At 43.2% G+C, this 144,179-nt stretch overlaps 1 long non-coding RNA gene across 1 annotated transcript; it reads right to left on the bottom strand.

The window, feature by feature from the left end:
- Positions 1-26,515: 26,515 nt before the first annotated feature.
- LOC109895149 (uncharacterized) lies at positions 26,516-76,126 on the bottom strand. The gene is made up of 5 exons (XR_002255949.2): positions 75,969-76,126; positions 74,659-74,742; positions 38,958-39,072; positions 26,987-27,073; positions 26,516-26,852 (listed from the first exon to the last, which is right to left on the bottom strand). It is a non-coding gene; the product is annotated as an uncharacterized LOC109895149 (long non-coding RNA).
- Positions 76,127-144,179: the final 68,053 nt, after the last annotated feature.

The raw sequence follows: 144,179 nt of genomic DNA, 5'->3' as shown, positions 1-144,179 counted from the left end.
GATTATTAATTTGAATTGCGGGCCCTCCAGTTTCATTGTAAGTTGTCCCTCTAGCGGGACCACTAGTCCTGAGAAGTTCATGACTGATGTCTTAAGATGTTGCTTCAATATATCCACATAATTTTTCTCCCTCATGATGCAATCTATTTTGTGAAGTAAATCAGTCCCTCCTGCAGCAAAGCACCCCACAACATGATGCTGCCACCCCGTGCTTCATGGTGTGGGATGGTGTTTTTTGGCTTGCAAGCCTCCCCTTTTTCCTCCAAACATAACGATGGTCATTATAGCCAAGCAGTTCCATTTTTGTTTCATCAGACCAGAGGACATTTCTCCAAAAAGTACAATATTTGTCCCCATGTGCAGTTGCAAACCGTAGTTTTTATGGCAGTTTTAGAGCAGTGGCTTCTTCCTTCCTGAGCGGCCTTTTCAGGTTATGTCGATATAGGACTTGTTTTACTGTGGATATAGATACTTTGCACCTGTTTCCTCCAGCATCTTCAAAAGGTCCTTTGCTGTTGTTCTTGCTTTGATTTGCACTTTTCACACCAAAGCACTTTCATCTCTAGGAAACAGAACACGTCTCCTTCCTGAGCGGTATGGTGACTGTGTGGTCCCATGGTGTTTATACTTGCGTATTATTGTTTGTACAGATGAATGTGGTACCTTCAAGCATTTGTAAATTGCTCCCAAGAATGAACCAGACTTGTGGGGGTCTACAATTATTTTTCTGGGGTCTTGGATGATTTCGTTTGATTTTCCCATGTTGTCAAGCAAAGAGGCACTGAGTTTGAAGGTAGGCCTTGAAACACATCCACAGGTACACCTACTGTTGACTCAAATGATGTCAATTAGCCTATCAGAAGCTTCTAAATCCTTGACATTATTTTCTGGAATTTTCCAAGCTGTTTAAAGATACAGCCAACTTTGCGTATGTAAACTTCTGACCCATTGGAATTGTGCTACAGTGAATTATCAGTGAAATAATCTGTCTGTAAACAATTGTTGAAAAAATGACTTGTGTTATGCACAAAGTAGATATCCTAAACGACTTGCCAAAACTATAGTTTGTTAGTAAGAAATTTGTGGATGGTTGAAAAACAAGTTTTAATGACTCAACTAAGTGTATGTAAACTTCCGACTTCCGTTTGTATCGAATTTTAATCCGTTTTTTAGGGCGGGCGGCTGTCATGGCTTTTGAGAGTCATGATTGCTTGCAGTGATGACGCAAAAAAATTATGCAATCAGTTGTACAAATGACTAGGTATCCCCCTTATCCTGTCACTGTCCCTTTCTTGTTTTTAATCTGTGATAGAAGCGCTACACCTGATTCAGAGAAGATGTACAGTGCCTTGCAAAAGTATTCATCCCCCTTGGCATTTTTCCTTTTTGTTGCATTACAACCTGTAATTTAAATGGATTTTTATTTGGATTTCATGTAATGGATTTACACAAAATAGTCAACATTTTTGAAGTGAAATGAAAAAAATAACCTAAAAATCACAACAATAAAAAACAGATAAGTGGTCTGTGCATATGTATTCACCCTCTTTGCTATGAAGCCCCTAAATAAGATATGTTGCTACCAATTACCTTCAGAAGTCACACAATTAGTTAAATAAAGTCCACCTGCAATCTAAGTGTCACATGATCTGTCACATGAACTCAATATAAATAAACCTGTTCTGAAAGGCCCCATTGTCTGCAACACCACTAAGCAAGGGGCACCACCAAGCAAGCGACACCATGAAGATCAAGGAGATCTCCAAACAAGTCAGGGACAAAAGTATGGAGAAGTACAGATCAGGGTTGGGTTATAAAAAAATATTCGATACTTTGAACATCCCCCGGCACTATTAAATCCATTATAAAAATTATGGAAAAAATATGGCACCACAACAAACCTGCCAAGAGAGGGCCGCCCACCAAAACTCACAGACCAGGCAAGGATGGCATTAATCAGAGAGGCAACAAAGAGACCAAAGATGACCCTGAAGGAGTTGCAAAGCTCCACAGCGGAGATTGGAGTATGTATCCAGAGGACCACTTTAAGCCGTACACTCCACAGAGCTGGGCTTTACGGAAGAGTGTCCAGAAAAAAGCCATTGCTTAAAGAAAAAAATTAGCAAACACATTTGGTGTTAGTCAAAAGGCATGTTGGAGACTCCCCAAACATATGGAAGAAGGTCGCTTTTTGGCCATCAAGAAAAACGCTGTCTGGTGCAAACCTAACACCTTGCATCACCCCAAGAACACTATCCTGGCAGCATCATGCTGTGGGGATATTTTTCATCGGCAGGGACTGGGAAACTGGTCAGATTTGAAGGAATGTATTTACCTTTATTTCCATTGGCGCTAAATACAAGGTTATTCTTAAGGGAAACCTGTTTCAGTCTTCCAGAGATTTGAGACTGGGACGGAGGTTCACCTTCCAGCAGGACAATGACCCTAAGCATACTGCTAAAGCAACACTCGAGTGGTTTAAGGGGAAACATTTAAATGTCTTGGAATGGCCTAGTCAAAGCCCAGACCTCAATCCAATTGAGAATCTGTGGTATGACTTAAAGATTGCTGTACACCGACGGAACCCATCCAACTGGAAAGAGCTGGAGCAATTTTTCCTTGAAGAATGGGAAAAATCCCAGTGGATAGATGTGCCAAGCTTATAGAGACATACTGTACCCCAAGAGACTTGCAGCTGTAATTGCTGCAAAAGGTGGCTCTATAAAGTGTTTGGGGTGGTGAATAGTTACGCACGCTCAAGTTTTCAGTTTTTTTTGTCTTCTTGTTTGTTTCACAAATATTTTGCGTCTTCAAAGTGGCAGGCATGTTGTGTAAATGAAATGATACAAACCCCCAAAATCTATTTTAGTTCCAGGTTGTAAGGCAACAAAATAGGTAAAATGCCAAGGGGGTGAATACTTTCGCAAGTCACTGTACGTCACAGAATGAGTTGCATTATGTGTGTTGTATGTTACGTCATGACACAATTTACATCATGACACAATTTAACGTACTTCGTCAGAGGGGTCAGTTTTGTCAACTTTTCTCCAATACTATCGGGCCATTGCCATGTCAATCAACGCTTGATTAGAAACATACTTCACACCTCAGATTATGATGCCAACACTACAGTCCCATTAGTTTTCATTGCAGCCTCGTTGAATGCCACAGTTGTACAAATCTGTACGAATGGGGTTAGTCAACAGTAGTGAGTATTGCAACAGAGGACAGGCTACGCCCTTTAGCACTCAGCAGTCCCGTTCTGTGAGCTTGTGTGGCCCACCACTTCGTGGCTGAGCCGTTAATTCTTCTAGATGTTGTCACTTCACAATAACAGCCTTCACAGCTGACTGATGCAGCTCTAGCAGGGCAGAAATTTGACAAACTGACTTGTTGAAAGTCACTGAGCTCTTCAGTAAGGCCATTCTACTGCCAACGTTTGTCTATGAAGATTACATGGCTGTGTGCTCGACATTATACCCCTGTCAGAAAAGTGTGGCTGAAATGACCAAATCCACTAATTTGAAGGGGTGTCCACATACTTTGGATCATGTAGTGTACATTTATCCATGTGTACAGGCAGGCCATTTCTGATATTTTACCACGTTTGTGTTTGTGTATGTTTCAGCCAAGAGCTCCAAGCATGACTCCATATTCTTAATAGTGAACGATACCTTCAGGTGAGCCATACAGACGCTTCATTCTGAAAAGTGAATAAAGTAGATATACAATACTCCTACTGTAAACAATTTGATTACTCTCTGGTAGGTACAAGTGAGCGCTGTGTGTGTTGAGCACTGTGTGTGTGTGTCTTTCCCCTTGTACAGGTTGTTTGACCTGCTCTGCTCTGTCCCGCTCTGTCCTGCTATGTTCTGCTTTGTCCTGCTCTGTCCTGCTATGTTCTGCTCTGCTCTACTCTGCTTTGTCCTGCTCTGTCCTGTTCTGCTCTGTTCTGCTCTACTCTGCTTTGTCCTGCTCTGTCCTGTTCTGCTCTGTTCTGCTCTACTCTGCTCTGTCCTGTTCTGCTCTGTCCTGCTCTGTTCTGTCCTGCTCTGCTCAGTCCTGCTCTGCTCAGTCCTGCTCTGCTCAGTCCTGCTCTGCTCAGTCCTGCCCTGTCCTGCTCTGCTTTTTCCTGCACTGCTCTGTCCTCTGCTCTGTCCTGTCCTGCTCTGCTCAGTCCTGCTCTGTCCTGCTCTGCTTTTTCCTGCACTTCTCTGCTCTGTCTTGCTCTGCTCTGCCCTGCTCTGCTCTGCTCTGTCCTGCTCTGCTCTGTCCTGCTCTGCTCGGTCCTGCCCTGTCCTGCTCTGCTCTGTCCTGCTCTGCTCTGTCCTGTTCTGCTCTACTCTTCTCTGTCCTGCTCTGATCTGTCCGGCTCTGCTCTGTCCTGTCCTGCTCTGCTCTGTCCTGCTCTGCTCTGTTCTGCTCTGACCAGCTCTGCTTTGTTCTGTTCTGTCCTGCTCTGTCCTGTTCTGCTCTGCTCTGCTCTGTCCTGCTCTGCTCTGTCCTGTTCTGTTCTTCTCTATCCTGCTCTGCTCTGTCCTGCTCTGCTTTGTCCTGCTCTGCTCTGTCCTGCTCTACTCTGTTCTGCACTGTCTCGCTCTCCTCTGTCCTGCTTTGTCCTGCTCTGCTCTGTCCCGCTCAGTCCTACTCTGCTCTGTCCTGATCTGCTCTGCTCTGCTATGTCCTGCTCTGCTCTGTCATGTTCTACTCTGTTCTGCTCTGTTCCGCTCTGCTCTATCCTGCTTTGCTGCTCTGTCCTGCTCTGATCTGATCTGTCCTGCTCTGCTCTTCTCTGTCCTGCTCTGATCTGTCCGGCTCTGCTCTGTCCTGCCCTGCTCTGCTCAGTCCTGTTCTGTCCTGCTCTGCTCTGTCCTGCTATGTCCTGCTCTGTGCTAATCTGCTCTGCTCTGCTCTGTCCTGTCCTGTTCTTCTTTGTCCTGTTTTGCTCTGCTCTGTCTTGCTCTGCTCTGCTCTACTTTGCTCTGTCCTGCTCTGCTCTGTCCTGCTTTGCTTTGTCCTGCTCTGCTCTGTTCTGCTCTGACCTGCTCTGTTGTGCTCTGCTCTGTCCTGCTCTGCTTTGTCCTGCTCTGCTCTGCTATATCCTGCTCTGACCTGCTCTGTCCTGCTCTGATCTGTCCTGCTCTGCTCTGTCCTGTTCTGATCTGCTCTGTCCTGCTATGCTCTGCTCTGTCCTGTTCTGATCTGCTCTGTCCTGCTCTGCTCTGTGTAGGTCCCAAGCCGCTTGAAGATGTTGGAGGTGCTGATATGTTTTTGTTCACATCTCCACCCTTTGCTTCCGCAGGCAACTGTCATGCTCTGCTCTGTCCTGCTCTGTCCCGCTCTGTCCTGCTCTGTGCTAATCTGCTCTGTCCTGCTCTGCTCTGTCCTGCTCTGCTCTGCTCTCTCCTGTTCTGCTCTCTCCTGTTCTGCTCTGCTCTGTCGTGTTCTACTCTGTCCTGCTTTCCTGCTCTGCTCTGCTTTTTCCTGCTCTGTCCTGCTCTGTGATAATCTGCTCTGCTCTGCTCTGTTCTGCTCTGCTCTTTCCTGCTCTGCTCTGTCCTGTTCTTCTCTGTCTTGTTTTGCTCTGCTCTGTCCTGCTCTGTTCTGCTCAGCTCTGTCCTGCTCTGCTCTGTCCTGCTCTGCTCTGTCCTGTTCTTTTCTGTCTTGTTTTGTTCTGCTCTGCTCTGTCCTGCTCTGCTCTGTCCTTTCCTGCTCTGCTCTGTCCTGTCCTGCTCTGCTCTGTCCTGCTCTGTCCTGCTCTGCTCTGCTCTGTCCTGTTCTGCTCCGTCCTGCTATGCTCTGTCCTGCTCTGCTCTGTGTAGGTCCCAAGCCGCTTGAAGATGTTGGGAGGTGCTGATGTGTTTTTGTCCACATCTTCACCCTTTGCTTCCGCAGGCAACTGGCAGCCCTGCAGCCTCAGGTACAGTAATCATAGAAGCATAATCAATAGAATAGCCATGGAAACTCTGGCAATTGGACTGGGAAACTCATGGGTGCATAGGAAGATACAACACTTACAGGTAGCCTCATCCAGCACTAGACGCACGCACACACGCACACTTAATCCCTTACCCCTATCGTCTACAGATCATGAGGTAGAACTGTACAGCCACACCTCCAGTTATAAGGGACCTCCATCAATACTGTCCACAGTGGTAGTTAGTTCTCTAGCAGTGGAAAAAGGGCTGGGAATCAGATGCCTGTGTTCCGGTTGGAGTGTACAAATGTGATTTTGAGATGTGTTACCAACTCCACTAGAGGGCACTGTAACACATTCTGTATATTTTAGGCTTGCTTTTCTGTTGCCTCAACTGGAAGGAAAGGAGATACCTAATCAGTTACTGAATTAATTCAGCCCAAATGTGTCATCCACATTTAACCCAACTCCTCTGAATCAGAGAGGTGCGGGGGGCTTCCTGAATCAAAATCCACATCATGTGTGTATGTATGTGTTGTTTCATGAGTGTGTGTCCTTTGAAGATCTTTCAAACACACATCCCAGAGCTTACTAATGACCCATCCTGTGTGTGTGATTTCTTATGTGTAAATAATCTTAACCTCAGAGTGAATTAAAGGCTTTCTGTGTTTCATTAATTTTATTTATCCTTTATTTAACCAGGCAAGTCAGTTAAGAACAAATTCTTATTTACAATGACGGCCTACCCCGGCCAAACCCTAACCTGGATGATGCTGGACCAATTGGGCACCGCCCTATGGGACTCCCAATTACAGCTGGTTGTGACACAGCCTGGAATCGAACCCGGGTCTGTAGTGATGCCTTTAGCACTGAGATGCAGTACCTTAGACCGCTGTGCCACTCGGGAGCCCCAATAAATAACTGTTATGTATAACAGATGTGTGTCACAGCTGCATTATAATCAATATGTGATGATTGAAAAAGGTGAAGTAGTTACTAATTCCTGACTATCATCAACAATAATCACAAGATCATCAGTAACTGAGCTTTATCCTTGGTTACCCTTTATAGTACTCAATATATCTGCTTTTATCACAAAATGGGGTGTGTTTTTAGGGCATACATTGGGCCCCTGATAAGTGGAGCAACGTTTGAATGCCACAGGATATCTGAACATCATCGCCAATCAGGTGCATCCCTTCATGACAGCAGTGTATCCATCTGCAAATACATTTTTTCAGTAGTATAATGCCCCATGCCACAAGGCTAGGATTGTCCAGGAATGGTTCCACAAACATGACAGTGAATTCAGTTTACTGCAGTGGCCTGCCCAGTCACCAGATCTCAATCCAATTGATCATCTGTGGGATGAGATGGAACGAGCTGTTCAGAGTAGAGATCCACTACCAGCCAACTTGACACTGCTGTAGGAAGCATTGGGCAAAAGTGGGCAAAAGTGTTCCTATTGTTTTGTACACTGTGTACACCACCATTCAAAAGGTTGGGGTCACTTAGAAATGTCCTTGTTTTTGAAAGAAAAGCACATTTCTTGTCTATTAAAATAACATCAAATTGATCAGAAATACAGTGTAGACATTGTTCATGTTGTAAATGACTGTTGTAAACAACAGATTTTTTAAATGGAATATCTACATATGCATATAGAGGCCCATTATCAGCAACCATCACTCTTGTGTTCCAATGGCACGTTGTGTTAGCTAATCCAAGTTTATAATTTTAAAAGGCTAATTGATCATTAAAAAAACATTTTGCAATTGTGTTAGCACAGCAGAAAACTGTTGTCCTGATTAAAGAGGCAACAAAACTTCTTTAGACTAGTTGAGTATCTGGAGAACTGGACAGAGGAACTCTGCTTAGAAGGCCAGCATCCCGGAGTCACCTCTTCACTGTTGACGTTGAGACTGGTGTTTTGCGGGTACTATTTAATGAAGCTGCCAGTTGAGGACTTGTGAGGCGTCTGTTTCTCAAACTAGACACTCTAATGTACTTGTCTTCTTGCTCAGGTGTGCACCGGGGCTTCCCACTCCTCTTTCTATTCTGGTTAGAGACAGTTTGTGCTGTTCTATGAAGGGAGTAGTACACAGTGCTGTGCGAGATCTTCAGTTTCTTGGCAATTTCTCGCATGGAGTAGCCTTCATTTCTCAGAACAACAATAGACTGACAAGTTTCAGAAGAAATTTCTTTGTTTTTGGCCATTTTAAGCTTGTCTTTCAAAAACAAGGACATTTCTAAGTGACCCCAAACTTTTGAACGGTATGGAATACTGTCACATGGCAGGCTGTATGGGAATGTTGAATGTTCTGAGGTATGTAAGTGATCAGGCCTAATACAGCAGTGTTATCAGTGTGGCCAAACCACACTACCTAGAGGCATGGCTTATTGACATCTAGCAGAGCCACATACGGTCATGCTGGCTACCTGTCAACACACAAGATTAATCGTTGCGCACGGTGTGTGTGCATGCTTGAATGAGTGTGTGATTTCCTACGTACATGTGTGCATCCAATTGACATCATCTCATGGTTAAAATAAGAAATGTTGAGTTTTCTAACTGTGAGTCCTGCCTTTTCTCACTATCTTCCTTCTCTCCAGAGATGTCCCAGGAGGCGTGGCCAGAACTCCTAGCCAGGGTCACTGCGTCTCTACAGAGACTCACTGAGGAAGAGGAAGTGGACGAAGAGGATCAGGTGAGAGAGCATTAACGTGGGCTTTCATTAGTCAGGCACAGAAAGACTGAACCAACTTCAGCAATCTGGCAATAAATATGAACAAGTATAAATATTTAATAGACTGTGTAACATTCTACTTCATTTTAAAGTTGATTATTATCTGTGTGTCTGGGAGTTATTCATGTTTTGGGAGCTATATCTCTTCAGTTCAGTAGGAGGCCCCGGTGCACAACTGAGCAAGTAGACGAGTACATTAGAGTTGTCTATGCATGTTGTCTTCAGCACCTCAGCTCTGTTTTCTTTAGTCTGCTGCTAACATGTTGGTTTGCAGGATATTTTCCCAACTGAGTCAGAACACACTACTCTTGGTTTGGTTTCACAGGATTAGTAAAGCCTGTTAGCTAGAGAGCAGAGAGAGCAGAGAGAGAGCAGAGAGAGAGAGAGCGAGCAGAGAGAGAGAGAGCGAGCAGAGAGAGAGAGAGCGAGCAGAGAGAGAGAGAGCGAGCAGAGAGAGAGAGAGAGAGAGAGAGAGAGAGAGAGAGAGAGAGATGGTGGCCCAGCCCAAGAATTGATAGAAAGCAGTAGCGGAGAGAGAAAGGAAGAAAGAGAGGCAGCACTGAGAATAGAGAGATGGTAATCCAGTCTGGGGATTGGAACGGCTGACTTGCTGCCCACCAGCTGTGGCTTCAAACTCGACCCATTATTCAGACCGCTCCATTCTGGAACGCCATGCGGAATTCCCAGCCGTTCCCAGCCAGCGGTGGGAAAGAGTTTTCGGAACAGAGACACAGCTGCCAGGGGCTTCTGAGGGGTGTGTGTAAAAGTTATGAAGCGGAAGGCAGGAAGAGAGGGAATCTAATGATGGAATTAAGGACATTTGAGAGAGATTATTATCCTGACTCTTATCTAAAACTCTGTCTAGTGCAGCTGTCTGAACTCTAGTGTCTTACCAATCTCTTTCTAACCTCACCTCCCTTTCTCTCCCCTCTCTCTCTCTGTTTCACTCTATTTTACAATCTACTCTCCCCTTTCATTCTCGCATTGTCTTACTTATCTTCTTCCATATCTTCCTCTGTCATCTCTCTCTAAAAGTGTCTTTCCCTTTTCTCAACCATGCCTTTTCTCTTCCCGCCTTCTCTCTATCTCTCAGATAAAAGTTGGGTGCTAGTTTAATTAGTTGTGTGTGTGTAAGCGTTGTCCTCCCGTCCTCCAGGGGTCAGTGTGGGGTGTTTGAGGCCTGGTTCCTGTTGGTGCAGTGTGCTGACTGGGTGGAGGTGGCCAGCGAGCTACTGGTCTCAACCAGAACCCAGGACTGTGGCCCTCTGCTGTGGCTCTTAACCTTCTACCACCAGCCAACAGGGGACACCACAATATACAGCAGTTGGTGTGTACTGGCTGGCTGGATAGAGACGTTCCGTGCGTCCCCATGCTCCACGCAGTGTGCACTTACACACTCCCTGTCATGGATTTGAAAGCATATGATTGGTGTGAGCATTGGCTGGCGGGAGTTTCTACCATTGTTAAACCCATGTGAGAACATGTGAAGAAGGTATGGCTTGGTGGTTACTGGTGTCAACTCCGTCAATAGATGGCCACCTCCTTGTCCTGGCTGACCTGTCCTGGTTGGTTTCAGCATAGCTCGCCCAATAGCTAGATGGATTAATAATCGACTGAGGGATGAATAATATATAGTTTCTCCAGGTGAGAAGGGAAGAGGCGAGCAGAGGGAAAAATAGAGAGAGAGGGAGAGAGAGAGAGAGAGAAAGGGAGAGGAGAAAGAAAGAGGGGGTGAAGGAGACTGATACGGTATTGATCTCACTCTGAGGGTGTTTGTGTTTCATCTCTTCCTGTCTGGGTTTCATCCCTCCCTCCCTGCCTGAGAGAGAGAGAGAGAGCGAGAGAGAGAGAGAGAGAGACTCTGAGGCCATTTTTTCCCTCCCATCCAGCCCTCGTCTTGAAAAACTACAAGACTTGTATGATGAGAATGAATCTGCAGTGTTGTTAACTTTGCTTCTTTTTTTCTACTCTAGTTTCCGGCACAAGGTAGTTTACTTTCTTTCTCCAGGTGGCAGCCAGAGAAGCCTGGGATCACCTCAGGTCACCCTTCCTGTTCTCAGCTCCTCCCCTTCCTGCTGACTGACTGCAGTCATTGGCCGAGCTGATGTCAGCCTGCCCCCAGTAGCCGCCTCTGGCCTAGCTATTGATCGTCAGCCTCCTGGTAGACTTTGCAGTTTTCTCCCACAGTGGTGCAAGGGAGATAGTCTACAGGGAGAGCTCTTCCTTCAGGGACACACACATACACACACACACACACACACACTACAAAAAACCTGTTTTTTCTCTCTATCCCTCTATACACATGATGGCATCACCTTTATGTGAACACATTTTCTGCCTTGTATTATATACCTTAACGCTTGTGTGTGTGATGTGTGTGTTTCAGGTAGTGCAGCAGTCAGGGCTGGTCCGTGAAGCAGTGTCTTCACCATGGTTGAGCTCAGACTAAACAGAGTGAGATCTTCCTCCAGCCTCACTGACAGAGTTCATCCAAGGACCATGGTTCTTCAGGAAAAACTCACACACATGGTATAACACAACTCACACACATGGTACAACACGATACACACACACTCACACACATGGTACAATACAAAACACACACATGGTACGACACACATGGTACAACACGACACAGACAAACTCACATACATTGTACAACATGATACATACACACTCACACACGGTACAACACGACACACACCCACTCACACACATGGTACGACAGAGACACTCTCACACAAATGGTTCCACACGACACACACACCCACTCACAGCCACTATACAGTGATAGGACACACACACAGCTGTGCTAGGCTGCTCCACCAACCAGACACTATGACTCTGACAAGAGTTGTAACTGTTTTAACGGCATGCATTAACTGTAAACACTGAGGCCGTTCCCGCTTTAAGTTACAATTTCAGACAGTGTCCAATATGCTATTGTGGCTATTTGAGCATAATGTAGTCCTGTCAGAGTGACCTATCAACAAAAACAGTGGTGCAAATACCATCATATTTCCACATCGATATAGCTGTTAACTTCTATGATATTTCCTACAATAGTCAATATGTGGTGTTCAATGTAGGCCTACATTCCATCAAACTTTAACAACATATGCTTGACATGAGCCATTTTAGGAATGATGTTTTCCGAAAGCTCAAATCCGTTTAGAAATATGTAATACAATTGGCCAAATAGCTGATGTGTTTAACCTAACGTAGCAGTCGTAAAAAAGGAAGGTGAGAAGAAAAATAATTCCAATCCAGGAAATGTGGAGGGGGAGGAGGAGTTCATATGGAGCGTCGCCTTGTTAACGTCCCAAAGCGGAAGTCACATCACAGGATTTCTTTCCATGTCAAATGAAAACCTGAACATCCGTTTTTTGGTGACTCGGCGGAGGGTACATTGTGTTATATAATACAAGAAGCAAGAAACCACTTTTAAAAAATGTTGTATTAATTGTTAGCATTATTATTATCATATAGAGAATCATACAAAAATGTATTCTACCCTCTGCCTATTGGCTTATTTGCATATTCAAGCCTGTCTCAAAATAGGACACTGCCCCTTTAAGACAAAAAAGCTCTCTTGACTCGCTTTTCAAAGACAGATAGATATGTCAAAGTTTTGTGATTTTGTAGGAAGGAATCACTCTCCTATTGCTGACCCAAATTTGCTATAACCGGCCTAGTAACTCACTAACTAGCAAAGAATATCAACAAATGTGCACACATTGCTAATTTCTATATCGAACTATTAGCAGCTCTAAGTTGGTTTGATTTTGTGGTCTCAAACCAGTGAGTTTATAACAACTCTTCATCAACAATGTGGGACATTTATTATTATTGACAATGCAAGAGATGGGAATGTTGTTCTGTTGTCATAAAATTGCGACATTTAATATCAATATAGCATTATAAATAGCTTTCCAGATTGTATTTTGGAGATGATTTTTCACAATGCGAATATTGGGTGGTAACTGAGAGAACCTGTTTGGGTCCTGAGGCAAAACCAGTGGCTACTCTGATCTAGGCTACTCTCCGACCACGGCTGATGGAAAAACAGCTCATGCCTGTTAAATAGAACGAGGCTACTCTGATGCGCTCCTCAGACTACAACAAAATCACCAACTCTGTCTTGAAGTTAAATTTGGTTTGATGCATTGAAAGTGACTGCAATTATGTTGATTCAATCCCAATGAACACAGTAGAGTGAAAATGTTATCTGTTTTAAGCCAGGAAAGATAGTGTACATTTTAGTGAAGTTCAATCTTGTGTGTTTCTGCACCGGACTTCTCCAGGAGCTGCGTGGCCAGGCTGGCAGCTTAGCGGGAACATTGACCAAGACACACTTTTAGCCACGCAAGGGCAACAAGTCATAAAACATGTCCTAACCTTCCCACCCATATAACTGTCTCACAACACATTCCTCACATTATACACACATGGAGAAGCATAATTTGTGTGTTGAAGAGAATGACATGGAACACTTGTTATGGACTCAATGTTTACTGACAGAATGTCTCTACACCAACTATACTGGATGGTATTGAATACAAACCATGACAACCCTTCAACTCTGATTATGAATATGTAAATATTTCTAATGTGTTAATACAATCTGAGTAATGGTCTGTAAACTGATCATGGTGGTTTTTAGATTCTGTACATTGGCTGACTTAAAGATGCAGTCCGGGATCTTAAGCACAACCAATATCTTAACATATTGTACAAATTGGATTTGTAACATACAGTGCCTTTGGAAAGTATTCAGACCTGTTGACTTTTCCACATTTTGTTAAGATGCAGCCTTATTCTAAAATGGATTTCAAATAAAATACTCAGCAATCTACACACAATACCCCATAATGACAAAGCAAAAACTGTTTACAAATAACAAACTGAAATATCACATTTACATAAGTATTCAGACCCTTTACTCAGTACTTTGTTGAAGCACCTTTGGCAGCGATTACAGTCTCAAGTCTTCTTGGGTATGACGCTACAAACTTTCTCCCATTCTTCTCTGCAGTTCCTCTCAAGCTCTGTCAGGTTGGATGGGGAGCGTTGCTACACAACTATTTTCAGGTCTCTCCAGAGATGTTGGATCTGGTTCAAGTCCGGGCCCTGGATGGACCACTCAAGGACATTCAGAGACTTGTTCCGAAGCCACTCCTGCCTTGTCTTGGCTGTGTGCTTAGTGTCATTTTCAGAGTCTGAGGACCTGAGCGCTCTGGAGCAGGTTTTCATCAAGGATCTCTCTGTACTTTGCTCCGTTCATCTCCCAGTCCCTGCCGCTGATAAACATCCCCACAGCATAATGCTGCCACCATTGTGCTTTACCGTAGGGATGGTGCCAGGTTTCCTCCAGACGTGACGCTTGGCATTCAGGCCAAAGAGTTGAATCTTGGTTTCATCAGACCAGAGAATCTTGCTTCTCATGGTCTGAGAGTCTTTAGGTGCCCTTTGACAAACTTCAAGCGGGCTGGCATTTGCCTTTTACTGAGAGTGGCTTCCGTCTGGCCACACTACCATAAAGGTCTGATTGGTGGAGTGCTGCAGAGATGGTTGTCCTTCTGGAAGGTTCTCCCATCTCCACAGAGGAACTCTAGAGCTCTGTCAGAGTGACCATCAGGTTCTTGGTCACCTCCCTGACCAATGCACTTCTCCCCCGATTTCTCAATTTGGCCGGGTGGCCAGCTCTAGGAAGAGTCTAGGTGGTTCCAAACTTCTTCCATTTAAGAATGATGGAGGCCACTGTGTTCTTGGGGACCTTCAATGCTGCATACATTTTTTGCTACCCTTCCCCAGCTCTGTGCCTCGCCACAATCCTGTCTCTGAGCTCTACGGACAATTCCTTCGACCTCATGGCTTGGTTTTCACTCTGACATGCACTGTGAACTGTGGGACCTTGAATTGACAGATGTGTGCCTTTCCAAATCATGTCCAGTCAATTGAATTTACCACAGGTGGACTCCATTCAAGTTGTAGAAACATCTCAAGGATGATCAATGGAAACAGGACGCACCTGAGCTCAATATCGAGTCTCATAGCAAAGTGTCTGAATACTTATGTAAATAAGGTATTTAAGTTGTATTTTTAATATATTTGCAAATATTTCTAAAAACATGTTTTTGCTTTGTCATTATGGGGTATTGCGTGGAGATGGCTGAGGATTTGTATTTATTTTATCCATTTTAGAATAAGGCTGTAACGTAACAAAATGTGGAAAAAGTCAATTGGTCTGAATACTTTCCAAAGGCAATGTATCGTACGAATTGCCTCAAAAGATGTTGTTGCAAGAGGTAACATATCATACGAAATGGATAACATAGTATACAATTGGATAACGTAGTACACAAGAAAAGGTGTGCCGTTTTGCCTATGTGAGTACCACTCAAAACTACTGGCTGAAATTATACAGTTCCGCAACATCCCTTTTAGGGCAAAACAATTCAATGATATGTTAAAACAATAAGTATATGTGTGTATATTGTGTAACTGTGGTGTACACTGAAATACATTTTCATCTATAATTTAATTTAAAAAACATGTGCATTGTTTTACAATGTTTTTTATTGACAGATCCACTGGTCCCCATGATCAAGTGTAGAAAATATTTCCTGACTAATTTCCTGAGGAAAATAAATGTCTTGTCAACCTAGCCAGCACTTTATTAAAAATACCACATTTCATGTTTACAAATGCCAGAAGTATATGATTTCTCTTTGATTCCTATATTTTTGAGAACCCTTGATTACAGAGTTAGAGTTAGCGAGGTAATGTTTGAAAACATGTTTCCTGGTGGTATTTCCAGTGTAAACTCTTAGAGCAGATCCCAGCCACAGACTAAACACCCTGAGCAGATCTAAGGGAATTTACCATGATGGTCTGGCTATACACACTCTGGTCTGTCTTTCTCCCTGTACTATCTGGGTCAATCCACAAAAGTAGTCCCTTTTGCATCCCTTTTACATTTTAAGTAGAAATAGTGCACCAATTTAGAATTTTAAAAGCAAGTTATATTAAATGAAGTACCCTTTAATATAGACCACATGTCAACTGAAATAAATCTGTTTTTTAGTTTGCTAAAGTGACAAAATGCTGAATTCTGGCATGTTCCTCTGTGGAGTTGAATATTTGAACCCGCTTAACCCCAAAGTTCCTCCACATTTTCACCATCATTGAAAACCTCGCATTCACGTGATATCGGAGTTATCGGAAAATCCTAGTTTCGCCTGAAAAAATATAGTTGCCGAGTTGTGACGTTTCACCACTTACCTTTTGAACCAAAAGATTGCAACCTTAAAAATATGGATAATTTAGCTAATTTGACCATATCATCAATGTTAAGCAAGCTAGCCTTATAATTAATAACAGTATCAAGCTAGCTAACGTAATATTGGTTGAAGAATTTGTTCTGACAAAAAAGCACATGAATGAAACAAAATTGACATCACAACTAGGAAATAGGAAGTTCCGACGAGCATGTGAATGCGGCCCTAGTTATTTTGTTGCTTTGAAGAAGTCATTTCTGGAGATGATTTATTTCATGTGATTAGCAATTCATTTTTAAGGGTATTTAAAAAAAAATTAAAAAAGAGAGTCTAGCTAAATTACATTTTCAGATATTACACGTTTCTAATTTTGCCAGAAAGTAATTTTCATTTCAAGTTAAAGTGTACTGTTAGCTAGCTAGCTAACATTAACTGGCTGGCTAGCTAGCTAATGTTACGTGTATGATCTGTGTAGCAATATTATTTGTATCTGAGAGCCATTTGCATTGCTAGTTATAGCCTAATGTTAGCTACGTGCAGATTCATTCAGGGTAGTAATGTTATGAGTTGGGATTAGGGTTCATTGTTTAGCTAGCTAGCTACATGTCTAAACAAAAGACTCCACTATGCAAGTAACTATTTCAATAGAGTGTTTATGATGTCACAGCGACAACTGTCGATAGACGTAGCTGGTAAATTCGCTCTGGCTATCTACTCCGATTTCAGAACACTCTCATCTGAGTGTGCTAGAGAGCAGAATACCTGACTAAATTTACAAACGCTCAACACCCTTTGAATATGGCCGGTGTCAGTAAACTTGGGCAAAAAAGTGTACTCAATTTTTTTTGCAGCAGCACAGTTGCAATCACCAACGCTCTGGATAACATAAAAACAGCCTAACCAGCTCTGCTAGGGTGAGTAAAATGGTCAGAGTGAGCTGTTCTCTCATTTGTGTCTGGAAGTAGCTAGTCAACGTTAGCCAGTTAGCATGGGTGCTTGACTGCTGTTGTTAGGTCAGAACAGTCAAATCAACCCTACTCCTCCGAGATCAAAATGCTCTGAATTTACGAACAGACAATCTGACAGCACTCTGAGTTTACGAACGCCCAGAGCACACTCTGGCACTCCAGATTCAATTTACAAACACACCCGTACTATAAAACCGCCTTTAGTCTTGAAATCTTTGGTTGTTTAGTACATAGCCTCACGTGTGAATTCTTAAAGAGATTGGTGGGGCTGAAGCTTAAGAGGGTGTGAACGATGCTGAATGTGTGTAGACAAAGAAGAGTTCTCCTGTAGGTACAGTACCAAAATATTTAAGGACCATTTTCTCAAAATCGAGGGTACAAGTTTATCAACTTTCAAAGCAGAATTACTTTCCCATTGTTCCTCAAATGTAGTGTATGATATACAATTTTCTGGCTCCTAGTCTGTACTTTTATCCAATGTAAAAAACACAATTTCTAATTTTGCTATATAAGCGAATTGAGCCGGTCGGTCACATATAGGGAATACAGTGTAATTTGGGATACATCCCCTGACGGTATCAGTCAGGTGTGTTGATGTTTTTGTGTAGCTCTTCGGGGCTGGAGGATGATTCTGATGCCTGTCCGCCTGTCTGACTGTTTGTATGTCTATCTGGTGTTGGTGTGGGCTGGACTCCTGTTCCTGCTGAACTGAGCCAGTCATCCAGTAGTACTGTTATCAGCTCAGTAGGCACAGGAGGCACAGTCCTCTATAGTGCTCTCTTCCTCTTTCTCCTTCTTCCTTCTTCTTCTCCTTCTCCTTCTTCTCAATATTTTGTAATGAAATGTTGTCTTTCTCTCTGGGAGGCAAGTCTCTTTCACGCTGTTCGAAATATGAATTGAGAACCTATCATCAACAACAATGCAACAGTACTGTATGTCTCACTGAAAGCGGTTAAGTAAGAACAGTAAGTATATATATATATATAAGATAACAAAGTGAGGTTAACCTAGGATATTAAAGTGAGCAAAGTTAGGTTGACTTCTGGCAATAGAGTGAAAAAAGTTGGGTTTCTCCTTTCTATAAGGTTTTCATTGTGCTTTGATGTGCCCCACTCCCCTCCTATTAGGCTGTAATAAATCAAGCTTAAGATATTGTCACCGATGGTAATTCCTCTCTTTTACAGGCCTTTGATAGTCATTACTCTTTTAACAGGCCCTAAATATAGTCCTTTCCAGGCAGACTCCACATGGCCTTCATTTCTAATTCACACATCTGTCCTCGTTTACAACCGCCATTTTGTTTCATGAAGAAAAGACGACAGCTCTCCACCTACCTCTTTCCGTCCTTCCACTGACCGCACCACCACCACAATTGCCTTTCCAGCTCAGTGCGTTCACTCTGATCCATTGGTTGGGATTCAATCAAAAACACGTTATAGAGCAGCACACTGCATTTGCGAAAATCTGGCTATTAAAGGCAATTTCCCTGATATTCTGTGGATTTTGGCGCAAGCATAGTAACCTTTAGAAGTCAAGTGCAATGCTCTTAACGACAACACACCTTTGATTGAATCCCGGGCCATTGATTAGGCTAGTTACTGTCTGAGCTCAATAGTTCAACATCGACAGTTTTTGTTTGTGTACAATGCTCTGTACCGGATCGCATACTCAAATAAGAGATGGCATTGTGCGATCAGGTAGTAGTAATGGCAAAGATCAACCATAGATATTGCTTTAACGAATAGGACTTGAACATATTTGTTAGCCGGGATGGAAATTAAGCTAACGGCTAGCCATAGGCTAGTACTTAAAGGCAGTAGAAAATGTGCCCAACTAGCCCGCCGACTAGTGGAACGTCTTTTCAAATATCGCAGAGCACAGACTTTGGACCCGGGCTAGTAGAAATTGTGTTCTACTATCCCTGTGGGCCAGTGCCCAAAATCTTTAAAGGTATACTCTGTGGTACCCACAAATTCATTTGACTCTGGGGAAGTAGATAAAGGACCTCATTGCCAAAATTCTATAGTATCAATTTGAGTCCCATCCCTATTTGTTAGTGCTGCTGATTACATCTGTTTGTAGTTCAAAAAATAGAGGACAAGGAAGAGGAGGAGGAATATGAGGATAAGGAAGTGGAGGAGGAGGAAGATGGTCCTCCCGGGTCCATGTCATAGTGGCTCACTGAGCAGCAGCATTAGCAGAGCATGTCTCCTAATTTCTCATTAACAATGTCTCCTGTGTCCCCAGCCCTCCCTGTCCCTATCACCATCAGTCTGCCCAGAGAGAGAGAGAGAGATCATAGAGACACGGGAGGAGAAAGAGAATAGAGAAAGAGAGGTGTGGTGAGAGAGAAGAGAGAGGGAGAAACAGAATGGGCAGGAGAGCATAACGCAAGGCTCATTAGTAATTGTGCAGCACATCAAACTTATGAAGGAGACTTCAAGTTCGAATTCCCATGGAGCGTGCACACACACACACACACACACACACACACACACAAACACACACACGTCTAAATTCCTACTGTACATCTCCACTTCAGTGTAGGTAGGGTCTCTTCAGACATGCAGAGACAGGAGAGAGGAATTTATCTTGCATGCAAAGCTGTTTATATGGTTTAGACGTGTGGGGGGGAGGGAAATGGTGTCAGCGCATCCTCTCGTTCCACCTCTCTCTCCCTTTATCTCTTTGTCTGGTTCTAGCTGTCATGCTCTCCTCAGGTGCAGAACTTAGCCACTGTGAACAAAGAGGAGATCAATCACTGTTCACCAATCAGCTAAGCTCTGTACCTGGTGGGAGAGAGGTCACTGCCTGTCTGGCAGATAGATACACACACGAGATTAAAAAGCTTGCTAGCCAAAACGGTATTGTGTTTAGCCCTCGGCATAAGAAGACTTGACTTCGTCAATGGTGATTTTGAAAAGGCAAACTGTAGTAAATGCGACAGTTTCAATAGTAATTTAAAAGGGTTTATGTAGGAAATGAAGAAGGATCAGGCGCAATTCAGCAGTGACACAATACTACACACACAAATGGCAGTAGTAATTCAATAGGGATTGAGTAGGCATACAGCAGTAGTACGTAGTAATTCAATAGGGATTGAGTAGGCATTCAGCAGTAGTATGTAGTAATTCAATAGGGATTGAGTAGGCATACAGCAGTAGTATGTAGTAATTCAATAGGGATTGAGTAGGCATACAACAGTAGTACGTAGTAATTCAATAGGGATTGAGTAGGCATACAGCAGTAGTATGTAGTAATTCAATAGTGAACGTGTTTGAATTGTGTAGGTTTTAAGTAGTAGATACCCAAAAGCTCATCATTAAGGGAGAATTATGTAATGATATGAGTAGGAAATAGTAGTGAAACTCTCACTCATTACTACTTAAATTACTACGTAAATCAATACTGGTTTACTACGCATCTCAATAGCAATCAAGTAGTAAAACCAGTAGGTTTTGTGTAGATCTTGTGTAGTGATGGGGAGTAATTCAGTAGTACAGTACATTTTCATGAAGGTGGGCTGAACATAGACCGCCACATAGAGACATGTGCTCAAAAGGTTTCCACCCCTGCCCCTCTCCCCTGTGTGGGGCCTCTCATCCTCGTCATGCACACCACACACCCTCCCAGATCATCATGTCTTATTTGACTTTATTATTGTGGGCGGCTGAGTGGTGGAACCTCTAGTTGTCATGGCAACCGGCAGGGTCTGGTCTGGGTGGTAATCCCTGGCAATGTGATTTTATCTTAAGGCACAAATCAGCACGCCAGGAACCCTCCCAGAGCAGACATGAAAGACCAAGAGACTCTCTTTTCCTCTCTTCTCTTTCTCTCCCTCTTTTTATCTTTTCCTCTCTCTCTCTCTTATTCTCTCTCTCTTTTCCTCTCTATCCCTAACTCAGCATACCAGGAATCCGGACATTAAAGGCGATACATGAAAGGCCAAACCTGTGGATCTCTCTCTCCCTCTCTATCCTTCTCTCCCACTTTCTCTCCCCCTCTCCTCCTCTCCCATTCGCTATGCTCCACCACACCGATGATATGCCCCTCATTAAGCGGATCAGGAGGGATTCCACAGGCATGTACAGGGGGAAGAAAAGAGACAGAGAGGGAGTGGAGGAAAGAGGGAGGGGAGGAAAGAGGGAGGGGAGGAAAGAGGGGGTGAGTCCATCTCTACCCCCCTGTTTTAAAAACAAAGTGGAGGAAAAGTTATCTTGGACTGGCAGTCTGACAGACAGGCATGTTATTGTAGCCCTAGTCTCTTCCTTCTTCTTTGGTGTATTGTGTTACCTTTTAGTCAGAGACATGAACAAGTCAATACAAAGAAATGGATTAAGTCAAAACGAATGGTTCTGTGACCCCAGGTTTGGAGTTTGGGAGAACTGCAGCAGACTCTATTCTATTCTACTATATTCTATTCTAGGGCTGTACTGAAGCTGGCATTATATGTGGATTCGTACTGAGGAAAGTGAGTGATGATGGCCAGACAGTAGTGGACAGAGACAGAGCCACTGTGACAGGAAGGGCCAACGGCTTGTGGCCCCAGCAGAGTGTGCGTGTAAAGTGATTTATCTGAGTAGAGACATACAGAGCACTCGCCTGGAAAACTTTTCTCCACCCCTCTGTGTGTGTGTGTGTGTGTGTGTGTGTGTGTGTGTGTGTGTGTGTGTGTGTGTGTGTGGATGAAAGCACCCTTCTCGTCTTGCTTGGCCACCACCTGATGAAGGATGTTTCTGTATGTCTCTGCATCATCTGGACAAGCACTTAGCAGCACCTCCGGTTATAAGACCATAATGTGTCCCAAATGGTAACAGCCATACGACATATTTAACCACAGATGTAGAGATAGATCTGACAGACATGAATATAGATATCCAGTTGGCTAACTGATATTGTAGTGAACACAAATATAAACACAACATGTAAAGTGTTGGTCCCATGTTTCATGCGCTGAAATGATCCCAGAAATGTTCCATACGCACAAAAAGCGTATTTCTCTCAAATTTTGCGTACACATTTGTTTATATCCCTGTTAGTGAGCATGTCTCCTTTGCCAATATAATCCATCTACCTGACAGGTGTGGCATATCAAGAAGATGTTTAAACAGCATAATCATTACACAGGTGCACCTTGTGCTGGGGACAATAAAAGGCCACTTTAAAATGTCCCGTCTTGTTACACAACACAATGCCACAGATGTCTCAAGTTTGGAAAGTTTTGCTGACTGAAACTGTGGGTTTTCATAAGCGAAGAATTGCTGCACAAACTGTCAGAAACCATCTCAGGGAAGCTCATCTGCGTGCTCATCATCCTCACCAGGGTCTTGACCTGACTGCAATTCAGCGTCGTAACCAACTTCAGTGGGCTAATGCTCAGCTTCGATGGCCAATCCCAGTTTCAACTGTACCGGGCAGATGGCAGACATTGTGTAAGGCATCATGTGGGCGATGTCAACATTGTGAACAGAGTGGCGGTGGGGTTAAGGTGTGGGCAGGCATAAGCTAGACAATGAACACAATTGCATTTTATCGATGGCAATTTGAATGCACAGAGATACCGTGACAAGATCCTGAGGCCCATTGTTGTGCCATTCATCCACCGCCATCACCTCATGTTTGAGCATAATAATGCATGGCCCCATGTCGCAAGGATCTCTAAGCAATTTCTGGAAGCTGAAAATGTCCCAGTTCATCCATGGTCTGCATACTCACCAGACATGTTACCCATTGAGCAAGTTTGGGATGCTCTAGATTGACGTGTATGACAGCGTGTTCCAGTTCCAGCCATTAACCAGCAACTTCTCACAGCCACTGAAGAGGAGTGGGACAACAATAAACAGCCTGATGAACTCTATGTGAAAGAGATGTGTCACGCTGCATGAGGCAAAGGGTGGTCACACCAGATACTGACTGGTTTTCTGATCCACGCCCCTACCTTTAAAAAAATAAAAGGCATCTGTGACCAATAGATGCATATCTGTATTCACAGTCATGTGAAATCCATAGATTAAAGCTTATTGAATTTGTTTTAATTGACTGAATTCCTTATATGAACTGTAACTCAGTAAAATCTTGAAATTGTTGAATGTCGTGTTTATATTTTTGTTCAGTGTGTATGCAATGGCTAGGGCTTGACATGACTGTGGGTATTACACCAGGCAGAACATGTAGATATCCAGAGCAAGAACAGTGAATAAACCTCAGTCTCACACCAAAATGTTCATCCATATTTCTCAAAAAGTTCATTTCGAAGTTGTTCCAAATGTCAAATCTACAAGTGTCACGTTCTGACCTTTATTTCCTTTGTTTTGTCATTATTTAGTATGGTCAGGGCGTGAGTTGGGGTGGGCAGTCTATGTTTGTTTTTCTATGATTTGGGTATTTCTATGTTGCGGCCTAGTATGGTTCTCAATCAGAGGCAGGTGTCATTAGTTGTCTCTGATTGAGAATCATACTTAGGTAGCCTGGGTTGCACTGTTTGTTTGTGGGTGATTGTCTATGTTGATGTCTTGTTTCAGCGCAGCTCGCATTAGCTTCATAGTTGTTATTTCGTTTACTGTTTTTGTATAGTGTTTCAGTGTTTTCTTTATTAAAGTTCATGATGAACACATATCACGCCGCATTTTGGTCCTCCGATCCTTCTCGCCTCTCCTCTTCAGATGAAGAGGAGGACGACCGTGACAACGAGTGTGGAAGGTTAAGTTTAGGCATTAACTCAGATTTGTTAATGTTAGGGCTAAGTCAAGCATTAACTCTGACATCTTAAGGTTAAGCATAAACTTAAAATGGTTAAGGTTTGGGATATGCTTAAAACAAAAATCTCAACAACTTTCTATTGCTGGTGTCATGACGTTGCCCTCTTTGTGTACAGCGAGCACCATCCCCCGCTCTCTGCTTCTACAACCAGACTGCTGTGGTCAGAGTGAGGCCGTAAATTCCTAGGGAAGACCCTACCTCATGGCCACACAGTATAGAGTGAAGTTTCATAGAGAACAAAGGAATTTCTTCCACCTCACAGAACAACGTTTACGTTCCAGAGAAGGTATAAAAGATCGGTGAAGAATCCAGCTACGAACTGGTACGTTTGTTACAACTTGGGGAAGCTCATGGGAGAAGCTCATGGGGGAAGCTCATGTGTGGCCACATTACCATAACGCTGTTTATATAATAGCCTCAGATATGAGGTTTACATCTAATTGTTGGATAAGGTGAATGAGTGAGGATGATACTGTTTGTAAAATTGTGTAATGTGATTTTTGGACTGTTTAATGAAGGAAACTCCAGTTCCCTTTTGAGTTGAACTTAATCAGAGGACCGCCCATGAGCCCAGTTAGGGTCAGGCATCCTGGGACAGACCCTTTTCTGCAATTCCGAATAAAACACAACTCAGTAGACCATGTTTTTCTCCATTAGGAGAGGACAAAGGTTGTAGACCATTGCTGAATCTTTTAACCATACCACGTGGTTAAACTCTTAGACTATCGATACAGACAGAATAAGAACAAGTCTTTGATATTAATTACTAATCTGCAGCTAGGAATTCGGTATCATTGAACGCAAAGAATGACAACCGCCGAAACATTCATTCTATAACCAAACAAATGAATGTCACTCTGAACGATCCATCCAAACCACAGAGAGAGAGAGAGAGAAAGAGAGAGAGGACGAAAACTCCAACAGAAACTAACTTTTCAACAGCGATCAAGACGACAATATATATATTGTTTGCAATTGTTCCCAAATGAGTGAGCGTTCATGTGCAAAGGATTAGCATTTAAATTGTTATAATTATTAACTCAGTAGTGACTCCGGTGAACCCCACTCCCCCTTTTGTCTAACAAGCCGCCATGCCGGTTTAGCCCACTAGGGCACATTCTCCTATCATTTCTTGTAACCATATTTACTGTGTTTGTGTGTGCACTTCTGTGATTGTTTAGTTAGTTAATAAATAAATGATTTAAGACAATTGATGTATGGATGACTCACAGTGAAGACTGGGTTCGTGCAGACGTTTGGAATGAGACTAACGTGAGGTAAAATTAATAAATAAATAAATCATTCATTAATCAGAAGACTATTGATCAGATATTAAAATATCTGAAAGGTTATATTGGGAAATTATAACTTTGTAATCTGAATATTTTCCTTGGTGCCCCGACATCCTAGTTAATTACAGTTACATGATTAATCAGTTTGATCAAGTAATACTAATTACAGAGAATATTTGATCAAAACTAAGTCTTCAATTTAGTCATAGTAAATACACGACACTGGATTGAACCAAGCAACCTTAGACACCAGAGACAGATAGGTACAGCCATCCCCATCCACAACACCCAATCAAAACTGAAACTTCTTCTATCTAACAGCGCTCACTGTTGCCCCTAGTGGCCAGTTTCCAAATCATCTCCCGACGTCCTCAGAAATGGATGGATGTCGAATAGTGACTTAATTCACGATTGACCTCCCTAGATAGTCTGAATGGCCCTCTTTCCTAGGAAAAGTTCTAGTGTTCCTGTTATTGCCCACACTATGAAAATATCTACTCCTTCAGAGTCCTCTCTCTCTCTCTCTCTCTCTCTCTCTCTCTCTCTCTCTCTCTCTCTCTCTCTCTCTCTCTCTCTGAATCATACATTTTTGTTCTCTTCCCCTCGCTGGGAGGGAGGTAACAAATAAACCCCTTGCTGTTATGAGAAGCCTGAGACCACCTTCCCTCCAAGTGGGGGACAGTGCAGTTATACATACAAGACACACAAACGCAACACACATACACAGGAATTTCAGAGTAAACACAGTAAAAAGCCGCACAGGGCTAACCGCAGACTAGGTCCTCTCATTTTCCCCTCTCTCTGAAAACGCTCACTCTCTCTCCTCCTCTCCTCGTCTGCTGTCAGTTTGTTTGAGGAACACATTCCCAAATTCCTGCCCTGACAAACACATACTGACAGCGCTCCTGTGAAACCACGGAAAAGGCAGCGTTCTGAGCTTATACACACACACACACACACTACCATTCAAAAGTTTTGGGTCACGTAGAAATGTCCTTGTTTTGAAAAGAAAAGCACATTTTTTGTTCATTAACATTAACATCAAATTGATCAGAAATACAGTGTAGACATTGCTAATGTTGTAAATGACTATTGTAGCTGTATACAACCGATTTGTAATGGAATATCTACATAGGCGTACAGAGGCCATTTATCAGCAACCATCACTCCTGTGTTCCAATGGCATGTTGTGTTCCATTAAAAATCAGCTGTTTCCAGCTACAATAGTAATTTACAACATTAACAATGTGATACTGTATTTCTGATCAATTTGATGTTATTTTAATGGACCAAAAATGTGCTTTTCTTTAAAAAACAAGGACATTTCTAAGTGACCCAAAACTTCTGAACGGTAGTGTACGTACACACTAACAGAGCTTGATGAGGAATGTGTGAGAGAGAGATGGCTAAGTCACTTCAGGCTGGGCGAAATACACCCAACACAAATACTTTTTTACAGTATCACTCTCAGAGCAAAATGACGAAACAAGACCCATTACAAACATCTAAACGCGGCAGAGGAACTAGAGAAAACATGGCAATGAAGAGGCAGTACATGTCAGCCCATCTACTGTATTGACAAGATCATACAGAATAGTTTCAGAGGAATATGAGCTCACATCAGCCTGTTCTTTACACAATAGAAAAGGTACCAGCATCACTTGGTACATAAGAATGTTCAGAAACATATAGTACCAATAGTTATGAGAAGGCTCAGCTGGGCGGGTCAGTACCAGTTGTGTGCCAGCTCATACAACCATCTCCTCCACCACTCTGCGAGCTGATTGGTCCTTCTCATTCTGGACCAATGAGAGATAGCGCCTGGCCAGAGCCTGCTGCCCAGAGTCCTCTTGAACCATCAGCTCCCCATACAGATAAACACCCATGACCTGGAGAAAACACACGCACACACATATGTACAGTATACATACAGAACATACAGAAACACACACACATGTACAGTATACATACAGAAACACACACATGTTTTTGCACAAGGGCCAGTTATGTAAGTGCGTGTTACCTAGTGGTGAATGAGGAAGTGCTCCACATCTCCATAAGCCTGAGAGTATTTGTGTTTGACCAGCAGCTCACACCAGCAATGCCTCACCTGAAAGAAAAACAACAGGCATGCAGATACATGGAAGAGCTCATGAGGGTCATAGTCTGACACGGAGAATCATTTACTAAGAACAATAAAATATATAACATTTTAGGCCAACAATCTTTCTCTCTCTCTGTGTCGTCCGTTCGTCCGTGTGTGTGTGTGTCTGTAAGAAAAGGCCTGGCCTTTTCCCCAGAGGATCAATGGCAGCTCTGTTGCCACGGTCACCAGAGAGCTCAGAGACTGTCCCTCTCCCCGCCTCCCTCATCATCCCTCCTCATCCTCTCTATGTGTGTCCCTGTGTGTGTGTGTGTGCAGCTAGGTCACTCCGGATCCAAGGCGATATTCAATGTTCATCCAGGTCCCCAAGACGTCGGGAGATGCTTTCAGGCCACTAGGTGCAATGGTGAGCGATATTGTCATCAAGAAGGCTTGCTAGGGTGTTGTAGACGGAGATGTAGGATGGGCGTAAACTGAGAGCTCCGGCTCCCAGTGTTTAGCTCCCCTGGACAAACGTTGAATACTGAAGGCAAACTGTGAGATCTTCTGTGTGTGTGTGTGTGTGTGTGTGTGTGTGTGTGTGTGTGTGTGTGTGTGTGTGTGTGTGTGTGTGTGTGTGTGTGTGTGTGTGTGTGTGTGTGTGTGTGTGTGTGTGTGTGTGTGTGTGTGTGTGTGTGTGTGTGTGCGTGTGTGTGTGTGTGTGTGTGTGTGTGTGTGTGTGCGTGAGTGTGCGTGTGTGATGGGAGTGATCTGTGAGTTAAATGATGAGAGGGTGTTTTTTTCTCTCCTAGATGATACATTTTCCTCGATGGAAGCAGCAATACTGAGGAGGATTATTTTTCTTCTCATGTCTTGATTGATGTTCCACACACGCCCACACAGATGTATGCACAGACAAACGAGTGCAAACACACGCACACGTTCACACACACTGTTTTCCCTTCCACCTGTGTTTGGGCGCGTGAGAAACAGTGAGAAACAGAGCTGGGCAACACTCCATTGATAGCAGTGTCTCTGAAAGCACCCTTTACCTCTGGAGCCTTGTAAATAAACATGAGCTTAATTAGGCCTCAGATGGCCTATCTATCTCTTCACTCTCCTTCTTCTCTATCGCTTAACTCTTTTCCCTCTTCCCTCTGTCATTAACCCCTCTCCCTTCTTATTTCCTTCACTTTTGCTCTGTCTGTCAACATCCCGCCATCTGACATATCATTCACTATCTTTCCGCTCTTCTTTATTTCCCAATTCTCTACCTTCTCTTTCCATTTCTATTTATCATTAGTTCTACAGTACACCTCAGAAAATGTATTAGCACACTAGCAACCAGGTGTAATGCTACATCACTTATAACAGGAGGCTATCTATCTTAGCAACCAGGAGTAATGCTACATTACTTATCCAAGATGGTGTAGCAGTCAGGCGTCTTCATCTTCGTCTTGTCCTGTCCCGTGTATATATCTTTTCATATCGTTTCTTCTTTGCATATATATATTTTTTTCAATTCTTAACCTCAACGTCAACATACTCTCCTGCAATCCGCCTCACCCAATGTGGTATGGATCTGCTATTATCTTTACTTTAGAACCGGAACCCCCAACAGAAGCTAGCCAGATAACTAGCTACTAGCTAGTAGTCAGGCTAGCCACTGCTAGCTGTCATCAGCTAACCTTTAGCCTGGACATCTCCTGACAGTCTAGCTAGCTGCTATCCGAGTGGCTACTCCTGGCTAACGTCTCTGTCCCAAAAAAAGCACCAAATATCCTGGAGCTAACCTATGCTAGGCCCATCTCCCAGCTATCTGAATAGGTCCATCAGCCACTACTTGGTCTACAATACCTATTTTGCCAATTGGCCTGGACCCCTTTTACAACCGATACGGAGCCCCGTTCATCACGCCTGGACTAACGACGTAATCCGCCCGAGGGGGTTTTTCAACAGGCTCCTCCGTCGCGACGTCCCCTGAATGCCCATCTGCTAGCCTGCTAGCTGGGGCCCGCTAGCTGTCTAGAGCATACCGGACTGTTAGCTGAAGAGGTCCATCAGCCAATTTCTTGGGCTACTATATATATTTTGCTAATTGGACTGGATCCTTTTACTACACGGAGCCCTGCTGATCCATCACGACTGGTCTGCCGACATTACTGCACGGGGGGGCTACAACAGACTTCTTCCGTCATGACGTCCCTCTAAGGCTCTTCTGCTAGCCTGCTAGCCCCGGCCCACTAGCTGTCTGAATCGCCGTGTCTGCAGCCTGCCTATCTACTCACTGGACCCTATGATCACTCGGCTATGCATGCCTCTCCCTAATGTCAATATGCCTTGTTCATTGCTGTTTTGGTTAGTGGTTATTGTCTTATTTCACTGCAGCCCTGCTCAATATGCCTTAGCTAATCATTTTGTTCCATCTCCCACACAGGTGACCTCTCCTGGTTTAAATGGTGTCGTTAGAGATGATACCTCTCTCATCATAGGTTTACCTCCACTGTACTCTCATCCTACCATACCTTTGTCTGTACATTATGCCTTGAATCTATTCTACCATGCCCAGAAACCTGCTCCTTTTACTCTCTGTTCTGAACGTACTAGATGACTAATTCTTATAGCCTTTAGCCGTACTCTTATCCTACTCCTCCCCTGTTCATCTGGTGATGTAGAGGTTAATCCAGGCCCTGCAGTGCCTAGCTCCACTCCCATTCCTCATGCACTCTCATTTGCTGACTTCTGTAACCGTAAAAGCCTTGGTTTCTTGCATGTTAACATTAGAAGCCTCCTCCTAAAGTTTGTTTTATTCACTGCTTTAGCACACTCTGTAGCCGTGTCTGAATCCTGGCTTAGGAATGCCACCAAAAACCCTGACATTTACATCCATAACTATAACTTTTCCGACAAGATAGAACTGCCAAAGAGGGCAGAGTTGCAATCTACTGCAGAGATAACCTGCAGAGTTCTGTCTTACTATCCAGGTCTGTGCCCAAACAATTTGAGCTTCTACTTTTAAAAATCCACCTTTCCAGAAACAAGTCCCTCACCATTGCCGCTTGCTGCAGACCACCTTCTGCCAGCTGTGCCCTGGACACCATATGTGAATTGATTGCCCCCCATCTATCTTCAGAGCACGTGCTGTTAGGTGACCTAAAATGGGACATGCTTAACACATTAGCCATCCTAAAATCTAAGCTTGATACCCTCAATCTCACACAAATGATCAATGAACCTACCAGGTACAACCCCAAATCCTTAAACACGGGCATCCTCATATCATCCTAACCAACCTGCCCTCCTCTGCTGTCTTCAACCAGGATACACCTCTGCTGTCTTCAACCAGGATCTCAGCAATCACTGCCTGTGTCCGTAATGGGTCTACTGTGAAACGACCACCCCTCATCACTGTCAAACGCTCCCTAAAACACTTCAGCGAGCAGGCCTTTCTAATCGACCTGGCCCGGGTATCCTGAAAGGATATTGACCTCATTCTGCCAGTAGAGGATGCCTGATTATTCTTTAAAAGTGCTATCCTCACCATCTTAAATAAGCATGCCCCATTCAAAAAATGTAGAACCAGGAATAGATATAGCCCTTGATTTACTCCAGACCTGACTTCCCTTGACCAGCACAAAAAAATCCTGTGAAGTACTGCATTAGCATCAAATAGCCCCCGCGATATGCACATTTTCAGGGAAGTTAGGAACCAATATACACAGGCAGTTAGGAAAGTAAAGGCTAGCTTTTTCAAACAGAAATTTGCATCCTGTACCACAAACTCCAAAAAGTTCTGGGACACTGTAAAGTCCATGGAGAATAAGAGCACCTCCTCCCAGCTGCCACTGCACTGGCGATGTCATTTACAAAATAGCCTCCAACACTCTACACAGCAAATTGGATTTAGTCTATCACTGTGCCATCCGTTTTGTCACCAAAGTCCACTGGCTCCAGGTCATCTATAAGTCTTTGCTAGGTAAAGCTACAGCTTATTTCAGCTCACTGGTCACCATAGCAGCACCCACCCGTAGCACCCGATCCAGCAGGTATATTTCACTGGTCACCCCCTCAATTCTTCCTTTGGCCGCCTTTCCTTCCAGTTCACTGCTGCCATTGACTGGAACGAATTTAAAGAATCACTGAAGCTGGAGACTTATATCTCCCTCACTAACTTTAAGCATCAGCTGACAGAGCAGCTCACAGATCACGGCACATGTACATACCCCATCTGTAAATAGCCAATCCAACTACCTCATCCCCATACTGTTATTTATAAAAAGAAAAATAACATTTAAATGGTCCTTTGCACCCCAGTATCTCTACTTGCACATTCATCTTCTGCACATCTATCACTCCAGGGTTTAATTGCCAAATTGTAATTATTTTGCCACTATGGCCTATTTATTGCCTTACCTCCCTCATCATTTGCACATACTGTATATATACTTTTCTATTGTGTTATCGACTGTATGTTTGTTGATTCCATGTGTAACTGTCACGCCTTGGTCATAGTATTTTGTGTTTTCATTATATATTTGGTCAGGCCAGGGTGTGACATGGGTTTATTTAGTTGTGTTTCGTATTGGGGTTTTGTAGGCATTGGGATTGCGGCTGAGTAGGGGTGTAGCATAGGTTTGGCTGCCTGAGGCGGTTCTCAATCAGAGTCAGGTGATTCTCGTTGTCTCTGATTGGGAACCATATTTAGGTAGCCGGGGTTTCACTGTGTATTTTGTGGGTGATTGTTCCTGTCTCAGTGTGTTTGTATTCACCAGATAGGCTGTATAGGTTTTCACGTTACGTTTCTTGTTTTTGTATTTTGTCGTGTTTATATCTTTCATTAAACATGTATCGAACTAACCACGCTGCATTTTGGTCCGACTCTCCTTCGACGGAAGAAAGCCGTAACAGTAACTCTGTGTTGTTGATTGTGGCCAGGTCGCAGTTGTAAATGAGAACTTGTTCTCAACTAGCCTACCTGGTTAAATAAAGGTGAAATTAAAAATAAATGAAAATAAACATCAGTTATAACAGGAGGCCATCTATCTTAGCAACCAGGTGTAATGCCACATCCATTTTAAAAGGAGTACATCTATCTTAGCAACCAGGTGTAATGCCACATCAATTTTAAAAGGAAGCTATCTATCTTAGCAACCAGGCGTAATGCCACATCAATTTTAAAAGGAAGCTATCTATTTTAGCAAGCAGGTGTAATACCACATCCCTTATAGCAGGAGGCTATCTTAGCAAGCAGGTGTAATACCACATCCCTTATAACAGGAGTCTATCTATCTTATCAACCAGGTGTAAAACCACATCCCTTATAACAGTAAGGGAATACCCCCCCTGAAATTGACAAAAAGGAATGGAAACTTATTGGCACCGTACGAAACATATACACGATGTACAATACCACTCAAATGGACGTTGTTTCATTCAAATCTTATTGCAAATGCCAAGTGTCACACAGCAAAATTCCAATAGATGGCGAGCGCGCTCCACGGTAAATGTTCATATTGCAAATGCACATCAAGTCAAGAACCAAGGGTCAAATTTTGAACATGAGATTTTTTTTTCAAAAACATAGCACCCCCTTTAAAAAGTGCTTTCTGGACCTACTTTCAAAAAAAAATGTCGATTATATATGAATAAGAACTGTATGAACATACTTTTGTCATATTTTATTGTCATATTTTTTTAAATTGTCTATAAGGCATATGTTTTGTCCATTTGCAATATGATTTCATAGGAAGTCAAAAGTATAAGTCAAAAGTCAGTGAACCATTGCCAAATGCCATAAGAATTGTCCAAATGCAAAATGAAAGTATTGAAAGTGCCAAATCAGGATGTTATGTCCAAAATGCCATTTGCCACATAGGATGTCGGATTCCAAACCCAAAAGTCAGTGAACCATATCAAAATGGCATTTATACTGCACAAATGATATATAGCACTATGTTAAGCCATGAATCAACCTAGATGGTCTATTTGTCATGTATGATAAGGGAGAAGTGGGACTCTGTTGTTTAATAAAATAAAAAAAATGTAACGTCCAAAATGACCAGGGGCGCTGCCTATTGGATGGACACAGGTGGGGGATGGTCCCTACCCAACCGTAGACCCCTTGCACCCCCTTAAAGGCATACAATTTTTTTTTTTACAAATGTGCTCCTGGTAACCCATTCCAATCACCAGGTGCACGGCTGTGGGCATTTACCATCACAAATTTGACATGCTCAAAAATAATGCAGAAATGCAAAATTGACTGGCCTGATGAACTCGGGATGGCCAGGCAGTGATAGTGGTTCCTCTCCATTGCTCGTTGTGTGGATTTCATCATGTCCATTTGGTAGTGTTTTTTCACTGTTGAATCTTATTGCAAATGTACTGTCCATTTGCAATATGTTTCAATAGGCATTTTCGATCACGAATTTGACATGCTCAAAATTGACTGGCCCGATGAACTCGGGATGGCCGGGCAGTGATAGTGGTTCCTCTCCATGGGTGGGGGGGGGGTTCTCCCTACCCAACTGTGGACCCTTTGCACCCCCCTAAAGGCATTAAAAAACCCGTTCCAATCACCAGGCGCCCGGCTGTCCATTTGCAATATGTTTCAATGGGCATTTACCATCACGAATTTGACATGCTCAAAAAAACTGCAGGAATGCGAAATTGACTGGCCCGATGAACTCGGGATGGCCGGGCAGTGATTCTGGTTCCTCTCCATCGTTCTTTGGTGTTGATTTCAGAATGTCAATTTGGTGATGGTCTATCACTGTTTAAACATATGGCAAATGGACAAAAGTCAGCCAGCAAGTCACCGTCCATCAGTCAATTAGATATCATTCTGACACCAAACTGATACAAGATGACACCACACCCACTTTTTCCAACTCGTTTAGAAGCCAACTATCACATGTTTCAGAGCAGGCCCAAAATTCACAGCGTCTAAACCATAATAAAAACATAAAACACACAGTTACGTTCTAGCTGCGGGTCCAGTTCTAACATTATGTGTAGGCCTAGCTGAGGCAACCCCGAATCCTATGTTCCGAATCCCAAGAGATTATGGCTATGCCATTGCAGGCTTTGTGTGTCTTTAAGCCCCGCACTGTGTCACTCCATCCTTGCTGTGTGTGTGTGTGAGAGAGAGTTTTTTCTTTGACATCTGTTGGGAGAAATGACTGATTTACAGTTCATGAGAGTTGCCTAAACACATATGAAGTTTAGGAAACATCTGACCTTTTTAACCCTTCGAAACAGCCACTCTGACCCCAATTTTAATTTTTTAATTTTTTTTACCCCCTTTTTCTCCCCAATTTCATGGTGTCCAATTGTTGTAGTAGCTACTATCTTGTCTCATTGCTACAACTCCCGTACGGGCTCGGGAGAGACGAAGGTTGAAAGTCATGCGTCCTCCGATACACAACCCAACCTAGCCGCACTGCTTCTTAACACAGCGTGCATCCAACCCGGATGCCAGACACAACACTGGGGTCCCTCAGGGGTGCATGGTTAGTCCCCTCCTGTAATCCCCGTTCACCCACAACTGCGTGGCCAAACACGACTCCAACACCACCATTCAATTTGTTGACGACACAACAGTGTTAGGCCTGATCATCAACAACGACGAGACAACCTGTAGGGAGGAGGTCAGAGACCTGGCAGTGTGGTGCCAGGACAACAACCTCTCCCTCAATGTGAGCAAGACAAAGGAGCTGATCGTGGACTACAGGAAAAGCCGGGCTGAACAGGCCTCCATCATCATCGACAGGGCTGTAGTGGAGCAGGTCGAGAGTTTCAAGTTCCTTGGTGTCCACATCACCAACAAACTATTATGCTCTAAACACACCAAGACAGTTGTGAAGAGGGCACGCCAACAACTTTTCCCTCTCAGGAGACTGAAAAGATTCGTCATTGGTCCCCTGATCCTCAAAAAGTTCTGCAGCTGAACCATCGAGAGCATCCTGACCGGTTGCATCACAGCCTGGTATTGCAACTGCTTGGCATCTGACTGTAAGGCACTACAGAGGGTAGTGCGTACAGCCAGTTACATCACTGGGGCCAAGCTTCCTGCCATCCATACTAGGCGTGTTAGAGGAAGGCCCCAAAAATTGTCAAAGACTCCAGTCACCCAAGTTATAGACTGTTCTCTCTGCCACCGCACAGCAAGCAGTACCGGAGCGCCAGGTCTAGGACCAAAAAGCTCCTTAACAGCTTTACGCCCAAGCAATAAGGCTGGTGAACAATTAATCAAATGGCCACCCAGACTATTGACCTCCCCCCAGTGACCCCTAATAACATATACAAATTACTTTGACTAACCTATACCCCCGCACATTGGCTCGGTACTGGTACCCCCTATGTATAGCCTCATTGTTGTTATTTTATTGTAACTTTTTAAATGTTTTAATTTTATTTTGACTTTAGTTTATTTAGTAAATATCTTAACTCTATTTCTTGAACTGTTTTGTTGGTTAGGGGCTTGTAAGCAAGCATTTCACTGTAAGGTCTACAGCTGTTGTATTTCAGCGCACGTGACAAATAAAATTTGATTTGATTATAAAACGACCCTGCAGGTCTCTCTTCTCCTCTCCTCCTACACATGAGGAGTGTCCTTGGTGTGGTATGGTGTAACATACTTATTTCCTCTCTGGACCCTTCAACCTAGCATGGGCTTCAAGGCCTTCTGTGGTACAATGTGCCCTATGTGCTTGACCGACAGATGGCCGTTACAAACACACACATACACATCCTATCACATGAAACCCACATGAAAGGAAGCTAGCCACAGTCACGCATTCACTCTCAGTACATGCAAACACACTCATTCGTAGGCACAGACATATACTTCCACATGCATTCACACACACATGATCATGATCACTCACACACCTTCAAACACAATCACACATGCATGCGTTTAACGTGTTATGGCAGCAATCCCGTTAACGGCATAATTGTCATCAACAACCGCTGAATTGCATTGCATGAAATCACAAGTGCAATATAGGAAAACACAGCTTAGCCTTTTGTTAATCCACCTGTCATGTCAGATTTTGAAAATATGTTTTACAGCGAAAGCAATCCAAGCGTTTGTGTAAGTTTATCGATCGCTCGACAAAACATTAAGTACACTTAGCATCAAGTAGCTTGGTCACGAAAATCAGAAAAGCAATCAAATTAATCGTTTACCTTTGATGATCTTCGGATGTTTTCACTCACGAGACTCCCAGTTACACAATAAATGTTCCTTTTGTTCCATAAAGATTATTTTTATATCCAAAATACCTCCATTTGTTTGGCGCATTATGTTCAGAAATAAACAGGAAAGAGCGGTTACGACAATGCAGACAAATTCCAAATAGTTTCCGTAATGTCCACAGGAACATGTCAAACGTTTTTTTTATAATCAACCCTCAGTTTGTTTTTTAAATATATAATCGATAATATATCAACCGCAAATGTCTTTATCAGTAGGAGAGGGAAAAGCAATGGTTGTCCAAACTCTGTTGCGCAAGCAAAACTCATGCGACCACTTGACGCAATGTTATCTTTCTGGCTGATTTTTCAAAATAAAAGCCTGAAACTATGTCTGAAGACTGTTGACACCTTGAGGAAGCGATAGGAAAATAAATCTGGTTGATATCCATTTAAATGGAGCAGAGGGAGGCTATGGAACATGGAGTTTTCAAAATAGAAGCCACTTCCTGGTTTGATTTTCCTCAGTGTTTCGCCTGCAATATCAGTTCTGTTATACTCACAGACAATATTTTACACTTTAGAGTGTTTTCTATCCAATACTAATAATAATATGCATATATTAGCAACTGAGACTGAGGAGCTGGCCATTTACAATGGGCACATTTTCATCCAAGCTACTCAGTACTGCCCCTGCAGCCATAAGAAGTTAAACCAGTGCTCTCACACACTATCCTTCACACCAAATTAACTGCTCACACATATCTCACACACATTCTACAACACCTACATGGAAGGACAGAGCACTAACCATAACGTTGGTTGGTTGGGAAAGGTCCGTAATTAAGTATTTCACTGTTAGTCTACACCTGTTGTTTACGAAGCATGCAACAAATACAGTTTGATTTGACAAGCGTGGTGTGTACAGCAGTAGCTATATAGGATGAGCCATGACTAGGATATATATATACATATAAAATGGGTAAAACTGTATATAAACATTATTAAAGTGACCAGTGTTCAATGACAATGTACATACAGTAGCAGCGGTCTCTGCAGGTTAGAGTACCGGTAGTCGCAGGCTAGTGACAGTGTCTAAGGTTCAGGGCAGGGTACTGGGCGGAGGCCGGCTAGTGATGACTTTCTAAGACACCAACTGCTGTAGATGTCCTGGAGGGCATGCAGATGTCCTGGAGGGTGGGTGGTGCAGTTGATGTACAAGGTGGTGATACAGTCTGACAAAATGCTCTCAATGGTGCATCTACAGAAGTTTGTGAGGATCTTAGGGGCCAAGACAAATTTCTTCAGCCTTCTTTAGTCCACGATCAGCTCCTTCTTTTTGTTGACTTTAGGGAGAGTTTATTTTTCCTGCACCGCTCCACCAGGGCTCCGTGTAGTCTGTCTTGTCATTGTTAGTAATCAGGCCTACCACTGTTGTGTCATCAGCAAACTTAATGATTGAGTTGGAGACATTATGGTCACACAATCATAGGTGAACAGGGAATACAGGAAGGGGCTGAGCATGCACCCCTGTGGGGCCCCCTTGTTGACGATCAGTGCCGCAGAGGTATTTTGCCCACCTTCAACACCTGGGGCCGGCCCTCAGGAGGTCTAGGACACAGTTGCACAGGGATGGGTTCAGACCCAGGTCCCTGAGCTTAGTGATAAGCTTGGAGAGTGACTATGGTTTTGAAGGCTGAGCTGTAGTTGATGAACAGCATTCCTACATACAGTATGTATTCTTCTTGTTCAGGTGGGATAGGGCAGTGTGCAATGTAATGTCGATTGCGTCATCTGTGGATCTTTGGCGGTATGCAAATTGTATTGCACAGAGGGTGTCGGGTAAGGTGGAGGTGATATGATCCTTAACTAGTTTCTCAAAGCACTTCATGATGACGGAAGTGAATGCTACGGGGCAATACTCATTTTGTTCAGTTACCTTCGCTTTCTTGGGTACAGGAAAAATGGTGGACATCTTGAAGCAAGTGGGGACAACAGACTGGGATAGGGAGAGATTGAAAATCTCCCTAAACACTCCAGCCAGCTGGTCTGCACAAGTTCTGAGGACTCGGCTTGAAATGTCGTCTGGGCCGGCAGCCTTTGCGAGAAATAACACTTGAATATCTTACTCACGTCGGCCACAGAGATCAAGAGCACCCAGTTTAGCTTCTCCAGAAGCGTGGCTTCGGTGTCCTCGATGTGGCTGGCTTTCCCCTTTATAATCCGTGATTGTCGGGAGTTCCTGCCACATGTGTCTTATGTCTGAGCCATTGAATTGAGACTCCAATTTGTCCTTGTACTGTCGTTTTGCAGTTTCTCTGTTGGTCTGCTACCTCCAGGCAGGCTATACAGGCCTTTGCAAAGAAATGCTCGTGCTGAACCACTGAAGGCCAGACTGGGTCAATACAGGGTCAATACAATCGCATACTTTACAGTCTTTTATTCTTAGAAGTGAAGTACATTGTCAGTATAGGAAGTTATACTATGAGCAGAGTGTACTTACTCATCCTATGATACAAATGTCTTCCATTCCTGCTTTAAGATTTGTTGTCTTTTTACATTGATCACTACAAAAGATGCTCACTTCAGTTCAACTAAAATGTAATTGATCATGTAGATACTGGACAGTATACTGCACGTAACATAACACAGCACCAAACACTGCATGGGCGGTGAGAACAAATGAAAACTAAAGTGTGTGTGTGTGTCTTACCTCAGCGTCCTTGTTCTGTACATCATAGGTTCTCTGGATAGTATGCAATGACGTCACACTGAGCTCCATCCGTCAGCAGAAGCTCCAATAACAACACCAGCTTCTCCGACGTCACCTAGGCAATGTAAATAGAAGGGAAGAGTTATTTGTGGGTCTCAAAATGATCAACAACATCAGTATGATTTACTTGACCACATGCACTCGCACTCACTCACACACACACACACACACACACACACACACACACACACACACACACACACACACACACACACACACACACACACACACACACACACACACACACACACACACACACACACACACAGGGAAGCATTAAGCGTACAGCTAACAAACACCTGTAATAATCATCATCCCGACTACAGTATTCACAGGAAAATGTGCCATACAGATCAAGTCAACCTCCACAACATACAGTACTACAATTCCAGTAAAATATCCGTATCGGGAAACATTTCATTTTGTTTGAGGGGTATTTTATAAAAAACATTGATTATGGATTTTGGCAACACCCTTTATCTTCTTCACCAGAGTCAGATGAACTTGGATACCATTTGGATACGTAGTTTTTATCTGCGTCTAGTGTGAAGGAAGTTAGATGTAGTTTCATGACCCAATGCTAACTAGCTTAGCACAAAGACTGAAAGTCTTCGGGTCCAGCTAGAACGCTATTAAAATACTAGAGGTAAACATTGAGGGAATGTTAGGGAAACGTTGAGGGAATGTTAGGGAAACGTTGAGCGAATGTTAGGGAAACGTTGGGGGAATGTTAGGGAAACGTTGAGGGAATGTTAGGGAAACGTTGAGGGAATGTTAGTGAAACGTTGGGGGAATGTTATATTTTGAAGCCGAGCGGTGATTGAGGAAGGCGGAGGACTTATTCCGTAGCTCTTATTAAAACACCACACCTTGGGGAGATGATGAGTCTTCTAAATCTATCAACAGCACACAGCCACAAGTGAAAGAAGGAACATCTTTGATTAAAGTTATTCTCTGCTGATGCCCAAAGCTTTATGACCATGAAATATTATTCAATGGAAAAAGAGAGCAGGTTTCCATACATGACTAAATAAGTTCTAGAACAGAGGAAGAGAGGGAAGATAGGAAAGAGACGATTGAAGGAAGGATATGTTAGATATGTTCAGTTCTAAGTTTGCTCTGTTGTAGTGTTGATTAATGATGTGTTATGATGAGATGTGGTATTCTGTGATAATATACAGAAAGGGCCTCCAGAGTGACACCCCCACGGTGCTGTGAGCTGTGCCCAGCCTTGCCTGCCTCTCCCTGGGATAGACCAAACACATATTTCCCAACTCTTGTTCTCTCAAATAGGCTCCATAGAGACAGGTATGAAAATTGATCTGTGTCTGTGTGTGTATTTGTATACACACACACACACCTAGATATGCAACTTTTCTAATACATTTCTCCTCTCTTGTTCATATTTTTCACTCCTCCAACCATGGTATCCACAACCAGAGGCTGGCAAAACCTCAAGTCAAACAAATACAGTATAGCCTACACCAGGGTTCCCCATCAGGTCGAGAGTTATCAGTAGCTCGTAGCCCACCTATGAGTAGCTCGCCAAACAATTCTGAACATACATGCATTTTTCACTTGTTCCACTGCAAACTGTCATAAACAAATCTCACAAGTATCAGACACCGTAAGTTCCCAGCTATTATCTAATCAACGTAACATTGACGTTATCCCACCCCTGGTTAGCCACTTTTGGCTTCAAACGCCAAACCTAATAAAATATCTGCCCATTAATTTCCAGCAATATTGCCTCTGTCTGTGTGGTGTGTGTGTTTGTCTATCACTCCATGTTTAGCCAGTTGATGTGATAACTACCTTGTGGGTTGACAGAAATACTTTCCTCAAAACCTTCCCAATTAACTGAAAGGTAGGTTTACCTGGCAGAAGTATATCATGAGTAAGTATAGAATTTGTATCTATTATTTGGTATTTGTTCACATTCCCATGAAATGAGCAACAGCCGCAGTACAGAACCATCGCTAAACCAGCACGTTAGAAGGCACATTCCTCACTCACTAGATTCACAATTAAAAGGTCAGATGCACTATTAAAGAGGAATTACACAAAAAACATGTAAATGTGTTAGTTTTCTTTCAGACATAAAAAAATGGTCTTCTGATCTGAACAGAACAGGGATCTCCAAACTTTTCTAGCATGAGAGATAAATACAACATGTCACGAGCTACTCATTTTGGGGAGACCCCTGCCTCAAAACATCCCATTTCGTAGTTTCTCTGTAATTTTTTTGCGAGTGAAAAACAAAACAAATCTAAAACCAGGAAAAATATAAAAAACATAATTTAGCAAAATATCAAATAGAATTTGTGGGGAAAAACTAATATTTTATAGAGCTCTCCTTTGAGTTGCTAATTAATCATAATTTTACCAAGTACATTGACAGAAAACAGTGCACTACTTTCTCTTGTACACTAAGAGCAAGGGGAGAGGAGAAGAGAAGAATGTGCCTATTTGAAAGCTAGACAAAAATGTGCAGCTCAGGACATGTTTTCTTTTTTTAAGTAGCTCTCGTGCTTGAAAAGGTTGGAGATCCCAGGCCTACACACTGACAGTAATATATTGTGGATAGTCAGCACGTAGATCTCTCAATTCAATTTCAATTCAAGGGCTTTATTAGCATGGGAATCTTTTCCATAATTTTGCCAAAGCAAGTGAAATAGATAATAAACAAAAGTGAAATAAACAATAAAAAATGAACAGTAAACATTACACTTACAAAAGTTACAAAATAATAAAGACATTTCAAATGTCATATTATGTCTATATATAGTGTTGTAATGATGTGCAAATAGTTAAAGTATGAAAGGGGAAATAAATAAACATATGGATTGAAGTTACAATGGTGTTTGTTATTCAATGGTTGCCCTTTTCTTGTGGCAACAGGTCGCAAATCTTGCTGCTGTGATTGGACACTGTGGTATTTTACCCAATAAATCTAGGAGTTTATCAAAAAAAAAAACATTATTTGTGGGTCTGTGTAATCTAAGGGAAATGTGTGTCTCTAATATTGCCATACATTTGGCAGGAGGCTAGGAAGTGCAGCTCAGTTTCCAAATAATTGTGTGGGCAGTGTGCACATAGCCTGTCTTCTCTTGAGAGCCAGGTCTGTCTATGGCAACTTTTCTCAACAGCAAGGAAATGCTCAATGAGTCTGTACATAGTCAAAGCTTTACTTAATTTTGGGTGGTCAGGTAGTCTGCCACTGTGTACTCTCTGTTTAGGGCCAAATAGCATTCTAGTTTGCTCTGTTTTTTTGTTAATTCTTTCCAATGTGTCAAGTAATTATCTTTCTGTTTTCTCATGATTTGGTTGGATCTAATTGTGTTGGTGTCCTGTGGGGTCTGTTTGTGTTTATGAACAGAGCCCCAGGACCAACTTGCTTAGGGGACTCTTCTCCAAGTTCATCTCTCTGTAGGTAATGGCTTTGCTATGGAAGGTTTGGGAATCGCTTTCTTATAGGTGATTGTAGAATTTAACTCTTCTTTTCTGGATTTTGATAATTACAGTGTATCGGCCTAATTATTTTCTGCATTAATTATTAATTACGTTTTACGTTGTACACAGAGGATATTTTTGCAGAATTCTGCATGCAGAGTCTCAACTTGGTGTTTGTCCCATTTTGGTTGGTGAGCGGACCCCAGACCTCACAACCATAAAGGGCTTCCATTAATGGGTTCTATAACTGATTCAAGTATTTTTAGCCAGATCCTAATTGTTTAGTCAAATGTTATATTCCTTTCGATGGCATAGAAGGCCCTTCTTGCCGTGTCTCTCAGATTTTCACAGCTTTGTGGAAGTTACCTGTGGCGCTGACGTTTAGGCCGAGGTATCTATAGTTTTGTGTGCTCTAGGGCAACCGTGTCTAGATGGAATTTGTATTTTTGGTCTTGGCAATTGGACCTTTTATGCAACACCATTATTTTATTTTCACTGAGATTTACTGTCAGGGCCCAGGACTGACATAATCTGTGCAGAAGATCTAGGTGATGCTGTAGTAGATACTAGCAGGGTGGGGCTTATGCTGCATCCCTGTCTCACACAATGGCCCTGTGGAAAGAAATATGTGTGTTTTTTGCCCATTTTAACCACACACTTTTGTGTACATGGATTTTATAGTGTCGTACGTTTTTCCCCAAACACCACTTTCCATCAATTTGTATAGCAGACCCTCATGACAAATTTAATCAAAAGCTTTTTTGACGTCAAATAAACATCGAAAGACTTTGTTTTGGTTTGTTTATTTGTTAATTGGGCGGTGTAGGGTGAATACATGGTCTGTTGCACGGTAATTTAGTAAAAAGACAATTTGACATCTCTGTCTGTCTGTTTTTCTGTCTTGCTCTCCTCACCTCACCACTCCTCCATTTTGTGAGAACTGACTGTTAGGTCCCACCATTTTGTGAGAGGTGACTGTTAAGTCCCTCCATATTTAAAGGTCTCTGAGAGGCCCACCCATTATCCTCTTCTCTGCCAGGGAACCTTTGAAAAGCCAGAGGAATCTGGTCATAAAACCCCTAACCCCCCCCCCCTCTCTCTCTCTCTCTCTCTCTCTCTCTCTCTCTCTCTCTCTCTCTCTTCATCTCTCTCTTTCTCTTTCTCTTTCTCTCTCTCTAACTCTTTCTTTTTCTCTCTCTCTCTCTCTCTCTCTCTCTCTCTCTCTCTCTCTCTCTCTCTCTCTCTCTCTCTCTCTCTCTCTCTCTCTCTCTCACTCACTCACTCTCACACTCTCTCTCTCTCTCTCTCTCTCTCTCTCTCTCTCTCTCTCTCTCTCTCTCTCTCTCTCTCTCTCTCTCTCTCTCACTCTCTCACTCTAACATGCACGAGCACACAAAGTCAAGCATACGCACGAACACACACACAATATGTGTGAGTGGTTCACGTGAGCTTATGTGTAGGGTCAAGACAGGGGATATGTTTCCCACTCTAGTGGGGAAATGCTTTCAACACAAGACTATTGAGGCTATTGTTAGTCTCAGACCTGACTGAGGGATGAGATCAAACACTGCGTGTGTATTCTGTGTGTACGTTAGAGTGTTGCAGAGCCACTTAGCACCATGATCTGTTGGTCTTTGTGGTCTGCTTCAACTCCTCCACATGAAAGAGACATTTCATCCATCCTTCCATTCCACATATCCTACATCTCTCAACACTCCACAACTCCTTCTCCAAAATGGACACAAATAAGCACTTCTCAGAGTGGTTTGGAGAGTAATGGTCATTTAAGATGAGATGGAAACTTGGGGGTATGGAGAGAGGCTTGGTGTGAACCATAACCATAACCCCCCCCCATATCTTAATTTTCCTGTTTTCCCTGTCCCCCTCTAAAGTGGTTAGTCCCATCGTGTAGCCCTCTAGCCTTGTCTAAAAGTGGGTTTCAGCCTCATCAGCTCAAAACAGCTGGACTAGGGGAACCATCATCATTCATTCTGTAGTGTGATTTGGTGTTTGGGATATTAGTGAAACATGATTTAATATCCACTGATATCAAACATACAGATTGGTGTCTCCACACACAGGGGCACAGTGAAATCCCAGAATAAGAAGGCACCATGACAGATGAGACTGCCCTAATACACTAATAACTAGGGTAATAAGTAATAAGTAGTAATAAAACAATAATAAAACAGTAGCTGAGTGTATTCAACTATATCTTTAAATAATACCATATTTGAGAACTAACTAACATTTTCTCTTAGCTCAATGTAAAAATGTGCCAAGAAATCTTGACCTTTCTAGTTAACAGACTATGTTAGGGTTTTATACCTCCTCTTCAAATGAACTGTGGGGAGGGCAAAATATTGAAACCATGAAACTGTATACAAATATCAATTCATTTTAAATGTGGATTATTTCTACTTGCCATTATAATTCACCTGATAATAAGACAATACATGATTTTTAAACGTTTTTGCTATCATATTAGGATCCCTGGGCAAGAAAAGTTTGAAAACGACTGCCTCAGAGGATCTTAGGGAAATATGCTGGTGAAATAAGAAAAATCCAGCAACCCTGATACAATTGTGAGTTATACTTCTACATTACCATGATCTATTGAATGCTCCTCCCACAGACACACACACACACACACACACACACACACACACACACACACACACACACACACACACACACACACACACACACACACACACACACACACACACACACACACACACACACACACACACACACACACACACACAAGTCATCAAGGGACAGCTAACAGCACAATACCAAAGGAAGCTTATGACATGTTTAGCAAACACAGGAAATTAATGTAGCTTCCCTAACATATACAGTGCATCCTATGTCTCAGTCTCTCCTTGTGTGTGTGTGTGTGTGTGTGTGTGTGTGGTGTGTGTGTGTGTGTGTGTGTGTGTGTGTGTGTGTGTGTGTGTGTGTGTGTGTGTGTGTGTGTGTGTGCGTGTGTGGTGTGTGTGTGTGTGTGTGTGTGTGTGTGTGTGTGTGTGTGTGTGTGTGTGTGTGTGTGTGTGTGCAGCCAGGCCACCCATGATACAAGTCAGTATTCGATGTTCATCCATGTCTGAGAACATTAGGAGATGACATGGAAACCGGCCACTAGGGGCAACAGTGAGAGCTGTTACCTTCAATTCGGCTTCGGTTTTGCTAGGGAGTTGTGGACGGGGGATGGGCGTAAGCGTCTTCCTCTGATTCCAAAGTTTGCAAGCTCCTATCCAGCAATAGAAAGTTGTTTCTGATACTTTATATAATGCCTAAACTTAACCCTAACCTTAACAATTTGGAGTTGACGCCAAATTTGACGTTTGGAACAACTTTGACATTTGAGAAACATGGATGAATGTCTAATTCTGACTTTTTATCGCTGGATTCAAACTTCATCTTAGACCTTATACCAGGGTTTCCCAAACTCGTTCCTCGGGACCCCCGAGGGGTGCATGTTTTTTTTTTAAACTAATCATCAACGTTTGATCATTTGAATCAGCTGTGTAGTGTTACGGCAAAAACCAAAGTGCTCTCCTTGGGGTCCAAGGACTGAGATTAGGAAACAATGTCTTAAACTATTTGAAATTTGATGTTCGGAACAACTTTGACATTTGAGAAACATGGATGAACTTTTAAAATAAAAATCTCAAAATGCTACTTTTTATCACCAGATTTGAACATGCAACCATTTGAATCAGAGACAGATGCTTACATACATCCACCATCCCCATACCCAAAGCCCTCGCAAAACCGAACTGAAGACTACTTGAAGGTGGTAGTGCTCACTGTTGCCCATAGTGGTCAATTTCCACGTAATCTCCGACACTCTCAGACATGGATGGACGTCGAAAACTGCCTTGTATCACGGGTGACCTGCCTGTTATTTCAATATAGAAATGACAGAAGATAAACAGAGAAACAGAGACAGAGAGCGAGAAATACAGACAGACAGTGAGAGCTTCTTTATCTTTGACCTGTTCTCCCTCTCTCTCTCCACCCCTCTCTCAATCTTTCTTCCCCCCCCAAAAAAACGCTAATTGAGAGAGATTTACAGAAAATCCTACCTTCTACTAATCACTGCTATCATGGTATCCATCTGAAGTGTAATGTTGACTGATGTGGTTGTTATCAATGCTTTCGCTACAAACACCTCCCAAAATATCCGTATAGGTATACAGTGAGGGAAAAAAGTATTTGATCCCCTGCTGATTTTGTACGTTTGCCCACTGACAAAGAAATGATCAGACTATAATTTTAATGGTAGGTTTATTTGAATAGTGAGAGACAGAATAACAACAAAAAAATCCAGAAAAGCACATGTCAAAACTGTTATAAATTGATATGCAATTTAGTGGAATCACTGTGACATTATAACATCTAACAGTGATTTCTCAAAGTCCATTCAACTGTGTGTGTGTGTGTGTGTGTGTGTGTGTGTGTGTGTGTGTGTGTGTGTGTGTGTGTGTGTGTGTGTGTGTGTGTGTGTGTGTGTGTGTGTGTGTGTGTGTGTGTGTGTGTGTGTGTTTGTGTGTGTGTGTGTGTGACTGACCATTCAATCGCTCCATTGCCTTTAATTTCTGTCTGACCACAGACTGGTAAAAGCTCTCTGGCACTACCAGCTAAACGCCTCAGCCCCTGCTACAGGTACTAGGGTTACGTTCTCTCTCTCGCGCGCTCGCTCTCTTTCCATTTCCCTCTTCAATGTATGTCATTCTCCTCCCTCCATACCTCCCCACCCTCTTATTTATCTGGCCCTTCTCAGCAAGATGTCCTTTTGTTTGTGTGTGTGTAAAATGTTCATCTTGATTACAGGGTATGCTAAGCCTGATTTCGAGACACACACACGGTCTCATCCACAGACAATGCTTCTTGATTTATATTGAATGGAGGGACAGACAATGAGTGACTATCAGATAGATGACTGCTCTCAGTAAATGGGACATTCACAACATGAACTATAAACGGTCAATCCATTCCATATATATCACACCATACCATCACATGACTTAAAGTGTCAGCATGCTTCACTTTGTATGGCGCCTAGCCGAACTCAAGCGAATGTGCTCGCATTCTCCCTTATAAGATCTTCGCTTGAAAAATGAGAAAAAATCAGTAATAGTACTGTTTGTCCATATTGAGATGCCGTAGCCAGTATACACTTCCCTAAAATAGTCTGAATTAATCTAAGATAACTCAATAAAACTGTCTTTAATTTGGATGTTTTTGCAAAGCTCTTAGTAGCGTGATTTTACATCATATAAAGATCTTTGGTGCAGAAAAAATGTGCAAGAAAACGAGTTGTCTCTTGTTGAATGACAACAAACACTTAACTGAAGAATCCCTATAAAACCCTTGCCGAAGACCAAAACGTCACAAAATGTAATCGTAATATATGCACAAAGTGTTCCGAACTGTTTCGAATGGGAAGCATGCAGACGCCTTTACTAACACGTTGTTAAACGTGTGATTGTGTGAATTATTATCTTTTTTTTAATACATTTTTCATAGAAGTATTGAAAAAAGTGACTAGTCGATTCTATACATGGAGCCACAACCTTTCTATTCTGGTCAACTCCTAGGTCATAGTGGAACTATTGAACACGTCTAACACCTCAAGCTACATGACCTGTGAAAGTCTGATTCATTCTGGTTCAAATTCATTCAGTTCTAAATGTTCAGGACTGGCCCTGCCCATGTTGGCTCATCACTTAGAGGACATATCTATCAATAGTAAAACAATGGAGGACAAACACAAATCTTCCACTATAACAAAAAACATGCACCGGATAGGTGCAGTGAAATGTATTGTTTTACAGGGTCAGCCATAGAAGTATGGCACCCCTGGAGCAAATTGGCAGTAAGTGCCTTGCTCAAGGACACGTCAGCAGATTTGAACCTTGTCGACTTGGGTATTCAAAACAGGATATTTTCGGTTACTGGCCCAACGCTCTAACCGCTAATACTTGAGGACTGACTGTTTCATTTTACATGCGTATCAACAGTATGTATTATTGCAAAATAATACAATAGCATAGAACAGTAGTGACAGTATATTAGGTTAGCTAAAGAGAGCAAATAGTGTGAATAGATCAATACTTATAGCAGAACCAAAGAATACTGGTTACTGTAGTCTACTGTACTGGCACTGCACTCCAGTGGTTCTGCAATTCTAACTAGTGTGATGCCATATGGAAGACACCTGTCTCTCCATGACCCTGTACAGCTATAGCACATAACCTTTCATCATCACTGTTCTGGTACTGCTTTACTGGCCCTCTCTACACACATTGGACACTGTGATGACGATTTGTTTATGCATACAGGGTCATGGAGAGAGACAGACAATTGCCACTCTTGATCTCATAGGAACTACATCATGTAGGATATTTCATATTTCCATATTTTCATTGTATTTTTATTATGTACTTGAGTTTGTGTCCTCAAAAGTTAGTATTCTGGAGGCGAAAGAAACGCACACCTGTTTAGGCGAGGTGCTGGCTAGCGGAGTAGAACACCTGTTTAGGTGAGGTGCTGGCTAGTGGAGTAGAACACCTGTTTAGGTGAGGTTCTGGCTAGCGGAGTAGAACACCTGTTTAGGTGAGGTGCTGGCTAGCGGAGTAGAACACCTGTTTAGGTGAGGTGCTGGCTAGCGGAGTAGAACACCTGTTTAGGTGAGGTGCTGGCTAGCGGAGTAGAACACCTGTTTAGGCGAGGTGCTGGCTAGCGGAGTAGAACACCTGTTTAGGTGAGGTGCTGGCTAGCGGAGTAGAACACCTGTTTAGGTGAGGTGCTGGCTAGCGGAGTAGAACACTTGAAAAAGAAAAGGCTAGTTAAATGTGAATTAAAAGTATGAATCTCCGAACATCATTAGGTGCAAAAATTCAACATACCCAGTTGTGGCCCACTTTTTGGAAGCGAACCACTCAATTTGGTCCCTACGTTATATCGGCATCGAACACCTCACCCTCCCTAGGAGAGGGGGTGACCTCGACAATTTATTGTTAAAACGAGAGAATGCCTGGATCTTTCATTTAAAGACCCTTTGCTCCCTACAGTCTCAACATAGACATTGATCTGAAGCCATTCTTGTGATTATTGTGATTTTTCTATTCATTGTAAATGTTCGTATGCTTATGTAGCCAAAATGTATCTATGATCATATGTTATCCATTCATGTTTTTTATATGTTCTATTCTGTAAATTAACCAATGACATCAAGCCACACACAGCCATGATTACAGACAACTGAGTGTGACACTATATAAACTAGTGACCCGCAGTGTTTGTCATTATACCCTGATGAAGACAGCTTGTCTGTCGAAACGTTGGTTATTCAAATATTGCATCCTACAGTGTGCGGCTCTACTTTTCTTCCTCAAAAGTGAGTATACCTCAGCAATTTCTTACAATTTTTAACAGAAAGGTGAGATTTTCATCTTTCATGGAGTATGCATCATTACTAGTTATTGTTTATGGCCCCCGCATGATAAATCTTTACTTTGGTTATGTCTATTGAGGCAGAAATATACATTTACAAATCAAATCAAATTGTATTTGTCACATGCGCCAAATAGAACAGGTGTAAATGCTTACTTACAAAACCCTTAACCAACAATGCAATTTTAAGAAAATTTAAATATTTACAAAATAAACTGAAGTAAAAAATAAAATAAAAAGTAGCAATAAAATAATAATAATGAGACTATATACATGGGGTACCAGTATAGAGTCAATGTGCGGGGGTACAGGTTAGTCCAGGTCATTGAGGTAATATGTACATGTAGGTAGGGGTAAAGTGACTATGCATAGATAATAGATAATAAAAAAGCGAGTAGCAGAATAGTAAAAAAAAGAGCGGGGGTCAATGCAAAAGAGTCCGGGTAGTCATTTGATTAGCTGTTCTACAGTCTCATGGCTTGGGGGTAGAAGCTGTTAAGAATCCTTTTGGTCCTAGACTTGGCGCTCTGGTACCGCTTGCCGTGCGGTAGCAGAGAAAACAGTCTATGACTAGGGTGGCTGGAGTCTTTGACAATTTTTAGGGCCTTCCTCTGACACCGCCTGGTATAGAGGTCCCTGGATGGCAGGAAGCTTGGCCCCAGTGATGTACTGGGCTGTACGCAGTACTCTCTGTAGTGCCTTGCGGTCGGAGGCCGAGCAGTTGCCATACCAGGCACATAATGCTCTCGATTGGTGCAGCTGTAGAACTTTTTGAGGATCTGAGGACCCATGACAAATTTTCAGTCTCCTGAGGGGCAATAGGCGTTGTTGTGCCCTCATCACGACTGCCTTGGTGTGTTTGGACCATGATAGTTTGTTGGTGATGTGGACACCAAGGAACTCGAAACTTTCATCCTGCTCCACTACAGCCCCATCGATGAGAATAGGGGCGTGCTCGGCCCTCCGTTTCCTGTAGTCCACGATCATCTCCTTTGTCTTGATCACGTTGAGGGAAAGGTTGTTGTCATGGCACCAGACTTCCATGTCTCTGACCTCCTCCCTATAAGCTGTCTCATCGTTGTTGGTGATCAGGCCTACCACCTTTGGGTTGTCGGCAAACTAAATGATGGCGTTGGAGTCGTTCTTGGCCACACAGTCATGAGTGAACAGAGAGTACAGGAGGGGTTAACCTCGCACCCCTGAGGGGCCCCCGTGTTGAGGATCAGTGTGGCAGATGTATTTCTGCCTACCCTTACCACCTGGGGAAGGCCTGTCAGGAAGTCCAGGATCCAATTGCAGAGGGAGGTGTTTAGTCCCAGGGTCCTTAGCTTAGTGATGAGCTTTGAGGGCACTATGGTGTTGAACGCTGAGCTGTAGTCAATGAATAATATACTCACGTAGGTGTTCCTTTTGTCCAGGTGGGAAAGGGCAGTGTGGAGTGCAATAGAGATTGTGTCAACTCTGGATCTGTTGGGGCGGTATGCAAATTGGAGTGGGTCTAGGGTTTCTGGGATCATGGTGTTGATGTGAGCCATGACCAGCCTTTCAAAGCACTTCATGGCCACAGACATGAGTGCTACGGAACAGTAGTCATTTGGCAGGTTACCTTGGTCTTCTTGGCCACAGGGACAAGGTGGTCTGCTATGGTGGTCTGCTTGAAACATGTTGGTTTTACAGACTCAACCAGGGACAGGTTGGAAATGTCAGTGAAGACACTTGCCAGTTGGACAGCGAATGCTCGGAGAACAAGGCCTGGTAATCCTCTGTATTTACATTAAATTTAACAGGTTAACGTTTGTTTGAGCCCTACTACTTACTTTAGTGAGTCTTTATTATTTGAATTCATGATGATTCAGCATGACTATAAAGCTGTTGTCTCCACTATGGTCCTATATTTATAATCTGTAGCTAAAACAACTGTGAATCTTTACGCTAAGCTAGAAAAAAGTGAAATGCCGAGAACTGCTCCTCCAATAAGGTAGAATTTTATTACTCAACTTTCTCTTTACTCCCAAATGCATGGGGTCTCTTTTTCCTGGTTCACTGTGCTGTCTATTGTTGTGCTGTCTACTACTTTGACAGAGTGAAGCCAGCCAGCCCCCCCCCCCTGAGAAGCAACCAGCCAGTGTTTTATGTCTCAGTGAGTTTTCTAGCTATTATTTATACCTTCTCTGTTTTATTCTAAGCTTCAGATAATGGGAAGTTGTTCAATCATGATGATTCAGTATGTGTTCTGTAGAAGTCTTCTAACAGTGTGTGTGTGTTCTGTAGAAGTCTTCTAACAGTGTGTGTGTATTCTGTAGAAGTCTTCTAACAGTGTGTGTGTGTTCTGTAGAAGTCTTCTAACAGTGTTTGTTCTGTGGAAGTCTTCTAACAGTGTTTGTTCTGTGGAAGTCTTCTAATAGTGTGTGTGTTCTGTAGAAGTCTTCTAACAGTGTGTGTGTGTTCTGTAGAAGTCTTCTAACAGTGTGTGTGTGTTCTGTAGAAGTCTTCTAACAGTGTGTGTGTTCTGTAGAAGTCTTCTAACAGTGTGTGTGTTCTGTAGAAGTCTTCTAACAGTGTGTGTGTGTTCTGTAGAAGTCTTCTAACAGTGTGTGTGTGTTCTGTAGAAGTCTTCTAACAGTGTGTGTGTGTTCTGTGGAAGTATTCTAACAGTGTGTGTGTGTTCTGTAGAACTCTTCTAACAGTGTGTGTGTGTTCTGTAGAAGTCTTCTAACAGTGTGTGTGTTCTGTAGTCTTCTAACAGTGTTTGTTCTGTGGAAGTCTTCTAACAGTGTGTGTGTGTTCTGTAGAACTCTTCTAACAGTGTGTGTGTGTTCTGTAGCACTCTGAAAATAGTACTGTATTAGTGTACAATGGCTATGATGCATCTAGGTGGTGGTATTAGTGGCTAGTGTGTGTATCGGCGGGGCGGGGGTGGTGGCGTATCTGCGGTCCGGTTGTGGTGGGTTGGTATGGGTCTAAGTTTCTTTCTTCTGTCTCCCGAGTGGCGCAGCAGTCTAAGGCCCTGCATTTCAGTGCTAGAGGCATCACTACAGACCCTGGTTCAATTCCAGGCTGTATCACAACTGGCCATGATTGGAAGTCCCATAGGGCGGCGCACAATTGGCCCAGTGTTGTCTGGATCTGGGTTAGGGTTTTGCCGGGGTAGGCCGTCATTGTAAATAAGAATTTGTTCTTAACTGACTTGCCTAGTTAAATAAAGGTCACATATCAAAGCTATGTTTGTTAAAACAGAACAAAACATCTTATGCCTAACAGAGCTAAACACAAAGGCACTTCTTAATGAAACAAACACAGTGAATTAGGCTATAGGCCTTTTATCCATCACTTTAAATGCCCGTGGAGAATGAGGTTGTTTTGAGCATGGAGCGTCTCTCACACACACACCAACGCCCGCTCGGAGGGGGCACTAGAAGCCTTGGCGGGCAAGGTTGCTGAGCATCGGGAAGTGAAATCTCTGTGCCTGCCACAAAAACAAAACAGTGCCAAGTCTGGTTGTTAGACTGGGATCGAGTTTGACTGACATATAGTCTTTTACTTTGTTTTATAGTTGTCTTGACTCGGGCGTAATGTTATCTGCTCCAGTCGGAGAACTGACCATTGGTCTATTTGACTGTGAGGGTCCTGGCTCTTCATCAGTGGGCTCCACCCTCAAGGCCCAATGTCATAATGAGCTCTTTGGTTGCCTAATTAACTTCCTCATGTGCAGTTTCCTCCAGCATCTTAAGAAGACGCAACTTGGGGGCCAAAAATTTTGCTATCATTAAAAGCATATGGACAAGCCGTAATCACTACTACGGGTGTTTGTAGCCTGCGTGCCACGATATGATAGGCTATATGTTGTTTGAGATGAATTGTTTTGTACTGTTTTAACAACGTTTCACAATATCATGGAATGAACCAACATAGCTAAATGAAACAGGAGCAGTTGTGTTTGTAGCCGGTGTACGGCGAAAATCACCCCTTTCATTCATTTCTGTAGATTATAGGTTGCTTGCATGATATTAGATTTTTTTGCTCCATCTATTCAATTTTCATATCAATTAGTCCCATCTAGTTGAATAAAGGGGAACTACCTGGTTAAATAAAAATAATGGTACATTTGTCTTTATTTGCATGCAGCAAATGTATAGGCAAAGGTTTGCTTCATTATAAAAACAACATACTGAATATCTAGGTATTTGCCTTTGTTGCTTTTGTAGGGCTGTGCAAAAATTCACTTGGACTCCAAAAAATCTCATTTTAACGAAAACAAGTTGAAATTCCTTTATTATTTATTTATAGTTAAAAACATTATTATTAATCAGCTCGCCTCACACTCCCCATTGCAGCCCCATGCAGCCTGCATTCGGCACAGCACAAACACACGCATGGCCCAAATTGGGAGAGGAGAGGAATGAATAAACAATGAAGTTGATCAAGCAAGATTTATGTGTGAATAAAGGTGATTTTATATGTGGAATATAATTACAAATGAATAGAAAGACGTCTGTTTATAAAATCAGCGGGAGAAAAACAATTGTGTAATCCCGAAGTTGTCTGTCTGACTGCCCGCACCATTAAAAACATCCTTTAGGATGATCAACCCTGATCAGGTACATTATAAACAAAACAGAGGCAATTCTAGCAGAAATATGTTTTCATTCACTCTTTCACACGTCTGTGAGGTTATTGGGATGCCGTCTGGTAGATGGGTGCACGTCATGTTTGAGGGTGGATGGGTACACGTCATGTTTGAGGGTGGATGGGTACACGTCATGTTTGAGGGTGGATGGGTACACGTCATGTTTGAGGGTAGATGGGTACACGTTACCAGAGTCTATCTGGTAGAGTGATGTGTGTGCCTGTTAATCTGAGTAAGTGAAACACACTTGTTTACTTCGAAATGAGGAATGCAGCTCATTAGTGAAGCGATCCATACCGAAGTTTCTCATAGTATAACATCATAATGCAACCACAGCCAATTTAACAGAGGAAAATAACACATGATATTCAAAACAGCCTGGCGTTCAGTACAGACTGTGGCATGTCTGGCAAACTGGGTCATGGTCTGGAATGTGTGTGTGTACCCGTGTGAGTGAGTGAGTGAGTGAGTGAGTGAGTGAGTGAGTGAGTGAGTGAGTGAGTGAGTGAGTGAGTGAGTGAGTGAGGGAGTGAGTGAGGGAGTGAGTGAGTGAGTGAGTGAGGGAGGGAGTTCCACAGGGATGCTGGCACATATTGACTCCAATGCTTCCCACAGTTGTATCAAGTTGGCTGGATGTCATTTGGGTGGTGGGCCATTCTTATACACACAGGAAACTGTTGAGTGTGGAAAACCCAGTGGCCTTGGAGTTCTTGACACAAACCGGTGCGTCTACAACTATTCCCCTTTCAAATTGTTTTGTCTTGCTCAATCACCCTCTGAATGGCACACATGCACAATCCATGTCTCAAATGTCTCAAGGCTTAAAATTCCTTCTTTAACCTGTCTCCTCCCCTTCATCTACTCTGATTGACATCAATAAGGGATCATAGCTTCACCTGGATTCATCTGGTAATTCTATGTTATGGAAAGAGCAGGTGTTCTTAATGTTTAAACCTACCATTCAAAAGGAGAGAAAATGAAATCACCACCCCCCCAACCCCCTCCCACCACCTAATGGTCCGTCTAAACTAGTCCAACCAACAAAGACATCATCAATGAGTTATACCGCCAGCACAAACACAAAGATACATCTCAGAGAAGTATAGTTTCTGGATTCATGTGCGGGCGCTTCCATAATCCCTGGCGTCTATGGGCCCGGTAACATAAAGCTCTCGTGTGTGTGTTTGTGTGTGTGTGTGTGTGTGTGTGTGTGTGTGTGTGTGTGTGTGTGTGTGTGTGTGTGTGTGTGTGTGTGTGTGTGTGTGTGTGTGTGTGTTGAGGAGGCTAATTGCGTCGGGCGGTCTGAAGGTCCCGTCGGCTCCTCGATCATTACCAGCACAGACAGATGTTTTAGCACTTAGTCCACCCCATTCACACACACACACACACACACCCACACCCACACCCACACACACACACACACACACACACACACACACACACACACACACACACACACACACACACACACACACACACACACACACACACACACACACACACACACACACACAGTACTGTGCCCATGAAAGCCTATGAATGAAGTGATGCCTGAATCACCACTTTAGGTTTTATGTGAAAGTTTTGACTCAATTTCCCACAGAACACTGGGTCCTTTTATTTCTACGGGGTGGATCAGCTTAATATTGCGGAAAGAATGTTGCTTCCAATGTAATTGTCTGCATCATTTACAATCACCCATATTTTTGGGGTAAATATATATATATCCATACACACATGCATACATACACACATATATACATACACATACCTATATAGACATACATACTTAAAATTTCCCCGCAAACCCTTCCGTCGATCCCCCAATTGGAGTAAACTAATAAACAGTTTGGCTTTTACCTTCAATTTATACATCTTATACACACTCTACAGACACAGTCTACTTTACAATAGTTCTCTCTTGTTTGTTTTTAGTCCTTCCTCTATTTCTGATGTCCATCCAGTTTGATTTCTATTTGTAACTGTGCTATTTCACAAATGTTCTGAACCTATATACATTTTACAGACCCCGTATGTTCTACATGTTTTATCTTGTTATTAGTCCCACCCTTCAGCTCCATTCAACCCCTCCCATCTGTCTCTCAACATCATCCATTTCAGATTTATATTTGCCATATATTTTTCAACTGCGCTGTGATGCTTCACAAAATAATTTAACATTCCTATTCTCATAGCTTCTACAGATTGTAAATTAAAAATAAAAAATTTTGCTAAAATAATTATTATATTATTGATTGATTGACTATGGCTTTTCAAATCACCCAGTATTGCTATCTGTAGTGTTAGTTCTAGGCAAATGTTGCAATTCTTCAGCCATTCCTGGAACTGTGACCAAAAACGAGCTACATATGGACAATACCAAAGTAAATTATCTAATGATTCTGCCTCCTCAGAGCGGAATCTGCAGAGCTGGGAAGATTGTATCCCCCATATATATAACATTTTATTAGTTGCAAGAATTTTGTATAGTAATTTCAATTGAAAAATTTGAAGTTTTGAATCCGGCGTTGTTTTGCGTATTAATTCATAAACCATGTGCCATGGAATGGGTACATCAAAATTCTCTTGCCAACTATTTAGCAATTTATATGGCACAGCTGTCCGTTTTTTGGTCCTTAAATGAAATTGGTATATGTTTTTATTTATCACACTTTTCTTTAACCATTTATGTTCTTTAATACAGGGCCGACATACAAGTTCCTTAATTTTGCCCTTCTACTTGCCTCTTCCATTTTTGTGGTAATGCTGTAATTAATTGGTTAATTAATTTTGGTAGAGCAGACATTTCCATATGTCTGTGTTAGCTGCATGTGTGACATAACTCCACCAGTCCTATTTATGATATCATTCACTAAAATTATACCTTTTTTAAACATTTCTTCGATAAATACAGTTTTTTTTATCAATTAGTATATTTGAATTTAACCACAATATTTATTGTACTATTTGTTTCCGTCCTTTCAGGTGGATTAAACTGAAATTGCAACCAACTCTCTAAGGCTTGTTTAAAAAATAAAGATATTTTGGAGATTATTTTCTTTTCAAACAACCGAAAGTGAGCAGGTGTAATCTAAATAAAGGGGAAAAGGCCATTCTTGAATATAGGATAAGACATTCGTACCAATTGACTAGAGAACCAGTTTGGATTTAAGTATAACTTTTGTATGACTGATGCCTTTAGTGAGAGGTCTAATGCTTTAATATTTAATCATTTCTGCCCACCGAATTCATATTCGTTATATAAATAGGCCCTTTTAATATTATCTGGCTTGCCTTTCCAAATAAAATTGAATATTTTTTGTTCATATAATTTAAAAAGCAGGTCACTAGGTGTAGGCAAAACCATAAGCAAATAGGTCAACTGTGATATAACTAAAGAGTTAATCAGGGTGATTTTTCCACAAATAGACAGGTATTTTCCTTTCCATGATAGCAAGATCTTATCTGTTTTTGCTAACTTTCTATAAAAATGTATTGGAGTGAGATCATTTCTTTCTTTTGGGATTTGTAAACCGAGTATGTCCACATCTCCGTCAGACCATTTCATTGGTAAACTACATGGTAATGTAAAAAAAAATTATGATCCAATACGTAATATTACAACATTTATCATATTTTGGATTTAATCCAGAGAGGATAGCAAAAGTAGATCCTCTAAGAGGCCGTGGAGAGATTTTATTTTATTTTAAAAGCTAACATTTCGATGGCAATAATAAATAGATATGCCGATAGTGGACAACCTTGTTTTACTCCTTTAGATAGTTTAAAACTTTATGAGATGTAGCCATTATTTACTATTTTACACCTAGGGTTACCAAACATAACCTTAACCCAAAACAAACTCCAGTCATACTTTATCAAAAGCCTTTTCAAAATCAGCTATGAAAACCAGGCCTTGTGTCCCCGATATTTCATCGTGTTCTATTGTTTCCAGTACTTGTCTCATATTATCTCCAATGTATCGTCCATGTAAAAAACCTGTCTGATAAGGATGAATAATATCTGACAATACTTTTTAAATTCTATGTGCCAAGCATTTTGCTAGGATTTTTGCATCACAACATTGAAGAGTAAGATGACTCTAATTTTTTAAATGGACTGGATCTTTATATATACCACTTGGGTCCTGTTTCAGTAATAATGATATCAGACCTTCTTGTTGCGTGTCTGATAATCTACCATTTATATAGGAGTGGTTAAAACAAGCCAGTAATGGTCCTTTGAGTAAACCAAAAACAGTTTTGTATACTTCCACTGGTATGCCATCCAGCCCTGGAGTTTCCCCATCCTTAAAGGCCCCAATTGCCTCAAGCAGTTCCTCCTCTGTAATTTGGCCTTCACATGAGTCTTTCTGTTCAGATATTAATTTTACATTATTATTAGGGAAAAATCCATACAATTATTTTCAGTTAGTGGAGATGGAGGAGCCTGAAATGAAAACATATTCTTTAAGTACTTTACTTCCTCTTTAAACATATCATTTGGTGAATCATGCGTGACTCCATCATTCATTTGGTGAATCATGCGTGACTCCATCATTCATTTGGTGAATCATGCCTGACTCCATCATTCATTTGGTGAATCATGCCTGACTCCATCATTCATTTGGTGAATCATGCCTGACTCCATCATTCATTTGGTGAATCATGCCTGACTCCATCATTCATTTGGTGAATCATGCGTGACTCCATCATTCATTTGGTGAATCATGCCTGACTCCATCATTCATTTGGTGAATCATGCGTGACTCCATCATTCATTTGGTGAATCATGCCTGACTCCATCATTCATTTGGTGAATCATGCCTGACTCCATCATTCATTTGGTGAATCATGCGTGACTCCATCATTCATTTGGTGAATCATGCCTGACTCCATCATTTGTAACAGGTTTTAATACTTTTTTTTGGTAGCATTTCTATATTGAAGATTGAAAAATAATTTGGTGCATTTTTCTCCATATTCCATCCAATTGGCTTTATTATTATAATATAGTACACTGGATCTTTCTTGAATAAGTTCCTCTATTTGTAAAGGTTGTCTGTGGTGGAAGAAGGTGAGGACCAAAGCGCAGCGTGGTACTTGTTCATGTTATTTAATTCAACTGAACAACATCTAACAAAGAAGCAAAAATGCACAACCGAAACAGCTCCGTCAGGTGCAACACACTAAACAGAAAGTATAATCACCCACGCCTCAAGGGTGAAAACAGGCTACCTAAGTATGGTTCTCAATCAGGGACAACGATTGACAGCTGCCTCTGATTGAGAACCATACCAGGCCAAACACAGAAATACCAAATCATAGAAAAAGGAACATAGACAACCCACCCAACTCACGCCCTGACCATACTAAAACAAAGACAAAACAAAGGAACTAAGGTCAGAATGTGACACCATTTCTTTTTGTTTTTCCTCTAACTTATTCTGTGCCTCAATAGTCCCGTTTTTATTGCTATCTAACTGTATTGTTAGTCCTTCACTTTCCTTTGTTAATATGGACCCTTTTGATCTAAATTGCTTTTGTTTTATAGATGAGTACTGAATTGCATTGCCTCTAAAGGCATATTTAAAAGTGTCCCATACAGCAAGGGGATCTGCTGTGCCTATGTTATGTCTGAAAAAGTCAGTTATAAATTCTTCTGTCCTAGTTCTAAACAATGTATCATCTAGTAGGCATTGATTAAATTTCCAATATCCTCGCCCACGTGGAAATTCTGTAAGAGTAATATATATGCCAATTATGTGATGATCCGACCGCGTTCTGTCCCCTATCAACACTTTTTAAACTTGGTGCCATAAGAAAGTAGTCAAGGTGAATAGCTTGATTAAGCCTTCGCCATGAATATCTCACTAGGTCAGGGTATTTAAGTCTCCATATATCCACTAATTCCAATATATCCATGACATTCATGATTTCCTTAAGTGCCTGAGGGTGATAGTTTGTAATGTGATTTCCTTTTCGTTCATAGAGGTATTAAAGACCGTATTAAAATCTCCCACCATAATAATAGAGTCTAGTGTTGCTTGTAGCATTGATAAATAATTGTATATATTTTCAAAGAAGCTTGGATCATCATTATTCGGACCGTATATATAAGCCATATCTGTTTATTGTCCAATAACATGTTTAAAATAATCCATCTACCTTGAGGATCTGTTTGTACAATTTGCACATTTGGATCAAAATTATTGTTAATTAAAATCATCACCCCTTTTGAATTTCTTTGACCATGGGAGGTATATACTTCGCAAATGCACTTGCAGTTGCAGATGCATGAGAAGACCTGCAAGACCGCACAAAAAATAGGCAAAAATTGAGAGATTTTATTTACCATTGTCACATCCTAGATGATGGAGGTCAAATGCACACCTTTTCCCTGAAACACCCACAATACGGTCACCCGTATTGACCATATTCCCAAGCATCTCCATGCAGTCCGACTTTGATTCTGTGCCACTAGGGTCACAATAATATACCCCCTCTCTGAATGCACCCCACCGGAATCCCCACTGGCTAGGTACAAGGTCGTCAAGGTTCTCATTAGCAGCTTTGTGAATGTCCTTGTGTAGTATGCTCTCCCTTTGGGGGGCTTTGGCTTTGCAGGACCAACCCTGCCAAGCAGGCTTAGAATCTTGAAGGGGCAGTGCTGCTCTTGGTCTCTGACCATAATTTTGGCTGCATACAGACCGTTTACAGCATGCACATAAAACAGTTAGGGACTTCTCCTTAGTATCTGGGTCATTCAGGTGGGTGAGTAAGGTATAGGGTCATGGACCGTACCATTAAAATAGGATCATAAATAAATAATTTAAAATTTAAAATAAAAATAAAAATGTAGTTCCCCATGATAGGACAATAACAAATTAAATGTATAATATTTTTTTTAACTGTTCCACCATGATAGTACAATAAATAAATAAGACGTATAATTCATTCTAAAAGTATATCCATCATCTGAACAACATTGAAAGCTCTCTCATACCCCGGCTTACAGCAATACATTGGCTCTGGGATATGCAACCATTTCATTACTCTCAACTTTCCAAACAAAACAAATCAATATAAACACACACCACACCATCCACACATACTGTGTTTTCTGTTTACTTCGTTTTTATCTTCACTATGTTGAATTAGTGCTTATGTGTTCAATTAGTTATATGTGAAGATATATAGAAAAGCTATATTTTTTATTTTATTGTTACAATCCATAACCAGGCTAGAATTGTGCTTATTTTCCCCATCTATGAGAACTTTGTAATTTTTTTAATAACCATGGCTTAGTCTTTGTGTCTCTGAAAAACTGGTTATCAATATATAGTTTATTAACAACGAGAGCTACTCGTTTCGCTTTTAATCTATTTTCTTTGAAAATTGGATATGGAACTTTGCGCCGTTCTGCAAATTGATCATTCATGCCAATTCTGGTCCCAGCAAGTCTTTTACCCAGGCTTTTAGCCATTATTTTATCATTAAATGAAGCAAATTTGGCAACGATTGGGCGTTCATACTTTTGGCCTCTCTGTCCGAAGCAGTGTACACGTTCGAGTTGGATTTTGTCGATAACTTCACGTGGGATCTGAAGCGCTGGAAGGAGGAACTCTCTAACTACAGATTAAGGAACTTCCCCTTCTTTCTCCTGGATACCTGTAAGTACCAGATTCTCTCTCATTGATCTAGTTTGTATGTCCAGTAAGGCTTCCCTCAGAACAGTGTTCTCCTTTTTAATTAAATTCATTTCGGTTTCAATCTTATTGACTGTCCCTTTTAGCTTGTGTGTTTCCTTCTCCAATGTCGCAGCTTTTTCATCACTCATCTCAAGGCTTGCCTTCAACTCTTTTATATCCTTACTACCTAATTCAAGTATAGTTTGTCATTTATTGATTTTAACATATCGGTTTCGACCTTTACCATTCCCTGTGGTGAAAATATTAAATCGTCTGTGTCTGTAGAAGAGTCACGTTTCCGTTTTGAAATCTGTTCCCCTGTCTTACTCTCCGTCATGTTTGACTCAAAACAATCCACGTAATTTACCCAACCACTCCATCAAAACACACCACGTCATTTACCTAACCACTCCATCAAAACACACCACATCATTTACCTATCCACTCTATCAAAACACACCACGTCATTTACCGAACCACTCTATCAAAACACACCACGTCATTTACCCAACCACTCCATCAAAACACACCACGTCATTTACCCAACCAATCTATCAAAACACACCACGTCATTTACCCAACCACTCCATCAAAACACACCACGTAATTTTACCGAACCACTCTATCAAAACACACCACATCATTTACCTAACCATTCTATCAAAACACACCACGTCATTTACCCAACCACTCTATCAAAACACACCACGTTATTTACCCAACCACTCTATCGAAACACACCACGTTATTTACCCAACCACTCTATCAAAACACACCACGTTATTTACCCAACCACTCTATCAAAACACACCACGTTATTTACCCAACCACTCTATCAAAACACACCACGTTATTTACCCAACCACTCTATCAAAACACACCACATCATTTACCCAACCACTCTATCAAAACACACCACGTCATTTACCCAACCACTATATCAAAACACACCATGTCATTTACCCAACCACTCTATCAAAACACACCATGTCATTTACCCAACCACTCTATCAAAACACACCAGGTTATTTACCCAACCACTCTATCAAAACACACCATGTCATTTACCCAACCACTCTCTGTCCTATATACAGTACAATGGCATATTTGTCAGTTGGTGTTTGGTATGAATTCTTGTGAGTGAGCTGTTGGATAGACCCACATGTTACCTCAGTGTGTGTGTGTGTGTGTGTGTGTGTGTGTGTGTGTGTGTGTGTGTGTGTGTGTGTGTGTGTGTGTGTGTGTGTGTGTGTGTGTGTGTGTGTGTGTGTGTCTGTCTGTCTGTCTGTCTGTCTGTTTCTCTCTGATGTGTTTTCCAGGTGTGGTGGAAAGACTAACACAGCTGCATTTTAATGACAGTGAAATGTTTCTGCATTTTCTCTTGCTCTCTCTGTGTGTGTGTGTGTGTGTGTGTGTGTGTGTGTGTGTGTGTGTGTGTGTGTGTGTGTGTGTGTGTGTGTGTGTGTGTTGTCCTTGGAGAGTCGTAAAGCACAAAGTGGCACTTTACTGAGCGACTCTGCCTGCCGTTAAATGACTCGTCAGGATGGGCACACATCACTACAGGAGTCCCGTAGGCACACACACACACACACACACACACACACACACACACACACACACACACACACACACACACACACACACACACACACACACACACACACACACACACACACACACAGTGATGAGACAGGTAGTAAGATTCAAATGACCCTGGAAACAGACCTACAGAAGAGTGATGAATGAGACAAATACACCACAGATAGGTAGCTACCTACAGTTGAAGTCAGAAGTTTACATACACCTCAGGCAAATACATTTAAACCCCGTTTCACAATTCCTGACATTTAATCCTAGTAAAAAATGCTCTGTCTTAGGTCAGTAAGGATCACCATTTTATTTTAAGATTGTGAAATGTCAGAATAATAGTAGAGAGAATTATTTATTTCAGCTTTTCTTTCTTTCATCACATTCCCAGTGGGTCAGACGTTTACATACACTCAATTAGTATTTGGTAGCATTGCCTTTAAATTGTTTAACTTGGGTCAAACGTTTCGCCTAGCCTTCCACAAGCTTCCCACAATAAGTTGGGTGAATTTTGGCCCATTCCTCCTGACAGAGCTGGTGTAACTGAGTCAGGTTTGTAGGCCTCCTTGCTCACACATGCTTTTACAGTTCTGCCCACAAATGTTCTATAGGATTGAGGTCAGGGCTTTGTGATGGCCACTCCAATACCTTGACTTTGTTATCCTTAAGCCATTTTGCCACAGCTTTGGAAGTTTGGAACTTCCTGACTGATATCTTGAGGTGTTGCTTCAATATATCCACATAATTGTCCTACTCATGATGCCATCTATTTTGTGAAGTGCACCAGTCCCTCCTGCAGCAAAGCACCCCCACAACATGATGCTGCCACCCCCGTGCTTCACGGCTGGGATGGTGTTCTTCGGCTTGCAAGCCTCCCCCTTTTTCCTCCAGACATAACAATGGTCATTATGGCCAAACAGTTCTATTTCGGTTTCATTAGACCAAAGGACATTTCTCCAAAAAGTATGTTCTTTGTCCGCTTGTGCAGCTGCAAACTGTAGTCTGGCTTTTTTATGGTGGCTTTGGAGCAGTGGCTTCTTCCTTGCTGAGCGGCCTTTCAGGTTATGTCGATGTAGACATACAGTTGATGTATAATTTTTACTGTGGATATAGATACTTGCCTATTTGTACCTATTTCCTCCAGCATCTTCAAGGTCCTTTGTTGTTGTTCTGGGGTTGATTTGTACTTTTCGCACCAAGGTACGTTCATCTCATTGAGACAGAATAAAACGCGTCTCCTTCCTGAGCGGTATGGCGGCTGCATGGTCCCATGGTGTTTATACTTGCGTACTATTGTTTGTACAGATGAACGTGGTACCTTCAGGTATTTGGAAATTGCTCCCAAGGATGAACCAGACTTGTGGAGGTCTATTTTCTTCTGAGGTCTTGGCTGATTTCTTTTTACTTTCCCATGATGTCAAGCAAAGAGGCACTGAGTTTGAAGGTAGGCCTTGAAATACATCCACAGGTACACCTTCAACTGACTCAAATTACGTCAATTAGCCTATCAAAAGCTTCAAAAGCCATGACATCATTTTCTGGAATTTTCCAAGCTGCTTAAAGGCACAGTCAACTTAGTGTATGTAAACTTCTAACCCACTGGAATTGTGATACAGTGAGTTATAAGATAAATAATCTGTCTGTAAACAATTGTTGGACAAATGACTTGTGTCATGCACAAAGTAGATGTCCTAACTGACTTGCCAAAACTATAGTTTGTTAACAAGAAATTTGTGGAGTGGTTGAAAAATTTGTTTTAATGACTCCAACCTGGTCTTCCAACTTCAACTGTACATCTATCTCTCTCTGTCTGTCTGTCTGTCTCTCTCTGTCTGTCTGTCTGTCTGTCTGTCTCTCTCTGTCTGTCTATCTCACTCTCAATTCAATTCAAGGGTCTTTATTGGCATGGGAAACATATGTTAACTTTGCCAATGCAAGTGAGGTAGATAATATACAAAAGTGAAATAAACAATAAAAATGAAAAGTAAACATTACACTCACAGAAGTGTGAATACACTCACAGAAGTGTGAATACACTCACAGAAGTGTGAATACACTCACAGAAGTGTAAAGTGTAATCTCTCTATCTCTCTCTGTCTATCTCTATCTCTCCCTGTCTAGCTCTAGCTCTCTCTGTCTCTCTCTGTCTCTCTCTGTCTCTCTCTGTCTCTATCTATCTATCTATCTATCTATTTATCTATCTCTGTCTAGCTCTCTCTGTCTATATCTCTCTCTGTCTATATCTCTCTCTGTTTATTTCTCTCTCTCTCTGTCTATCTATCTCTCTCTGTCTATATCAATCTCTCTCTGTCTATCTCTAGCTCTCTGTCTAGCTCTCTGTCTCTCTCTGTCTCTATCTATCTATCTATCTATCTATCTATCTATCTATCTATCTATCTATCTATCTATCTATCTATCTATCTATCTATCTATCTATCTATCTATCTATCTATCTATCTATCTATCTATCTATCTATCTCTCTCTGTCTATCTCTCTCTCTCTCTGTCTATATCAATCTCTCTCTGTCTATCTCTAGCTCTCTGTCTAGCTCTAGCTCTCTCTGTCTCTCTCTGTCTATATTCAATTCAAGGGGCTTTATTGGCATGGGAAACACGTTTTGCGTAGCCTTCCACAAGCTTCCCACAATAAGTTGGGTGAATTTTGGCCCATTCCTCCTGACAGAGCTGGTGTAACTGAGTCAGGTTTGTAGGCCTGACAAAAGTGAAATAAACAATACAAATTAACAGTAAACATTACACATACAGAAGTTTCAAAACAATAAAGACATTCCAAATGTCATGTTATGTATATTTACAGTGTTGTAACAATGTACAAATGGTTAAAATACATAAGGGAAAATAAATAAGCATAAATATGGGTTGTATTTACAATGGTGTTTGTTCTTCACTGGTTGCCCTTTTCTTGTGGCAACAGGTCACAAATCTTGCTGCTGTGATGGCACACTGTGGAATTTCACCCAGTAGATATGGGAGTTTATCAAAATTGGGTTTGTTTTCGAATTCTTTGTGGATCTGTGTAATCTGAGGGTTAGGGTTTTATCTCTAATATGGTCATACATTGGGCAGGAGGTTAGGAAGTGCAGCTCAGTTTCCGCCTCATTTTGTGGGCAGTGTGCACATAGCCTGTCTTCTCTTGAGAGCCATGTCTGCCTACGGCGGCCTTTCTCAATAGCAAGGCTATGCTCATTGAGTCTGTACATAGTCAAAGCTTTCCTTAAGTTTGGGTCAGTCACAGTGGCCAGGTATTCTGCCACTGTGTACTCTCTGTTTAGGGCCAAATAGCATTCTAGCTTGCTCTGTTTTTAAAAAATTATTTCCAATGTGTCAAGTAATTTTCTTTTTGTTTTCTCATGATTTGCTCTATATCTATCTCTCTCTGTCTAGCTCTAGCTCTCTCTGTCTATATCTCTCTTTCCCTCTCTCTCTCTCTATCTCTATATCTCAATCTAGCTCTCTGTCTATTTCTCTCTCTCTCTCTATCCATCTCACTCTCTCCATGTCCCTCTTTCTCTTTCTCTTTCTCTTTCTGGGTCTCTTCAAATCTGTGTCTACATCCTACTTTCTTCTCACTGTCTGTCCTACTATAAAATCCTGAACCTTTCCTTCCCATACAGTTATACTATGCCTTTTACACTCATGATCTTCCTTAAAATAACTTTACAGTAAAACTGAAGTGTGATGACGAGGAAAGTGTAGTGCCAAGTACCAGCTTACATAAAGCATACGTCTACACAGTTTGAATACAGTTTGTGTGTGTACGTTTGTGTTTTTGGTTTTATTATCCTTGTGGGGACCAGAATATCTCACAAGCCTAGTAAAACAGGGACAATTCTGACAAATTCACTGGTCCCTACAATAAAAAAGGCTATTTTAGGCTTAGGGGTTAGGTTGAGGGTTAGGGTTAGAATTAAGGTTAGGGTTAGAATTGGGGTTAGGGTTAGGGGTAAAGGTTACGGTTAGGGTTAAGGTTAAGGTGACGGTTAGGGTTTAGTGAAAATAGGATTTTGAATGGGAATCAATTGTTTTGTCAAATCAACAGATGCTTATTGGTTAGCAGTATTATATATATGAGAGGTGAGTGAAACAGACGTTGTTTAAACATTAGGGAAACATGTCCGTCCCTCTTTCTCATACAACAGTTTTCTCTAGTTAATGGGCCAGTGTTTTGGCCACTGCTACAATGGAAAGAGACAACTAAAAGGAGAGGCAAGACAGACATCTGTTTCCATAAAGCTCTGTGTATAGAGGAGCTGAAAGACGAGTTGATATGTTTAATAAGGTGGGTGTATTCCACTTTACTTGCAATGGCAAGAAATGTAGTATTCTCTCTTTCTTTGTTTCTCTCTCGCTCTGAACCTCATGAATCTAAGCTGAGAGGAATCCTTCCCTCTGGAGTGTTTGGTGGAATGTGATAATCCACTCTTTTGTGGTTGTGTGTGCAAGGGTGTGTGTGTGTGTGTGTGTGTGTGTGTGTGTGTGTGTGTGTGTGTGTGTGTGTGTGTGTGTGTGTGTGTGTGTGTGTGTGTGTGTGTGTGTGTGCATGCGTATAATATAATTCTCATGACTTTATGGTGGTGTACCCCCTCTCCTCCTAACCGTAACACTTCACATGCTCTGGTCAGGTGTGTCACAGTGCAGTCTGGAGACTACTGTGTGTACATGGAAACGCAACATGGGATCACAGAGGCAGGCACGCAACATGCCACATACCACAACCTGTCTATCAACCAAGGACAAGGTTAGGACGTACCTCATGCCACTGAAGTTGTAATTCTTTAATTCTTTACCTCACGCCATCAGAGACCAGTCTGATAATCCACTGTCTGGTAATGCAGAGGTCAACATGTCTAGTAATAGATTTAGTCTTTGTCTTTCAGACATACACATAGATGTTTGACCTTCCCTCTACAAGATACAGTATATGCAGTAATATTGACTTATTGACTCGATTCCACCAGCACTGTTCTGTCTCGTATCTCCCAAATAGCCATGGGATAGTTCAAAAGTTGTCAGGCTACAATGGGCTGCTGTAGCATTCTGAAAATATTCCCTAAGTGAAATCGTCAATTTCCGCTTCAAAACTGTCTGAATTAATCTAAGCTAAAACAATGTATGTTTTTTGATGAGTAAATCTTAGTTGCCCCATTTTACATCTAGCTAAGGATTATTGTGCTTCAATTAGCTGTATTTCTGAAGTTTGATTACGGGCACGAAAGCTAGCATAAATTTGCTGAATATTGAGCCAGTCACTGAAAGCATTTTGACTGAAACGATACTGCTAACCAACCAGCTACCTACTTAGTGCTGCACACAATGTTGAATCTTCCAACAATAGCTAGCTAGCAAGCTACTGTAGCTAGTAGTGCTAACGCTTACATTATGAGATTTGCTAAAGCAGCTGTTCTTCCCCCACAAGTCATTGCAGTAGCCTCCTCAGTCAGCTGCTGTGCTCAGCTGACAAAATGATAAGATCGTGGAGAAACATGCTGATCTACGGACTGATTTCTGATAACAGTCAGTTTCTCTTAATTGTGGGGCGCATGTCTACAACTTCAGGGTAATTTAAACCGGCTAAGCACGCTTCTTATGTCAGTGAAGGAAGAACGAAACGAAACAGTTCTGTAAGGTGAGATACACATAACAATCACCCACCCCACACAGGTGGGAAAAGGCTACCTAAGTATGATTCTCAATCAGAGACGACGAACGACACCTGCCTCTGATTAAGAACCATACCATACCAGGCCAAAACAAAACCACAACATAGAAAAAAGAACATAGACTACCCACCCAACTCACACCCTCACCATACTAAAACAAAGACATAACACAAGAACTAAGGTCAGAACGTGACAGTACCCCCCCCAAAAAAGGTGCTGACTCCGGCCGCAAAACCTGAACCTATAGGGGAGGGTTTGGGTGGGCGTCTGTCCGCGGTGGCGGCTCTGGCATGGGACGTGGACGCCACTCCATCATAGTCTCGGCCCATTTAAGTGGCGCCTTGGGAGCAGCGACCCTCGCCGCCGACCTCGGACTGGGAACCCTAGCAGAGGGCCCCGAATGGAAGGGCGATTCTGGCAGCGCCGGAGTGAAGGGTGATTCCGGGAGCGCCGGTGTGTCAAGGCTTATTGAGATAGTATGTACAGTGGGGCAAAAAAGTATTTAGTCAGCCACAAATTGTGCAAGTTCTCCCACTTAAAAAGATGAGAGAGGCCTGTAATTTTCTTCATAGGTAAATACTTTTTTGCCCCACTGTACATGTAGGTATCGTTAAAGTGACTGTGCATATATGATGAACAGAGAGTAGCAGACTTGACTTCAGGAGGCAGCCGAGGGAGGGGACCGATATGCGTTGTGCCTGTTGCTATGGCAACCTATAAACTGTGATTAGTGATGTGAGTTATAGGACATGCCGTCACCTTGGTGTGAATCAGGTGATATTGTGTGATATTGTGCTGCTTGGAGACGCATTTCACCCTTTTCCCCCTTTTCCCCATGCAGTGTACAGCAAAGAGAGGCTCCACAGACAAGCAAAACAGAACATCATGGGATGCAGGCTTTTGTTCCAGCCCAGCTCTCACACACCTGATTTCACTAATCAACGGCTTGGTGATTATAATCTATCCGTCTATAAGTTGAGTCAGGTGTTTTAGTGTTGGGCTAGCACAAAATCCTGCACAGCATCTGGAGAATGTTTGTGACTGGGATGACGACCAAAGAAGCCGCTGCCCGCCGGACCCAGACTGCCTTTGCCTACAGGGCTTCCTGGGCTGGTTAGCAGGGGCAGACAGACCCTCATTACACCGACCACAGATGAAAATGAGAACAAAATTAGGCCCATTACCATGAGAGCATGACTAATATCCTTCAGCAGACCCCTGATACACACACCCACACCGACACATACAGACAGAAACAGACACACAAACACATATATAAGTACACACACATGTATGCACACACACGCACGCACACACACACACACATGCACACACACACACACACACGCACACACACACGCACACACACACACGCACCCACGGCACATAAAAGCAAGGAAAGAGGTAATACATTCTGGCTCTATTAAAGCAACCCTCATTTAAGGCCTCTCTCTATACGCTCTGTGTGTGTGTGTGTGTGTGTGTGTGTGTGTGTGTGTGTGTGTGTGTGTGTGTGTGTGTGTGTGTGTGTGTGTGTGTGTGTGTGTGTGTACACCAGTCATCTATGATGTAATCAACAAGCTCTCACTACAGAATTAGACACTTTTCCACATTTCTTCAAATGTAAAATTTCTAAGTTGCTCCAAAGTTTTTTGACTCCCTGGGTTGACTCCTCCTGCTCAGTATCATTCCATTTCTAAAAATGTCAAATTGTGAAGCAGCTCCAAATTAAGGGTTCTGGTTTTGGATATGGTTAAAACATTACATGTAGGCACTCATTCTGAATGGTTAAGGTAAGGGTTATGGTTTGGAATAGGGTTAAAATAAAAAAATACAAAACAAGTGTAGACCACTGGGATCAAACACACAACCTTCTGATCTGGAGTCATGGGATTCCATCCATCCACCACCCCTGTCTACAACCTATGTCCACAACTCCCTAGCAAAGCCCTACCCTACTTGATGGTAATAGAGCTCACTGTTACCTCTAGCAGGACATGGATAGACATCCAATTGTCTCATCTCATCTTGTCTCTTCCATTCTCGTCTCTCATCTTTTGTCGTCATCCTCAAGTCAAATATTTTCTCCTCCTTTTCTCCTCCTACTCCACTACCATCCAAGCACTTCTCTCTCACCCCTTCTCTCCTCTCCACTGTCTTCTCCTCTCCTATCTTCTCTGCCCCTTCACCTTTCTCTTTTCTCCCGACCACCCTCTCTAATATCACCTCTCCCCATCTTTCATCCCCTGTCTTCTCTACACTTCTTGCTCCTCTACCTTTATTCTCCCCTCCTTCCCCTCTCCATCTCTCCTATCATCCTCTGTTTCTCAGAGCCGGTCTGCTTGGTGATTTATAAACATGTGACAGACAAATGGGGGGAGGAGAGGATGGAGTATGGGGGCAGGCGCGTTTGAAGTACATGAAGGACTAATATTAAATACACCTGGCCCCATCCAGGGGCTCCCTCTGTACACATAAACAAAGAGATAGAGAGAGGGAGGCAGCGATGATGGGCCACAGGGAAGAGGCCTGAGGAGGGAGGTGGAAAGGGGTGGGGTGGGCTGAGGTGCATTGCCAAGCAGGCAGTAATTGGCTATTCTTTCATGGGGCCTGATTTCCACACTCTCCCTCCCACAGGAAGAGACCATTTTGCTGCCCCTCAGTGTACACTGTAAAAAATACAGATCTAGTTGTTTCAACTACAGTTGAAGTCGGAAGTTTACATACACCTTAGCCAAATATATTTAATCTCAGTTTTTCACAATTCATGACATCTAGTAAAATTTCTGTTTCTTAGATCAGATAGGATCACCACTTTATGGAATTCTAAATGTCAGAATAATAATACTAGAGAGAATTATTTATTTCAGCTTTTATTTCTTTCATCGCATTCCCAGTGGGTCAGAAGTTTACATACACTCAATTAGTATTTGGTAGCATTGCCTTTAAATTGTTTAACTTGGGCCAAATGTTTCTCGTAGCCTTTTACAAGCTTCCCACAATAAGTTGGGTGAATTTTGGCCCAATCCTCCTGACAAAGCTGGTGTAACTGAGTCAGGTTTGTAGGACTCCTTGCACACTCCTTTCACACACGGGGTGGAGATGTTATTTCCTACCCTCACCACCTGGGGGCGGCCCGTCAGAAAGTCCAGGACCCAGTTGCAAAGGGGGGAGTCAAGACCCAGGGTCTCGGGCTTAATGACGAGTTTGGAGGGTACTATGGTGTTAAATGCTGAGCTGTAGTCGATGAACAGCATTCTTACATAGGTATTCCGCTTGTCCAGATGGGTTAGGGCTGTGTGATTGCGATTGTGTCGTCTGTGGACCTATTGGGGAGGTAAGCAAATTGGAGTGTGTCTAGGGTGTCAGGTAGGGTGGAGGTGATATGATCCTTGACTAGTCTCTCAAAGTACTTCATAACGACGGAAGTGAGTAGGCGATAGTCGTTTAGCTCAGGTATCTTAGCTTTCTTGGGAACAGGAACAATGGTGGCCCTCTTGAAGCATGTGGGAACAGCAGACTGGGATAGGGATTGATTGAATATGTCCGTAAACACACCAGTCACTTTGTGCATGCACTGATTAACAAGTCGTGGTGTGATCATAACAACATACAGGAACTCAATTGTTGGAAAAATGACTTGTGTCATGCACAAAGTAGATGTCCTAACTGACTTGCCAAAACTATAGTTTGTTAACAAGAAATTTGTGGAGTGGTTGAAAAACGAGTTTTAATGACTCCAACCTAAGTGTATGTAAACTTCCGTCTTCAACTGTAAATATTATTAATTAACTGGTTCCACAGCTTCTTTTTTGTTTACTCAACTTTTCAGTCAAAGTGCTACCTGAACTTAACATTTTTAGTTGGCCCAACATTAGCTCCAACATGAGAAAACCTAGGCAGAAATTCAATCAACTGAAAATCATGTGTTTGCTCAAATGGTCTCATATGTTCATTCAACTAGAAATGATTATTCGGGCATTTTACCTGCACAAATGGCTGTGGAACTAATTACACACACAAAGTGCCTTTAACTTACAACGTACAAATTTGACACACGTTGACAAACACTGAGTGTACAAAACATTAGGAACACCTTCCTACTATTAAGTTGCACTTACTTTTGCCCTCAGAACAGCCTCAATTTGTCAGGGAATGGTCTCTACAAGGTGTCAAAAGTGTTCCACAGGGATGCTGGCCCATGTTGACTCCAATGCTTCCCACAGTTGTGTCAAGTTGGCTGGATGTCCTCTGGGTGGTGGAACATTCTTGACACACACAGGAAACTATTGACCCAGCAGCATTGCAGTTCTTGACACACTCAAACCAGTGCACCTGGTACCTACTATCATACCCCGTTCAAAGGCACATGTTTTGTCTTGCCCATTCACCTTCTGAATTCCACACATACCCAATCCATGTCTCAATTGTCTCAAGGCTTAAAAATCCTTCTTTAACCTGTCTCCTCCCCTTCATCTACACTGATTGAAGTGGATTTAATAGGTGACATCAATAAGTGATCATAGTTTTAATCTGGATTCACCTGGTCAGTCTGTCATGGAAAGAGCAGGTGTTCATAATGTTTTGTACACTGAGTGTATTTAGCCTCACAATGAAGAGTTTTACCATTTTCTTTTCAGGACAACCTTGGCTACAAGTTTTTAAAATATATTGTTTTATACTATATTGTGACAAGCTACAGCCTCCATTTAAAATGGTCAGTAGCAGCTAACCCATGAGGTTCATTATCTCAGGCAGGAAATATAGGCTGAAGGTTCCTAACCATCGGTGGGTAATAGATTGGTTCTTGCTCATTAGTGATGCAGGTGTTTGTGTGTTGTCCTTGGGGAATTCCTAATTAACACGCAATCTGACCTCAGCTAATCTCTGAGCTCTAATCCCTGACCCTGATATCTGACCTTGGCCCAAAACCCAGTGACATTTAGATTAGGAAAAGACATGCACACATGTTCGCATGTACAAATGCACAGAGAGAGGGACAGAGAAAGAGAGAGAAAGAGAGAGAGAGCAGACAGCCTTAGATAGAGAGTCCACTAGGAAGCAGTGTGTCTGACAGACAGAACACACTGAGACTATGCGAGCTTGAGATAGAGGTCTATTTAAAGGGGCTCCTACCTCTTTGAAGTTCTCTTTGGGATCTGTTCTCTTCCACTTTCTGCCCTTTCCATCGCTCGGACTGACACCAATCCATTTTACTACCTGCCCAGGGAATGAGGGAGGGAGGGAGGGAGGGAGGGAGGGAGGGGAAAAAGTAGCACACGTCTAATATGAGTTAGTACCTATAAACAGATTTTAGACGCACTTTCCATTGCTTAAGTGGAAAGACACACACACACACAAACACACAGACTTGCACGCATGCACACACAAACACAGACATCTACACGGCTGATTACAAGCAAGCCCCAACAGCGAGTCAGCGGTGGAGGTATAGCCACACAGCGAGACGGCCTTGCCGCAGAAGTAACCCTATCAGTCCCTACAGAGTGTGGTCACATCATGGCTATACTACCACACTGCCTTAGATAAGAGCACCTAAATACTACCACACTGCCTTACACAAGAGCACCTAAAACTACCACACTGCTTGAGACAAGAGCACCTAAATACTACCACACTGCCTTAGACAACAGCACCTAAAAACTATCACACTGCTTTAGACAAGAGCACCTAAATACTACCACACTGCCATAGACAAGAGCACCCAAATACTACCACACTGCCATAGACAAGAGCACCCAAATACTACCACACTGCATTAGACAAGAACACCAAAAAACTTCCACACTGCCTTAGACAAGAGCACCTAAAACTACCACACTGCCAGCTATTTCTATCAGAATCTCATAGTGCATGCGCACACACACACGCCAGAACGCGCACATACACACCTACTGACACATTTTTTCGACAGTTATTTCGTTTTTCCTTCAGTAAGGAGTGCTCTGTCTGTAAGAGAACCAGATAAAAATCCAGATCTTCCTCTCTACACCTCTCTGTCTCTCACACTCTTTCATACACACGCAACAGTATAGCTATCTGTATCACAGACAATCTCTATTTAACCCAAACCACAATCACAAATTACTTTGTAATAAAGACAGGGTTTGACCCCTCATTATACTACAGTAGACACCACCTCATAACATGCAGCAGATGTATGCATGGTGACTAAGAGAGACAGAGATAGAGTGAGCAAGTGGGAGAGAGAGAAAGACAGTGAAAAGGGCTGAATAGCAATAGGGAGAGAGAGAGAGGGAGAATAAACTGAGCGGAGAGAGTGTGAGAATGTCTTTCAAACAGCTGAGGAAACAACTTAATCTCTGAGTTTCTCAAAGACGCATGACAGAGGGAAAGAAAGAGTGAACTAGAGATAGGGGAAGAAATAGAGAGGAAAAGAGAGAGGGGGAGGTGTGTTCCCCTACCTTGCTTTGACTTCTTCCACTAGCCGAGTCTGTAACCATACGGAACTCCCTTCACATAGAGACTGATCGGGAGAGGAGAGGAGGGTGTGAACCAGAGAAAGAGAGAGAGAGAGAGAGAGAGAGAGAGAGAGAGAGAGAGAGGGGTGATCGAACAGGAGAAAGAGGAATGTTGAGCAGAGGGAGGGAGAGAGGGAGAGGGAGGGAGAGAGAGAGGGAGAGAGAGCGAGAGAGATGGAAGGGGAGGGAGAGAGAGAGAAAGAGGAAAGGAGTGAGATAGATCACTTGTTCCTTTCTGACAAAAACTCACGGCTTGACTTCGGAGAGACAGGAATGAGAGAGAGGAGGAGGAGAAGGAAGAAGAGGATGAGAGCAACAATGAGAAAGAAGAGGAAGGAAGAAATTAGAGGAGGAGATGGAGGAGAGGCAAAATCCCCTCATTACGTAAAGCGGTGTGTAGAGCGTCATATAGGACTAAGTCACTAACGCCCACAAACACACACGCACACACTCAAGGTATTCACAAACACACATAAAAAATGCTACAGTTTACAATAGAATGCTGCAGTATTTACTATATAATTATGTAGTAAACTGTAGATTACTATACTACACACGGTTGTAGAATACTATACTACACACTGTAGTATACCTCGATCATTTTGTGATTTTATCCACTCGTACTCCCGCTGACATTTTAACGCCTGGTATTTAACCCCTGGACTCACTTTAAACCATTATACCCATTTAAACTCACCTGTCCAGGAAGGTGGGTCACTGCAATAGAAGCTGACATTCTAACAACTTAAACCCCGGTTTTACTGCACTGTAAGTTTATGTATTTTTCACATAGCTTAATAATGCTGGAGACCAACACACCAAGTGTACAAAACAAGGAACACCTTCCTAATAATGTAGTGGCACCCACTTTGGCATTCAGAACAGCCTCAATTTGTCAGGGAATGCACTTTACAAGGTGTCGAAAGCGTTCCACAGGGATGCTGGCCCATGTTGACTCCCACAGTTGTGTCAAGTTAGCTGGATGTCAATCGGGTGGTGGACTATTCTTGATAAACATAGCAAACTGTTGAGAGTGAAAAACACAGCATCGCTGCTGTTCTTGACATTCAAACCAGTGAGCCTGGTACCTACTACCAGTGCTGTAAAGTACTTAAGTAAAAACACTTTAAAGTACTACTTAAGATGTTTTTTTTGGGTATCTGTATTTTACTTTACCATGTATATTTTTGACTACTTTCACTTTTACTTCACTAGATTCCTTAAAAACCTGTTAAGGATTAGCCCCTTTTTTTAAATTTTTATTTGCCTAAAATGACATACCCAAATCTAACTGCCATGTAGCTCAGGCCCTGGAGCAAGGATATGCATACACTTTGAAGTTTATGGTAATGTGAAATGAATGTAGTAGAATATAACACAATAGATCTGGTAAAAGATCATTAAAAGAAAAAAAAACCCATTCTTTTGTATTTTTCTGTACCATCATCTTTGAAATGCAAGAGAAAGGCCATAATGTATTATTCCAGCCCAGGTGTAATTTAGATTTTGGACACCAGATGGCATCAGTGTATGTGCAAAGTTTTAGACTGATCCAATGAACCATTGCATTTATGTTCAACATGTTGTATCAAGACTGCCCAAATGTGCCTAATTCAAAATTGTGCACTCTCCTCAAACAATAGCATGGTATTATTTCACTGTAATAGCTACTATAAATTGGACAGTGCAGTTTAACAAGATTTAACAGATTAACAAGATTTTAAGCTTTCTGCCAATATCAGATATGTCTATGTCCTGCATTAGCCTACATTAGCTCAACCGTCCCGTGGAAGGGACACTGATCCCAAAGAAGTTTTAAGAAAATAGTGTAATTCTTACTGCATACATTTTCCTAGACACCCAAAAGTGCTCTTTACATTTTGAATGCTTAGCAGGACAGGAAAATGGTCTAATTCACGCTCTTATCAACAGAACATCCCCGGTCATCCCTACTGCCTCTGATCTGGCGGACTCACTAAACACAAATGCTTTGTTTGTAAGTGATGTCTGAGTGTAAACATAATATGACATTTGTAATGTCTTTATTCTTTTGGAACAATTGTGAGTGTAATGTTTACTGTTCATTTTTATTGTTTATTTCACTTTTGTATATTATCTACTTCACTTGCTTTGGCAATGTTAACGTATGTTTCCCATGCTAGTAAAGCCCCTTGAATTGAATTGTTGGAGTGTGCCCCTGGCTTTCCGTAAATAAATAAAAAATAAGAAAATGGTGCAATCAGGGTTGCTTAATATAAGGGATTTGAAATTATTATACTTTTACTTTTGATACTTAAGTATATTTTACTTAAAATACACCCCGCTAACTAGCTAGCTATTTCATACCAGTTACACATATAACTACCTTGTCTATCACCAGTATCGCTGACATTGTTTTTGTACATACGGTATATTATTTTGTTCTTTCTCTACTGGCATTGATACTTTTTGTTATTTAAACAAAATGATATTGACACTTTCTATTTTATATATTGCCACTATGCAAATATGCAAGTAATAATTTCACTGTACCATTTATGCCTTCTGTAGAGCCCCATCCCGTTAGCTAGACGTGGCTGTGGTGTGCCTCTAACCTCTCTTTCACATGACCCATCAAGTTATCAAGTGACCCATCAAGTGATTACGGACATCTATTGTATTTCATGAACATGTGTACATCTAGACAATAGTGACCCATCCACTTATCTAGATGTGGCTGGAGGGTGGTTAGCATTTATTTCACATGACCCATCAATTTAGACAAGTATATCTGGGAAAACATAATCTAATAATTATAAATGATTGATAACATATTTTTACCTGGACCACTATTTTTGATATTGCTACGATGCAAATATGCAAGTAACCATTTTTCTATGCTGCTTACACCTTCTGTATCTTGTGAATGTGACAAATAAACATAGACTTTATTTGATATAGTGTGTGTTTACCAGAGACGTTAATGTGAAGAACAACATGACCTGCACAAAAGTAAGATTAGGATTTAGGCCAAGGACTAGATAAAGTGTAATTTTACCTGGAGTTTTTCCTTATTGTAGGCTACTATTTTGACCACTTTTAGTCTTGAAATCTTTGGTTGTTTACTACACTACCTTGCTCGTTCTGTTTAGCACATGGCCTCACATGTGAATCCTTAAAGAGATGGGTGGGGCTAAGGCTTAAGAGGGTGTGAATGATGCTGAATGGGTATAGACAAAGAAGAGCTCTCCAGTAGGTGCACCAAATAATTGAAGGGCCATTTTCTCAAAAGTGGGGTTACAAGTTTTTCAAATTTCAAGGTATAATTACTTTCCCATTGTTCCTCAGCTGTGGTGTATGATATACAATTGTCTTGCTCTGAGTCTGTACTTTATCCAATGTATAAAAAAAACACAATTTCAAATGTTGCTACATAAGACTGAAAAGAGGTGCTTGGTCACAAATCGTAAAGAACTTGGGTTGATGCATCTGAACATTAGGAGTTTACTTCCTAAACTGGATTACATCAAGATCTGGGCTATGCAGACGAATCCAGACATTCTGGTAATGACTAAAATGTGGATCTCTGGGGACATTCTGGACTCATATTAATATTGAGGGAAATAATGTATTCAGAGCTGACAGACAGGGTAGAGGTGGTGGAGTGGCCATTCTTATAAAAATAATTTCTCTGTCTGTTTACTGAAATCCATTTCCTTTACCCCAAAATTTTAGCTATTATCTTTAAGCCTTTTTCTGGGGAAAAAATGTATCTATGATCGTTCACTCCTGACTGCACGGCCAGGCTCGACTCCAACACCATCATTAAGTTTGCAGATGACACAACAGTGGTAGGCATATGTCACGTCCTGACCTTAGTTCCTTTTTTATGTCTCTATTTTAGTTTGTTCAGGGCGTGAGTTGGGGTGGGCATTCTATGTGTTGTTCTATGTTGTTATATTTCTGTGTTTGGCCTGGTATGGTTCCCAATCAGAGGCAGCTGTTTATCGTTGTCTCTGATTGAGAACCATACTTAGGCAGCCTGTTTTCCCACTATGATTTGTGGGTAGTTGTTTTCTGTCTTTGTATTAGTTACCAGACAGAACTATTTCGGTTGTTCTTTTTGTTTACTTTGTATTGTAGTGTTCAGTTCAGTTTAATAAAATGACAAACACTTACCACGCTGCATATTGGTCCGATCCATCCTACTCCTCCTCAGAAGAGGAGGAAAACTGTTACAGCCTAATCATCAACAGTGACGAGACAGCCTATAGGGAGGAGGTCAGAGACCTGGCCATGTGGTGCCAGGACAACAACCTCTCCCTTGACGTGATCAAGATAAAGGAGACGATTGTGGACTACGGGAAAAGGAGGACCGAGCACGCACCCATTCTCATTGACAGGGCTATATTGGAGCAGGTTGAGAGCTTCAAGTTCCATGGTGTTCACATCACCAACAAACTAACATGGTCCAAGCACACTAAGACAGTCGTGAAGAGGGCATGACAAAACCTATTCCCCCTCAGGAGACTGAAAAGATTTGGCATGGGTCCTCAGATCCTCAAAAGGTTCTACATCTGCACCATCGAGAGCATCCTGACTGGTTGCATCACTGCCTGTTATGGCAACTGCTCGGCATCCGACCGCAAGGCACTACAGAGGGTAGTGCGTACGACCCAGTACATCACTGGGGCCAAACCTCCTGCCATCCAGGACCTCTATACCAGGCGGTGTCAGAGGAAGGCCCTAAAAATTGTCAAAGACTCCAGCCACTCTAGTCATAGACTGCTCTCTCTGCTTCCCTCCCCCCCTTTTACGCCGCTGCTGCTCTCTGTTATTATCTATGTATAGTCACTTTAATAACTCTACCTACATGTACATATTACCTCAACTATGTGGGGTGGGGTGCCCCCCACATTGACTCTGTACCGGTACCCCCCTGTATAGTCTCACTATTGTTATTTTACTGCTGCTCTTTAATTACTTGTTACTTTTATTTCTTATTCTTACTCATATTTTTTAAACTGCATTGTTGGTTAGGGGCTTGTAAGTAAGCATTTCACTGTAAGGTCTACATCTGTCGCATGTGACAAATACAATTTGATTAGATTTTGAAATTGCACACATTGTGTTACACACATTGAAACACCTGTGACATTGTGTTGTGTGACAAAACTGCACATTTTACAGTGGCCTTTTATTGTCCCCAGCACAAGGTGTACCTGTGTAATGATCATGCTGTTTAATCAGCTTCATGATATGACACACCTGTCAGGTGGATGGATTATCTTGGCAAATGAGAAATGCTCACAAACATGGATGAAAACAAATTTGTGCACAACATTTGAGAGAAATAAGCTTTTTGTGCATATGGAACATTTCTGGGATATTTTATTTCAGCTCATGAAACATGACCAACACTTTATATGTTGTGTTTATATTTTTGTTCAGTATAGTTTGTTGTCTTCTGTTACATTCCCCAGTTTCTGTGTTGTAGTTTGTGTATTTGTGTGTGTGTTGCAGGAAATTGCTTCCTGAAATTCTCCCCAAGCAGCTGATTGGTCAGCCCCATTCATGATTGGAGAGCTGACCCCGCCCCCTCGTCAGGACGCAGCGGTCTTCAATTAACGACACCTTCTGAAGCTATATATACTGTGTTGGTTGTTCTCAGAAAGAGAGGATTGCTGAGAGGAGGCTGATGGCTATATACTGTGTGGGGCTATATACTGTGTGGGGCTATATACTGTGTGGGGCTATATACTGTGTGGGGCTATATACTGTGTGGGGCTATATACTGTGTGGGGCTATATACTGTGTTGGGTTATGCTCAGAGGGAGATGACTAGTATGTCCTGTGTTTTCGGTGTTACGCAGAGGTATAATTTGTTGCCAGTATTTTGTAGCCGGTCCTACTAAGGTATGTCTATGACAAAAGGACTGTTTTTGATTGAAATTGTTTGTAATATTCTGTTTCTTTTGTTCCCAGGGGGGAAGGCACCTAGGGAGTGCTTAGGCAAGAGGCCCGCGGGCATACATATACCTGTAGTATCTACTCTGTCTATGCACACTAGGTAAGACCTGGGTGGACCACCCCCTGTATTTTGGTTAGTGCACCATGTGGTGATAAGTAGTGGGTAGACAGGTAGGAGAGGGGGTTTCAATATTTATTTTCTTTGCTTTGGTTCCGTCCAGCCCCTTTTCCCCATATTTCCGTGTGAAGGAATAAATTCCTAGTAAACGGTAAATTCTCTGCCTTTTGTCATCCTTAGTCCCATACCTACAGTCCCATACCTCTTTCACACCACGGGGAGTTGAGTTGAGTTGTGGCAGGATGTTGCGTTCCCTCTCACTAGAGGCGTGCGTAACATCTTCTCCTAAATCAGAAGTTTTTATCCTGGGTGATCTAAAATATGAGTGGAAAATGCAGGCTTTAGACAATCTAAAATACATGTGTAATGATCTAAACTTAACCCAGCTAGTGACTAAGCCTACATGTCCGAACCTTCAAAGTCAACTCTAGATTGGTGTATTCGTTAGAATAAATCAGAGAAATATGTTTCTACTGGTGGCTTCGCCCAAGATATTAGACAGTTGTTTCTGTCAGCCTCATGTCATCAGAAAGGGGAACTTCAGTGAACACGATTTTTGTACATGATCTTTATTTTAGTGGCCTTGACTGTACTTCAGCTATCCCTGAACCTGACTTAGCTTTCAGCCTTTATTCAGATGTCTTCAATACTATTGTGGATAATCATGCTCCAAAAAAACCCAAAGGGTTAAAGGTGAGTCGGATGCCTGGTGCACTCCGGAATTATCAGAAGTCATTCATAAAAGAGCTGATCCTCGGGTCAAGGCCAGCAACACAGGCTTAGGCCCGGACTGGCAAGCTTTTAATAAGCAACTGAGGAATCATTGTTTAAGACAAAACACAAAGGATAAATCTGATTATTATGTAACCGTTCGGATTTGAATGGGAACCCGTCTAAATTCTGAACTTAATCCCTGAAGGGCTCTACTTCCTCTCTCCCACAACACATTAATGCAGACACTGGCCTCATTACAGAGAAATATGCCATCATTGATGCATTTAATCACCATTTTATTTCAGCGGGCTATCTTGATAATGGTCTGAATGCTGATAGGGGAAACTTGCTGAATGATAATAGGAATTATAGTCAATGATTTTCTTTAAGACTATTTACAGAAAAATAAGTCCTGGATGCTTTGCTAGTAATTGACAACAAGAAATGAACTGTTGCTGACCAATCGGATCCTGTTCTGCTGAAGTCTGCAACACCCACTATTGTTGGCCTTTTTTTTAACCTTTATTTAACCAGGTAGGCAAGTTGAGAACAAGTTCTCATTTACAATTGCGACCTGGCCAAGATAAAGCAAAGCAGTTCGACAGATAAAACGACACAGAGTTACACATGGAGTAAAAACAAACATACAGTCAATAATGCACTATAAACAAGTCTATATACAATGTGAGCAAATGAGGTGAGAAGGGAGGTAAAGGCAAAAAAGGCCAAGATGGCAAAGTAAATACAATATAGCAAGTAAAATACTGGAATGGTAGTTTTGCAATGGAAGAATGTGCAAAGTAGAAATAAAAAAATAATGGGGTGCAAAGGAGCAAAATAAATAAATAAATTAAAATTAAATACAGTTGGGAAAGAGGTAGTTGTTTGGGCTAAATTATAGGTGGGCTATGTACAGGTGCAGTAATCTGTGAGCTGCTCTGACAGTTGGTGCTTAAAGCTAGTGAGGGAGATAAGTGTTTCCAGTTTCAGAGATTTTTGTAGTTCGTTCCAGTCATTGGCAGCAGAGAACTGGAAGGAGAGGCGGCCAAAGAAAGAATTGGTTTTGGGGGTGACTAGAGAGATATACCTGCTGGAGCGTGTGCTACAGGTGGGAGATGCTATGGTGACCAGCGAGCTGAGATAAGGGGGGACTTTACCTAGCAGGGTCTTGTAGATGACATGGAGCCAGTGAGTTTGGCGACGAGTATGAAGCGAGGGCCAGCCAACGTGAGTGTACAGGTCGCAATGGTGGGTAGTATATGGGGCTTTGGTGATAAAACGGATTGCACTGTGATAGACTGCATCCAATTTGTTGAGTAGGGTATTGGAGGCTATTTTGTAAATGACATCGCCAAAGTCGAGGATTGGTAGGATGGTCAGTAATAACGTACCATTTATTTGATTGTTATCAGGAAATATTCAAAAAGTATGGAAATCAGCTCTTGTGTCGGCGGGGATATTTGTGATCTTAATTACCACCCCATTTCAAGGCGTCCTTGTCTTGCTAAGATTCTTGAATCCTTGGTAAATGTACATCTTTGCTCTTTATCTGCGAAATGTATTTTGAATGTAGACCGATCAGGGTTTAGGCCTGGACACATCACTATTACAGCAACCACTTAGGTTGTTAATGACCTTGTCAATACTTTAGACACTGGAATGAAATGAGCTGCTTTGTTTGTGGACCTGTCAAAAGATGTCAACATTCCTATTTCAATACTAACGTTATCTGCCAGTGTGTTTGTGTACGAATGAATCTAGTATTGTGTGTTAATGTGTTTGTCATGGTGATTGTGAGAGAGTGGGTAGGGTAGAATGTAGTGAGCGTTGAGGCAGTAAAGTGCCATTGTGTTGGAGGATACCACACATAGCTGTTTTACAGCCTAGATAACTGCTGCCATTCCCTGCATAGCAAGGCTTTTGTACTCCTCAGAGAGAGACACACACAACCCTTTCATAGCCTTGGCCCCACTTGTAAAAACACTCCAAGTGCTCAAAGACACTAGCGATGCACGCTACAAGCTCAAACACACATACACTACATGTCCAAACGTATGTGGACACTTGCTCATCAAATGTGTCATTGCAAAATCATGGGCACTGATATGCAGTGGGTCCCTCCGTTACTGCTATAACTGCCTCTACTCTTCTGGGTAGTAATTCCCACTAGATGTTGAAACATTTCTGTGGAGACTTGCTTCTATTCAGACACCAGCATTAGTGAGGTAGGACACTGACGTTGGGTGATTAGTCCTGGCTCGCAGTCGACGTTCCAATTTATCCCAAATGTGTTCGATGGGGTTGATGTCACAGGGCTTTGTGCAGGCCTGTCGAGTTCTTCCACAGCAAACTCGACAAACCATTTCTGTATGGACCTCGCTTTGTGCACGGGGTCATTGTCATACTGAAACAGGAAAGGGTCTTCCCCAAACTGTTTCCACCAAGATGGAAGCACAGAATCGTCTAGAATGTAATAGTCTGCTATAGTATTAAGATTTCCCTTCACTGGAACTAAGAGCCCTAGCCCAAACCATGAAAAACAGCGCCAGACCATTATTCCTCCTCCACCAAACTTTACAGTTGGCACTATGAGTTCGGGCAGGTAGCGTTCTCCTGGCATCTGCCAAACCCAGATTAGTCCGTCAAATTGCCAGATGGTGAAGCATGATTCATTACTGTAGAGAACAAATGTCCAATGCTCCAGAGTCCAATAGTGGTGAGCTTTACACCACTCCAGCCAACGCTTGGCATTGCGCATGGAGAGCTTAGGCTTGTGTGCGTCTGCTCTGCCATGGAAACCCAGTTCATGAAGCTCCAACAAAGAGTTATTGTGCTGACGTTGCTTCCAGAGGCAGTTTGGAACTCGGTAGGGAGTGTTGCAACCGAGGAAAGATGATTTTACGCGTTACGCACATCAGCACTCGGCGGTCCCATTCTGTGAGCTTGTGCGGCCTACCACTTCGCGGCTGAGCCGCTCCTAGACGGTTTTAGTTCGCAATAACAGCACTTACTGTTGCTCTAGCAGGGCAGAAATTTGACGAGTTGACTTGTTGGAAAGGTGGCATCCTATGACGGTGCCACATTGAAAGTCATTGACCTCTTCAGTAAGGCCATTCTACTGCCAATGTTTGTCTATGGAGATTGCATGGTAGTGTGCTCGATTTTATACACGTCAGCAACGTGTGTGGCTGAAATAGCCGAATCCACTAATTTGAAGGCATATCACATACTTTTGTATATATAGTGTGCATACTAGACATTAAAGAAAGCTATGTGTATTGAGCTTTATGGTCAAAAGTCAGAAATAGCTAAATACATTTCTGGTGGCTCTGTCTGGTGGTTCTGTCTGGTGGCTCTGGAGGGTGACTCTGGAGGGTGGCTCTGGAGGGTGGTTCTGTCTGGTGGCTCTGGAGGGTGGCCTTATTGAATTGTTATGACCCACCCTAGACTCATCCCCAAACTGCATGCTTACCAAGGTTAATATAGTTTGTGTTTTACATTACTTTTTATTTCTATTTGTTTACTAAATTCTGTATTTAGCAGTAGTTTTTCATTTTAACTCCAGTTTACTATAACAACCTTGCTGCTTACTCATACTAACAGTGATCTAAAAATAGACAGCAGCTCAGTTCCCATTCCATTTGGCCTTTCTGGGATGTGTGGGGATGTCATTGTTTATTATTATGTCTCCAAACTGTTGCCTGCCATTTTCTATTTCCAGCCATGTTCAAGGTAATGTATTGTTAACCTTAGAGTAATGGATCAAGTGAAGGACTGAAAAAAGACGATATCTTAAAGGTTCAGATTGATCCAGATTCTGCCAATGTTACCAACATATCATACACGGAAAAAACACGGCAATCGAGTGTCAGAAAAAACAACTCTCCGATCAACTGACCGCCACGCATTCCAAGGTTGGGATGATGACAACTTATCAGTGAATATTCCTGGAGGTAAGGATTGCCAGACACAGAAATAGCTTAAATGGTGAGGCCTTGTCTGGAATGGAATGGCAGAACATACACTGAACAAATATCTAAACGCAACATGTAAAGTGTTGGTTTCAGGAGCTGAAATAAAAGATCCCAGAAATGTTCCATACGCACAAAAAGTTTATTTCTCTCAAATGTGGTGCACAAATTTGTTTACATCCCTGTTAGTGAACATTTCTGCATGGCCAAGATAATACATCCACCTGACAGGTCTGGTATATCAAGAAGCTGATTCAACAGAATGATCGTTACACAGATGCACCATGAGCTGGGGACAACAAAAGGCCACTTTAAAATGTGCAGTTTTACCCACAACACAATGTCACAGATGTCTCATGTTTTGAGGGAGCATGCAATTGGCATGCTGACTGCAGGAATGTCCCCCAAAGCTGTTGCCAGATCATTTAATGTTTATTTCTCTACCATAAGCCACCTTCAATGTTGTTTTTTGTGAATTTGGCAGTACGTCCAACCGGCCTCCCAACCACAGACCAATCAACTTTGTGAACAGAGTGCCCCATGGTGGCGGTGCTGTTATGGTATAGGCAGGCATAAGCTACGGACAATGAACACAATTTCATTTTATCGATGGCAATTTGAATGCACAGAGATACTGTACGTGATGCGATCCTGAGGCCCATTGTTGTGCCATTCATCCGCTGCCATCACCTCATGTTTCAGCATGATAATGCACGGCCCAATGTTGCAAGGATCTGTACACAATTCCTGGAAACTGTAAATGTCCCAGTTATTTCATGGACTGCATACTCACCAGACATGTCACCCATTAAGCATGTTTGAGATGCTCTGGATCGATGTGTACAACAGTGTATTCCAGTTCCCCTCAATAGCCAGCAACTTCACACAGCCATTGAAGAGGAGTAGGACAACATTCCACAGGCCACAATCAACAGCCTGATCAACTATGAGAAGGAGATGTGCTGTGTGAGGCAAATGGTGGTCACACCAGATACTGACTGGTCATCTGATCCACGACCCTAACTATTTTTTAAGGTATCTGTGACCAACAGATGCATATCTGTATTCATAGACGTGCAAAATCCATAGTTTACGCCTAATGAATGTATTTCAATTGACTGATTCCCTTATATGAACTGTAACTCAGAAAACATATTTGAAATTGTTGCATGTTGCGTTTATATTTTAGTTCAGAATAATTGTTATTGTTAATGTAACCACTGTTATTACCTAAGACACAATGATTAAACATAATCCTGGGAAAATAGTTATTGCATTGTGAAGAAAAATTTGGGCAACACATTCAAATAGCAGAGAAGGGAAATTCTGGCACGCACACACACACACACACACACACACCTCCTCTTTCAGTCTATGGTGTTTACAGTTGGATGCAGCAGACACAAATATTGACCGTCCTTACCTTTCCCTCCAGCTCTCACTTTAATTAAATCAATCTGCTCTGGACACAAGCTACAGCACAGGAAGGGAGAAGACACTGCTTTGAGAGGAAAGAGGAGGGGGAGAAAGGGAGTGAGAAAGATAGAAAGAGTGAAGTGGATAGAGACAAGCAGGGATTGGGACAGAGACAAGAGGGACAGATGCTGAAGTGGGAAAGAGGCAAGGTGAGAAAGATGGAATAGAAAGGAGAGATTATACAATAAGGAGGAGAGAAAGAGAGGGAGTGAGAGGAAGAGATAGCAGAAAGACAGCATTTCTCCTTTCACCATTCAGTAAACTTCAATGGAAAAAGGTTTACACAGGATTGACTGTGTCCATTTCCCGATGTATTTCTCAAATCAACTTAACTCTCCGTGTCAAAAAAGGTCTCCAGCAGCAAGAAATCCTGAACCAAAACATTAATGATTAATTACATGTAGTTCAGTGCATGTATGTACCAGTATCCATGTATATACTGTATGTGTGTACTGTAAGCGCAATGATTAGTGCTCTTAAAATCCGTAGTCCTTTCCTGCAGTCAATGGCCAAAAGTGCCCTCTTTGGCCTCAATGTTCTTCATATTTTTCATAATTTCACTATTGATAAAAATATTTTTGTGATGAATATAAAGTGTAATATTGGGATGCAAACTCAACATTGAATGCATTTCAACTCCATATCTGACATAGTACAGGTGTCTTTTTTGTTGTTGCCCATAACCATGTGTGAGTTGCAATGTTCCCTCTAAGCCACACCCTTCGCACCAGGCAAAAATAAATATCAGCATGCACAGAGAAGCAAGAGACTGAACTTCGCTTAACTAGAGGTTTCCCATTTAGTTAACACTTATCAATGTTTCCCTTTAATGTGAGAATTGTGATCTAATCAACAAAATATTAGCCACTTTCAATGCAAGAAAGAAAACAAACTATGAAAGACTTATTATGCAAAACTAACTTATGCAAGAGATTTTGTTGTAGGCAGAATGCATCTGAGTAGGATTCTATTGCATTGACAGGCAGCACTCAGGTCTGTACTGTACACCACAGGAGGTTGGTGGCACCTTAATTGGGGAGGACAGGCTCGTGGTAATGGCTGAAGCGAATCCACCACTTCCGCCTATGTTGTCCTTCCACATCTGTAGTGGAAAGTGGCAGAGCTACAGTGCTGTTTGTCAGACCAAGCGACATTCTGAAAACGGATGTAGTGTCCAAGCTATATCACTCTATGGAAAGATAACACTCTCACGAACACGATGGTGTTCTCTCTGCTTTTCTGCATGACCCCCACAACAGTCATGGGCCTCGTGTGAAGGTAACCCAGTACTGATTTAAAGGGATTTTTCAAAATGCTGGTAATGAGGCCCTTCATATACTTCTCCATTGTCAGATGAACTTGTGGAGACAATTATTATGTCTCTGTGTCCAGTATGAAGGAAATTAGAGGTAGTTTCGTGAGCCAATGCTAGCAGATACCCACCTCGTCATCACGCTAATGCTAGTTAGCAATTGTGCTAGTGCTAGTTAGCAGCAGCTATGAAAGTAAGTAAAACACTTCTGGGGATACGCCGTACCGATAAAACGTGAGTCTATCACAATTAACTGAAAATGCCAAGAAAACTATAGGCTACTACACCATTATTTAACATTACTGTATGTCAGCCACGTGAACAATGTGCGAATTGACTTGAAACCGGGTGGTAAATGCTTCAAATTGCATTGTGGTTCAACGAGAACACTTACTTTTTACCAAGACAGGAGTGGACAAGGCGGAGATGAGTGGCCGATATCGAGGCGCGCGTGGACAACAGTGGACGCTTAAATTCAGACTGCAAGTGGAGGCCTAATGACATTGGCAGAATTTCCTTACAGTACTTGTAGGGGTTTTGTAACTGTTGTCTCTTTCAATTCATCAAACTGTGGGTGTGCAGTGCACTGTTAGGGTTTGGACGCTGAAATTATTTTGTGTGTGGACCAACGTGCACGGGTAGCCTACAAGAGCACATTTTTGAAGTGGTATGACCATTATTTACTAGGCCTAGGCTTCATCTGAGTCTGGGGAAGAAGATAAAGGGCCTCATTGCCAAAATTCCAAAGTATCCCTTTAAAACAGTATGTAGGTAGTTTTGTGCCAACAAAAAAGGGTGGCCAAAAACAAAAATACTTCCTGAGCTTTCTTACATCTCCTAGATACAGGACAGACACTTCAAAACATTGTTCTTTATGATTATTTTGTTGTTGACTGTCTGTTTTTCCATTTATTACGTTTTTATTCAATGCATTTCTATGGGATATAGTAGTAAAGCCCCAATTAAATATTTTATAAAATAATGTTTTTATATTTAGTTTTTATACCTACAGGGGGTCTTAAAATGAAAAACCAAATAGCTAAATGATCCACGTGCGACCATCCTAAAACAATTCCGTATGTTGGCTTAGCAGAACCCCCCCCCCCTGCTTGTAAACCTAGGTCACTGCCATGGGTCTGAACATGTTTATGAAACATTCATTAATGAATAGGGCCCCGGGTCCTCTACTGCAGGCACAGAAGATATTTGCCCTATTTGGTAAAAGACCAAGTCCGTATTATGGCAAGAACAGCTCAAATAAGCAAAGAGAAATGACAGTCCATCATTACTTGAGATGTGAAGGTCAGTCAATGCGGAAAATGTCAAAAACTTTGAACATTTCTTCAAATGCAGTCACAAAAACCATCAAGTGCTATGATGATACTGGCTCTCATGAGGAACACCACAGGAAAGGAAGACCCAGAGTTACCTCTGTTGCAGAGGATAAATTCATTAGAGTTACCAGCCTCAGAAATTGCAGCCCAAATAAATACTTCACAGAGTTAAAAAAACACACACATCTCAACATCAACTGTTCAGAGGAGACTTTGTGAATCAGGCCTTCATGTTCGAATTGCTGCAAAGAAACCACTACTAAAGGACACCAATAAGAAGAAGAGACTTGCTTGGGCCAAGAAACACGAGCAATGGACATTAGACCAGTGGAATTCTGTCCTTTGGTCTAATGAGTCCACATTTTGGATTTTTGGTTCCAACAGCTGACTATCATTTGTTTTTCAACAGGACAATGACCCAACACACCTTCAGGCTGTGTAAGGGCTATTTGACCAAGAAGGAGAGTGTTGGCCTCTCCACAATCACCCGACCTCCACCCAATTGAGATGGTTTGGGATGAGTTAGACCAGAGGTTGAAGGAAAAGCAGCCAACAGTGCTCAGCATATATCTGGGAACTCCTTCAAGACTGTTGGAAAATTATTTCTGGAGAAGGTGGTTGAGAGAATGCTAAGAATGTGCAAAGATGTCATCAAGGCAAAGGGTGGCTACTTTGAAGAATCTCAAATATAAAATATATTTTGATCTGTTTAACACTTTTTTCATTACTACATGATTCCATACGTGTTATTTCATAGTTTGAATGTAGAAATATACAATGTAGAAAGTAGAAGAAAAATTTAGAACCTTGCATGAGTAGGTGAGTCCAAACTTTTGACTGGTACTGTATAGTTACGACTGGGGATCAACATTTTCATAAAGAGATTGTTTCAAACACTGACTGCTTTAAATAAACTCAGCAAAAAAAGAAATGTCCTCTCATTCTGAACTGCGTTTATTTTCAGCAAATGAAACATGTGTAAATATTTGTATGAACATAACAAGATTCAACAACTGAGACATAAACTGAACAAGTTCCACAGACATGTGACTAACAGAAATGGAATAATGTGTCTCTGAACAAAGGGGGGGGGGGGTCAAAATCAAAGTAACAGTCAGTATCTGGTGTGGCCACCAGCTGCATTAAGTACTGCCGTGCATCTCCTCCTCATGGACTGCAACAGATTCTTGCTGTGAGATGTTACCACACTCTTCCACCAAGGCACCTACAAGTTCCCGGACATTTCTGGAGGGAATGGCCCTAGCCCTCACCCTCCGATCCAACAGGTCCCAGACGTGCCCAAAGGAATTGAGATCTGGGCTCTTCGCTGGCCATGGCAGAACACTGACATTCCTGTCTTGCAGGAAATTACGCACAGAACGAGCATGGCTGGTGGCATTGTCATGCTGTAGAGCCATGCCAGGATGAGCCTGCAGGAAGGGTACCACATGAGGGAGGAGGATGTCTTCCATATAACGCACAGCTAAGTCTGATAATGCTGTGACACACCGCCCCAGACCATGACGGACCCTCCACCTCCAAATCGATCCTGCTCCAGAGTACAGGCCTCGGTGTAACGCTCATTCCTTTGACCATAAACGCAAATCCAATTATCACCCCTGGTGAGACCAAACGGAGACGGTAAGTTTGTGCCCACAGGCGGCGTTGTTGCCGGTGATGTCTGATGAGGACCTGCCTTACAACAGGCCTACAAGCCCTCAGTCCAGCCTCTCTCAGCCTATTGCGGACAGTCTGAGCACTGATGGAGGGATTGTGTGTTCCTGGTGTAAGTCGGGCAGTTGCTGTTGCCATCCTGTACCTGTCCCGCAGGTGTGATGTTCGGATGTACCGATCCTGTGCAGGTGTTGTTACAGACAGTCTGCCACTGCGAAGATGATCAGCTGTCTGTCCTGTCTCCCTGTAGCGCTGTCTTAGGCGTCTCACAGTACGGACATTGCAATTTTTTGCCCTAGCCGCATCTGCAGTTCTCATGCTTCCTTGCAGCATGCCTAAGGCACGTTCACACAGATGAGCAGGGACCCTGGGCATCTTTCTTTTTGTGTTTTTCAGAGTCAGAAAAAAATGCCTCTTTAGTGTCCTAAGTTTTCATAACTGTCACCTTAATTGCCTACCGTATGACAGCGGTTAGTGTCTTAACGACCGTTACACAGGTGCAAGTTCTTTAATTGTTTATGGGTCATTGGGAAGCAGTGTTTAAACCCTTTACAATGAAGATCTGCCAAGTTATTTTGATTTTTACTAATTATCTTTGAAAGTCAGGGTCCTGAAAAAGGACAATTCATTTTTTGCTGAGTTTATAAATAAACACTTGGGGATCTATTCAATCACATCTGCTCTAGCCGACATCCGCATAGCTGTTGTTTTGACGTTGTCGGAGGTGGAACTGTGTTAGAGCTATCAAATCCACATGTGGCTCCTGGCATTATACCTAAAGCGGACAATTGCCATTGGCTGCACAGAGTCGCATTACGAGTAATCCCATGCAGCCTTGTTTACAAGTTGGAACACTGGAATGTGAGATGTAATCGACACCTCCATTGGGCTGATAGATATCCTTTTTATTTATTTTAAGGATGTTCAATTTGAGCTCATCTGAAGGCTGCTTTTGTTCAAGTTCACTTGGTCACTGCTCAAACCCACATTTGAACACACATAGTTGAAAACACACACACACACCTGCATAAAATCAGACCCCGGAGGGAACCATAGTTTATCTGTCTCTTTCAGAAGAGTTATATTTAGAGACAGGCTGAGAGGCGACTCTTCCTGCTGATTTATCGGCATAGTTTCTAGTGTTTTTATACCTCATCCGGTTTCCACAGTGAAACCTGTGTAATCTGTAGATGTAAGGATATAGTCCAGGGAGCTATACATCTTTGTGTTACATAGAGTGCTGTCTACTCTGGTAATAGCTTCTGATTTCCTACTAGTCTCTCACACACACACACACACACACACACACACACACACACACACACACACACACACACACACACACACACACACACACACACACACACACACACACACACACACAGAGAGAGAGAGTCAGATAAGAGCTCTGTTTAAACTGTTAATATCTAGCAGAGCCATATTAAGAGTTGGGCAGGTTTTAGAACGGACGCCATGTTATCAAATGAAAAGAAATTGTATTTATCACACATGCCAAATAAAACAGGTGTAGACCTTACAGTGAAATGCTTACTTACAAGCCCTTAACCAACAATGTAACAACGCCTTAATTCTCAAAATGTTGCTAATGTAACAATACTAGAACGCCTCCGACAATTCCCTATAAATGACCCACTGTAAACAAGCAAATCAGAGCAGCGAATTTAAGGGTGCAATATGCAGAAATCGGTGTGCCATTTCCTGGTTGCTCAAATTCTCATAGTTTGCCTGATTTCAGTTTATTTGACAAAACAAGCAATGCATAGTGTAGAGAATCACTGTACAATCTAAACCACTGTTAAATTTATTTTCCATAACCAAAAATATTGTTGAGAGAGGGAGAGAGAAGGAGAGAGAGAGAGAGAGAGAGAGAGAGAGAGAGAGAGAGAGAGAGAGAGAGAGAGAGAGAGAGAGAGAGAGAGAGAGAGAGAGAGAGAGAGAGAGAGAGAGAGAGAGAGAGAGAGAGAGAGAGAGAGAGAGAGAGAGAGAGAGAGAGAGAGAGAGAGAGAGAGCAGCAGCACCTAGATCTTATGCACAGATTCTGTCAGACCTGGGTCCTGACAGTAAATCTCAGTAAGACCAAAATAATGGTGTTCCAAAAAAGGTCCAGTCACCAGGACCACAAATACAAATTCCATCTAGACACTGTTGCCCTAGAGCACACAAAAAACTATACATACCTTGGCCTAAACATCAGCACCACAGGTAACTTCCACAAAGCTGTGAACGATCTGAGAGACAAGGCAAGAAGGGCATTCTATGCCATCAAAAGAAACACAAATTTCAACATAGCAATTAGGATTTGGCTAAAAATACTTGAATCAGTCATAGAGCCCATTGCCCTTTATGGTTGTGAGGTCTGGGGTCCGCTCACCAACCAAGACTTCACAAAATGGGACAAACACCAAATTGAGACTCTGCACGCAGAATTCTGCAAAAATATCCTCCGTGTACAACGTAGAACACCAAATAATGCATGCAGAGCAGAATTGGGCCGATACCCACTAATTATCAAAATCCAGAAAAGAGCTGTTAAATTCTACAACCACCTAAAAGGAAGCGATTCACAAACCTTCCATAACAAAGCCATCACCTACAGAGAGATGAACCTGGAGAAGAGTCCCCTAAGCAAGCTGGTCCTGGGGCTCAGTTCACAAACACAAACACACACTACAGAGCCCCAGGACAGCAGCACAATTAGACCCAACCAAATCATGAGAAAACAAAAAGATAACTACTTAACACATTGGAAAGAATTAACAAAAAAAACAGAGCAAACTAGAATGCTATTTGGCCCTAAACAGAGAGTACACAGTGGCAGAATACCTGACCACTGTGACTGACCCAAAATTAAGGAAAGCCTTGACTATGTACAGACTCAGTGAGCATAGCCTTGCTATTGAGAAAGGCCGCCGTTGGCCGACATGGCTCTCAAGAGAAGACAGGCTATGTGCTCACTGCCCACAAAATGAGGTGGAAACTGAGCTGCACTTCCTAACCTCCTGCCCAATGTATGACCATATTAGAGAGACATATTAGATTACACAGATCCACAAAGAATTCAAAAACAAATCCAATTTTGAAAAACTCCCATATCTACTGGGTGAAATTCCACAGTGTGCCATCACAGCAGCAAGATTTGTGACCTTCTGTATGTGTAATGTTTACTGTTAATTTATGTTGTTTTTCACTTTATATATTCACTTTGTATGTTGTCTACCTCACTTGCTTTGGCAATGTTAACACATGTTTCCCATGCCAATAAAGCCCTTGAATTGAATTGAATTGAGAGAGAGAGAGAGAGAGAGAGAGAGGGAGGGAGAGGGGGAGCAGGAGAGAGAAGGAGAGAGAGAGAGAGAGAGAAGGAGAGAGAAGGAGAGAGAGAGAGAGAGAGAGAGAGAGAGAGAGGGAGAGAGAGAGAAGGAGTGAGAAGGAGAGAGAGGGAGAGGGGGAGCAGGAGAGAGCTGTCTCACATCACATCAAAAGACATGAGAGAAGGAAGACTGCACTGGGTCGTCATCTACAGTTTACTGTCATGTCATTGCTGGTACACTCATAAGATCTGAACCTAAAGGGTTGTTATGACTTTTCTAAAACACTATCTTAATGGGACTTTGGTTTACCAGGCTAATAGAATAGTATAGAAAACAACTTTATTGTCCATCCAGGATGAACATTCACCTTCCATTAAAAGGATCACATACACATCACTTACATAATACACACTTAAACTAGTCAGTCCATCACGTTTCATACACTAACAAGAGCCATGAGTGTGCAAAGCTGTGATCAAGGCAAAGGGTGGTTACTTTGAAGAATCTCAAATATAAATGATGTTTTGATTTGTTTAACACTTTTTTGGTTACTACATGATTCCATATGTGTTATTTCATAGTTTTGATGTCTTCACTATTATTCTACAATGTAGAACATTTTAAAAATAAAGAAAAACTCTGGAATGTGTAGGTGTGTCCAAACTTTGGACTGGTACTGTACATCAAATATATCTACACACACTGGTTATAAACCTGATATACGTTTGGTGAATCTAACTACAAAGCAGGAGATGGTTCTCTGTAACTCAGTTGGTAGTGCATGGTGCTTGCTACTCGAGGACTGCAGAGTCCATCACAGGGTCTTACTTCTTCACATTACAGTTGAGGACTAAACTGAGCATGTGCATTCTATCTTGTGCCAGATTGGAGATATTGAGGGTGTTACTACTATCCCAGTTCTCCCCTATCTCTGACTTTGAGAAATCTCTCATGGTTAAACCAACCTTTGCTATTTTTAGTTATCTTTTACAAAGACATAGTTCCAGGTAGTGCAATCACATGTAACAATGTCATTATGTTTGATGTAATTCTGCCTTAATGTAATTACTGTAATCTTGAAGTTATTCATAGAAGTGTAAAGGAAAGTTATTGTCCTGAACAGACCTGAGTCATGTATTTGCTGGATCTGAAATAGATTTCTCTGAAACCAGCTCCACATAGTTAATCCCAAAAGAGAGGAAAGAACACACACATACAGAGTGCCCTAGGAAGAGGTTTCCGATAAACTCCAGGAAGTATATTTTCCTCAGTAGTCCACACTGAGCAGACAAAACACTAGTGTCACTTCCTCTAGTCTGATCCCCCCCACCCTCATCCACACCCCCATCCCCTCCATCTCCTCTCCTTTCTTCCTCCTTCATGCTTACCCTATTACAGTTTATGCCCTATTAGCTGCTGGTGGAGGTCAGATCAGGTAGCCGACCAGCCCTACTTTACGTAACCAGAAATAATAATAACAAATAACAAATAATCGTCCGGATGACTGAGAGGAGTAACATCATCAGTAGATAGATTGCTCAGATACCTAGTGTTGTCATGATGAGTGCTGTGTGTGTGTGTGTGTATGTGTGTTTCGCCTTTTTGTAATTTGCAGAGATATACTACCGGTATGTGTTGTCATGTGGAATGTGTGTGTGTGTTTCACCATGTCTGTAGCCTTGCCTCCTATTTCCTCAGTGAGAGGGAGCTAAGAGAAACGGCCAGTCATGAGGAGTGTATTGATCAGCTAGCCAGGCGCCTGTCTTGCCTGTGTATAGACAAATCCTTCAAGGGCTAAGCCCATGGCAGCCTGAGTTAATCTTTTCTAAACCATCAATACACTTTAACAGAAACTATCATCGCATCCACAGCCAGACAGAGCACATGAATCACTTTTACTTTACGGTTTGAATTGTTTTTGTGTGTGTATAGTCTCTGTGCGTGTGTGTGTGTGTGTGTGTGTATAGTCTCTGTGTGTGTTTGTTTCATCTGTATGTGTGTGTGTGTGTGTGTGCGTGTATAGTCTCTGTGTGTGTTTGTTTAATCTGTATGTGTGTGTGTGTGTGTGTGTGTAGTCTCTGTGTGTGTTTGTTTCATCTGTATGTGTGTGTGTGTGTGTGTGTGTGTGTGTATAGTCTCTGTGTGTGTTTGTTTCATCTGTATGTGTGTGTGTGTGTGTGTGTGTGTGTGTGTGTGTGTGTGTGTGTGTGTGTGTGTGTGTGTGTGTGTGTGTGTGTGTGTGTGTGTGTGTGCGTGCGTGCGTGCGTGCGTGCGTGCGTGCGTGCGTGCGTGTGTGTGTGTTTTCTCGGGAAGGCTGGGCTCAGTGAGTCATGGGCAGTAAAGTCAAAGCGTAGCATGGTGAGTTCGTATAAACACCATAGAATGACATTAGATATCTGGATGTGATTTGTGGCCTACCTTTAGCACAATGGCAGCCTGTTTAATGCACAGGACAAATAAGAGGGGTTACACTGCTGACTAAATGGACTCTACAGATGCAGGATCTTCATTTGATTGCCCTGTTGCAGAATAACTTTCCTGCAATGGACATTTAAAACGTGTAGTGTATTTGGGGTTTAAAAAGGCTTCTGAAGTTTGTAATTTCCACTTTGAAGTTTCAGACTCAATTTCATCTTAAGAAAAATGTATCAACACCTACAAAATGTCAAATTATTATTATCAACATAATAATTCACATTTCTTGTTGCTGCAGGATTATTGTCCTGCTGTAGCAAACTGGCTCAAATTAAGATATTACATCTGTAGCTGGATTATTCCTTTTAACTTTCTCAACTTTTGGAAAAGGAGTGTAACGAATGTGAAATAGCTAGCTAGTTAGCGGTGGTGCGCGCTAAATAGCGTTTCAATCGGTTACGTCACTTGCTCTGAGACCTTGAAGTAGTGGTTCCCTGCCTGACTGACTGACTGTCTGACTGTCTGTCTGACTGTGTGTCTGTCTGCCTGACTGTCTGTCTGCCTGTGTGTCTGTTTGTCTGTCTGACTGTCTGTTTGTTTGTCTGTCTGTCTGACTGTCTGTTTGTTTGTCTGTCTGTCTGCCTGTCTGTCTGCCTGTCTGTCTGTCTGTCTGTCTGCCTGTCTGCCTGACTGTCTGTCTGCCTGTGTGTCTGTCTGTCTGCCTGACTGTCTGTGTGTCTGTCTGTCTGTCTGACTGACTGTGTGTTTGTCTGTCTGCCTGTCTGTTTGTTTGTCTGTCTGTCTGTCTCCCATCTCTTCAAGTGTGTATTTGGTCCGTATTTGAAGCACCCTCCTGTGACGAAATACCATGGACAACTCATTCTCTCTCAGATAGGTGCTACTGTGTTACTGCAAACTCAAAGTCCATTTTACATGGAAAACTGTTTTACCTCTAAGAGAAATGCTGTAAGCTTCACCTTCAAGTCAACTCGATCTCACATAAGTTGTTGTTGGTTATCTCATTATGCAGACAGGCATTGAAACCATTGAAGGTGGGTCTGAACTTTCTGATTTAGCCTCGGATTCAATTTCCCTCATGAGGAAATGTGACTGAGAAAGGGATTTGGGTCTTGGAGGCGTGCTTTGATGTGGGTGTCTCTTGTGTGTGTTCGAAAGTGGGAAGTGTTTGTACTTTTACTCAACCAGTACAGTTACAGTCACTCAACCTTCTAGATAACTTGAAACAGTCTAACCAGGTATTGTGTCTGAAAGTAGCCTAGACTACCTTGCATTCCAGCCAACTTCTTTGGGCAATTAGCTTCAGCCATCCGGTGTGAGACCGTGGCTAAGTTGGTTTGACTTTGGCTAGCCTCTCTGGGGCTAGTAAGGGACTGTCAATAAATTACACAATGGGACAATACTTTAATGTTGCACGTCTTTCAGTTGTCTCATTAAATGCTTTCAATATTTGCACATGAATATCTACAATTTATAGTTGGCTTGATGTTTTTAAGCCATTATGTTACGGCTTTCTTCCGTTGAAGGAGAGTCAGACCAAAATGCAGCGTGGTTAGTTCGATACATGTTTAATGAAAACGAATACGAACAATACAAAACCACAAACGGAAAATGTGAAAACCTATACAGCCTGTCTGGTGACAACTAACACAGAGACAGGAACAATCACCCACAAACACACTGTGAAACCCGGGCTACCTAAATATGGTTCCCAATCAGAGACAACGAGAATCACCTGACTCTGATTGAGAACTGCCTCAGGCAGCCATAGACTCTGCTAGAAAACCCCCACTAAGCCACAATCCCAAAACCTATGAAAAACCCCCATACATAAACACAACACAAAATAAACCCATGTCACACCCTGGCCTGACCAAATAAATATAGAAAACACAAAATACTAAGACCAGGGCGTGACACACTAAGATATTGACATTTAAAAAGACTGTCAGGGTGTGTATGAAGGCGAAGTCAGCTGCAGGAGAGCAGTATGATTAAATAAAGCGCACTTTATTATAGTTCCAAACCGGGAGCACAACAAAACAAACAAGCTCAAAAAACAGAACAATAAAGTAAAGCGCTTAACGAACATCACTTGACATGAAAACAATTACACACAAAACATGATGGGAAACAGAGTGTTAAATACAAGTAGATTGATTGGGGAAATGTAAACCAGGTGTGTATGAAAACAAGACAAGACAAATGGATATACGAGAAATGGAGCGGCGATGGCTAGAAAGCCGGTGACGTCGATCGCCGAACAAGGAGAGACGACGACTTTGGCGGAAGTCGTGACAGACTGACTTTAAAACCAAAATTATCCTATTTAGACTTTGTAGTCAATACTAGAATAAATGTTTCTGACTAATATTGATGACACATAAGCCATTTTCTACCAGAGAAGTTGTGTGTTGCCTTCAGTTGCTCTTTAAGGTGTCGGTGATAATGAAATAAACTCAGCAAAAAAAGAAACATCCCTTTTTCAGAACCCTGTCTTAACGGTTTAAACACCGTTTTCCATGCTTGTTCAATGAACCATGAACAATTAATGAACATGCACCTGTGGTAGGCAATTAAGATTACATTTATGAAAACTTAAGACACTAAAGAGGCCTTTCTACTGACTCTGAAAAACACGAAAATAAAGATGCCCAGGGTCCCTGCTCATCTGCGTGAACATGCCTTAGGCATGCTGCAAGGAGGCATGATGACTGCATATGTGGCTAGGGCAATAAATTGCCATGTCCGTACTGTGAGATGCCTAAGACAGCGCTACAGAGAGACAGGACGGACAGCTGATCATCTTCGCAGTGGCATACCATGTGTAACAGCACCTGCATAGGATCGGTACATCCGAACATCACACCTGCGGGACTGGTACAGGATGGCAACAGCAACTGCCCGACTTACACCAGGAAAGCACAATCCCTCCATCAGTGCTCAGACTGAGAGAGGCTGGACTGAGGGCTTGTAGGCCTGTTGTAAGGCATGTCCTCACCAGACATCACCGGCAACAACATCGCCTGTGGGCACAAACCCTCCGTCGCTGGACCAGACAGGACTGGCAAAAATTGCTCTTCACTAATGAGTCCCAGTTTTGTCTCACCAGGGGTGATAGTTGGATTCACATTTATCGTCAAAGGAATGCGCGTTACACCGAGGCCTGTACTCTGGAGCGGGATCGATTTGGAGGTGGAGGGTCCATAATGGTCTGCGGCTGTGTGTCACAGCATTATCGGACTGAGCTTGTTGTCATTGCAGGCAATCTCAATGCTGTGCGTTACAGAGAAGACATCCTCCTCCCTCATGTGGTACCCTTCCTGCAGGCTCATCCTGACATGACCCGACAGCATGACAATGCCACCAGCCATACTGCTCGTTCTGTGCGTGACTTCCTGCTAAGGCCATTCCTTCCAGAAATGTCCGGGAACTTGCAGGTGCCTTGGTGGAAGAGTGGGGTCACATCTCACAGCAAGAACTGGCAAATCAGTTGCAGTCCATGAGGAGGAGATGCACTGCAGTACTTAATGCAGCTGGTGGCCACACCAGGGGAAAGATGAGATGGGAAAACATGTTTTTTATTAAGTTGAACAAGTGCTCTTTTTGCTCTTTTGAGAAACATGGATTAAGATCTAATGCTGACGTGAGACTGTTTGTTTCTTTATGACAGAATGTTAACAAAAGGTTACACTACTCAAAAGGCACCCACATGTTCTAAATCCCCCATTTTTAACCCATGCCATGCCTCTGACTTGAATGACTTAATCCCCATGGTGACACTCTGACCCCACCCTGGATAAATCCCAGAGGCATCAGAGAGACAGCATGATGTTTGTGTGTGTGTGTGTGTGTGTGTGTGTGTGTGTGTGTGTGTGTGTGTGTGTGTGTGTGTGTGTACACCTCTGTTTCCCTCTGATGTGTTTTCCAGGTGTGGTGGAAAGACTAACACAGCTGCATTTTAATGACTCAAATGTTTCTTTAGTTTCCCTTAGTGTGTGTGTGTGTGTGTGTGTGTGTGTGTGTGTGTGTGTGTGTGTGTGTGTGTGTGTGTGTGTGTGTGTGTGTGTGTGTGTGTGTGTGTGTGTGTGTGTGTGTGTGTGTATATCAGAATCAAGGGCTCGAACCACCCAGTTTATAATGGACCATAACCATTGCTACAAACACCACAACTACAGACCCATGGACTGAATTTACAATTGTGCTGACAGACAAATGAGAATGGGCAGATTACAGACAAACCACCAACAAACCTGATTTAAATTAGATTGTGAAGTAACTTGCACACTTATTGCCCATTCCATCCATGTTCATTTATTCAGTGGGCTGACATCGTTTGCGTCGCTGGATAGAGTCAAGGACATGGTTTGCATTTTTCTAAAGACCTACTGCAACATGTAACATGTTTAGTTTCCCTTAGAATAATAGGGAATGTGAGCTGATTAGACCGTCGTGAGACAGGTCAGTTTTACCCTTCAGTGGGTTATAGTAATGGAGTTCTAGTAAAGGAAGCAGTCCCATAACAGCTTCTTTTTACAAAATAAAACGTAAAAGAGAATAGTATCAACCTGCCAGGCTCGCTGTCAGATGATTTGCTGCTGATAAATAGGTCTAATACCAACTCATCATTACACTTTTGTCTTTCTAAATAAATCAACCTCTTCACCCTCCTTATCATTCAGTTAGGCCTATTTTTTATTCAATTGTGAAGGTGCACAATTATCACCCATTCATCCATTTGTCATTAATTCAGTGAGGAGAGAGAGACGAGTTAACGCCTGGCTGGATACCAAGTCATCCTATAGCACAATGTCTTGGTGGATTACATTAGGGATAGATTTGAAAAAAGTGATTCAGAAAAACGAGCAGTGTAAAATACAAACAAAAAAGTCAGGGAAGGAGTAGGACACAGCTATGTTTTGGGTATACGTTTTTTATTTACAAAATCAAACGTCAGTGGCCTATGGCGGTTCTAGTGTTAACCAATGAGAGACCGACGTGAAGATCTGCAGCTGCTCTACTAAGTATTGTAGTTGGACTGGGAGCAGGGGATGAGAGAGAGCGAGTGAGAGAGAGATGGGAAGGGGATGAGAGAGAGAGAGAGAGAGAGAGAGAGAGAGGATGAGAGAGAGAGAGAGCAGGGGATGAGAGAGAGGGGAGACAGGGAGGAAGGGTATGAGAGCGAGGGGATAGGGAGAGAGAGAGCAGGGGATGAGAGAGGGAGGAGAGGGAGAGGAGGGGTTGAGAGCGAGGGGATAGGGAGAGAGAGAGCAGGGGATGAGAGAGAGGGGAGACAGGGAGGAAGGGTATGAGAGCGAGGGGATAGGGAGAGAGAGAGCAGGGGATGAGAGAGGGAGGAGAGGGAGAGGAGGGGTTGAGAGCGAGGGGATAGGGAGAGAGAGCAGGGGATGAGAGAGAGAGGAGAGGGAGAGGAGGGGTTGAGAGTGAGGGGATAGGGAGAGAGAGAGCAGGGGATAAGGAGAGAGAGGAGAGGGAGAGGAGGGGTTGAGAGCGAGGGGATAGGGAGAGAGAGAGCAGGGGATGAGAGAGAGGGGAGACAGGGAGGAAGGGTATGAGAGCGAGGGGATAGGGAGAGAGAGAGCAGGGGAGGAGAGAGGGAGGAGAGGGAGGGTTGAGAGCGAAGGGATAGGGAGAGAGAGCAGGGGATGAGAGAGAGAGGAGAGGGAGAGGAGGGGTTGAGAGTGAGGGGATAGGGAGAGAGAGAGCAGGGGATAGGGAGAGAGAGGAGAGGGAGAGGAGGGGTTGAGAGCGAGGGGATAGGGAGAGAGAGAGCAGGGGATAAGGAGAGAGAGGAGAGGGAGAGGAGGGGTTGAGAGTGAGGGGATAGGGAGAGAGAGAGCAGGGGATAGAGAGAGGAGAGGGAGAGGAGGGGTTGAGAGCGAGGGGATAGGGAGAGAGAGAGCAGGGGATAAGGAGAGAGAGGAGAGGGAGAGGAGGGGTTGAGAGCGAGGGTTAGGGAGAGAGAGAGCAGGGGATAAGGAGAGAGAGGAGAGGGAGAGGAGGGGTTGAGAGCGATGTAAGCCCAGGTTGAGTGTCCTGCTGTTCCTCCCTATAGTTCACCTACTTCAAATGGCATCCTATTCCCTATACTACCTTTAAGGGCCCTAGGTCAAAAGTAGTGCACTATATAGGAAATAGGGTGCTTTTTGGGATGCAACCCATTTCCGAGTTGAACTGTTTTTCCCGAGCCAAAACCATGTCATAAAAGTGACGTGATTAAAGAGCACACACAAAAGAAGAACATTTCTGGGTCATTCGAGATGGCAAAGGAAAAGGAGTGGGAGGATTGTATCTGTACAGACATGAAAAACATCAACTTTCTCCTTCTTTCCACTGTCATTATGATGGGATCAAATGTTTTACTTCATGTTGGCACCAAACGTTTAGTGACAATGATCCCTTATCTATTCAGATCATCCCTTATCTATTCAGGTGATGCCTTATCTATTCAGGTGATCCCTTATCTATTCAGGTGATGCCTTATCTATTCAGGTGAAGCCTGGTGATCCCTTATCTATTCAGGTGATCCCTTATCTATTCAGGTGATGCCTTCAACATTCAGGCGAACATTTTGTACCAGCAAATGGCGCTGAGCTGTGAGTTACCATCATATTTCAAATGACTGGGAAGGCACATTATCTTATGCTGATTCCAAATAATTCTTCAACTTGTGTTCGATCTTGTGCATCACCTGCACCATACAGATTACAAAACTCAGGTGAAATATGATTCCCCTTATAATGCACAGCGTTGAAGAAAAGTTTAAAATTAAATTGTGCTCCAGATTGAAATTAGTTTTATGGAGCTGTGCTTTTTTGGGTGAAGAAAATGTCACCCTCAAACTCTCAAAGCCTTGTCCCAAGACATCAGTAATCAAACACTGTCTGATGATGCTGTCCAGTAACCTGCTTTATTTAATATCTCCTCTAGCTGGTCTGTATAGTACAGTATACCTGCTGTGTTCTGGCCCAGATTAGTCCTCGAAGTATGTAGCGAATCCCTCACCGATCTGCAGGTTGCCTTAGCAACAATCATAATAATAAGGTGGCGAAGCCCTCACTGATCCACTCCTCAGTCCTGATGGCCAGACCAAACCACTCCTCAGTCCTGATGGCCAGACCAAACCACTCCTCAGTCCTGATGGCCAGACCAAACCACTCCTCAGTCCTGATGGCCAGACCAAACCACTCCTCAGTCCTGATGGCCAGACCAAACCACTCCTCAGTCCTGATGGCCAGACCAAACCACTCCTCAGTCCTGATGGCCAGACCAAACCACTCCTCAGTCCTGATGGCCAGACCAAACCACTCCTCAGTCCTGATGGCCAGACCAAACCACTCCTCAGTCCTGATGGCCAGACCAAACCACTCCTCAGTCCTGATGGCCAGACCAAACCACTCCTCAGTCCTGATGGCCAGACCAAACCACTCCTCAGTCCAGTTCAGGGTCCTGACGGCCAGACCAAACCACTCCTCAGTCCTGATGGCCAGACCAAACCACTCCTCAGTCCTGATGGCCAGACCAAACCACTCCTCAGTCCTGATGGCCAGACCAAACCACTCCTCAGTCCAGTTCAGGGCCCTGATGGCCAGACTAAACCACTCCTCAGTCCTGATGGCCAGACCAAACCACTCCTCAGTCCTGATGGCCAGACCAAACCACTCCTCAGTCCAGTTCAGGGCCCTGATGGCCAGACTAAACCACTCCTCAGTCCTGATGGCCAGACCAAACCACTCCTCAGTCCTGATGGCCAGACCAAACCACTCCTCAGTCCAGTTCAGGGCCCTGATGGCCAGACTAAACCACTCCTCAGTCCTGATGGCCAGACCAAACCACTCCTCAGACCTGATGGCCAGACCAAACCACTCCTCAGTCCTGATGGCCAGACCAAACCACTCCTCAGTCCTGATGGCCAGACCAAACCACTCCTCAGTCCTGATGGCCAGACCAAACCACTCCTCAGTCCAGTTCAGGGCCCTGATGGCCAGACTAAACCACTCCTCAGTCCTGATGGCCAGACCAAACCACTCCTCAGTCCTGATGGCCAGACCAAACCACTCCTCAGTCCAGTTCAGGGCCCTGATGGCCAGACTAAACCACTCCTCAGTCCTGATGGCCAGACCAAACCACTCCTCAGACCTGATGGCCAGACCAAACCACTCCTCAGTCCTGATGGCCAGACCAAACCACTCCTCAGTCCTGATGGCCAGACCAAACCACTCCTCAGTCCTGATGGCCAGACCAAACCACTCCTCAGTCCTGATGGCCAGACCAAACCACTCCTCAGTCCAGTTCAGGGCCCTGAGGGCCAGACTAAACCACTCCTCAGTCCAGTTCAGGGCCCTGATTGCCAGACCAAACCACTCCTCAGTCCAGTTCAGGGCCCTGATGGCCAGACCAAACAACTCCTCAGTCCAGTTCAGGGCCCTGATGGCCAGACCAAACCACTCCTCAGTCCAGTTCAGGGCCCTGATGGCCAGACCAAACCACTCCTCAGTCCAGTTCAGGACCCTGATGGCCAGACCAAACCACTCCTCAGTCCAGTTCAGGGCCCTGATGGCCAGACTAAACCACTCCTCAGTTCAGTCCAGGCCCCTGATGGCCAGACCAAACCACTCCTCAGTCCAGTTCAGGGCCCTGATGGCCAGACTAAACCACCCCTCAGTTCAGTCCAGGGCCCCAATGGCCAGACTAAACCACCCCTCAGTTCAGTCCAGGGCCCCGATGGCCAGATAAAACCACTCCTCAGTCTAGTCCAGGCCCCTGATGGCCAGAACAAACCACTTCTCAGTCCAGTCCAGGGCCCTGATGGCCAGACCAAACCACTTCTCAGTCCAGTCCAGGACCCCGATTGCCAGACCAAACCACTCCTCAGTCCAGTCCCGGGCCCCGATAGCCAGAACAAACCACAAGTCGGACACCTCATGACATAGACTAGATGGACACAGAGACAGGCCCAGCTCTCCTATTCCTTCTCGCTCTCTCTCTCTCTCTCTTCAAACAGCACACTCTGGGACAGGATTATCATGTGGAGGCTTAGGGGATGAGACTTGGGAAGACGGTTAGAATGAATATACATTAACATACATGGGCAAACAAGAAAACACATTTAAATGTAGACATAAGCAACAACATAAAGTATACTATATATAAAAAGAATGCTTGAAAATCACTAATGCATGCATGCATAGACAGACAGGTAGATGCTTTTTGAAGCACACACACACACACACACACACACACACACACACACATACACACACACACACGCACACACAGCTCCACTATCCTGGAGAGAGATCAAAGATTGGTAGGGACAAACCCAACCTATAATTACAGAGGAGGAGGACATAGCCCTAACAACGTGGCGCCATAATGACTGTGTGTGTGTTTGTGTGTATGTGTGCGGGCATGTGTTTATGAATGTGTGTGAGTCAGTGGAGGCTGCTGAGGGGAATGGCTGGAATTGAGCTAATGGAATGGTATCAAACACATGGAATCCATGTATTTGATACCATTCCACTCATTCCACTCCAGCCATTACCATGAGCCTGTCCTCCCCAATTAAGGTGCCAGCAACATCCTGTGGTGTGTGTGTGTGGGGGGGGGGGTCAAACTATGCTATGTGGATCACAACTCTACCACTCTGCATTGCCTATGTTCAGGTTTCACATTCTCTACCTTTTATTGACTGCATAAACTAAAAATATCTCTAACCCAGGTTCATTGCTGTAATTGTGAATGTGTTCGCAGTCAACTGAACTCGTAAAATAAAGCTTAGTAAATAAACAAAACTTTAGATCCAATGAAGTTGTTGGAAACATTTGAGGTCAAATGTTTTTCATTTGGTTTTACAGTCATTTGGAGGCAGTTGGAGGCAGCTAGATGTAGTTAGAGCCAGTTACCGGCAGTTAGCGGTAGTTAGAGCCAGTTAGAGCCAGTTAGAGGCAGTTAGAGGCAGTTAGAGGCAGTTAGAGCCAGTTAGAGCCAGTTAGAGCCAGTTAGAGGCAGTTAGAGGCAGTTAGAGGCAGTTAGAGGCAGTTAGAGCCAGTTAGAGGCAGTTAGAGCCAGTTAGAGGCAGTTAGAGCCAGTTAGAGCCAGTTAGAGGCTGTTAGAGCCAGTTAGAGGCTGTTAGAGGTAGTTAGAGCCAGTTAGAGCCAGTTAGAGCCAGTTAGAGGTAGTTAGAGGTAGTTAGAGCCAGTTAGAGCCAGTTAGAGGTAGTTAGAGGGTGCGTCCCAAATGGCACCCTTTTCCTTGCATAGTGCACTACTTTTGTCCCAGGTCCCCAAGAGGACAATGTCTATTTTAGGCCTAGGGTTAGGTATAGGGTTAGGGATACAATTAGGGTTGGGGTTAGAATAAGGGTTAGGGGTTAAGTATAGGGTTAGGGTAAGGGGTTAGGGTAAGGGGTTAGGGAAAATAGGATTTGAGGTTCCAACAAGGATAGTAAAACATATGCTGTGCATGTGTGTGCATGTGTGTGTGTGTGTGTGTGTGTGTGTGTGTGTGTGTTACTATTTCAGTCTGAAGATCTTCCAGATTGTGCAACTTATAAAGAATAGATTCATTCCAGAAAAGTGGAGAGATGTGAATTGGAAAGATGTGAATTGAAGAATAGGTTCACTTTGTTTAGAGTTGAATGAAAAAGCATAATTTCGGCCTGGACACGCCACTGCTTCTGAATGGTTCATAATATGTCATTTGTGTACCCTGTATGAATTCTATCCAAATGCACACAGTAATGCTTGTTATTTACCATTTGCTTATACGGATGATTACATGGACATTTACAATGTATGTGGCATTTGGTAATTAATGGTAATTTACACAGTAATAACTTATGAACTACTTTCTACCTAAATGTCGTACAAGGGGAACCTTTTACATTGGTTTATTATATGGGTAGGACTAACAGTAAATATATATATATATGTCAGATAACAGAACAATATGTGAATGGGAGCTGTTCTGCAGCACTAGTTCATGACCAAGGTTATTTACTGTTTGTTTCGGCCGGCCACCGTGAACTCCTGTAGCCAGAGAAACTTTAAAAATACAACTATCCTGATGTGGGTTATTTTATCAGCCAAATATAATTGTCCGGGTTTGACCTGGGTAGGCCGTCATTGTAAATAATAATTTGTTCTTAACTGGCTTGCCTAGTTAAATGAATTTTTTTTTTTACTTGTTTTAAAAACTCAATAATGTTGTAGGTCCATCAGACCCACAAACATTGGGTGAATAACAAAAACATGAACACCAGCACAAAACATCCTGTGGCGTTCCGCATTAGCATCGAACAGCCCCCGTGATATGCAACGTTTCAGGGAAGTTAGGAACAAATATACACAGGCAGTTAGGAAAGCTAAGGCTAGCTTTTTCAAACAGAAATTTGCATCCTGTAGTTTTTTTTTATTTTTTATTTATTTCACCTTTATTTAACCAGGTAGGCTAGTTGAGAACACCTTTATTTAACCAGGTAGGCTAGTTGAGAACACCTTTATTTAACCAGGTAGGCAAGTTGAGAACAAGTTCTCATTTGCAACTGCGACCTGGCCAAGATGAAGCATAGCACTGTGAGCAGACAACAAAGAGTTACACATGGAGTAAACAATTAACAAGTCAATAACACAGTAGAAACCAAGGGGGAGTCTATATACAATGTGTGCAAAAGGCATGAGGAGGTAGGCAAATAATTACAATTTTGCAGATTAACACTGGAGTGATGAATGATCAGATGGTCATGTACAGGTAGAGATATTGGTGTGCAAAAGAGCAGAAAAGTAAATAAATAAAAACAGTATGGGGATGAGGTAGGTGAAAAAGGGTGGGCTATTTACCAATAGACTATGTACAGCTGCAGCGATCGGTTAGCTGCTCAGATAGCTGATGTTTGAAGTTGGTGAGGGAGATAAGTGTCTCCAACTTCAGCGATTTTTGCAATTCGTTCCAGTCACAGGCAGCAGAGTACTGGAACGAAAGGCGGCCAAATGAGGTGTTGGCTTTAGGGATGATCAGTGAGATACACCTGCTGGAGCGCGTGCTACGGATGGGTGTTGCCATCGTGACCAGTGAGCTGAGATAAGGCGGAGCTTTACCTAGCATGGACTTGTAGATGACCTGGAGCCAGTGGGTCTGGCGACGAATATGTAGCGAGGGCCAGCCGACTAGAGCATACAAGTCGCAGTGGTGGGTGGTATAAGGTGCTTTAGTGACGAAACGGATGGCACTGTGATAGACTGCATCCAGTTGCTGAGTAGAGTGTTGGAAGCCATTTTGTAGATGACATCGCCGAAGTCGAGGATCGGTAGGATAGTCAGTTTTACTAGGGTAAGCTTGGCGGCGTGAGTGAAGGAGGCTTTGTTGCGGAATAGAAAGCCGACTCTTGATTTGATTTTCGATTGGAGATGTTTGATATGAGTCTGGAAGGAGAGTTTGCAGTCTAGCCAGACACCTAGGTACTTATAGACGTCCACATATTCTAGGTCGGAACCATCCAGGGTGGTGATGCTAGTCGGGCATGCGGGTGCAGGCAGCGACCGGTTGAAAAGCATGCATTTGGTTTTACTAGCGTTTAAGAGCAGTTGGAGGCCACGGAAGGAGTGTTGTATAGCATTGAAGCTTGTTTGGAGGTTAGATAGCACAGTGTCCAAAGACGGGCCAAAGGTATATAGAATGGTGTCGTCTGCGTAGAGGTGGATCAGGGAATCGCCCGCAGCAAGAGCAACATCATTGATATACACAGAGAAAAGAGTCGGCCCGAGAATTGAACCCTGTGGCACCCCCATAGAGACTGCCAGAGGACCAGACAGCATGCCCTCCGATTTGACGCACTGAACTCTGTCTGCAAAGTAATTGGTGAACCAGGCAAGGCAGTCATCCGAAAAACCGAGGCTCCTGAGTCTGCCGATAAGAATATGGTGATTGACAGAGTCGAAAGCCTTGGCAAGGTCGATGAAGACGGCTGCACAGTACTGTCTTTTATCGATGGCGGTTATGATATCGTTGAGTACCTTGAGTGTGGCTGAGGTGCACCCATGACCGGCTCGGAAACCAGATTGCACAGCGGAGAAGGTGCGGTGGGATTCGAGATGGTCAGTGACCTGTTTGTTGACTTGGCTTTCGAAGACCTTAGATAGGCAGGACAGGATGGATATAGGTCTGTAACAGTTTGGGTCCAGGGTGTCTCCCCCTTTGAAGAGGGGGATGACTGCGGCAGCTTTCCAATCCTTGGGGATCTCAGACGATATGAAAGAGAGGTTGAACAGGCTGGTAATAGGGGTTGCGGCTCTTTCAGAACATCTGCTATCTGGATTTGGTTAAAGGAGAACCTGGAGAGGCTTGGGCAAGGAGCTGCGGGGGGGGGCGGAGCTGTTGGCCGAGGTTGAAGTCAGGCGGAAGGCATGGCCAGCCGTGCCAGAACAAAAAAGTTCTGGGACACTGTAAAGTCCATGGAGAATAAGAGCACCTCCTCCCAGCTGCCCACTGCTCAGAGGCTAGGAAACACTGATAAATCCACTATAATTGAGAATTTCAATAAGCATTTCTCTATGGCTGGCCATGCTTTCCACCTGGCTACCCCTACCCCGGTCAAATGCCCGGCACCCTCCACAGCAACCCGCCAAAGCCCCCACCATTTCTCCTTTACCCAAATCCAGATAGCTGATGTTCTGAAAGAGCTGAAAAATCCTGAAAGAGCCTGTTCTTTCGTATCGTCTGAGATTCCCAAAGATTGGAAAGCTGCCGCGGTCATCCCCCTCTTCAAAGGGGGTGAGACACTAGACCCAAACTGCTACAGACATATATCTGTCCTACCCTGTCTTTCTAAGGTCTTCGAAACAGATTACCGACCATTTCGAATCCCACCGTACCTTCTCCACTATGCAATCTGGTTTCAGGGCTGGTCATGGGTGCACCTCAGCCACGCTCACGTTGAAAACGACATCATAACCACCATCGATAAGAGACATTACTGTGCAGCTGTATTCATCGACCTGGCCAAGGCTTTCGACTCTGTCATTCACCACATTCTTATTGGCAGACTCGACAGCCTTGGTTTCTCAAATGATTGCCTCGCCTGGTTTACCATCTACTTCTCTGATAGAGTTCAGTGTGTCAAATCGGAGGGCCTGTTGTCCGTACCTCTGGCAGTCTCTATGGGGGTGCCACAAGGTTCAATCCTCGGGCCGACTCTCTTCTCTGTATACATCAATGATGTTGCTCTTGCTGCTGTTGATTCTCTGGTACACCTCTATGCAGACGGCACCATTCTGTATACTTTTGGCCCCTCTTTGGACACTGTGTTAACTAACCTCCAGACGAGCTTCAATGCCATACAACTCTCCTTCCATTGCCTCCAACTGCTCTTAAACGCAGGGACAACTAAATGCATGCTATTCAACCGATCCCTGCCCGCACCTGCTCGACTGTCCAGCATCACTACTCTGGACGGCTCTGACTTAGAATATGTCAATTTAACCAGGTAGGCAAGTTGAGAACAAGTTCTCATTTACAATTGCGACCTGGCCAAGATAAAGCAAAGCAGTTCGACACATACAACAACACAGAGTTACACATGGAGTAAAACAAACATACACTCAATAATACAGTAGAAAAATAAGTCTATATACAATGTGAGCAAATGAGGTGAGATAAGGGAGGTAAAGGCAAAAAAAGGCCATGGTGGCGAAGTAAATACAATATAGCAAGTAAAATACTGGAATGGTAGATTTGCAGTGGAAGAATGTGCAAAGTAGAAATAAAAATAATGGGGTGCAAATAAATAAATAAGGTAGGGGAAGTGGTAGTTGTTTGGGCTAAATTATAGATGGGCTATGTACAGGTGCAGTAATATGTGAGCTGCTCTGACAGCTGGTGCTTAAAGCTAGTGAGGGAGATAAGTGTTTCCAGTTGCAGAGAAACCAGTGTTAGTTCTTCTCCACTTTCCTCAACTCTGATTGGCTCAGAGCTTAGATAGCAGGTTCTAATTGGTGGAGAGTGTTGATGAGGCTGTATCCAGTTTGCTGAGCAGTGTGTACACAGAGCTGTCTATTCCTAAAGGGTTGTTTAAGGTATTTTCATCTGGTAGAACTAAAATATCTGCGTCACATATCACCTGCATAAATATAGTCATGTTCTGATAAGAGTGTACAGTGGAGTGTGTACAATACACACACACACACACACAGAGAGTTTTGACAGACATCATTTGATTCCTTTTGAAATGTGCAGTACAATTGGTCAAATTTGCAGAATACATGTTTCTTTTCACACCCACTGTCATGGCTGCAGACTTTTCCTAACCCTTCCAGATCATTCTTATTCTCTCCTTCTAGCCTACCCTGAGAGGCTGAGGCCGAGGCTGTGTGTGCACGAGAGGTAGCCTATTCTTCACACAGAGAAAAGCAGAAGAATGGGAGAGGGGTCAGAAGAGCAAATTAATGGGATTCTCTTTCCTTGCTCAATTAACAGCAGCCGACCGTGTGCATTCCATTCAGACGTTCTATGACTCTATACACTTCCACTGTTCACCACTGTTCTCCACTGTTGACTCCTGTTCACCACTGTTCTCCACTGCTGACTCCTGTTCTCCACTGTTCACTCCTGTTCACCACTGTTCTCCACTGCTGACTCCTGTTCACCACTGTTCTCCACTGTTCACTCCTGTTCACCACTGTTCTCCACTGTTCACTCCTGTTCACCACTGTTCTCCACTGTTCAACCCTGTTCACCACTGTTCTCCACTGTTCTCCACTGTTCACTCCTGTTCACCACTGTTCTCCACTGTTCATCACTGTTCAACCCTGTTAACCACTGTTCTCCACTGTTCAACCCTGTTCACGACTGTTCTCCACTGCTGACTCCTGTTCTCCACTGTTCACCGCTGTTCTCCACTGTTCAACCCTGTTCACCACTGTTCTCCACTGTTCATCACTGTTCAACCCTGTTCACCACTGTTCTCCACTGTTCAACCCTGTTCACCACTGCTGACTCCTGTTCTCCACTGTTCACCGCTGTTCTCCACTGTTAAACCCTGTTCACCACTGTTCTCCACTGCTGACTCCTGTTCACCACTGTTCTCCACTGTTCAACCCTGTTCACCACTGTTCTCCACTGTTCACTCCTGTTCACCACTGTTCTCCACTGTTCAACCCTGTTCACCACTGTTCTCCACTGTTCACTCCTGTTCACCACTGTTCTCCACTGTTCACTCCTGTTCACCACTGTTCTCTACTGTTCACCACTGTTCTCCACTGTTCAACCCTGTTCACCACTGTTCTCCACTGTTCACCACTGTTCTCTACTGTTCACTCCTGTTCTCCACTGCTGACTCCTGTTCTCCACTATTCACCGCTGTTCACCACTGTTCACCACTGTTCATCACTGTTCACCACTGTTCTCTACTGTTCATCACTGTTCACTCCTGTTCTCCACTGTTCATCACTGTTCAACCCTGTTCACCACTGTTCTCCACTGTTCACTCCTGTTCTCCACTGTTCACTCCTGTTCACCACTGTTCTCTACTGTTCACCACTGTTCTCTACTGTTCACTCCTGTTCACCACTGTTCTCCACTGTTCACCACTGTTCTCCACTGTTCTCCACTGTTCACTCCTGTTCACCACTGTTCTCCACTGTTCATCACTGTTCAACCCTGTTAACCACTGTTCTCCACTGTTCAACCCTGTTCACGACTGTTCTCCACTGCTGACTCCTGTTCTCCACTGTTCACCGCTGTTCTCCACTGTTCAACCCTGTTCACCACTGTTCTCCACTGTTCATCACTGTTCAACCCTGTTCACCACTGTTCTCCACTGTTCAACCCTGTTCACCACTGTTCTCCACTGCTGACTCCTGTTCTCCACTGTTCACCGCTGTTCTCCACTGTTAAACCCTGTTCACCACTGTTCTCCACTGCTGACTCCTGTTCACCACTGTTCTCCACTGTTCAACCCTGTTCACCACTGTTCTCCACTGTTCACTCCTGTTTACCACTGTTCTCCACTGTTCAACCCTGTTCACCACTGTTCTCCACTGTTCACTCCTGTTCAGCACTGTTCTCTACTGTTCACTCCTGTTCACCACTGTTCTCCACTGTTCACCACTGTTCTCCACTGTTCACCACTGTTCTCTACTGTTCACTCCTGTTCTCCACTGCTGACTCCTGTTCTCCACTATTCACCGCTGTTCACCACTGTTCATCACTGTTCACCACTGTTCTCTACTGTTCATCACTGTTCACTCCTGTTCTCCACTGTTCATCACTGTTCACCACTGTTCTCCACTGTTCACTCCTGTTCTCCACTGTTCAACCCTGTTCACCACTGTTCACCACTGTTCACCACTGTTCTCTACTGTTTACTCCTGTTCATCACTGTTCACCACTTTTCTCCACTGTTCACTCCTGTTCACCACTGTTCTCCACTGTTCATCACTGTTCAACCCTGTTAACCACTGTTCTCCACTGTTCAACCCTGTTCACGACTGTTCTCCACTGCTGACTCCTGTTCTCCACTGTTCACCGCTGTTCTCCACTGTTCAACCCTGTTCACCACTGTTCTCCACTGTTCATCACTGTTCAACCCTGTTCACCACTGTTCTCCACTGTTCAACCCTGTTCACCACTGTTCTCCACTGCTGACTCCTGTTCTCCACTGTTCACCGCTGTTCTCCACTGTTAAACCCTGTTCACCACTGTTCTCCACTGCTGACTCCTGTTCACCACTGTTCTCCACTGTTCAACCCTGTTCACCACTGTTCTCCACTGTTCACTCCTGTTTACCACTGTTCTCCACTGTTCAACCCTGTTCACCACTGTTCTCCACTGTTCACTCCTGTTCAGCACTGTTCTCTACTGTTCACTCCTGTTCACCACTGTTCTCCACTGTTCACCACTGTTCTCCACTGTTCACCACTGTTCTCTACTGTTCACTCCTGTTCTCCACTGCTGACTCCTGTTCTCCACTATTCACCGCTGTTCACCACTGTTCATCACTGTTCACCACTGTTCTCTACTGTTCATCACTGTTCACTCCTGTTCTCCACTGTTCATCACTGTTCACCACTGTTCTCCACTGTTCACTCCTGTTCTCCACTGTTCAACCCTGTTCACCACTGTTCACCACTGTTCACCACTGTTCTCTACTGTTTACTCCTGTTCATCACTGTTCACCACTTTTCTCCACTGTTCACCACTGTTTACTCCTGTTCATCACTGTTCACCACTGTTCTCCAATGTTCACTTCTGTTCACCACTGTTCACCACTGTTTACTTCTGTTCATCACTGTTCAACCCTGTTCACCACTGTTTACTTCTGTTCATCACTGGTCAACCCTGTTCACCACTGTTTACTTCTGTTCATCACTGTTCAACCCTGTTCACCACTGTTTACTTCTGTTCATCACTGTTCTCCACTGTTCACTTCTGTTCACCACTGTTCTCCACTGTTTACACCTGCTCATCACTGTTCACTACCTGCCGTGTTGGGAACAAAAACACCAGTACAGATTACATCAGTAGTTCCTGGACCCACTTAAATGTTTTCATGACCCAGTTATAAGCTCTGACCGACCATTTGGCAAAAAGATAGATGACATCGATCTAGCCCACCTAGAATCAGCATTCTATTTCTGGGCTATGGTTAGGACTATCAACAAAACACCAAATGATTGAGTTTCTTGTGAAAGAATGATGTTGCATCCCTCCAATAGAGTTCCAGACACATTTAGAATCTATGCCAAGGCGCATTGAAGCTGTTCTACCCTGTTCACGACTGTTCTCCACTGCTGACTCCTGTTCTCCACTGTTCACCGCTGTTCTCCACTGTTCAACCCTGTTCACCACTGTTCTCCACTGTTCATCACTGTTCAACCCTGTTCACCACTGTTCTCCACTGTTCAACCCTGTTCACCACTGTTCACCACTGCTGACTCCTGTTCTCCACTGTTCACCGCTGTTCTCCACTGTTAAACCCTGTTCACCACTGTTCTCCACTGCTGACTCCTGTTCACCACTGTTCTCCACTGTTCAACCCTGTTCACCACTGTTCTCCACTGTTCACTCCTGTTCACCACTGTTCTCCACTGTTCAACCCTGTTCACCACTGTTCTCCACTGTTCACTCCTGTTCACCACTGTTCTCCACTGTTCACTCCTGTTCACCACTGTTCTCTACTGTTCACCACTGTTCTCCACTGTTCAACCCTGTTCACCACTGTTCTCCACTGTTCACCACTGTTCTCTACTGTTCACTCCTGTTCTCCACTGCTGACTCCTGTTCTCCACTATTCACCGCTGTTCACCACTGTTCACCACTGTTCATCACTGTTCACCACTGTTCTCTACTGTTCATCACTGTTCACTCCTGTTCTCCACTGTTCATCACTGTTCAACCCTGTTCACCACTGTTCTCCACTGTTCACTCCTGTTCTCCACTGTTCACTCCTGTTCACCACTGTTCTCTACTGTTCACTCCTGTTCACCACTGTTCTCCACTGTTCACCACTGTTCTCCACTGTTCTCCACTGTTCACTCCTGTTCACCACTGTTCTCCACTGTTCATCACTGTTCAACCCTGTTAACCACTGTTCTCCACTGTTCAACCCTGTTCACGACTGTTCTCCACTGCTGACTCCTGTTCTCCACTGTTCACCGCTGTTCTCCACTGTTCAACCCTGTTCACCACTGTTCTCCACTGTTCATCACTGTTCAACCCTGTTCACCACTGTTCTCCACTGTTCAACCCTGTTCACCACTGTTCTCCACTGCTGACTCCTGTTCTCCACTGTTCACCGCTGTTCTCCACTGTTAAACCCTGTTCACCACTGTTCTCCACTGCTGACTCCTGTTCACCACTGTTCTCCACTGTTCAACCCTGTTCACCACTGTTCTCCACTGTTCACTCCTGTTTACCACTGTTCTCCACTGTTCAACCCTGTTCACCACTGTTCTCCACTGTTCACTCCTGTTCAGCACTGTTCTCTACTGTTCACTCCTGTTCACCACTGTTCTCCACTGTTCACCACTGTTCTCCACTGTTCACCACTGTTCTCTACTGTTCACTCCTGTTCTCCACTGCTGACTCCTGTTCTCCACTATTCACCGCTGTTCACCACTGTTCATCACTGTTCACCACTGTTCTCTACTGTTCATCACTGTTCACTCCTGTTCTCCACTGTTCATCACTGTTCACCACTGTTCTCCACTGTTCACTCCTGTTCTCCACTGTTCACCACTGTTCACCACTGTTCACCACTGTTCTCTACTGTTTACTCCTGTTCATCACTGTTCACCACTTTTCTCCACTGTTCACCACTGTTTACTCCTGTTCATCACTGTTCACCACTGTTCTCCAATGTTCACTTCTGTTCACCACTGTTCACCACTGTTTACTTCTGTTCATCACTGTTCAACCCTGTTCACCACTGTTTACTTCTGTTCATCACTGGTCAACCCTGTTCACCACTGTTTACTTCTGTTCATCACTGTTCAACCCTGTTCACCACTGTTTACTTCTGTTCATCACTGTTCACCACTGTTCTCCACTGTTCACTTCTGTTCAACCCTTTTCACCACTGTTCTCCACTGTTTACACCTGCTCATCACTGTTCACTACCTGCCGTGTTGGGAACAAAAACACCAGTACAGATTACATCAGTAGTTCCTGGACCCACTTAAATGTTTTCATGACCCAGTTATAAGCTCTGACCGACCATTTGGCAAAAAGATAGATGACATCGATCTAGCCCACCTAGAATCAGCATTCTATTTCTGGGCTATGGTTAGGACTATCAACAAAACACCAAATGATTGAGTTTCTTGTGAAAGAATGATGTTGCATCCCTCCAATAGAGTTCCAGACACATTTAGAATCTATGCCAAGGCGCATTGAAGCTGTTCTACCCTGTTCACGACTGTTCTCCACTGCTGACTCCTGTTCTCCACTGTTCACCGCTGTTCTCCACTGTTCAACCCTGTTCACCACTGTTCTCCACTGTTCATCACTGTTCAACCCTGTTCACCACTGTTCTCCACTGTTCAACCCTGTTCACCACTGTTCACCACTGCTGACTCCTGTTCTCCACTGTTCACCGCTGTTCTCCACTGTTAAACCCTGTTCACCACTGTTCTCCACTGCTGACTCCTGTTCACCACTGTTCTCCACTGTTCAACCCTGTTCACCACTGTTCTCCACTGTTCACTCCTGTTCACCACTGTTCTCCACTGTTCAACCCTGTTCACCACTGTTCTCCACTGTTCACTCCTGTTCACCACTGTTCTCCACTGTTCACTCCTGTTCACCACTGTTCTCTACTGTTCACCACTGTTCTCCACTGTTCAACCCTGTTCACCACTGTTCTCCACTGTTCACCACTGTTCTCTACTGTTCACTCCTGTTCTCCACTGCTGACTCCTGTTCTCCACTATTCACCGCTGTTCACCACTGTTCACCACTGTTCATCACTGTTCACCACTGTTCTCTACTGTTCATCACTGTTCACTCCTGTTCTCCACTGTTCATCACTGTTCAACCCTGTTCACCACTGTTCTCCACTGTTCACTCCTGTTCTCCACTGTTCACTCCTGTTCACCACTGTTCTCTACTGTTCACTCCTGTTCACCACTGTTCTCCACTGTTCACCACTGTTCTCCACTGTTCTCCACTGTTCACTCCTGTTCACCACTGTTCTCCACTGTTCATCACTGTTCAACCCTGTTAACCACTGTTCTCCACTGTTCAACCCTGTTCATGACTGTTCTCCACTGCTGACTCCTGTTCTCCACTGTTCACCGCTGTTCTCCACTGTTCAACCCTGTTCACCACTGTTCTCCACTGTTCATCACTGTTCAACCCTGTTCACCACTGTTCTCCACTGTTCAACCCTGTTCACCACTGTTCTCCACTGCTGACTCCTGTTCTCCACTGTTCACCGCTGTTCTCCACTGTTAAACCCTGTTCACCACTGTTCTCCACTGCTGACTCCTGTTCACCACTGTTCTCCACTGTTCAACCCTGTTCACCACTGTTCTCCACTGTTCACTCCTGTTTACCACTGTTCTCCACTGTTCAACCCTGTTCACCACTGTTCTCCACTGTTCACTCCTGTTCAGCACTGTTCTCTACTGTTCACTCCTGTTCACCACTGTTCTCCACTGTTCACCACTGTTCTCCACTGTTCACCACTGTTCTCTACTGTTCACTCCTGTTCTCCACTGCTGACTCCTGTTCTCCACTATTCACCGCTGTTCACCACTGTTCATCACTGTTCACCACTGTTCTCTACTGTTCATCACTGTTCACTCCTGTTCTCCACTGTTCATCACTGTTCACCACTGTTCTCCACTGTTCACTCCTGTTCTCCACTGTTCAACCCTGTTCACCACTGTTCACCACTGTTCACCACTGTTCTCTACTGTTTACTCCTGTTCATCACTGTTCACCACTTTTCTCCACTGTTCACCACTGTTTACTCCTGTTCATCACTGTTCACCACTGTTCTCCAATGTTCACTTCTGTTCACCACTGTTTACTTCTGTTCATCACTGTTCAACCCTGTTCACCACTGTTTACTTCTGTTCATCACTGGTCAACCCTGTTCACCACTGTTTACTTCTGTTCATCACTGTTCAACCCTGTTCACCACTGTTTACTTCTGTTCATCACTGTTCACCACTGTTCTCCACTGTTCACTTCTGTTCAACCCTTTTCACCACTGTTCTCCACTGTTTACACCTGCTCATCACTGTTCACTACCTGCCGTGTTGGGAACAAAAACACCAGTACAGATTACATCAGTAGTTCCTGGACCCACTTAAATGTTTTCATGACCCAGTTATAAGCTGCGACCGACCATTTGGCAAAAAGATAGATGACATCGATCTAGCCCACCTAGAATCAGCATTCTATTTCTGGGCTATGGTTAGGACTATCAACAAAACACCAAATGATTGAGTTTCTTGTGAAAGAATGATGTTGCATCCCTCCAATAGAGTTCCAGACACATTTAGAATCTATGCCAAGGCGCATTGAAGCTGTTCTGGCTCGTGGTGCCTAACACCCTATTAAGACACTTTATGCTGGTGTTTCCTTTATTTTGGACGTATCTGTATATTTATTCAAAGCAGGTGCTTCAACACAGATAAAAGGTCTAAATTCATCTGTGCATTAGTAGTATTTCCTCCATTCCTTTTCAGTAGGGAATTAGTAAAGGCATGGTTGGTTTCCAGGTTCCCACCTCATTGCTTTTACCAATCTAACCATGTCAAAATCAGATTGGTGGGTAAAAGAAGGAATGCACAGTAGCACTGTCATTCCATCTCATCATTGCTTTCAAAGGTTGACAATTATTAATTGCCAGTAATTAACCACTGAATATGTACATTCTTATAAATAAAGGTGCTATCTAGAACCTAAAAGGGTTCTTTGGTTGTCCCCATAAGAGCTGCCACCGGAGGGCTGGTGTGTGGTGGTGGCACAGGATGGACCAGACCGTGAAGGTGTACTGGAGAGCCTGAGAGCAGGGCTGGCACAGGACGTGCAAGGCTAGGTAGGTACACAGGAGGCCTAGTGCGTGAGGCTGGCACAATTTTCACCAGCCGACTAACACGCACCTCAGGACGAGTATGGAGCACTGACCCAGGTGCCATCAAATCCCTGACACGCTCCGTCGGACGAATATCGTACCTAAAGCACCAAACTAGCAACTCCCTCATTACTCTCTCCTCCAATTTCCCCATTAACTCCTTCACAGTCTCTGCTTCGCTCACCTCTAACACCGGCTCTGGTTCTGGTCTCCTCCTTGGCTCCTCACGATAAACAGGGAGAGTTGGCTCAGGTCTTACTCCTGACTCTGCCACACTCTCCCTGAGCCCCCCCCCCAATACATTTTTGGGGCTGGTCCTCGGGCTTCCTTCCGCGCCGCCGTGCTTGTCTCTCCAACTCCATTCTCCTATAACCCTCTTCGCACTGCTCCAGCGAATCCCATGCGGGCTCCGGCACTCTCCCTGGGTCGACCGCCCACCTGTCTATTTCCTCCCAAGTAGTGTAGTCCCGATATTGTTGCTCCTGCTGCCGCTGTTGCTTCTCCTCATACCAGCGCCTCTCAGCTCTCCCCGCCTCCAGTTCTTCTTTGGGGCGGCGATATTCTCCAGGCTGATCCCAGGGTCATTCTCCGAACAATTCATCCTCCCATGTCCATTCCTCTCTTTGTTGCTTCTGCTGTCGCTGCCTGTCACCACGCTGCTTGGTCCTGGTGTGGTGGGTGATTCTGTAACGGCATTCGTCTGTTGAAAGAGGAGCGGACCAAAATGCAGCGTGGTTACTCATGTTCTTTAATGAAAATGAACAAACGAATAATACAAAAACAACAAACGGACAGTGAAAACCTATACAGCCTATCTTGTGACAACAAACACAGAGACAGGAACAATTACCCACAAACACACAGTGAAACCCAGGCTACCTAAATATGGTTCCCAATCAGAGACAACGATAATCACCTGACTCTGATTGAGAACCGCCTCAGGCAGCCATAGACTATGCTAGACACCCCACAAAACCCCAAGACAAAAAACGCACCACAAAAACCCATGTCACACCCTGGCCTGACCAAATAAATGAAGACAAACATAAAATACTACGACCAAGGCGTGACCGATACAAATTAGCAGTTGAAACAGTTATTCAGTACAATGCATTGTAGTTTAAGATAAGTCTCAAAGTTATCTGTGATACAATTTTATGATTTCTCATGGCCACCTATGACTGGTTCTTGGTCCCCTCTTGGCCACCCCATAAACATTTTGAAAATAATAGAATTGCCCATGTGAACCTACACTCGGTTATGTTTTAACGTTCTCAAAAATATCAAACAGATGACTAATTCAACAACTGGCAGTGTTTTCCCCTTGGTGGCAGGCTAGTAGCTGCAGGTAGGTAGAAAGGGAAGCAAAACAGAAGCTGCTAAGATTAGCTTTATGAGTGTGTGTGCGTGTGTGCGTGTGTGCATGTGTGTATGTGTGTGTGTATGTGTGTGTGTATGTGTGTGTGTGTGTGTGTATATGTGTGTGTGTGCATGCGTGCGTAAAACAAAGACCATATATCAGGGATGCACTTACGAGGGAGGTGGAATCCGTCAGAGCGGTGACAATTCGAGTAGTCCCACCAGTGGCGGTGGCACGCAAAAACAGAAATTTTCACACCCCGTGACACACATACAGTGGTTCTTCCATTAAAGGTTTTGAACTTATGCCGCGACCGTTTGTGGTAGATGGTGGCAGATTGTGGTAAATTGCATCATTCTGGCAACAATGGCTGACACTTAAATAACATGCCATAGAATTCTGCGGCACCCCACAAGCTGTACTGCAGTACACCACAACGTTTAAAGGAAGAACCACTCTACACATACACACACACACACAAACACAAACACACTGGCTAATACACACACTGACTGTCCGTTATTGACTGCTAGGACATGTTACTTACTGACTCAAAGTGACCTGCAAGGTATTTGAAATTCAATCTAATTTGATGCTCTAGTCTAGTTTGATGCTCTAATCTAGTTTAATGCTCTGGTCTAGTTTGATGCTCCAGTCTCGTTTGATATTCTAATCTAGTTGAATGCTCTGGTCTAGTTTGATGCAATTGGCTAGTTTAATGCTCTAGTCAGGTTCAATGATCTAATCTAGTTTGATGCTCCAGTCTAGTTTGATGCTCTAACTCTAGTTTGAAGTTCTAGTCTAGTTTGATGCTCTAACTCTATTTTGATGCTCCAGTCTAGTTTGGTGCTCTATCTCTAGTTGGATGCTCTAACCTAGTTTGATGTTCTAGTCTAGTTTGATGCTCTAACTCTAGTTTGATACTCCAGTCTAGTTTGATGCTCTGGGCTAGTTGAATGCTCTAGTCTGGTTTGATGCTCAAATCTAGTTTGATGCTGCACTATATCTGTAGCATCGGGACATTTCTATAAACTGTAACTTTTTGCCACAGAGTGACATTTCCTTTATCCCTCTATCATCCATAATTCATCCCTCCATCCTGACCAGAGGCCATTTGTTCCTCAGCAGCAAGACGGCTGGATGCATTATGCAGCAGTTCCTATCATGGTCTTGTAATGACATCCCACCGCCACCCACTTAGAGAGAGAGAGAGAGAGAGAGAGAGGAGGGGGAGGATGAGATTGTGTGTGTGTCCGACTGACACTCTGACTGTCCCAGGAGGCAGTTTGACTTCCTCTCTCTCCTCCCTGAGGATCATGCACACGCACGTACACACCCGCCAGAGCAACCTCTTAGGTCCTACGTCTCAATAAGCCAGAACTCAGACAGCAGAGCAGCACTCACTAATGCCGGCTTGCGGGAAGCGTTGTCTGTTGTTTTTTCTCCCTGCTCTGACCCTGTGGGCTTACTTTAGACACAGGGTCCTATTTGGTCAAACTTCTACCGTCTGACTTCAAATGTCAGGCATTCCAGCCTGGCTGAGGATCAGTTGTGTGGTGCTGTGCTATGCTCTTTTCCCAGGCTGGCCCCAGAGTCCCGGCCAAATGCCAATCCATGTAGGGCCACATCACATGCACCCTGAAAATACAAAATACATATCACTGGAGATATCAGGGGACATTACCAGTGAGGAAACAGTCATAGTCACACATGCACACAGACCCACGGTAGCACACACACACGCACAGATGGTTCTAACTGAGTAGGTATGTATGCGTGCTGCTGATGTCCAGAGCAGAACAGAGCAGACTGATTGGATCCATATGGACTACAGTAGGAACACACACACACAGTAGAGAACAGTAGAGACACCACTCAGAAGTTGTTTGTTATGCATACATTGTGCCCTCCTTTCTCTGCCTGTTAACTTGATAGCTCCACATTAGCAGTTCAGAGGCTTACTGCCAGTCAACAAACTGTACAGAGTAGTCACACACACACTCACAAACAAACACACACACACGCTCACACACAGAGTCCAGGCTGGGCTAAGTTCTGAAGCGATAGCAGATGATTCTTCTATCGGCTGTGCTGACGGTATGCGAAGGTTTTGTAGAGTCCCGTCGTGTCCTCAAAAGTTAAGCCTATGACCATGATGTCATGGCTGAGGAATGTCTATTTAGTAGCGTGTCAAAGATGTTGGAGTAATCAGACAGAGGAATCTCCTCTCCCACCTCCAGTTTATCAAAATATAGGAAACACCATCCTCAAAAGGACCCTGATTTCCATAGGTGTTAGAGAGAACACACACCCGTGACCTGACCAGGAAAAACTCCAGGCCCTAATTTAGTTTTTCCGGGTAAGGTCATGTGATCAGAAGGGGTGTTTTTCAATGCTATTCAAAAATCCAACTCTGGTGCCTTGTTGTGAAGGGGCAGTTAGTTCTACATTACAGAGAATGAAAGGAGTCATGTGGCTGTATGGGACAGTGTTATTATGTAACACATAGAGAGTAGATGTTTGTCAGGGCTGAATAAGACGTGTTGCAAGGAAATCCATGTGACAATGATCCTAGCAGTATATACAGGAGTCAGAAAGAAAGACAGAGACAAAGAATTTGTTATGACTATAGGTTTCATTCAACCAGTCAGACTGTCAATAAAAGTCACCCTTAAAACTTGGGCGTTCTCAACTTTCACATTCTGAACAGGCAGCAGTAACTCACATACAGAAGTATAAAATCAAATTTTATTTGTCACATGCGCCGAATACAACCTTACCGTGAAATGCTTACTTACTACAAGCCCTTAACCAACAATGCAGCTCAAGAAATAGAGTGAAGAAAATATTTACTAAATAAAGTAAAAAGTAACACAATAAAATGACAATAACAATGCTATATTCAGGGGGTGCCGGTACCGAGTCCATTTGCATAAATTACAGCCTTGCAGACCTTTGGCATTCTAGTTGTCAATTTGTTGAGGCAATTTAAGAGATTTCACCCCATGCTTCCTGAAGCACCTCCCACAAGTTGGATTGGCTTGATGAGCACTTCTTACATACCAAACGGTCAAGCTGCTCCCATAACAGCTCAATAGGGTTGAGATCAGGTGACTGTGCTGGCCACTCCATTATAGACAGAATACCAGCTGACTGCTTCTTCCCTAAATAGTTCTTGCATAGTTTGTAGCTGTGCTCTGAGTTATTGTCCTGTTGTAGGAGAAAATTGGCTCCTACTAAGCACCATCCACACGGTATGGCATTGTGTTGCAAAATGAGGTGATAGCCTTCCTTCTTCAAGATACCTTTTACCCTGTACAAATCTCCCACCTTACCACCACCAAAGCGCCCCAGACCATCACATCTGATCAGACAGACAATCTGGACCCTTTCTTTCTAAAATTATCTGCCGAAATTGTTGCCACCCCTATTACTAGCTTGTTCAACCTCTCTTTCGTATCGTCTGAGATTCCCAAAGATTGGAAAGCAGCTGCGGTCTTCCCCCTCTTCAAAGGGGGGGACACTCTTGACCCAAACTGCTACAGACCTGTATCTATCCTACCATGCCTTTCTAAGGTCTTCGAAAGCCAAGTCAACAAACAGATTACCGACCATTTCGAATCTCACCATACCTTCTCTGCTATGCAATCTGGTTTCAGAGCTGGTCATGGGTGCACCTCAGCCACGCTCAAGGTCCTAAACGATATCTTAACCGCCATCGATAAGAAACATTACTGTGCAGCCGTATTCATTGATCTGGCCAAGGCTTTCGACTCTGTCAATCATCACATCATCATCGGCAGACTCGACAGCCTTGGTTTCTCAAATGATTGCCTCGCCTGGTTCACCAACTACTTCTCTGATAGAGTTCAGTGTGTCAAATCGGAGGGTCTGCTGTCCGGACCTCTGGCAGTCTCTATGGGGGTGCCACAGGGTTCAATTCTTGGACCGACTCTCTTCTCTGTATACATCAATGAGGTCGCTCTTGCTGCTGGTGAGTCCCTGATCCACCTCTACGCAGACAACACCATTCTGTATACTTCCGGCCCTTCTTTGGACACTGTGTTAACAACCCTCCAGGCAAGCTTCAATGCCATACAACTCTCCTTCCGTGGCCTCCAATTGCTCTTAAATACAAGTAAAACTAAATGCATGCTCTTCAACCGATCGCTACCTGCACCTACCCGCCTGTCCAACATCACTACTCTGGACGGCTCTGACTTAGAATACGTGGACAACTACAAATACTTAGGTGTCTGGTTAGACTGTAAACTCTCCTTCCAGACCCATATCAAACATCTCCAATCCAAAGTTAAATCTCGAATTGGCTTCCTATTTCGCAACAAAGCATCTTTCACTCATGCTGCCAAACATACCCTTGTAAAACTGACCATCCTACCGATCCTCGACTTTGACGATGTCATTTACAAAATAGCCTCCAATACCCTACTCAACAAATTGGATGCAGTCTATCACAGTGCAATCCGTTTTGTCACCAAAGCCCCATATACTACCCACCATTGCGACCTGTACGCTCTCGTTGGCTGGCCCTCGCTTCATACTCGTCGCCAAACCCACTGGCTCCATGTCATCTACAAGACCCTGCTAGGTAAAGTCCCCCCTTATCTCAGCTCGCTGGTCACCATAGCATCTCCCACCTGTAGCACACGCTCCAGCAGGTATATCTCTCTAGTCACCCCCAAAACCAATTCTTTCTTTGGCCGCCTCTCCTTCCAGTTCTCTGCTGCCAATGACTGGAACGAACTACAAAAATCTCTGAAACTGGAAACACTTATCTCCCTCACTAGCTTTAAGCACCAACTGTCAGAGCAGCTCACAGATTACTGCACCTGTACATAGCCCACCTATAATTTTAGCCCAAACAACTACCTCTTTCCCAACTGTATTTCATTTATTTATTTATTTTGCTCCTTTGCACCCCATTATTTTTATTTCTACTTTGCACATTCTTCCATTGCAAAACTGCCATTCCAGTGTTTTACTTGCTATATTGTATTTACTTTGCCACCATGGCCTTTTTTGCCTTTACCTCCCTTCTCACCTCATTTGCTCACATTGTATATAGACTTGTTTATACTGTATTATTGACTGTATGTTTGTTTTACTCCATGTGCAACTCTGTGTCGTTGTATCTGTCGAACTGCTTTGCTTTATCTTGGCCAGGTCGCAATTGTAAATGAGAACTTGTTCTCAACTTGCCTACCTGGTTAAATAAAGGTGAAATAAAATAAATAAAAAACATAGCCTCCACCATGCTTGAAAGATGGCGTCACGCCCTTCTCCACCATCTTTTCATTTTTTCTGTGTTTCACGAATGTTCTTTGTGATCCGAACACCTCAAACTTAGATTTGTCTGTCCATAACTCTTTTTTACAATCTTCCTCTGTCCAGTTTGTTTTTTTGCCCATCTTAATATTTTCTTATTATTGGCCAGTCTGGTTTTGTCTTAGCAACTCTACATAGAAGGCCAGCATCCCGGAGTCACCTCTTCACTGTTGAAGTTGAGACTGGTGTTTTGTGGGTACTATTTAATGAAGCTGCCAGTTGAGGACTTGTGAGGTGTCTGTTTCTCAAACTAGACACTCTAATGTACTTGTCCTCTTGCTCAGTTGTGCACCGGGGCCTCCCACTCCTCTTTCTATTCTGTTTAGAGCCAGTTTTCGCTGTTCTGTGAAGGGAGTGGTGCACAGCGTTGTACGAGATCTTCAGTTTCTTGACAATTTATCACATGGAGTAGCCTTCAATTCTCAGAACAAGAAAAGACAGACGAGTTTCAGAAGAAAGTTCTTTGTTTCTGGCCATTTTGAGCCTGTAATCGAACCCACAAATGCTGATACACCAGATACTCAACAAGTCTTAAGAAGGCCAGTTTTATTGCTTCTTTAATCAGGACAACAGTGTTCAGCTGTGCTAGCATTATTGCAAAAGGGTTTTCTAATGATCAATTAGCCTTTTAAAATGGATAAACTTGGATTAGCTAACACAATGTGCCATTGGAACACAGGAGTGATGGTTGCTGATAATGGGCCTCTGTACGCCTATGTAGATATTCCATGAAAATCTGCCGTTTCCAGCTACAATAGTCATTTACAACATTAACAATGTCTACACTGTAATTCTGATCAATGTGATGTTATTTTAATGGACAAAAAACCAATACATTTCTAAGTGACCCTAAACTCTTGAAAGGTAGTGTAGGTATGGGTAAAGTGACTATGCATATATAATAAACAGCGAGTAGCAGCAGCGTAAAAAAAAGGGGGTGTCAAAGCTCCTCTATCTCTGTGTATATGTATTGTAATAATGCACGTGTATACAGACAGAACAGCCTAAATCTGAAGTTTGACAACCTGTACATTATAAAACTGAAAACATTGTTTCCTCCCTCAGGCTCACGCAAAGCCAGACCCGTCAAGACAATTTGTACTGAACATTTCACAGCGCTGGGTTTGAAATGTCTCATTCTGGTCAGATCAGCAGAGGTCCCTCCGACGTTTAGACGTCTGGCTGTACCTAGACTAATGAAATGACCCACAATACTCAGCTTCAAAGAGCCTGTCATAAAAAAGTGACCACATAAACATAGTCCCGCCTCACCACACAATGGGCCCATCCATCGCCTAATGAAATGGCTGCAGTGGACTCATCCATCAGTCAGTAGGAATGAGTGTGCAGCGACATGCCTGTCTTACCAAGGCTGTTAATCCAGAGTTATGGTACAGTGTGCCAGTGTTACTGTTAAACACAGGGCAGGATGGCTGCTCCTGCCAGCTACTTGATATTAGACAACAGGTTGAAAAGGCAACACAACATCACTCTGATCAGATACCACAGCATGACATAAGTAGTGTAAATGATGTAAACCATGACAACAAATAACTCTACCCTGACCATCTCTCTGTTGCTGACCAGAGGGAACCTTAACTATTCACCAGAGAACGAGGAAGCAGGTTTATTGATTTGGACTCTGTCACTATGTTACTGACCAAAAGCATACCGCCAGCAAAACCTTGTTTCAGACCAAATAGCACATTTTCAGTGGACAGTAAAGCTTTATTAAGGAGATGCTCTGGTACTTGTGTATACTTTTTAGCCAGTAGTTCTGAAAGTAGCGCCCACGAGCCAAAAGTGGTCCCCGAAAATGTCATACTACGTCACATACACTACCGTTCAAAAGTTTGGGGTCACTTAGAAATGTTCTTGTTTTTTAAAGAAAAGCATATTTTTGGTCCATTAAAATAACATCAAATTTATCATAAATACAATGTAAACACTGTTAATATGGTAAAAGACTATTGTAGCTGGAAACAGTAGATTTTTAATGGAATATCTACAAGGTTTACAGAGGCCCATTACCAGAAACCATCACTCCTGTGTTCCAATGGCACGTTGTGTTAGCTAATCCAAGTTTATCATTTTAAAAGGCTAATTGATCATTAGAAAACTCTTTCGCAATTATGTTAGCACAGCTGAAAACTGTTGTCCTGATTAAAGAAGCAATAAAACTGTAAGGATCGATGCAGGAGATGAGAAGCAGGTACAGGGAGTGAAGGTTTAATAGCTGATGGACATGAAACGGAAAAGGAACAGCGTCTGGACCGGAACACATAACAACAATTCATGCGGACACAGGGAACACCACCGAGGAACAGACAGATATACAGAGGGTAATCAACAACGTGAATGGGCCTCTGTATGCCTATGTAGATATTCCATTAAAAATCAGCTGTTTCCAGCTAAAATAGTCATTTACAACATTAACAATGTCTACACTGTATTTCTGACCAATTTGATGTTATTTTAATCAACAAAAAAAGTTTTCTTTCAAAAACAAGTACATTTCTAAGTGACCCCAAACTTTGAACGGTAGTGTATGTGCAAATGTGTGCACAACGTCATTGCTTTCTCTCTCACCCTGCTGTGTCCGCTGAGAAGTTGGGCACGCCTTGGATAACGCCTTGGATAACGCCTTGGATAACGCCAGGCATCTTGCTAGATGTCACTCAAATGGCGAGGGGCTGCAGCTCATTGGCTAGAACGCTAATTGCCAAGGGGCTGGCCCTTTCACTTTCAAACTAGGTTTTTTTTGTGGCTAATTGAGGTAAGACAGTAGTTCTGTTCAATGATTATGCATGTATGAACTACACATTGACACATCCAGCCCAAAGAGGGAGGTTAAAAAAGACTTAGTAGTCGCCAAAGGTCCAGAGTCTTTAATGATAATGTGTAGTGGGAACAGCAAGCAGTGGCGACATTACACTTTCTTTATTCGACACCATTTTTTTAGTTAACTGTTTAAAACAACCCATTTTCAATTGTTCAGTGCTTTCACATCTTTTTCACCTCTGCTATGACTTATTTTGCGTGTGGCTCTCTGTATGTTGTGGCAGTATAAGGGTTAAAAGCAGACACATGCTGAGCACCTTGTGGGGACAGACGGTAACCTGTACAGCTGATAGAGAGCCCCAGATGACCAGGGGAGGAATGTTCTTGTAATGACAAGTCACTTTCTAAATTGGACCATGCTATCTTCATTAAACAATGAGGAATACGTTTGAAGTGGAATTTAACTATATGAAGAGAGAGACAGAGCACATAAAGTGTAATAAGGCCTTCGGGAAAAATACATCTATTCTTTTAGCAATTACTAAAGTGTGTGTATAGACATTCCTGCCTTTCTCCCCAGGTGCAGGCATGCAGAGCCTACCTCCAATGGGCCGGCTCTATTGTGTGCATACAGAAGAGGTAACCTTAAGACGTGGAGAAGAGCCAGCTCATCTTTGACTATTTGATTAACAGCTATCGTTGGTGCCAAAGTCTCTGGGTCTGAAAGAGTCGATCTCTGTCACACACTACTAGAGTTACCCGCCACATCACTCTGGATAGGGGAGAAGAAAAGTGAGAGAGAGAGAGATCTCTCTCTCCCCGTCCTCTATCTTTAAATCTTCTACTTTTGGAGTCTCAGGGTCAGGCCACATTCCAAACCCCTCACATATGTGTCCCACACTGTGACCACATCACAGAGGATTCCCCTCTGTCTCCCCCTCCTCAGCCCTCTTATCTCTCCCTTTTCATCCCTGTGACATCTCCTTGTGTTCCCCCTTTCTCTCCCCCATCCCTCTCCCCTCTCTCTTCCCCTATGCTATCCCTGCCTCTCAACCATTCTCATGGTCAATCTGACATCTCAATGCACCAACCAGTCCTGTCAGCTCTGGTCACATGACCTTGAATGTGGCCTTGAACATCACATTATTGATGCTATAGATGGGTGCTATGGGGAGTCCTAGGTCCCATCAACTGAAATGAGGACACCATGACATTGTTATATTGTCAGACTATTATTTTTCCGGCGAACTCTTTTGATATAGGAGAATGCAGGATGGGAAGACTCATTTATTGGGACAGCTTGTGTACTGGAGGCAGCTCTCCAGGGTAGTCTAGCTGGCACAGCCACAATGTGATTTTAAAACTGAACCAAACCTTAACCACACTGATAACCTTATACCTAACCCTAACCTTAAATCAAGACAAAAAAAAGCAAATTTTTATTTCCATTCATTTATATATATATATATATATATATATATATATAAATTCATGGAAACAAAAATGTGCTTTTTTGTCTTCAACGATTTCCAGTAGATGGGCCAGCTCAGAAGTAATATATATATATATAGCGGAAATCGCTCAGCTCTGCCTCCAGGACAAGATTCATGACAATGAACGTCAAGCTGCTGGGAGAACAGTGAATGGGAAAGGGAAAGGGAGGTACCTAGTCAGTTGTACAACTGAATGCATTCAACTGAAATATGTCTTCCGCATTTAACCCAACCCCTCTGAATCAGAGAGGTACGGGGGGCTGCCTTAATCGACATCCACATCTTTGGCGTCCGGGGAACGGTGAGTTTATTGTCATGCTCAGGGGCAGAACGACAGTGGCATTCTTCTCTGTGTTTCCACCCAGGTGGTTGTGTGTTTGGACAGAAAGAGAGTCTGTTATCAGCTGGGAAGAGTTTAACTAACACAACTCCTCCAACAAACTCCCCATCTACCATTAACAACACAGAGTACACATTGTTTTATTAACCTAAGAATTCCATGGATTCTGAAATTGCACTTTCAAGGGCTGTGTTTTGAAACTCCTGGACACTGGTTTGCTTGAATAGAGGCCTGGGCCCGTATCTATGAAGCAGCGTTTCCCAAACTTGGTCCTTAGGACCCCAAGGGGTGCATGTTTTGGTTTTTGCCATAACACTACACAGCTGATTTGAATGATCAAACGTCGATGATTAGTTGATTATTTGAATCAGCTGTGTAATGCTAGGGCAAAAAACAGAACGTGCACCCCTTGGGGTCTTGAGGAACGAGTTTGGGAAATGCTGCCTTAAAGGCTCTCAGAGTAAGTGTTGATCTAGGGTCAGGTCCCCCTTGTCCACATTATTACCTAAAAGGCAAAGCTGATTCTAGATCAGCACTTCTATTTTCAGGGGCTTTATTATTATAGGCCCTGTCCTCTGTACTCTCAGAGCGGGTTAAGTGAGTTGAGCAAAGCCTAACCCCAGTCTGTGAGTGACAGGTCAGTTAGTGAACTAAACTACTTCAGGACAGAAACTAATCCCTGCAGGGGCAGACACACACACACGCACGCACACAACCACACAATCTTCCTCCCTTCACTTCCTCCCTACGGGTACCTCAGCCACCCTTACTTCCTACAATCCATAAACAAACTATGAAGTGGTCTGAAGTCAGGCTGAAAATCCTTCTCTACAACCACTCACAAAGGTCAGGAGGTTTTGGTATCTGTACGCAACTCAGGCCTAGTACGTGTGACAGGTATATTACAACCTAGTTCAGCCATATGGTGAGTGGAACTGGCATTTTAACAACCTGCTAATTCGTTACATATTTATTCAGTCATTTCTGTAGTCCGGGTGTCGTCTCTACTGTATCACTGTTCTCCCTATATCACTGTTTCCCTCCCAGCTAGGTTAACCCCCTCAGTTCCCCACTGCTTAAGATACAATCACACTGAGGCTGGAGAGGCAATATCAGGTAAAAATCTCTGAATTGAAAATAATACATCTTGATAAAAAAGTACCCAGCTAGCACATTTAGTTCCTTGGTTTTGGGAACGTACGTTTTTGGTTTCCCATTGGTTTTGGAAATGAAGCCATAAGTTTCCTGCCCGGTAAAACTCAAGTTAAAAAAAAAAACAGAAGTGAAACTTTTGCCTGTTGTGAGAACTTACATTTTTTGGTTTTAGGGAGGTTCTAAGAACATTTTACTATGGTTCCCTGAAAGTTTTCCTGGGAGGTTTTATTAACGTTGTGAGAAGAGAAACCATAGGTTTATTTGAAGGTAATTAAATAATGTTCTGATAACATTTCCAGCTTAGTTAACTGTTCTGAACTCCAAGCACAGATAGGACACATATCAATTAATTTGCTTAGGCATTAATCATGCAAAAACATTTTTTTTTATTGTGGCACACCATCAGTGACATTTGAACCTATGCTCTTCTGTTTTCAATACATTGAATTAGGCCACTGTGCCACCAGGATGGAGCTAGCATACCATGTTTTTTATTACTCATTCAAAGCTGTTAATTTTAGTCTATTCAAACAGACCCCATTTTAAAGGAACAGACGCTCATTCATTTCAGGTGCAGTCAATTAATGGGCGTGGCCAACACACCTGAACACAGTTAACAAGATAGAGAGTTCTGTTGATGCGCAGAATGGACTGCATATGTTTTTAAATAACATTCTTAGAATGTTCTCTGAACGTTAGTAACGTTTTCTTGTGGTTTTTCTGAAAAGTTTTCTTAACGTTCTTAGAACAACTTGAGAACATGACTTTAAATAGAACCATGAGGAAAGCTGTAGGAAACGTTGTGATGGATTACTAAAATTCCCACAGAAGGACGTTGTTCCTTAACATTCTTGGAACTATTTGAGAACATTCCCAATATCAAACCAGTTGGAGGATGTTCCTATACCATTACCAAAATGTTTCTTAAATGTCAACATGTTTTAACTTTTAGGAAGCTTAAGTAATGTTAAAGTAATTAAATACCAAGAAAATTTTTTTTTTGTCAAGTTCCTTAAATGTGCTAAGAATGTTCCTAAGCCAAGCAACTATCCTGTCCCAATCCCAGAAAGTTGTGCGAAGGTTGTATGTGATATAACCTTAGGACAACCACACTCTTACCAAGCTCTAAGAAAAACACAGTATTGTTCTCAGAACATTATGTGCTAGCTGGGTATTGACAGTGTCATACTATATTTTTCTACTATTAACTATTTTTATATAGGAGAACAGTGGTATTTTCCCCTGTGTTTCTACCCAGAGAGTTGTGTGTTTGGACAGAAAGAGTGTCTGTTATCAGCTGGGAAGACTTAGCGAACACAACTCCTCCAACAAACTTTCCATCCACCTCTAGCAACACAGAGTGCACATTGTTTCATTGACTGAACAATTCCAAACATGGATTCTAAAACTGAACTATTGAGGAATGTGTTTTGATTCGAACTCCAGAAACTTCTGGATACCGGTTTGCTTGAAGATAAGCCTGGTCCCGTATCCATAAAGGGTCTCAGAGTAGGAGTGCTGATCTAGGGTGCTGATCTAAGTCCCCCCTGTCCATAATATTATGAACTAAAAGGCTAAACTGATTCTAGATCAGCACTTCTATTTCAGATGCTTTATTAATACAGGCCTAACCCCAGTCTGTGAGTGACAGGTCAGTTAGTGAACTAAACTGCTTCAGGACAGAAACTAAACCCTGCAGGGGCAGACAAGCACACACACAACCACACACTCTTCCTCCCTTCACTTCCTCCCTTCACGGGTACCAATGGCCACCCTTGCTCCCTGTAACCCATAAACAAACTATGAAGTGGTCTGAAGTCAGGCTGAAAATCTTTCTCTACAACCACTCACAAAGGTCAGGAGGTTTTGGTATCTGTACGTAACTCAGGCCTAGTATGTGTGACAGGTATATTACAACCTAGTTCAGCCATATTGGGAGTGGAACTGGCATTTTAACAACCTGTTAATTCTGTACATATTTATTCAACCAGTAAGTTCTGTAGTCCGGGTGTTGTCTCAACTGTAGTTCTCCGTATGTCACTGTTTCCTTCCCAGCTAGGTTAACCTCCTCATTTCCCCACTACATTCACACTGAGGCTGAGGAGGCAATATCAGGTCAAACTCTCTGAATAGAAAATAATGCATCTAGAGAACAAAGTAATTGCTTGTGCAATAAGCCGTTTGTTGTGTGCTATTTCAATGTTATTCTGCTTGGAATTACAGTTGTGATTGAGTTGGCAGGGGCTCTGTGTGAGCTGACGTGCTGAGGGAGAGGGGGGGAGAGAGAGAGAGATGACGTGCTGTGAATGAGTGTATCAGTACCAGCCATCTTGAACTGAAGGGAAGGGGGATTCTGACTCCATTGAAAGCAACCAGCAACAACAAACAAAAGATAAGCATTTTAATGAATCCTCCTCCATTCAATTGGATTCAAAAAGACAAATCATATTTACACTGCTGAGCTTGATGGTCTGTTCAGGGCAGGAAGGTGGTCTGTTTCACAGTGAGATAGCATCTTGATATATCAGGTAAACCAGTAGCAAAAAATCATTTATTCTTCTTCTTCTTCTAAAGAATAGAATGTTCTTCATGTAGTCCATCAAAAATGAATAGAACAGCACACACCAAATAGATTAATTATGCTATTCAATGGGATGCTAAATCTCTGAAATCTATTAGATCAGTTCAAATAAATAATACAATAACCGCAGATATCATTCAGGCCCACCACAGAGCATGTAACCAGACGATTGTTTTAAAACTGTGTGTCATCCAGATGCACTATCAATACCTCTCCACTACGTGGGGAACAACAAACCATCCAGATGCACTATCAATACCCTCTCCACTACGTGGGGAACAACAAACCATCCAGATGCACTATCAATACCCTCTCCACTATGTGGGGAACAACAAACCATCCAGATGCACTATCAATACCCTCTCCACTACGTAGGGTACAACAAACCATCCAGATGCACTATCAATACCCTCTCCACTACGTGGGGAACAACAAACCATCCAGATGCACTATCAATACCCTCTCCACTACGTGGGGTACAACAAACCATCCAGATGCACTATCAATACCCTCTCCACTACGTGGGGTACAACAAACCATCCAGATGCACTATCAATACCCTCTCCACTACGTGGGGAACAACAAACCATCCAGATGCACTATCAATACCCTCTGCACTACGTAGGGTACAACAAACCATCCAGATGCACTATCAATACCCTCTCCACTACGTGGGGAACAACAAACCATCCAGATGCACTATCAATACCCTCTGCACTACGTAGGGTATAACAAACCATCCAGATGCACTATCAATACCCTCTCCACTACGTGGGGAACAACAAACCATCCAGATGCACTATCAATACCCTCTGCACTACGTAGGGTACAACAAACCATCCAGATGCACTATCAGTACCCTCTCCACTACGTGGGGTACAACAAACCATCCAGATGCACTATCAATACCCTCTCCACTATGTGGGGAACAACAAACCATCCAGATGCACTATCAATACCCTCTGCACTACGTAGGGTACAACAAACCATCCAGATGCACTATCAATACCCTCTCCACTATGTGGGGAACAACAAACCATCCAGATGCACTATCAATACCCTCTCCACTACGTAGGGTGCAACAAACCATCCAGATGCACTATCAATACCCTCTCCACTATGTGGGGTACAACAAACCATCCAGATGCACTATCAATACCCTCTCCACTATGTGGGGTACAACAAACCATCCAGATGCACTATCAATACCCTCTCCACTATGTGGGGAACAACAAACCATCCAGATGCACTATCAATACCCTCTCCACTATGTGGGGAACAACAAACCATCCAGATGCACTATCAATACCCTCTCCACTATGTGGGGTACAACAAACCATCCAGATGCACTATCAATACCCTCTCCACTACGTGGGGAACAACAAACCATCCAGATGCACTATCAATACCCTCTCCACTACGTGGGGAACAACAAACCATCCAGATGCACTATCAATACCCTCTGCACTACGTAGGGTATAACAAACCATCCAGATGCACTATCAATACCCTCTCCACTACGTGGGGAACAACAAACCATCCAGATGCACTATCAATACCCTCTGCACTACGTAGGGTACAACAAACCATCCAGATGCACTATCAGTACCCTCTCCACTACGTGGGGTACAACAAACCATCCAGATGCACTATCAATACCCTCTCCACTATGTGGGGAACAACAAACCATCCAGATGCACTATCAATACCCTCTGCACTACGTAGGGTACAACAAACCATCCAGATGCACTATCAATACCCTCTCCACTATGTGGGGAACAACAAACCATCCAGATGCACTATCAATACCCTCTCCACTACGTAGGGTGCAACAAACCATCCAGATGCACTATCAATACCCTCTCCACTATGTGGGGTACAACAAACCATCCAGATGCACTATCAATACCCTCTCCACTATGTGGGGTACAACAAACCATCCAGATGCACTATCAATACCCTCTCCACTATGTGGGGAACAACAAACCATCCAGATGCACTATCAATACCCTCTCCACTATGTGGGGAACAACAAACCATCCAGATGCACTATCAATACCCTCTCCACTATGTGGGGTACAACAAACCATCCAGATGCACTATCAATACCCTCTCCACTATGTGGGGTACAACAAACCATCCAGATGCACTATCAATACCCTCTCCACTATGTGGGGAACAACAAACCATCCAGATGCACTATCAATACCCTCTCCACTATGTGGGGAACAACAAACCATCCAGATGCACTATCAATACCCTCTCCACTATGTGGGGTACAACAAACCATCCAGATGCACTATCAATACCCTCTCCACTACGTGGGGAACAACAAACCATCCAGATGCACTATCAATACCCTCTCCACTACGTGGGGAACAACAAACCATCCAGATGCACTATCAATACCCTCTGCACTACGTAGGGTATAACAAACCATCCAGATGCACTATCAATACCCTCTCCACTACGTGGGGAACAACAAACCATCCAGATGCACTATCAATACCCTCTGCACTACGTAGGGTACAACAAACCATCCAGATGCACTATCAGTACCCTCTCCACTACGTGGGGTACAACAAACCATCCAGATGCACTATCAATACCCTCTCCACTATGTGGGGAACAACAAACCATCCAGATGCACTATCAATACCCTCTGCACTACGTAGGGTACAACAAACCATCCAGATGCACTATCAATACCCTCTCCACTATGTGGGGAACAACAAACCATCCAGATGCACTATCAATACCCTCTCCACTACGTAGGGTGCAACAAACCATCCAGATGCACTATCAATACCCTCTCCACTATGTGGGGTACAACAAACCATCCAGATGCACTATCAATACCCTCTCCACTATGTGGGGTACAACAAACCATCCAGATGCACTATCAATACCCTCTCCACTATGTGGGGAACAACAAACCATCCAGATGCACTATCAATACCCTCTCCACTATGTGGGGAACAACAAACCATCCAGATGCACTATCAATACCCTCTCCACTATGTGGGGTACAACAAACCATCCAGATGCACTATCAATACCCTCTCCACTACGTGGGGAACAACAAACCATCCAGATGCACTATCAATACCCTCTCCACTACGTGGGGAACAACAAACCATCCAGATGCACTATCAATACCCTCTGCACTACGTAGGGTACAACAAACCATCCAGATGCACTATCAATACCCTCTGCACTACGTAGGGTACAACAAACCATCCAGATGCACTATCAATACCCTCTCCACTACGTGGGGAACAACAAACCATCCAGATGCACTATCAATACCCTCTCCACTACGTGGGGAACAACAAACCATCCAGATGCACTATCAATACCCTCTGCACTACGTAGGGTACAACAAACCATCCAGATGCACTATCAATACCCTCTCCACTACGTGGGGAACAACAAACCATCCAGATGCACTATCAATACCCTCTCCACTACGTGGGGAACAACAAACCATCCAGATGCACTATCAATACCCTCTGCACTACGTAGGGTACAACAAACCATCCAGATGCACTATCAATACCCTCTCCACTACATGGGGAACAACAAACCATCCAGATGCACTATCAATACCCTCTCCACTACGTGGGGAACAACAAACCATCCAGATGCACTATCAATACCCTCTGCACTACATGGGGTAAAACAAACCATCCAGATGCACTATCAATACCCGCTGCACTACATGGGGAACAACAAACCATCCAGATGCTCTATCAATACCCCCTCCACTATGTGGGGAACAACAAACCATCCAGATGCACTATCAATACCCTCTCCACTATGTGGGGAACAACAAACCATCCAGATGCACTATCAATACCCTCTGCACTACATGGGGTAAAACAAACCATCCAGATGCACTATCAATACCCTCTCCACTACGTGGGGTACAACAAACCATCCAGATGCACTATCAATACCCTCTGCACTACGTAGGGTACAACAAACCATCCAGATGCACTATCAATACCCTCTGCACTACGTAGGGTACAACAAACCATCCAGATGCACTATCAATACCCTCTCCACTACGTGGGGAACAACAAACCATCCAGATGCACTATCAATACCCTCTCCACTACGTGGGGAACAACAAACCATCCAGATGCACTATCAATACCCTCTGCACTACGTAGGGTACAACAAACCATCCAGATGCACTATCAATACCCTCTCCACTACATGGGGAACAACAAACCATCCAGATGCACTATCAATACCCTCTCCACTACGTGGGGAACAACAAACCATCCAGATGCACTATCAATACCCTCTGCACTACATGGGGTAAAACAAGCCATCCAGATGCACTATCAATACCCTCTGCACTACATGGGGAACAACAAACCATCCAGATGCTCTATCAATACCCCCTCCACTATGTGGGGAACAACAAACCATCCAGATGCACTATCAATACCCTCTCCACTATGTGGGGAACAACAAACCATCCAGATGCACTATCAATACCCTCTGCACTACATGGGGTAAAACAAACCATCCAGATGCACTATCAATACCCTCTCCACTACGTGGGGTACAACAAACCATCCAGATGCACTATCAATACCCTCTCCACTACGTAGGGTACAACAAACCATCCAGATGCACTATCAATACCCTCTGCACTACGTGGGGAACAACAAACCATCCAGATGCACTATCAATACCCTCTGCACTACGTAGGGTACAACAAACCATCCAGATGCACTATCAATACCCTCTCCACTACGTGGGGAACAACAAACCATCCAGATGCACTATCAATACCCTCTGCACTACGTGGGGAACAACAAACCATCCAGATGCACTATCAATACCCTCTGCACTACGTGGGGAACAACAAACCATCCAGATGCACTATCAATACCCTCTCCACTATGTGGGGAACAACAAACCATCCAGATGCTCTATCAATACCCTCTCCACTACATTGGGTACAACAAACCAGTCCACAATAATACCCTATAATAACCTAAAAACTGTGGAATCTACCAGTAGAAATGTCCTTATTTGCCCAGGTGGTGAGTGGAGTATTCCTGCTATGTCCAGCTGTGTCTGAGAGGGCTGCTAAGGGACGCACAACCAGACGATTCAAAGGGCCATGCCTTTCCTGAAACTCCCCTTCGGAACAGGGTGACTTGGCCAAGACGTGATGGGGAGAAAATGGGTAGACAAACACTCACAGAGACACTCACAGAAGTGTATGCACGTACAGACACACAAACACACACACAACTTAATTAGGTCATTCCAAAGTCAAACAGGGACAGAGTTGAGCCTGCAGTTAACTTTTTCTCAAAGGATTTGTGCTGAAGGAGTTCTATCCACAGCAGCCATTCACAGTCATTTCAGTGTTTTCAAAGTTTCAGTTTTACAACTTTCTCATGTCATTCCATCCTCTCTTGACAACGAGTTGTTTTTAACCAGTGTGGGAGTGTTTCTAAGCTAAATAGCTCCCTGCTGTCCCCATTGATGTTTCCAATTTACTGTTCCTCCTCCCCCTCTTTCTTCTCTCCCCTCCTCCTCTTCCTCCTTTCTTTCCCCTCCATTATCATTGCTCTCCCCTCCTTTTTTTCCTTCTCCTCCTCTTGTCTCAGCATCAGGAGAGGACACACACAGTGCCTCCACATACCAGAGTCTTTAACAGCTTTACCATGGTGATTCTACAGACAGACAGACACCACACAATATTAAATATATACCAAAACAAACTAAATAGGCTATTCAACTCATTTGCCACCCACTGTAACAGAGGCTGGTGTAAGTCTGGCAGCTCCCTGCCTGACTGGAAGTGTAAACGGTGTTCTCTTTGCAAAGGTAAATTGTACTCTCAGTCTCCGTGCACATAGTCACACAGATTTGTGTGATCAGAACCTCCCTTACTTGGACCAGACCAGGCAAGACCTGTTCTTTCTGGACTTGTTAATCTTAGGTTTCCTGCCCTATAGCCTCCTTGAGTCCCTGTATATGGATACAAAAACTCCACCCCAGCCCCCTTTCTCGCCCTACCTCTTTCCCCTGTATCCCAGTTGAAGAACATAAAGGGATAATCCACCCCCAGAAATAAAAATCATGAAACTACTGTCAATTTGGCGAAAGTCTATGTTTTATCTATGGGTAAAATAACAATATTTCAACTAATAAGTGGTCCTTTCAGGAAATGGTGTTGTAATTCATCATACCTATAATGTTCTCGTCACTGGAGATAGGATATAACACACCATCACATTACAAAACTTGTTTTAAACAATTACCTGCACTCCAGATCACCAAATCAGCCAGTAGATGGTATGGACATACTGTCTAGAACACATCCATCCGTTTATATCCTCATGACAACATAGATATTTCACTTAGATGTGCTCAATATAAACAGTGGACCAAATTATTCAACTGTTTCTCCTCCAAGTACCATCAGGCAATGCACCCTGTGTGTCTGTGGGAAACAGGTGGGAAAGGGCGTGGTTGCCATAGCAACATCTGCACTTTGTGCGCAGACTCAGAAGAACTGCAGGTTCAACATAGTGAGATTGTAGCCTCCTAAATTGATAGTGCAGTTTGTTTAGTTGGTTTTACAGCTAGCTAGCGACTTCACATTTTTTTAAATTTTATTTTACCTTTATTTAACCAGGCAAGTCAGTTAAGAACACATTCTTATTTTCAATGACGGCCTGGGAACAGTGGGTTAACTGCCTGTTCAGGGGCAGAACGACAGATTTGTACCTTGTCAGCTCAGGGGTTTGAACTCGCAACCTTCCGGTTACTAGTCCAACGCTCTAACCACTAGGCTACGCATGCTGATACTGACTTTGGTATTATTGCATTGTAGGTTTTGTAGTCGACTTGAGCTGCAACAGATTTCCACAACCATGTTCACATGTTGCTTCCACTCTTGTTATAATGACAAACTTTGTTCACAAAAAATATTGTTCTCACATATTGGTGTAATTTAACATTGTAATTCATAGGACCCCCTGCCTCCCCCTACTCTCCTCAGCCACCTCTGTTGTTTTTATAGGGGGGAATGGTAGGAAAGCAGTGGTTGGTCTGGCCCCAAGGACTCACATACTTCCCAATCTGTAGATTAAATAGCTGCAGCCTCTGAAGTCTTTCCAGGGACTAATGGCTTTTGTTGCTGGGA

Source organism: Oncorhynchus kisutch, linkage group LG8, assembly GCF_002021735.2.
Source record: "Oncorhynchus kisutch isolate 150728-3 linkage group LG8, Okis_V2, whole genome shotgun sequence".
Classification (NCBI taxonomy): domain Eukaryota; kingdom Metazoa; phylum Chordata; class Actinopteri; order Salmoniformes; family Salmonidae; genus Oncorhynchus; species Oncorhynchus kisutch.
Note: the sequence above shows the minus strand (reverse complement) of the source record. Positions and strands in the feature narration are given on the sequence as shown.